Source organism: Narcine bancroftii, chromosome 3 (assembly GCF_036971445.1).
Source record: "Narcine bancroftii isolate sNarBan1 chromosome 3, sNarBan1.hap1, whole genome shotgun sequence".
Lineage (NCBI taxonomy): Eukaryota > Metazoa > Chordata > Chondrichthyes > Torpediniformes > Narcinidae > Narcine > Narcine bancroftii.
The window spans coordinates 217,747,715-217,891,893 of NC_091471.1; the positions used below are offsets into that span (position 1 = coordinate 217,747,715).

At 42.6% G+C, this 144,179-nt stretch overlaps 2 protein-coding genes across 4 annotated transcripts; one reads left to right on the top strand and one right to left on the bottom strand.

Moving 5' to 3' along the window:
• Nucleotides 1-825: 825 nt before the first annotated feature.
• On the top strand, nt 826-98,534 carry LOC138758119 (inactive ubiquitin carboxyl-terminal hydrolase 53-like). Of its 3 annotated transcripts, XR_011354153.1 has the most exons (17): nt 826-1,395; nt 17,634-17,726; nt 21,327-21,461; nt 24,148-24,261; nt 25,327-25,409; nt 25,648-25,753; nt 29,660-29,806; nt 31,851-32,000; nt 36,961-37,123; nt 48,232-48,396; nt 55,332-55,478; nt 66,270-66,951; nt 73,375-73,445; nt 89,834-89,897; nt 90,028-91,013; nt 94,245-94,322; nt 96,582-98,534. XR_011354153.1 is itself a non-coding variant. In XM_069926604.1 (16 exons), the coding sequence occupies exons 1-16, from the start codon at nt 1,252-1,254 to the stop codon at nt 96,593-96,595; spliced, it is 3,264 nt and encodes a 1,087-aa protein (XP_069782705.1). In that variant the 5' UTR covers nt 828-1,251; the 3' UTR covers nt 96,596-98,534. The 3 variants fall into 3 exon arrangements, 1 of the variants encoding a protein (XP_069782705.1); XM_069926604.1 differs by lacking the exon at nt 94,245-94,322 and having other exon boundaries at nt 828-1,395; XR_011354154.1 differs by lacking the exons at nt 826-1,395; nt 17,634-17,726; nt 21,327-21,461; nt 25,327-25,409 and having other exon boundaries at nt 24,173-24,261.
• A 16,847-nt stretch (nt 98,535-115,381) lies between these two features.
• LOC138756380 (fatty acid-binding protein, intestinal-like) lies at nt 115,382-120,274 on the bottom strand. The gene is made up of 4 exons (XM_069922884.1): nt 120,078-120,274; nt 119,459-119,631; nt 118,810-118,917; nt 115,382-115,779 (listed from the first exon to the last, which is right to left on the bottom strand). The coding sequence occupies exons 1-4, from the start codon at nt 120,142-120,144 to the stop codon at nt 115,729-115,731; spliced, it is 399 nt and encodes a 132-aa protein (XP_069778985.1). The 5' UTR covers nt 120,145-120,274; the 3' UTR covers nt 115,382-115,728.
• Nucleotides 120,275-144,179: the final 23,905 nt, after the last annotated feature.

The window sequence follows — 144,179 nt, forward strand, 5'->3', positions numbered from 1 at the left end:
TCCGCGAAGCCAAGCCAAAGAAGAAGACATGACAATAAAGGAATCTTGACTCTATGTTTCTGCTGCCTTCAGTGTAATGTCACAGAGGCATATCCCTCCCCATTAACATTTACAAAGGGGTTTCCCTCTTTAACCCCCCCCCCATTCATTCTTTCACTAACACCAAGACTTTTCCACTTCCACTCCCCCTCCAACCAGACAGCCTGCCCTTTGACCTCATCCCTTCCCACCATCCAAGGAGATTTTCAGTTCAAATTGAGCACTGTCTGTTAGGAGTTTGTACATTCTGCCTATGGGTTTTCTCTGGGTGGTCCAGTTTCCTCCCAGCCTACAAAAACATAAGGGGTCTGATGGTTAATTGGAGTATCGGACAGCAGGGGCTCATGGGCCAGAAGGGCCTGTTTCCATGTTGTATCCCTAAAATTAAAAATAAACATTGCCCTCAGCAAAACATTAATTCACTTGGATTCCTACCTTAAACCCATTCTCCCCTACACTGTGGAACCAAAGGCATATTGGAGGAATGGCCTTTGATTCCTCCAATATGATTGAAGTTGAAAAGTGAATGTGTTTAACTTTACATGGTCATGTTTCTATAATTAATTTGTTTACATCAGTAAAATTGCTAAACATATAAACATCTTTCAACTTGTAAGCAGATATAAATTACCCAAGATAATCACCCAAATTATTCAGCAGGAAAAAGGTGTCTCTCGTCTGATGAGATTTCCGACCCTTAATCTTTGACATAAAGTACGTCAAGGGCTCACTTTGATTCTCCTCCTCCTTACTTTACCAAGGGAGACGCCACGGTGCCTTTTATTTCCTCCAAGCACGTCGGGGTGGAGGGAGAGGACGTGCCGAGGGTTCAGGCCACTGGTCTCCGATCGCCGTAGGGATCACGTGACCGGACGCGCGTGAGCCAGGTCATCTGGTGGTTGTGACGTAGACAGTCGCGGCTACCTGCGGAGCGCGCTCACTCTCCGGTTGTGTTTACCTGTGGGTCGCGCTGCTGCGCAGTCGCGGCTACCTGCGGAGGGGGGGCGTGTCACCTGCGGGGCCCTCGTCGCGGGCTGACTTTCTTCGTCAACCTCTTGCGCCCCTTCCAGCGGTCTGTCAAGTCGGGGGTGAGGGCGAAAGGACATGAAGGACCGCGGAGGGTAAGAGCGGCGGTGCCAACGCCCGAGGAGTGCCTGGACCTGCGCCGCGCAAGCCCGCTGGTTGCGGTGCGCGGAGGGCCCGGCCCCGACGATGGCCTGGGTGAAGCTCTTCCTGAAGCCCGGGGGCAACCTCCGGAATAGCTACCAGCCGGGCAGCATGCTGTCCATCGCGCCGGCGAAAGGACTACTGAACGGGCCGGGCGAGAACAGCTGTTTCCTCAACAGTGCGGTGCAGGTAAGGGCGAGGGCACGCACCCCCATGGTGGGCCACTCCATCTCCTACCATTCGCATGCACCCAACTCCCAAACAGTTTGCATTTGTCTAAACCCCTGGCCCCTGCCATCCCTCCGGTCCCCCACGCAAGGAATTGCACTGGCCTGTTGCAATGTTTACCTTCTTGAAATGATGTGTAAAAGACTTTGAAAACGAGTTGGCTCTGCTCGCAATTAGCCGGGGTGTTCAAGGTCCCTGGCTTTAGCAAGTGTCCGTGATCAGCTGTTGCGCTGTTGTGAGTTGCTTGACATCAAACTGCAAAGCGTTTCAAGCGTCTTCCGTTTAAAAATAACTTGTGGACGGTCTTTGGATGCTGGGGGGAAGATGGTTTGTATCTTGAAAGCCCACTTTCACATTAATTTTAAAATGACAGCAGACTTGAGTAAAGATCCAAGAAGCGTTGCAAGGAAATTGTTGCACTCGCGTTTTTATTTCAAGCTTTATGGTTGACTCGAGATTAAAAATGATCCAACCTAACAATAAACTTAACTATTGATTTTAATTGGCACACTTAATGTTCACATTTTCTAGTTCACAAATTTCCATTACTTTGGATAGACAAAATCTACAAATGCCTGTGAAAATCAATTTAATAAATAAAGAGCTGTTTCCAAAGGGTGGGGGGGGGGGTCCTCTTGCATTGAAACATACTTGCATGCTGGTTTTGTGAGTTCTCATGGCTAACGTGGGAAATTCCAGATTCTTTTATTGACATGTAAGAAAACTTAATAGTACATAGAATTGTCTTCTACTCGTAAGGTAGAGTCACCATTAATGTTGCCTAGCACCACTTACAGTAAGAAAGGGAAGCAAAAGAGAGTCCCTTCAGAGACACTGAGTGGCTGTGATTCACCTCCAGTGCTTCCACAGGCTGTGCAGCCACACAGACTCCTATTCAATCCAAACCTCCTACACGATCATGGAGCCTTCAACACCTGAGCCTCTTTGGGAGCTATTGCCCTCAGCACTCTATAGAATCCAAGCTCCGATAACTGGTTCCCAACAGCCAGTCTCCAGCAGCCTGCGTCGGTAACAGCCTGCAGTCTGTATCGATCCTTCAGCTGCTGAACTGCTGGCTAGTCTTCTGCTGTGGTTACGTCATGTAGGGTTGTCTCCTCTGCTTCTCTTACAAAGATGGAACAAGTGAAGATTCATGGGTTGGTACGTTGGTGATCAATTTCTGCTACCACAGCCTTTGAATGTAACTGATCCATGGTCTTGAGGTTCACAGTCATTCTCAATGCATCTTTTCCATCATCCCAATTGCATCTCCACATTTAGCTTTCATAGGGAAGAGATTCCCACGAGCCTGTTGGGAAAGTTTTGCATTTTCCTCTGTCTGCCATTATATGAGTGACATGGTTAGCTTAGCGGTTGGCACATTGCTTTTGGAGTGCTGGTGATCTAGATTTGAATCCAACGTTGTCTTTACATTTGCCCCGTGTCCACATGGGTTTGCTATCAGAGACCTGCAGGGTATATCACTGAAGAATCTAGAAAGGTTCAGCAGGTGTACTGTGGAGAGAATTCTCGCTGGTTTCATCTCTGGTACAGAGGTGCCAGGACGAGGGAAAAATAATCTCAAAGAATATTCAGACTCTGCCCAAGCAGCACATGAAAGCAGGATCAAACCAAGATTGCTGAAGCTCCATATCATTGCTCTGCAGAATAGCATCATAATACATCATGTATCGATTATCTTTTTAAAAAGTCTAATTATATCTGTACTTGTTATGTGCCTCGGTCATCATCGGCAGCTTGGTAGCACAGCGGTTAGTGCAACGATGTTACAGCACCAGCGATCAGGATTAGGGTTCGAATCTTGCACTCTGTGACAGGAGCATAAGTTCTCCCTGTGTCTGTGTGGGTTTTGCTCAGGGTCCAGTTTCCTCTCACCCTTCAGAACTTAAGGGGTTGGGGGTGGTTTGCAGGTCAACTGGGTGTAATTGGGCAGCAAGGGGTCGTGGACCAAAAGGGCCCTCTAATTATGCTGTATGTCTGAAATAAGGTAATAATTTCAAAATTAACATCCTGTCCAATCTTTCCTAATGGTTAGAGCATTCTACAAACATTGTAGTTGTGAATTGCTGTGATTCCATACCCTTACTATAAAGCAGAGAAGTAACCCCTATACTTATGTTTGGATGCAATCAAGTTTCTCCAAGTTTAATATTTATACCATTTCTTCAGAAAATGTGAACAGCCCCCTTCTCCCCACAGTAGTTGAAAAAACCCAAATCTCTTCCATTTCCCACATTTAACCCCATACTTTCTTTCTCATTTACATTTCTTTAAAATGAGCCAAGTTGTTTCCTGTTTTATATTTGAGTGCAAGGTCCTTAAAAAATTGGTTTCAATGTTACAAAGGGAAGATTTTGATCTTCTGTAACAAAATGCTAAGAAAATATGACAGTGAGATGCAGGGAATGAGTTTATTAACTTTGTTGGGAAGATTTAACTTTTATAATTGTTTTCAGTTTGAATAAATTGTTAATTTATCGGGATTCTATGCATGCTTATTGTGGCACTGGTACAATGAGCAGTGCTGCTGTTTCATAGTGCCAGGGACCCAAGTTCAAAACTGACCTTGGGCATTGTCCTTGAAGTCTTTACATTTTCTTCCTTGATATCATGGGTTTCCTCTGACTGCCCCAGTTTCCTCCCATATCCAAAAGACGTTCAGACTGGTAGGTTAATTGGCCATGCTGAGTGTTGCTGAGTAGTAGAATCTGGGTGGGGTTTGATTTTAGGAGAATTAAAATGTGATTCATATTGGATTCGTTTAAATTGGTGGTTGATTGTTGTTAGCCCCTTTTCCACTGGCACCCTGTCCCAGGAATTAACTGGAATTTACTGGGACAAGGTCCAGTGGAAAAGGAACATTGTTTGAATGCTGGCGTCAAATGACGTCACTTCATGCAGGGGATTAACCACCTCTACCTCTGCTCATATCCCTGGCAATTGCTAATGCTGCCATGCTGATAAAGCAGTGAAAAAGGGACAGCAGAAAGTCACCAGTTTCCAGTTGAAGGCAGAACCCTCCAATCCCCGGCGATGAGTGTGTTCAATGGAAAAGCAGTGGAAACGGCGCAAAGGCTTCCTATCCCGGGACACTGCACAGCCAATTAACTGGGATGCCAGTGGAAAAGAGGCTGTTTTGAAGAGTGAACAGAGGGCCTGTTTTCAAGCTGTATTATTTATTGTATAACTCTATTTGCATTTTAACCTAGATTCCAATTGTGGGCCATTTAGTAAGACTTACAATTTAACAGCACATTTTGCTGCTTTCAGAATGAAACTATGGTTTGTGTTAAGGGGAGTTTTTTATTACTTTGCAAAATAGAGTACTAAAGTGTTAAAATTCATTTAGAAGAGGCTAACATCGATGACATAAGCTCAGACAATTCTCCTATTTCTAGTTGTGATTTATGAGACAGTTTCACAAAATACCTGTCGCTGCTGTTGCATTTTTTAATAAAATATTTTAAGTTGCAAAATGAATACATTCTAGATAATTGGGACAAAGAATTTACAGATTTGCTTGTTTATACTGTATTGAATGAGTTTGTAGTGAATTCTTCTTTTGGAGTGACATTTTGCTTTCATTGCAGTACTAAAAAAATCAAGTTTATTCTAAGTTAAGTTAAATGCTCAATTTAGAATTGTTCAAGTGGGAAAATGAGCACTCTTCTGTGATATGATTTATTTTCTTGTTCGAGAAATGAGCCAAGAAAAATTACTAATTTTTGGTTTGGCCAGAGGTTGATACAGATTTTCCATCTCTTAACATCTCCACCCTGTGGTAATTTGGAAAAAAAAAAAAAAATTTTTGTCACAATTTCCATTTAAGATCAATTAATTTGTTTTTTAAAATACAAGTTATTCATATCTATGCCCAAATCACTATACTTTGCATCCAATTCTACTCAAAAGAAAATTCTGTTTTGGAACATAACTGAGTGTTGGGTGTCCAACTTGCCAAAGGTTTTGCTGAGCAGCAGTGCCTGTTTGTGTTGAATGAATGAGCAACTTGCAGTGTTCACCTGATGGCACTGGAAAAACCCCACCATCAGTGCCTCTGCAAAAATGTTTAATTTCCTGGTGAAATCTGCACACCAAAATCAGGCTTCTCCACTAGATGACCAAATGCACTGGACCATCTGCATGCCTGATGTGGATTCCTGAAGCAAGTAGTCTACTCACAGCAAGCAACTTCCAGGAAGGAAACTTGTATATGTAACATCCTCACTGATTGAAACACCTTAAAGTTGTGAGAAGCATCTGAGATAGTGTCAAACACTTAGTTTCTTCAGGAGAAACCATGTGAAAAGTGCGAAAGACTCCAGTAGATCTTTTAATATCAAGTTATAACATTATAATGGGCCCTTCTGGCCTATGAGCCAAACAACATCAATTAATCTACAAAACCTGTATGTTTTTGGAGGGTGGGAGGAAACTGGAACACTGAAAGGCAACCCATGCAGATCACATGGACAATGTATAAACTCCTTGCAGACAGTCCTGGATTTGAACCTGGGTTGCTGATACTCTATTGGCATTGTGCTAAACGCTGCTTGTTCCAGTTCCTCTTCCCTTGGTAATATTTTCAGATTTCTCATCTGATTGAAGTCACTAAATCAATTTATCCTTCATGGATTAGCTATGCAGAATATCTGCTGAATTATAAAGGCAAATAGATACTCAAGAGTTGCATTCAAATTGTGTACCTTAATTGTTACTTTAACAAAAAAAAAGATGTTTTGTTTAAAAAAATTGAAAGCTATCAACTTCATCTTCTTTTGTAAGTTGAAGACGTGCTGCCTCATCATGTCAAAATCCTGAAATTGCCAGTGCTAATTGTCTTGAGTTTATGCTTGTCTTGAATTGCTATTTTCTCCTTGGATTTTGTGAGAGAGATATATATATATATACACCTGGATGAGGAAGTGGAAGCATGGGTTTGTAAGTTGTAGGTGACACCAAGGTTGATGTTGTGGATAGTCCGGAGTGTTCCCAAAGGTTACAAAGGGACATTACCAGGATACAGAGCTGGGCTGAGAAATGGTAGATGGAGTTTAACCAAGAAAAATGTGAAGTGGTTCATTTCAGTAGGTCAAATTTGAAGACAGAATTCAATGTTAATGGGAGAATTATGAGCAGTATGGAAGAACTGAGAGTTGTTGGACTGGATGTCCAGTGAACATTCAAAGCTGCTGCAGAGACTGTTACTGTTGCTTAAAAGTTGTATGATGCATTGACCTTCATTAACTATGGGATTGAGTTTAAAAGCCATCAGATAATGATGCAGATTTCTAAGATCTGTTGCTTGGATTAATGTATTCACTTCTAGTCACCTCACTACAGGAAGGATGTGAATGCAAGAGAGTGGGTGCAGAGGAGATTTACAAGGATGTTACCTGGATTGGAGAGCATGCCTTTGTATAGTTGGGTTGAGTGAACTTGGTCTTTTCTCCTGCGAGTGACAAAGGATGAGGTGTACAAGGTGAAGAGAGGCATTTGTGTGGATGACCAGAAGTTTTCCCCCAGGGCTGAAATGGGTAAAATGATGGGGGCATACTGTAGTTTTAAGATGTTTGAGAGGAAGTACAGGGGGTTATGAAAGAGGCAGGTTTTTCCACACAGTGGTATGTTCATGTAATGCACTGTGGGCAATGGTAGTCGGGTCCTTTTAAGAGAACATTAGATGACAGAGTCCACAAGCATCGAATCCTTGCTGCTGAAGACCCAACTGCGCTGGGTGGGTCACGTCTCCAGAATGGAGGACCATCGCCTTCCCAAGATCGTGTTATATGACGAGCTCTCAACTGGCCACCGAGACAGGTGCACCAAAGAAGAGGTACAAGGACTGTTTAAAGAAATCTCTTGGTGCCTGCCACATTGACCACCGCCAGTGGGCTGATCTCGCCTCCAACTGTGCATCTTGGCGCCTCACAGTTCGGTGGGCAGCAACCTCCTTTGAAGAAGACCGCAGCGCCCACCTCACTGACAAAAGACAAAGGAAGAAAAACCCAACACCCAACCCCAACCAACCAATTTTCCCTTGCAACCGTGTCTGCCTGTCCCGCATCGGACTTGTCAGTCACTAACGAGCCTGCAGCAGACGTGGACATACCCCTCCATAAATCTTCGTCAGCGAAGCCAAGCCAAAGATAAAAGAAAGAGATGACTATATAGAGATGAGAAAAATGGAGGATTTATGCAGTAAGGAAATTCTTGGCAGTTGTTAGAGTAGGTTATTAGATTGCACGAATAACCTACTCTAACTGTTATAAACAGCCAATTATTTTTGAAAACGTTTGTCTAGAATTGTCCTGGATCTTTCTGTCGGCTAGAGATTAGCAAATGATGCAGGGCAATGTGTATAGAATTTCAAATAAAGATCAACTTGTAAACTCCCATTTAGGTCTAATGGGGTTGAGGGGAAAAAAAACATTGAAGTCCTGTCTTTTATTACCATGGCACACCTTTCAAACCTTCATAGAAAAGTACCCATTGGTGTTGATCCTGTGCCATAGAGGTTTCGCACGGGTAGCAGCATCTATAATAGATTACTTTGTGGAGTATAGGTATACATCATTTTATGAATACTCGCTTTATGAAAATTTGTTTTTATGAAGAAACCTGTGTTTGCTTTTATGAAAGATTTTAAATGGTTTTTCATTTCTACGAAAATAGACTCCAATAGTAGTGAATGGATCTTTGCTTTACGCCATTTTGGCTTATGAAAAGTTTCATAGGAACGCTCTAGTATTGTAAAGTGGGGTATACCTGTATAACTTGTCTGTGTGTACAGCAATTCCCCAGTGATTGTCAGCCTATTTGTTCCTCTTTCATTTAAATTACATTTGCCTTTACATATCCATTTTATATCAACTTCCAAGTTGTCAATTCATTGTTACTCTGTTAACCTGTAAATTAATTTTTTTAATTTAGACATGCAGCACAGTAACAGGCCATTTTGGTCCATGCCTCCCAATTTACACCCAATTAACCTATACCCCAGGTATTTTTGAACAGTAGAAGGAAACGAGCTCCCAGGGAAAACATACAATCTCCTTACAGACAGTGTGGTATTTGAACCCCAGTCTCGATTGCTGGTGATGTAAAGGCATTGCGCTAACTGCTATGCCAACCTGAACTTCTAACTACCCTAATAATCTACTCTGGCATCACTGAGACCCGAATGTGCAATTGAAATGGCACTTTCTTAAATGATTGTAACTGAATATTTGTTATACATCTTTTTCCATGTGTTAATGTATGCTATTTTAGATGGTATCTTGTACATGTCTGTTTGGCTGTAATAATTTTGATGCACATGTACATTTACTTGCATATATACCAATAAACTCATCATTATCAAGTGCTGCTTAGCAGAGAGGAATGCTCTTGGGTCAGTGGAAAAGGAGGGTGGTGATCAGCAGGGAGGTTCCTTTGGCCATTCTTGACCTAAAGGCATGAATATATTTTGGATACTGTGGACTTTTAGGGTCATTGACTTCTGACTAAAAGATATGTTTCTGAAAACATTTGGAGAGTTCAGCTAAGGGGCACCTTTCCTAGATTTAGTACGTCTCCAGATGGTAGTGAGGAGGATTTTGCAATATTGCATATACCCTTTGAAGCCAAGTTGATGCTTAATAGTCACTTTTTAAAAAAAATTCTGAGTTTTATAATTTTGATATAACTAAATAGTGTTTTTGGCTATTTGAAGAGATTTATGTAGATAACTGCAAATTTTACAGCCATTTGGATAAATTAAAATTTGCCTTTATGGGATTCTTCAATAGCACCCAAAAACTTGAGATGTAGAATTAAATGAACTCTTGCAGAATTTTTGTTAGGTGGGGGGGGGGGGCGGGCGGGGGGAGGGGTTGCAGAGAGTAAATACTTTTTAAGTCTTAATTTTGTGAAGCATGCACAAATAACTTTATTGTACACACAGGGAAATTGCAACAGGAAAGACACAAAACAGCATGATACAAAAACCTACATAGGCATTCACATTGGATACAGTGATCTTCAATACCAGTGGCTACCTATGCTCTCTCTCTTCATTAATACTGCCAAATAATACTACATTCCCAATCTAAGTGTAGTGCCAACCTTTCCGACGACTCTTCCAGCGATGCCCATGGTTAGCGATGTGGCATAGAGCAACATTTGTGGTCAGGACCAAGGAGCAGAGTGTGTGCAAAGCACATGATGTACTCTCAAATGCAGTAAGCTGAGGAGTCCAACCCAGTAATCAGCAAGTGATTTGAAAGGGACTATTGGTCAGGTGTGCAGAAATGGGTGGCCAGAGTACCACTTTGACAGGTGGTGTGACATCCGACTAAATTTCAGATGAAGGCTTCTTCAGGTGCATTCTCCGCCAAGAATGCGCCTACAGAAGCGGATTTAGGACTGTGGAATGGTTGTTCACGTAGCAGCACTGAAAGCGCAGCGCTGGCCATCTCAAAGGGACAGCTGCACAGGAGGCGCCTCGGAGCACACTCCAGCTCCTGTCCCTTCGGGCTGTTAGGGTTGAGACGGCCGGCGCGGGTTGTCCCCACACTGATCCCACTGCCCTGCCCTGCCTGCACTCTTCCCCCACAGCCCCATGTCGGTCCCTACACTGATCCCACTGCCCAGCTCACGCTCTCCCCACAGCCCCGTGTCGGTCCCCACACTGATCCCACTGCCCAGCCCGCACTCTTCCCCCCCCCCCCCACAGCCCTATGTCAGTCTCTACACTGATCCCACTGCCCAGCCCGCGGTCTCCGCCCCCCACGGCCCCGTGTCGGTCCCTATACTGATCCCACTGCCCAGCCCGCACTCTCCCCACAGCCCCGTGTCGATCCCCACACTGATCCCACTGCTTTGCCCGTGCCTGCCACCCCACAGTGTGGGGACTGATACAGGGCTGTGGGGAGAGCATGGGGCAGTGGGATCAGTGTGGGGACCAACACGGGGCTATGGGGGGGAGAGCAGAGCATTGGGATTTTGGATAATCCGATTTTTGGATAATCGGAGTTGTACAGTATTTTAAACTGATGATAGAATTCAGACACTCTCCCGCCCGCCCCCAGCTCCCTCCCGCCCGCCCCCCCCCATATTTACAATGGATGTACAATCTCCATGCACCTTGTATCCCCATCTGAAGGTCTCATAGCCTTTTGTTTCCTTCTAAACAGCATACCCAACCTCCTCTCCCTGGCAGAACTTGTTCTCACCCTTAATAATTTCTCCTATGACTCTTCCCATTTTCTTCAAGTCAAATGGGTTCCCGCCTTTAGTCCCAGCTATGCTTGCCTTTTTGTTGGCTCTCTGGAGCCTACACAGCCAATGCCCCATTTGGGCACTACCAGTTGCCCCAATAATTACAAAGACCACAAATGAGGGGAACAATGGGCTTTATTCCACACAAGACTTGCTGGCCTGGGTCTAAGCTCGGGAAGTGCAGGGAAGGAAGAGGTAACTCGACCTTTATGGCCTGGGTCACAGCGGAGGAGTCTAGGAGACGATGTCATCAGGAGGGAGGGCCAGCCAGTGCCTGTACGGCTCGTACATACAATAAACCACATCATTACATTCACCCACTCTTTTTAAATAGAGATCACAGGTATCGATAATGAGAAAGGGAGAGAAAGGAAAAGAAATGGGAGAAAAAAAACTCTCTCTGATTAGAGGTTCAGTTGCTCTGACGACTTTCCCCTTCTGCCGGACCGATGGGGGGCCGGCGTGTCTGTGCTCTGCTCCTCGGAGGGGGAAAGACTGTCAAGGGAGAGGCCAGGGTGGGAATAGTTTGGGTCGGAGTAATGGTGGGGGACGCCTGGGGGGATGAGTGGTCTGATGTCTCCCGGGGGGCCTTCTCCTGGGGGGAGGAGCCAGGTGGCTCGGACTCCAGGATTGTGTTCCTGTGTAGTGTAATCAGATTCGTAGGCTGGTCAGTGGCATGCAGGGCCGTTTATGGATTTCCGGCCCATGCCAGGTCTCAAAACAGTGCAATGTCCTCGTGGCCATCAGGGTACCTCACAAATGCATATTGTGGGTTCCACCAGTGGATCCATCTTCTGGTCCCTGACATGCTTCCATAGCAGGGGCGGCCCTGGGGTTGCCAACCAAGGAAGGATGGAGGAACCATTCACCGATCTCCTAGGGAAAGCAAAGAGTCGTTCATGTGGGGTGGTGTTAGTTGCAATGCACTGTAGTAATCGGATGGCATGGGGCATTTCGGCAAAACGTCCTGCCAACGGGACGTTTCTAAACCTGAGGGCCAGGAGCACTGGCTTCCAGACGGTGGTGTTCTCCTTTTCCACCTGGCCATTATCCCTGGGGTTACAGCTGGTGGTCCTGCTGGTGGTGATGCCTTTGGCTAGGAAGTACTGTCGCAGTTCCTCACTCATGAATGAGGTCCCCGATCGCTATGGATGTACTAGGGGTACCTGAACATGGTGAAGATACTGTGCAGCGCCTTGATTACCGTCGCCGAGGTCATATCCAGGCAGGGAATAGCAAAGGGGAACCTGCAGAACTCATCTACCATCTTCAGGAAGTAGGTGTTCCTATTTGAGGTGGGATGGGGGCCCTTGAAATCGACACTGAGTCGTTTGAAGGGGCATGTGGCCTTGATGAGGTGTGCTTTTTCTGGCCGGTAGAACTGTAGCTTACGTTCAGCGCAGATCTGGCAGCGTCTGGTCGTAGACCTGACATCATCTATGGAGTTTGGAACGTTCTGAGTCTTGACGAAGTGGTACAGCCTCATGACTCCAGGGTGTCACCAGTTGTCATGTAGGGCCTGGAGTCAGTCGAGATGTTTACTGGCGCATGTACCCTGGGATAAGGCACCTTGGGGATCATTGAGTTTAACTGGCTGATACAAGATGTCGTAATTATAGGTGGATAGCTCGATCCTCCACCTAAGAATCTTGTCAGTTTTGATTTTACCCTGCTGTTCTGTATTGAACATGAAGGCCTCAGCCCTCTGGTCTGTCAGCAGGGTAAACCTTTTACTGGCCAGGTAATGTTGCCAGTGGTACACTGCCTCAACGATCGCTTGTGCCTCCTTCTCGACGGAGGAGTGCCGTACTTCGGGACCGTGCAAGGAAAAAAATGCTGCCTGCCTGGTTAAGTGTGGCGGCCAGTGCGAAATCGGAGGGATTGCTCTCCACCTGGAATGGGATGGATTCATCCATGGCATGAATCATGACTTTAGCGATGTCTCCTCAGATCTGATGAAATGCAGCCTGGGCTTCTGCCAATAATGGGAAAGTTGTGGACTTAATCAGGGGGTGGGCTTTATTGGCATAATTGGGCATCCATTGTGCGTAGTAAGAAAACAGCCACAGGCATCTCTTCAGTGCTTTTAGGGTGTTTGGGACTGGGAGTTCCATGAGGGGTCACATGCGGTTGGGGTCCGGGCAATGACACCATTTGCCATGACACATCCGAGAAGGGCCACGCGATCCGTATTAAACACTCACTTGTCCTTATTATATGTCAAGTTGAATGACTTAGCCATACGTAGGAACTTTGCGAGGTTTGCGTCGTGGTCTTGCTGGTCGTGGCCGCAGATGATGACATTGTCAAGATATGGGAACATTGCCGTCAGCTTGTGCTCCTCCACCATCCGATTCATAACCCTCTGAAAAGCAGACGCCATTAGTCACACCAAAAGGCACCCGCAAGATGGGAAACAGTTTACCGTCGGCCTCGAAACCCACGTAGATTCTCTCGCTCGGGCAGAGGGAGAGTTGATGGTAAGCCGACTTAAGGTCAATGGTCAAAAAGACTCTGTATTGTGCGACCTTGTTGACCAAGTCGGCTATCCGGGGTTGCGAGTATGCGTTCAACTGGGTGAAGCGGTTGATGGTTTGACTATAGTCGATCACCATCTGGGGCTTGCCCACCCCTTTGACCATAAGGAACTGCGCCCTCCAGGGACTGGAGCTAGGGGCCATGATCCCCTCCGCCAAGAGTCGCTGAACCTCTGCCCGGATGAACATCATATCTTCAGTGCTATAGCGCCTACTCTTGGTGGCGATCGGTTTACAGTCCAGGGTAAGGCTTGCAAATAGTGATGGAGGGGCCACTTGCAGGGTGGTGAGGCTGCAGGACAGTGCCGGAGACTGGGTGCTTGATTGGGGAGTGGGATCCATGAGCTGGGGGTTGTGAATGGTGAACGGCGGTTGGGAATCCCCAAATCCCACCATCACACTCCTGAACTGACTCTGGAAGTTGAGGTCAGGAGGAACGGCACACAGAGCTGGGGCATGATCAACAATACGAAATCATTTTATCATTTCCCCCCCCCCCCCCCCCACCGTCAGAGATGCTACACAGTACCCCCGGATACAAGTCTGTTAGTCCTTCACCGCCATCGATACAGATCTGGTCATCAGCCAAATGGGAAAGGAAAGTCTGTGGACCATCTCGGGGTGGATAAAACTTTCGGTGCTGCCACTGTCAAAGAGGCAGTTCATTTTGCGCCCATTCACCTCGATGTGCATCATGGAGTTCGTGAGGGCTGGCTTGATTCAGGGTGACTGAAGCCAGGACAGGTACCTCGTCATCATCGATGGGGAAGATCGACGCCCAAGATGGCGGCCTCCATGTTGACCACGCTGCTATCTTCGAGGAAGAAGGCGGAAGTGGTGTTGTTGAGGGCGGAAATGACATTGATGAGGTAGGCTGCGGCGTAGAGGATGAGGACGGCAGCGAGTAAGATGGCGTCCCTCTTACCGCGCACGCGGTTGGTACCGGAAGTTCTTCGGTCGCACACGCCGCGCTACTCCTGGACAGGGTTCTGGATCTACAAACTTTCTGGTAGTGGTCCTTCTTCCCGCAACCCAAGCAGGTACCTCCTTTCGCGGGGCAGGGGCATCGCAAGTGTCTTGCCTGCCCACAGATGTTGCATCTTGACGATGCCAGTGTCATCGCAACCATGGTTGGGCCGGTCGCCCCCAATGCTGATTCCCAGGACGGCGGCCCTCGTGGCGGTGCGTATGTGGTAGGCCTGCTTCTACCCGCGATAGACTCCGCGTGGTGCTGGGTCGAATCTAAGGACCTGGCCAGTTGGATCACCCTTTTAGTGGAAGTTGATCCTCCTCGAGGAGACGTTGTCAGATATAGTCTGACCTCAACTCTGACACGCAGGCGTCCTGGACCAGGTCCTCTATGCACTGGGCACCCGATATTGGAGCAGTGGGGTTCCCCAAACAGTCTTTTCCCAGTGTGACCAGTGATTCTTCAACCAACTCACCGGGCTGCTGTTTTCTGGACACCAGCAGGTAACTGGAGTAGACTTCATTAACCTTGGGCTTGTATTGCGCCCGAAGTTCAGCCATCACTTCAAAGTAGGTTGTGCTGCTTCTGTTGGCCTGGAAAGCCCTCTGGCTGACTCTTACCTGTAGGACCTTCAGCCTCTTGTCCGAATCGACCACTCCAGCAGCAGCCTCAAGGAAGTTGTTGAAGCAGTTCACCCACTGTTCAGAGTTCTGATGCACCCGGGACTTAGGGATCTACCCCTAGCCAATCGGGATGCAGCAACTTCTCTATTACCAGAGATGTTAAAAAGTTGTAATACATTGTTGGGCACTACCAGTTGCCCCCATAATCACAAAGACTGAAGAAAACAATAAGCTTTATTACACACAAGACATGCTGGTCCGGGTCCAAGCTAGGGAAGTGCAGGGAAGAAAGAGGTGACTCGATCTTCATGGGCTGGGTCACAGGGGAGGAGTCAGAGGAATCTAGGAGAGGATGTCATCAGGAGGGTGGGCCAGCCCATGCTTGTACCGGCTAGTACATACAATAAACCACATCATTACAACCCCTCAACTCTTCCTTCGCTACATTGATGACTATCCTTGGTAAATTTTTTAAACTATTTATTCGTTCAAAAAACAAATAATATGTGACATATACAGCAATTAAACATGAACATTTTTTTGTGTGTGTGTGTATATATATATATATATATATATATAGAAAAAAAGAAAAAAAATCCCCTTCAGCCAACTCTCCTGAGAGCCATAAAAAAAATTTTAAAAAATTAAGTATACATATTGAAATCTAATCAACATAAATTGAAATGTAAATATTGCGAGTATAACAGCCACTTGTTAATAAAAAAATTATAATTATCATGCAATTTTTTCCATTATTAAGCAATATTTCATCTCATTATGCCATCTATTAATATCAATCATATTTGTATCTTTCCACATACTAGCAATACATTTTTTTGCTACGGATAAAGCTAAATATACAAAGCAATCTGGAACTTGTCTAATCCCAAGCCTTTCAGAGGTTGTAAACGACCCAATAAAAATACTGTTGGATCTAAATCTATTTTAATCTTATACAGATATTCTAAAAATTATTGAATTTTCTTCCAAAAAGACCAAACATGACCAAACAACATGAAAAAAAGTTCCAACCATATCACCACATCGAAAACACAAATCTGATTCATTAAAACCATATTTTTTAAAAACTTTTCAGGTGTTAAATATAATTGATGTAAAAAAAAATGGTAATTAATCATTGCATAACGTGCATTTATCAATCTAATTACACTATCATAACAGATATCTAACCAATCCTCTTCAGAAAAAGTAAAACCAATATCTGCTTCCCATTTAATTTTAGATCTATGCCAACCCTTTTTATCCATACCATCCTGTAATATTTGATACATAAATGAAATATACCCCTTCTCTGGTACCTTCATAAGAAAAGTCTCAAATTTAGTCATTTTGGGTAAAATCATATCTCTACCAAACATACATTTTACCAAAGATTGAATTTGATAATAAAGAATCATCAATACCAAAATCTTCCCTCATCTGATTAAAAAATAAAAACTTACCCTCTTTAAAACGATCTCCCAAATTTTTCAAACCTTTAAATCTCCAATGCAATAAACTTTGATTATGTATTGAAAAAGAAATATTGATTATTATACAACGGAGTCAAAGCCAATAATTTACCCCAAGAACCTATCATTTTATTTTTCTTTATCCATAATTTCATTAAATGTTTTAGTATAGGCACATTATATTGTTGTAACAAATTCATATTCCACCTAAACAAAAATTGATGTATTTCAAATTCAGAAATACTTGCCATCTCAATTTTAGCCCAACTAGGAGGCCGTACCAAATCCATCAATGAGCTAATAAATTTAAGTTGGGCTGCCTCAATAATTTTGAAAATATGGTAAACGTAATCCCCCTAACTCATATTTCCAAGTTAATTTATTCAAAGCTACTCTCGAAAATTTAAAAGCTCCCTAACCATTTTCTTTAAATCTCGAAAAAAAAAAAAAAATTATCAAGTAAATACGGAATAGATTGAAATAGATATTGTATACGCGGAAAGATATTCATCTTAATTGTATTTATCCTTCCCATCCTTGGCAAATTAAGTGCATATCCAGGTGCCTCTTGCCTGTCGCGATAGCGGGTAGAAAAAAATCTTTGTCATTTGTTATCTATCATACTCCTCACCTAAAACCCATGCCTTTGGGTCTCAGCAATTCTGCCATGGAAGGAAGAGAATTTCTTGATAACTAATGCTCATAATTTTGTACCCTCTGTCATTTACCTCTCAGCTTTTTCTGTTTCAAGTAAAACAAACTCATCTTATCCAATCTCACTTTATAACTGAAACACTCCATCGCAGGCAATATCCTGTTGCATCTCCTCTGCAAAACTTTCCAATGCAATCATGTCTTTCCTTTAGTCTACTGACCAGAAGGTTACCATATTCTAACTTTGCCTGACCAATGTTTTTGAAGGTGTACAGAGACCTGCCTACTCTTGCATTTATCCTGCTTCATCAAAGTATCTGTGTGACCACATTTGGGTTTCTTTGAATTTGTACACAATGGTTTCACTCCTCAAACCCTTTTAGGCCTTTAGGATGTATGATCTACCCCTGTTTGAGCCTTCAAAATGGATTACCTTGTATTTGTTGGGATTAAAACTGCTATTGTTCTGCCCATTTTTACTGGCTGGCCTGCTGGACATTGTGGAGAAGAGAAAATGTGTTAAGGGATGTTTTAACAATTGGAAGTATGTATTTTGTGGTTAAAGGACTATAATCCTTAAGTATTGCAGGTGGTGTACGGATCTAAAGAGTTTTTTTTTCTCTTGACCATGCTTACCATTGAATCTTCTCTTCCCTTGCAGATTCTCTGGCACCTGGATATATTCCGACGAAGTTTGAGACAACTGCCTGGGCACGTATGCTTTGGAAATGCCTGCATATTTTGTGCTCTGAAGGTAGCATCAGCTTTCAGTATTGAAAGGCTTGATGTCAATGCATGGAGTTATATTTTAAGATTAGGGGTTCAACATTTAGGATTGAATTGGAAAATTTTTTACTTGTAGGAATGTAATTTTTGGCACTTTCTGCCCAAGAAAAATATAAATGCTCCATTATTAAGTTGTTTTGGGGTATTGTGGTAACATTACACAGAAATTCATGCACCCCTGTGAGATATTAAAATTCCATTAATTATATCATGGCTGAATTGTAAAACCCCTTCTATTCCACTAATGTCTTTTGGGAAAGAAACTCCATTCCAACCTAGATTGGTCTCTGTAGAAGTTCTGATTGACCAATTCAGTGATTAACTCTGAAATGGCCCAGTAAGTCACTTGGTTCAGGGGTGATTATGGTCCAACAAAGAATGCTGCCCTTGCCAAATCCTCAAAAGTATAATTTTTTTTTTTAAATTGTATCCAAGATTGAAATCAATACATTTTTGTGTACAGTGGAATTTGGAGTGGGTGGGAAAGGAGAATCAGTGGAGAAGTTCAGTCATAGTCTGTTTTTAAGAGCCAGCTTTGATTGCCCTCAAGGTCTACTCATGCTATCAAGAAATTAGAATTGTCTGTTTTTAATTGTGGCCTAACTTGGCATCCTTTTTTTTTAAATAAATGAATTAAAAGTGGGAATCTGCCATACAATTAATCATATCTGCATCACAATTCAGTAAGGTTATTGCTAAATCTGTATTCTTGCCTACCTTATTTAACTTTTTGGCCCTTGTAAAGATTGTCAATCTTTGCCATAATAATATTCTGACCATCATTTGAGCACTGTTGGAGGAAGAGAGTTCTAAACTAAAGCAATCCTATAAGAAAATAAGAAGTGACATCATACTCATCTTAAATACTTTTTTTAAATTAATTGTCCCTGTTTCTATATTTTCTCTTGTGGAGTAATCCTCTTTGCATTCACCCTTTCAGACCTTGTGAAATCTTATTTCAATCAAATTGCCCCTCTTCCAAACTCTTGCAGGAGTAGACCTAACCTGCCCAATGTCTCATAAACAGACAACCTTCCCATTTGGGTGTCAGTTTAGAACATTACACCACATTCTCTTCAGTCTACGATATTGTGCTGACTTACCATGCAACAATCTTAATCTTCTCCAACCTCACACTAATAACTCTAATTTACTTGTATCCACATGCCTAGGCAAGAGTAACACAAAAGTTGCAGATACTGTGAATGAAGTAAAAAAACAGCTGGAGAAACTCAGCAGGTCAAACAGTGTACTTTGATGTAAAGATACATAACTGATGTTTTACGATTGAGCCCTTCATCAAGGGCTCAATCCTGAAACATTGGTTATGTTTCTTTATCTTTGCTGTCTGACCTGCTAAGTTTCTCCAGCTTTGTGTTTTCACTTTTGCCTATCTAAGAGTATTTTGAATGACTGCATTGTACCACCAACCCCAGCAATACATTCCATGAACCCACCACTTTCTGAGGGGGGGGGGAGGGTGCAGAAGAGAAAGAATTAAAAAAAAAACTTGGCCTAGCCTTTCCACCATTCATTTTAAACAGATGTCCTCTGTATTTGGCATTGTTGCCTTAAGGAAAAAAATCTTGTTTACCTCTACGAAGTTACCTCTTGTCCTTCGCCACTCCAAAGAGAAAAGCCCCAGTTCTGTCAGTCTTGCTTCATAAGGCATGTTCTGTAATCCAGGCATCATCCTGCTAAATCTTCTCTGCACCTATACTTTCCTGTTGCAGGAAGTGTGGTCTAACCAGAGCTTTGTAGAACTCTTGAATTCAGTCCCTTGATGAATGAAGGCCAGCACATAATATGCATTCTTAACCACGCCATCAACTTGCACAATATCACAGTAAGTGTTTATTAACCCTTCTGTGAAATCCTTTAATGCATTAATATCCTTTCTGACACTTCTGACTTTTAAATGTGAATGAATCTGTAATAAACAACTTTTCTAACCGTTTTCCATATCTGTACAAACCCTGCATTGTATATCCAGATTCCTTTGCATCTTACTTTCTGACCTTTTTGTGTCATCAGCAAATTTAGAGACATGTAAACCTTCAGTACCTTCATCCTTCAATCAGTTATAAAAAGTTAAGGCTCTTTTTTTAATCTCTTGCTCATCATCTTTATAATTTGCCAAACAGAATAAGGAACTATTTGTCACCTCTTCTTTATCTTTTTCAGTCTGCTAATTTTTCGCCCACATTGTGTTTTAGAAATGTACTTTTAGCACTCATTGATAAGTATTACAGAAAACTTAACTGTAAGAATCTTGAGAGAAAAAATGAAATCTGTCACATTCTGAATTTTAAAATCTTGATTCTTATTGTCCATCTACTTGTTGATTTTTGTTTTCCTCCCCCCCCCCCCCCAACCCCCAACAATGCCTGCAGTACCTTTTGGCTCCAAACACCCTCATCCAGCTCCATATGTTCTTAAATGCAGCATCTCTTCTGGCATCTAATAGGATTCATACATTTTCATTGCAAAAGCCACTCTTGAGAGAAACAAAAATCCTGAATGAAACAGAATTCCTGGTTTAACAAAGAAAAACTCATTCTTTGTCCATATTTGAACAGAAGCTTCCATCACCTTTTTCTAATATGTGGATGGGGTTCAATTAAGACAATAAAGCATGCTAGAGAATAATCATGCTTTTCCAAGCTTACTGATCTGCTTTTGTTTTCTTGATAGTTATGGTCAGTTCTTCAGAACTTGTTCTTTTGATTCAAGTATACAAATATGCAGGTTCCTTGTTTTCTGTGTGTATATTGTATTGCATCCAGCACAGTGCTTGGTGTTTGTCATTGAGGTGTATTCAAGTCCCAAGCTTCTGAAGTTTTTTAAAAGCAAATTTGAGGAAAAAGTCTTTTTGTAAGACACCTTATTGACGACATCTTGTTTTGAAAATAGTTATCAATAAGGCTATTCACTCTGCGCATTATGTCATTCTTTATTTTTAACTTTAGACAACAGGCACGGTAACAGGCCCTTTTGGCCCACAAGCCCATGCCAGCCAAATTCCCCAAATAATCTACAACCCAAGTTCGTTTTGAAGGGTGGGAGGAAACCGGAGTTCCCGGATGAAATCAATGCAGAGATGGTGAGAATGTATAAACTCCATCACCCCTATAGTACCCCACTAGTTGCTTGGAAGGTGGTTGGTTCATAACAGCTTTGAGGGTGATTATGAAAATTTTAAAAATTTGGACATGCAGCACAGTAACAGGCCATTTCGGCCCATGGGTCTATGCCGCCCAATTAACCTACACCTCCGGTTCATTTCAAACTGGAAGGAAACCAGAGCTCCCGGGGGATACCCACACAGGTACAGAGAGAACATGCAAACTCCTTACAGTGTGGGATTCGAACCCTGGTCCCAATTGCTGATATGGTAACAGCCTTGCGCTAACCCCTATGCCACCTGTCAAGAGAGGATGAAGATGGATTTGTGTGGCATCTTGAAGTTGGTTTCTTGTGAAACTTGCAAGAAACTGCATTTAATGTATCTTTTTCTTGAGTGTGAACTAAACAGGTGTTTCCCCAACCACTAATTTTTTTTTGACAGGATATATTTGCAGAATTTCGAAACAGCAGGGAGAAAGCCCTTCCCTCTGATGCTTTGCGTAATGCTCTTGCTGAGAGTTTTAAAGATGAGCATCGTTTTCAACTAGGTCTAATGGATGATGCGGCAGAATGCTTTGTAAGTATCCTGGAGATTTTGCTGTGTTGCTCAGCACCCTGAGAAACTTCACTTGAGGCCATTTATTTAGGTTGCCTGACCTGCCTTTTTGGGGGTGATTTTTTGGCAAGTTCTGGAATCCACTTACCCTTTGCTGTAAATTCCTCAACTTCAAGTAGTATCTGTGCAATTTCAATTTTGCACACAAATTTTTCAGTACAACATTTTAGAATTCTTTAGTTCTTGAACAAGCAAGAACATATTCTCATCCCTTTGATCTCTTGTTGAATGATTTCCAGTTTTCTAGAAATGAAATTACCTGTTTTGTATCTGAACCTTCTTCAGTGTTTCTTCATTAGTACTTTATAATACAATTATAATTAAACAAGAAGGGGGAGGAGCATAGGCTAGCTGGTGATAGATACAGGTAGTGGGGTTGGGGGGCTGGTGGAGAAAGAAGGGGGTGGAATTGGGAAGTGATGAAGAGGGCAGAGGCTAAGAAAGATGGCTCTCTGATAGGAAAGGGAAGGGGCTTGGGAGATGGAGGGATGAAAAAGAGTGACTAAGGGATGGAAATTAGAGAAAGCATTATTAATGCCATACAATTAAAGGCTGCCAAGGCTGAATGCAAGGTGCAGTCTTTCCATCTTTGTGGCCTCAATTGGGCAGAGCAAGAGGTCATGGATAGATATTAGTTTGGCTGTGAGGTGTAGAATTGAAGTGGTCAGCCACTGGGAGTTCCTTGGATAGAGCGAAGGTACTCAACGAAACAATTTTATTTAGCCCCCAATATGTACTCAGTCTCCCTTTTATAGAGGAGACTGCAACAGGAGCATTGGATGCAGCAAAAGTCCTCTACAGATCCACAGATGAAGGGTTATTTCACTTGGACTGTTTGGCAGTGATAATCTTGATCATTCCTGGTTGACCATTTTATCTCCTATATTAAAATTTCAGATTCTGAAACATAAAGCATCAGTGCAAAGGGAAGCCATTAAGATTTCAGATTTGGAACCCATTGTTGCAAGGGGGAAGGTCAACTTCTTTTCACAAGTTGAAAAGGTGTATGGATAGTTGTTTTGGTTGGGGTAGGACTTCATGGGTTTATGCAGCAAGTTCCATTATCATAGAAGCAGCATATCAACAAATCCTTCAGAGTGAGCACCAAGCACCCATTTTCACTGTTACCCTGTCCAAACTCCCATCATTTCTTCCCTCTGCCAAATTTAGCTTGTTCATCTTGCATGTTGGTTGCAGTTTACAATGGGCAATGAACCTACTAATATGCTTATGGAATGTTGGAGGAAGTCTGGCCACCTTCAGATAGCCCACGTGGTTGCACAGAGTGCAAATTCCATAGAGTTGGTGCTGGTGGTCTCCTTTTCTCTTGTTCATCGAAGTCTCCTGTGTCCCAGTTCTTCCAGGTTGTTTACCTTCCCTCACATTCACAATTGAAAACGTGTGGCAAATTGTGTATTGGTTGTTTTCTCTAATATGAATTTCAGCCTTTTCTGTTTCTCACCCATATTCTTACCTTCTAAAATATGAAGATGGCTCCAACTTTAAATGTAACTCTTTAAAACTCTTGTAACTAACTGGCCTAAAGTGGATCTTCTGCAAGATAGCAAAACTATTTGAACTTCGAATTTGAAATTTTTGATTCCATTTGGCTCACCTTTGGCTTTACTTGTGATTATTCCCAATTTAATTTTGCAATGCCATTGGTTTTGGTCTTGATTTAGTTTTTTTCTTAAAGCAATCCGTTGGAAATGAGCTGAAGCATACATTTATTCCATAAGGTAGTTTACTAAATTCTGTTGACCTGAATAAATTTTTTTAATGGGAAGAAATAGAGCAAGAATTTGAAGAATTTGGGGGCCTCGTGTTCTTGCATGCATTTAGAAAAACTGCTGTTCTATAACAAGAAGGAAATAGATCTTCATTTTGCCATAATCTGACTACATTAATCAATATAATTGTGTAGAATTTGAGATTAAAAGCCATTGCATAATTACAAATATAAATTTATAAATGTTAAATTTAGCTAATCAGCACAGTAACAAGGCCATTTTGACCCATAAGTCCATGCCACCCAATATAAACCCAATTAACCTACACCCCCCCACCCCCCCCCCCAATACGTTTTGAATAGTGAGAGGAAACCAGGGCCCCCAGGGGAAAAACCCATGCAGAAACTGGGAGAACATACAAATTCCTTATAGAGAGCGTGGGATTTGAACCCCCGGACCTGATAGCTGGCGCTGTAAAAGTGTTGCGCTAATGCTACGCCAACTATGCCACCCCTGCACTAATCTTTGATCAATTCCTGATGGGTTTTTCTAATGCTTCAGTAAATGTATGAAGTTTGTTTCAAGATTCAATGTCATAAGACAATGTTATTTTCTATTTCACCTACTTATTTCTAATTAAAAGAAAAACACTAGCTTGTGTCAGTTGTACAAAAATGGCACTCTAAATTTGAACTTTAAATATTTGGATGAAATGTATGAATTTGACTTTGTTTTTATTCATTCTATTGCTGTTCACATTACATGTCAATGTTGCTAGAAGTTGTAACTTTTCATTATTAAGTACTTGAGTAGATTTTAGTTTGCTGTGAGTTATCAGGACATTAAATTTGCTCTATCTATCTCTAATTGCACCAATAAATTCTGATGGGAGCATCCAAAGGTTTTTTGCTTTCCAGGAGAATATTTTGGAAAGGATTCACTTGCACATAGTCTCGGACACTGAAATGGATACTTGTACTGCTAAATGTTGCATTACACACCAGAAGTTTGCCATGACTCTCTATGAACAGGTGAGTTCTGAAACTGTAATAATGCAAAATAATGGCATCTAACTACATGCAGAATCCTGCAGCCTTTTTAAGGTATTGTGTATTTTTTAGTTTTGATTCCGCTGCAATCCACTTAACAGATTTTGAATCCCATCAGGCATTGCATTTTCAGAAATGTATCAATGTTCTTCTTTCTTTGGCTTGGCTTCACGGACGAAGATTTATGGAGGGGTAAATGTCCACGTCAGCTGCAGGCTTGTTTGTGGCTGACAAGTCCGATGCGGGACAGGCAGACACGGTTGCAGCGGTTGCAGGGAAAATTGGTTGGTTGGGGTTGGGTGTTGGGTTTTTCCTCTTTTGTCTTTTGTCAGTGAGGTGGGCTCTGCGGTCTTCTTCAAAGGAGGTTGCTGCCCGCCGAACTGTGAGGCACCAAGATGCACGGTTTGAGGCGATATCAGCCCACTGGCGGTGGTTCAGTTTGTATATATGACAAAACTTTTGTCTTGTTAGTCAGATCTAGAATTTTTTAAAGTAAAAGGAAGAAAGTTTAATAGAAACATGCAAGGTCAATTTCTTCTATACAGAGTAGTAGGTGCCTGCTCAACACTGCCCAGCAAGGAGGTAGGTGTGTTTGAGGTATAGAGAGAGAAGCATGCCAATCTAATTATTCTGATCTCTATCATGATCAGCATGGACTCTGGCTATCAGGGCCACTTCCTGTGCGATGATATTCAATGATCTAAATTATGATAATTTTATTGGAATAATAACCAATGCTTTATAATTGTAATATTCTTATTTTGGTAAATAATTTCCCCTCTCCATGCTTATCCCTTCACCAACACAGTCTGTAAGGAGTTTGTACGTTCTCCCCGTGTCTGGATTGGTTTTTCCTGATGGCTCTGGTTTCCTCCCTCTGTTCAAAAACGTACCAGGGTTGCAGGTCAATTGGCTGAAAATTGGGCCGCACAAACTTGCGGCTGAAATGGCCTGTCACTGTGCTGTATGTCTAATTTTTTTTAAAAGTTAAAAATAATTGTCATTTTTGCAAATCTTCACAGTAAACCCAAGCCTTTCTCATTTTAGAGTGTGTGCCACAGCTGTGGAGCTACATCGGATCCATTACCTTTCACTGAGCTAGTACATTATGTGTCAATAAAAGCACTCTGGTGAGTGACAGTTCGTAAATTTCAAGATTCTGTCATTTAAGAGAAGGTTGGCTGTGTACATGGAGGTGAGGGGGTTGGAGGGTTAGTGGCAGTGAGCGGGAGGTTTGAGCAAATGGACTTGTCCTAGTGAACCGGTGCGGACTCGAAAGGCTGCCATGGCCTGTTTCCGCTCCGTAAATGGTTATAAAAAGTCCTTGTACAAATGAAAACTGAACTGATGACTGTAATTTAAATTTAGTAACCAGGTAGATAGGATGATGGAGCGAAATAAGCGCCCTCGTCCAGAATTGTTTGCGGAGCTACTTCAAGCAGCAAGTACCATTGGCGACTTTAGGAACTGTCCGGTAAGAACTGCGTGGATTTAATTAAGTTTTCGCTGAATTTCATGATTTTTTTCCGAAATTTATTTATAGTATCTCCATACATTCATTTCAAATTGACTTAGTATAATATTACATAATAGATACTAAATAATTTTCAAATTTTCACCCCCCCCCCCACCTCCCCTAACCCCTTAGGAAACCACCTTGTGGTGGTTAATTCCCAAAAACCCAAATGGTGTGGTATAAACCACAAGTGGCCTATGACTTTCGGGAGCAGAAGTACCACTCCCTCCCCTCCCCCCAGGCAGACAAAATACACGTATAAACCGAAAAATCATCATTTCTTATATCCATAAAACCCCGGTCCATCAATTTAACCAATCTTATTGATAAACTCTTTTTTTTTGAAAATCCAAACTTGATATTAAATTTTGCACCCTTTCCACCCTCCCAACACTGAGTTAAACATTGTTTACAATCAATAAAAGTTTTTTTTTTATTTTTTTTCCCAAGCTTCCCGAATTTCATCCACTGAATTAAAACACCTCTCAACATCCCAGTTCAACACCGAATCTTCCATTCTTCTCAGTCTCAAGTTGAATTTGTAGCTTACTTTCAAAAAAAGTTTTTTTCAAATCTTTTAAAATTTTCTTGAACATAATTCCTTCGGTCTTGATCTTCTAAAGCATCAATGTTATTCATAAGTTCTTTCTTCTGTGTTTCCCAATTTAATACCAAATTTTCCACTTTGTCAATCTTCTCAATGTTAAGTTGAAATTATTGTTTATTTTCAAGAAAAACTTATTCAAAATTTTTAACTCTTCTTGGACATTGCTCCTTCGACTTTAATTTTATAAATCATCAATCTTGTTCATAGTTTCTTTCTACTGAATTTCCAAATTTAATAATAAAGTTTCCGTTTTTTCCAATTTTCTCAATATTAAACTGATCTTGTTTAGTTTAAAAAAAACCTTTTCAAAACTATTAAAATCTGTTTGCAATGTATGCATACTCACAGATAATAAATTCACTCTTCCAATATTCCATCCAAAAAAAATTCACTGATAAACCTTATTGCAGGTCAAGAAGTTCCATATATATGTTTATCTTCAGAAAATATTCCAAATATTTCAAATCAACATTCGTCGCCATCTTTCAAAAAGGAGTCCGAAATCAACTTTAATAAGTTCTGTTCTTGAGAAAATTCTAGCACCAACTCCGGCTCTGTCTGGGCAAATAGGTCAAATTTCTTCAGAGGTCAAAGAATGTAATTTTGTTCTGTATTTATAGATAATAAATTCATCCTTCCGATATTCCATCCAAAAAAAATCACTAATAAACTTTAATATTATCTGGATTTTTAAAACTCATGGGCAACCAATGCCAATTACTGCAATTTATCTTCATAAAACATTTCAAATCAATATTCATCACCATCTTTCAGAGGGGTGTCCAAGACCAGCTTATCCGACAGTCCAATTAATGAGCTCCGTTCTTAAGAAAATTCCAGCCTTGACTCCGTGGTTCTGTCTGGGCAAATAGGCCGAGTTTCTTCCAAAGTCGGAGAGTGTAGTTTTGTTCTGTATTTGAACTCTATTTTCCTTAATCTTTGTTGCCATTTTAAACTAAAAACAATTGATAAACAAAACAAAGACTTTTAACAGAAAAGAAATATTCTTAAAACGGGTATTTATATAACTGCCTGGGGGAGACCGGGAATGCACGTCCGCTCCCTACGCCATCTTGCCACGCCCCCCGAATTTCATGATTTTTAAGTGCTTCAAATCTTTGTCGGCAGGATCCTTGTGAAATCGCTGAACTTCTTGGTATGACTTTTGTCCTGGATGGAAAATTTTGTTTCGTGTTTGCTTTACACCAGGGCAATATCTGTCGGTACTTTCCAAGATGGTTACTGATTAGATAGGCATTCTAGTGCTGCATGTTGGAAATATACTGCCAGTTTTCATCCTGCCTGCCTCAAACGCAGAACTCACAACTATTTTGCTGTTTTATCTTGACTAACTTGTTGCCAGAGTCACGAAGCATATTTGATTCTATTGGTTTACGAGATATTACAGCATTTAATTTGATGTATGATAGAAAGCAGAGTGTGATGGTAGAAAATTGAAGTCCTATGACTAGTGGTGTGTCACAGGGTTTGGTGCTGGGCATATTGCTGTTTGTCATCTCTATCAGTGATAGATGAAAATTTACATTGTATGTTTAGCAAATATGTGGATGACACTGAAGTGTTGTAGATGGTAAAGATGGTTGCCAAAAATTGCAGCAGGATCTTGATCAGATGGTCAAGGGAATAAATGATAGATTTTAAGACAGAGAAATGTTAGGTGATGCATTTTTTTGGTGGCCTAACAAGGCTAGGGATCTAGGGAGTGTCGTAGAGCACAGGGATGCAGGAGTACATGTACAAAGTACCTTGAAAATGGTGTCACAGGTTGATGGGGTGGGCAAAAAGACTATCAGCACATTGACCTTCGTCGGTCAGTTTATTGAGTAGAGAAGCCATGTTGCAATTATGTAAGGTATTGATGAGGCCCCATTTGGATTATTGTTCCGTTTTGGTCACCATGCTGCAAGGAAGATGTAAAGATGGAGAGGGTATAACGGAGGTTCAAGATTGCTTCATTGTCATGTAATATTGCACAACATTACCTTTAGTCTGCTTTAGGGAGATTCGCCATCAGCAGAAATTGCCAGGCACCTTTGCAGTCAGATTAAGAAGCAAAAGTCCCCCAGAGTTACTCGGCTTCTGTGGTTTCACCTCTGTTTTCTGGTGCCCTTCACCAGTCCTTTGCTGCCCCCAGTGTCTGCAACCCCTCGAGTCTGTTACCGAATATGGGTGCAGCCATCTTGGGTCCAGATCCCACGGTTGCAGGATGTTAAAATAAACCATTATCAGCTCATTTCACCAATTATTTAAAGCATGTACGTAGTCACCATAGTTGTACTGGGTGGTCCATCTCCTCTTCCTGCTCTCCATGGGTCCACATCAGCGCTGACTTTTTTTTTTAAAAAACCAGGATATTGCCAGGATTTGGATGGGTCCTGAACAAAAGGGAAAGGATGAGAGGGTGAGGGCTTCATTGCTTGAAGCGCAGGAAGAACAGGGTTGATCTCCTATAGGTATACAAAATCGAGAGAAATGGATCAGGTTAATGCAGAGAAGCTTTTTCCCAGAGAAGGGGAATCAGTAAATAGAGAGCATTGGTTGGAGGTGAGGGAGGACAGAGGGTGGTCAGCGTATGAAATGGACTGCCAGAGGAGGTGGTTTTAAGCAGGTACATTTAAGAAAAAAATTGGGCAAATGGGTTTGTTTTGGAGGAATATGGGTCAAATGCAGGCAGGTATAACTAAGTGTGGGTGGGACTTTTGGGTCAGCATAGGCAAGTTGGGCTGAAGAGCCTGTTTCCATGCTGTATGACTGACTTCAAGTTTAAAATTTATTAACTAAAATTGTGTGAAAGTGAAATTCTAATTAAAAAAAAAATCTGAAGAGCATATTATACTCTTCACCTCCCACTGCATTGTACTTTTATAATTTTATACGCAAGATTCAAGTACAAGATGTGTTAGAAAAGTGGTGCTTGTGTAGTACAGTCAGTTTATAGGTAATGAAGCAGTAAATATTCGAGAAATCTAGTGTATTATTGTCTGTTGCATTATTATGTTTGCTCTGTTTTCAATGCTTCATGTTCATTTTTATCAAAGTGAGTTACTTCTGGTAAACTTCAAACCAAGAGCTGTTCTTTCTCCTTTATTTGTCCTTTTTTTTTTAAAAAAAAAATGTAACATACTTCAGCCATTTGTTTTGTGGTCTGAAGCATGCAATCTTGGTGGAATTATTTTTGAGTTTGTTGACGTGCATTGTGTGGATTTGTTTTAAGTTTTTCTTATTTGTCCTTTTAGAGTAATTGTGGACAGAAGATAAAGATTAGACGTGTGCTAATGAATTGCCCAGAGATAGTCACCATTGGTTTGGTCTGGGACTCTGAGAATTCCGATCTCACACTGGATGTGATTCGATATTTGGCACTGCAGCTCTATCTCCCTGGAGTGAGTTGGAAGAAACTAATTCTCAATAGTTTTTAAGCTAGAATAGTTTCAGCCAAAAAAAAGACATTTGTTCAATGTTTATCTGCACAGTAGAATCCTGATGCTTTGATCTTTGGGTAATCGTGTAAATAAAAGTTGCTTTTACTTCTATTACCGATGACTAGGATGAGATGTGGAATAGGTCTGGGGTAATGTTGAGTGATGCATAAAAGTACTAGAGAAGCTCAGCAGGTCATCCAGCCTCTAAAAGTAGTAAAGGATAACAAATGTCTGGGCCTGAGCCCTTTGTCATGAGCAAAAAGCAGGCAGATGCCTTAATAAAAAGGTGAGGAGGAGGAGCACAGGCTAATTGATGAGGTTGTGGGTGGATACAGGTGGGAGGGTAGTAGAGAAAAACAGCTGAGAAGTGATGGGGAGGGGAAGTGAATGGAGAGGGAAGAGAAGTGGGTGGGGAGCTGGAGGAAAGAAGACAGAGGGATAGAAAAGAGAAACTCTGGATAGGTGTTTAATGGAAATTGTGGGGGGGGGGGGTCGATGTTAATACCATCTAGTTGGAGAGTGACCAGATGAAATGTAAGGTGGTGCTTCACCAATTTGTGTGTAATCTTGGTTTGGCAGTGCATGAGACTATGGATAGAGATGTCGGTGTGGGTATGTTGGTGGAGTTAAAATGGTTTGCCATTTGGAGGTCATTGCTATTGCAGGTGACTGAGCAAAGGTGCTCAACACAATGATTGGAGAGCACGTTGGGAGCACAGGATGGAGTTGATGACCCTTGAAGATTCACATGTGAAGTGTTGCTTCACTTCGATGGCTTGTTTGAAGCCCCAGTCTTGTCTGGATTTTTGTTCATACCTGAAAAGAGCTCAGACCTATAAAGCTGGTTACCCTTTACTTCTGAGAGATGCTGAGTTTCTCTAGCACTTTTGTATATTGCACCACAATCCCAGTGTCTGGAGACTTTGTCTGTGGTAATGTTAATGTGTACATTAATTCAAATTGTATAAATTGAGAGTTTGAATATCCTTGTAATTTCTTAAAAATATTTAAGTGTGATGAAGCTATTGTGAATCTTGAGCTGAGTCGGCTTTGACACTCAGCTTCTGATTTTGTGGCATTTTCTGATGTTTGATTATTTTTGTGAAAAAGACGGATGGGCTATTTTTTCAAGTAAATATTTGATATATCATAGAATCACCTGCACTTTAGCTGTCCAGTTCTATATATCAAACTATTTCATGCTCCATTACCAATCCCCACTTCAGGACTGCCCTTCATTGCTGCTTCCCAAGACCCAGTCTTCAGCACGTGGTCGACCACTTTTTTCCTTTTCACAATTAACTTGTGTAGTTGTAGCTCTAAGGACAGCCAGCCATTGTGTTATCAGGGTGGTGGGCGTATGGGATTGTGTTTCCAGAAAATCACCTGTTTTATGACTTTTCCATAATACAAAACAATATCTGTGCAAGTGCTAAGTGAGGCATGTTGAAAAATAGAAGCACATAAATTCTCCGAGAGCACATTTTTATCCTGTATCTGATTTATTTTTTAATATAGTGATTTGTGTATTCTGTAAGGACACATTTTCTGTTACCCCCAACCATGAGGTGGAGATTACTTGTCTGCAAAGATTCTTTGGTAAACCTTGTTCATTATTGTGTCTATTTTCTCATAACTAGAGAAATTAAAATTGGAAAAAGGTTTAATGCCATAAATATTTAGATGCTAAACTCAAGTTCTCCCACAATTTCAATTAAAGCAAGGGTCTTGGCTCAGTCGTTTTTTTTCCATGGGCTAGTATGTATAAGGATTGTCATTGGAAGATGCTGAATTATTGGAAAAAAACACTTAAGCATTAATCTACATGTTCTTTGCGTAAGAAAGCTCTTCGAAATGCAATTTGCCCTCAGAATTTGTAACTTGGGCATAAAGCAAAAGAAGTTCTGTCTTTATTACAAACATGATTATTTTTCATCTTGAATGGAGTTAGAATTTTGAAAAATATGAATGACAGATTCATTAATAATGTTTCATTCTCTTGAAGCTTTTTTTCAGAGCCACTGATGAAGGGGCTAAAAGAAGTGAATTGGTCCTTGTTGGAATGGTATGCTATTCCAACAGACACTACTGCACATTTGCCTTTCATACCAAAAGCTCGAAGTGGGTTTTCTTTGATGATGCTCATGTCAAAGAGGTGAGCTTTAAATCTCAGTCGCAATAAAGTGTCCTGACTCAAAACGCTACTCATGGATGCTTCCCGACCTGCTGAGGTCCTCTAGCAGCTCATTCTTTGCTCAAGATTTCAGCATCTGCGGTTTTTGTTTCTCATCATAGAAAAGCTTACCTGGTTAACAGAATATTTGGTCTTGACCTACAAGAATAAGATAAATATGAAGGACTACCATTGTTTAACATCGGAAAGTTTTTGAGCAGGAGTCTTAAATCGACTATTACATATCAAAAATAAATCTGCTGGAGGAACTCAGTGAGTTGAGCACTATCAGTAGGAGAAAAGGTTTGGGATCACCACCCTTCAAGATTGATAAATGACTCTTGATGAAGGGGTCAGACCTGAAACTTTCACCATTATTTTCTTCCACTAATTCTGCTCGACCTGCTAATTTTCTTCAGCAGATTCCAGCATCTGCAGTCTGTGCGTTTCTTATAAATCAAGTCGGCCCCTAAAGCATTTAGGGGTTTAAAATAATTAAGTAATTTAGGTAATATTTTTACCACTTGATTGTTTCAGAATACTCCTGGCCAGCTTGACTTACTTTTCCCTCAGCACCCTGCTGGTCTTATCCTAATTCAAAGCTATTCCTATTTACCTCTACTTGTGCAGGGTATCTGTGCCCCAGTTGTAGCTTTGTCATCAATCCTGTTATCGTGTGTATTTTTTTAAAATGCTTTTTGATCAAGTGTTAGCTCAGCATTGGTTGGTATTGACATTTGTTTGACTAAATTTCTGTGCAGTGTCTCAGGATTTTTAGTTACATTTATGGTGCTATATAGGTTTGTTGTTGAAACATAAGACAGATTTACTCAAAAGGTTTGCAGGAAAATGGAATGCCACTGGATCCCACATGTTTTGCAGCACTAACCTTGCAACTTCTAGCTGTTATGCAATTTGTTTGATCATGCCCTTCTTGCATATTTTGACCAGAGATTTTATTGTGGTCTTTTATTGTTACAAATGAATAGCTGAAGAATTCAAAGCACCCAGCCCATTTCTTTTGCAAAAGTGGCATTGAAACATCCAACGTGACATGAGGTTGCATCTTGCCAAAGTAAGCTGTATGCCTCATTTGATTGGGCTACCTTCTGGAGGTCTGGTGCTGAATGGAATATTTTGTTTTGCTGATTCAGGGCTATTGTATGGTGCTCTGCCACCAGGCACTGAATTCATCATATTATAAACTTCCTCAACAACTTGTTCTACAAGCAAGAAGGAAGGACATTCAACAGGGCACATTACATGTAATTTCCTTGTTCATTGAAGGTTATATTTTTTCCTCTGTTCTTAGACAGTCAGAATGGCATTGAGGGCAGGGGAATGATCTTGCAGAATGTGGGTCGTCAGGGAAGCCAACAGCATCCTTGATGACTTGATCTGAGAGAAGTACGTCCAGCTGCAGCGCCTGACAAGCCAAGTTGAGGTGTAAAACATGAAAGGCTGCAGACACCATGGTTAAAGTAAAAACACAATGCTGCAGAAACTCAGCAGATCAAGCAGTGTCCTTTATATTAGCAAAGATAAAAATACGTAATTGACATTTCAGGTTTGAGACCTTCATCAAGGTATGGAAAAATGTCGGCAGGCATCTGAATAAAATGTTAAGGGTGGAGACGTGTTTGCAAAGACAGAAGGTAATAGATGGAGAAGGGAGAGAGGACACATTAGCAAGCAAGGGGAGGATGATAGAGAGGGAAGGGGTGGAAAGTGGACAGGGACTTCGGGAAAGGAGAGCAGGTTAGCAGAAGCCAGAAAAGTCGACATTAATGCCAATGAAACTGGAGTTAGATGAACTCTAGATCATTTGGGAGTCTAAGGTGGGTGATAGTCCAGAGTTACATGGGCAATGTCACACACCAGAGGGCAGGAGAAGGGTAGATGGGTGATGGTCAGGAGGGGGAAGTGGAACCAGAAATCAGTGCAGGGCACCCCTGTTGTTATTCCCCTCAATTACGTATACTATTTTTGGAGACCAAGCCATGTTCATCAGGTCTCTGGCATGGTCTGGTCCTGTGGCTAAGAAAGGAAGAGAGAAGAGGTGAGCTGTAGTGATAGGGGATTTCATGGGGGTGGGGGAGGGGGGAACAGATAAGAGATTCTGTGGAAAGGATCGAGAATCCCGCATGCTATGTTGCCTCGCTGATGCCAGGATCTGAGATATCTCTGATAGAGTTCATGGCATTATTGGGAGGGAGGGTAAGCAGCAAGATGTCATAGTCGATGTGGAGACCAACGATGTGGATGAGAAGGTCCTGCAAGGAGAGTTCAGAGGTTAGGCACGAGGCTGAAGGACAGGACCTCCAGGGTTGTGATCTCAGACTTGCTACCTGTGCTATGTGCTAGTGAGATTAGAAATAGGAGTATAATCAGCTTAACATGTGGCTAAATACATGGTGCAGGAAGGAGGGCTTCAGGTTGCTAGATCATTGGGCTCTTTTCCAGGGAAGGTGGGGCTTGTTCCAATGAGACAATTTGCATCTGAACTAGAGGGGGACTAATACCCTTGCAGGAAGGTTTCCTCGTGCAGCGTCTGGGGGTTTAAACTCTATTGACAAGGGGATGGGAACTGGATTACCTGAGCAGATAGAGGCGTGGAGGAGGGAAAAGATTGTGAAAATCGCATGTAATATCATCTGGTTGTACATGGTGTAATTGTTCTCGGGTGCATCTATTTCAATTCAAGGAGTATTGTAAGAAAGGGAGATGAGCTTAGAGCATGGATTGGCATATGGAATTCGGACCTTGTGGCCATTAGTTAAACTTGGTTGCAGGAGGGGCAGGACTGGCAGCTAAATGTTGTGGGTCTCTGTTGCTTCAGATATGATAGAATGGGAGGGATAATAAGTTTGAAAGAGTGCAGAGATTTACTTGGATGTTGCTCAGACTTCAGAAACTGAGTTACAAGGAAAGGTTAAACAGATTAGGATTTTAGTCCCTGAAGTGTGGAAGAATGAAGGGAGATTTGATAGAGGTATTTAAAATTGAGGGGGATAGACAGAGTAAATGTAGGCTTTTTCCCACTAGGTTGGGTGAAAGGGAAAAAATTTAAGGGGAATTTCTTCACACAGAGAATGGTGGGAGTATGGAATGAGCTGCCACGGAAATTGTGAATGCAGGCTCAATTTTAACATTTAAGAAGAATTTGGACAAGTACATGGGTGGGAGCGGTATGAAAGGCTATGGACTGGGTGCAGGTCAGTGGGACTAGGCAAAAAAATGGTTCGGCACAGACCAGAAGGGCCAATGGGGCCTGATTCTGTGCTGTAATGTTCTATTGTTCAGAAATTAACAATAGAACCAATAAAATTTGAGGGTTCAGCAGCTTATTTAACCACAGGTGGCACAGTTAGCACAACGCTTTTGCAGCACTTGCAATCGGGACTTGGGTTAGAATCCTGCACTGTCTAATGAGTTTGTATGTTCTCCCTGTGTCTTGCATGGGTTTTTCCTGGATGCTCCAGTTTCCTCCCAACATCCAAAACATACTGGGGTTGTAGGTCAATTGAGTGTAACTGAATGGCACAGGCTTGTGGACTGAAAAGGCCTGTCTGTGCTGTATGTAAATTTAAATTTAGAAATCTAATTTCTTGTTATTTCCTTTTGAATAATATCAATGGAAGTTGGATACTTCCAGCTAGTTTAATTGTCAAAGCCCATGTTGGTTGTGATGAGCTTTTTAAACTCTTAATTATATTTAATTGCTTTAAGTTGTCAACAAATTAAGGCTGAAATATGATTTAAAAAAATTAAAAATGCTGGGAATACTCAGATGATCAAGTACGGTAACAAGCTCCACAGATGATCTGTGGAGAAAAGAACCTATCATTTTGGGTAAACTTTCATCAAAATAATTCATTGTTACATAAGTATGATCAGTGAATGTGTCATTTTGAAACCAACATTCAGCTCTTCTAACCTCATCGTGAGTTTACTGATACTCTTCTGTCATAGTAATTTATGTGACAGAATGGGTTATTCGTAATTGGATCTGACAGTGGATTATCAATATCTTGAAACTAGTAGCACTTTTCTGATAAATTGAAATCTGATTTGAAAACTTTTCTAAAACTTGAAGTACATTAACCAGTCTAAGTATCCTCAGAATTATCGCAAGAAATAGCTTGATTTCCCAAATTCATGAACCAATTCCTTTTGTACTTCATGTTTAGTTGTTTAATCCCAGTTCTACTGTCAATGTTATGATAGAAAAGTGTCGATAGTGTAAATGCAAACAGGCTTTTCCAACTGAGGTTAGGTGAACAAGAACTAGAGAACCTGGGTTACAGATGAAAAGTTTAAAGGGGACATTTTGGGGAACTGTAAAGAGAATGGGGAGATTGTGGAATGAGCTGCCAGTTTGAATTTTGACCTCAATTTTGGCATTTAAGAAAGATTTGAATAGGTACATGGATGTCTGGCTGCAGGTCATTTGAACAAAACAGAATAATAGTGTGGCATAGACTTGTTTGGCCAAAATGCTTGTTACTGTGTTATGGTGTTTGACAGTTCAAAGCAGAGTACAAGAATATGAGATGGAAAAAATACAATTAAATAATTCAGGAAAAAAGAAAATTAACAAAAAGAAAGCAAATTAGAGCAAAACAATTTAGTCTCCTTACTTGTAAAATCCACTTGATGGCATTTGGGTTGCAACGCTATTACTGTGCCAGCAACCCGGGTTCAAATCCGCCACTGTATGTAAGGAGTTTGTGCATTCTCCCAGCCTCTGTGTAGGTGTTCCAGTCTCCTCCATATTCCAAAGATGTACGAGGTTAAGTCATTTTGATCATGTGAGTGTATTTTAGACAGGCTTGTGAGCCAGAAGGGCCTGTTGCCGTGCTGTATCATTTAATTATTTGTTGTGCATTTTGTAAACCATCCAGTAATCTTGGTATTGAACTTTAAACAAAATTTGTGATAGGTGGGATCGAAATGGAAAGATGTGATCTCCAAATGTATTCGAAGTCACTTCCAACCTTTACTGCTATTTTATGCTAATCCCTATGGTATGCCAGTCAGTACAGAGGATGCACTTGGACAAGTCTTTCACCCTGTTCATGGCAAAATGGATGGCGAGGATTCAGGTGAGTTTTACAGTTCCAAATAAGGGTATCTTAAGTTTGTGGTAGATGTTGATTGTAACATGTAAATATAGACATCAGAATTTATCATTACAACGAAATCCAAATTTTTTTTCCCTGTTGAACAAATTGCCTTAAATTTCTGTTGCAATTGTGAAGGAAACTCCACCAAAATTTGAAAAATGCTACTTAAATGCTACCAGTAATTTTTTTTGTTGTTGTTATACTGTGTCCTGTCTTGCCTATGCTGGGCAATTGAGGGAATTGTGGGGAATTGAGTTTGGGAATTGTGAGGTGATGTTGCAGCTCTATAAATCTGAGACTACACTTGGAAGATTGTGTCAATTCTGGTCATCTCATGACAGGAAGGATGTGGAAGCTCTGGAGAGGGTTCAGAGGAGTTTTACCAGAATATTCCCTGGATTGGAAAATGTCTTTTGAGGCAAGACTTTTCTTCTGGAGTGAAGAAGGATGAGAGGTGACTTAATAAAAGTCTACAAGATTGAGAGGCATAAATTAGGTCAACAGCCAGTATTCCCCCAACCCTGCCCCCCCCCCCACCCCCAGGGCAGGAGCAGAGGATGGCTATACGAAAAGATGTGTGTGGATCTAATTGTTACTTTTTTGGGTGTTAAGATATTAGATGTGATTGGAAGCTTTGTTGTAGTGTTCAAATCAAACTATAGTTTCAGATTACTGAATGGAAGAGCTTCCAATTTCTTGCAGTATCAATTAAACTGATTTAGTTGGACATAAAATATTACAAATATTATTTGAACATTCAAGAGCCTGTCCTGTTGGACTTGTCTAGCATCATTCCCTCAAGTACTTTAAGTTTCCAAAGATGATTGAAAAAGAGAATTTGCATATTTCAGCATGAACTGATTTTTCTAGAGAATATTACTTGGACTTCAAAAAATTAGAAATGCTGAAACAAAAGCTCCCAGTTACTATTCATGCTTTGTTATATTGTTGATCAAAATATTGAGAATTTCAAATCTGTGTTCCACATGGTTGAATATACATCGTTTGACTTGACTTTTCTAGTGTGCTTTAATGCCTTTGTTAATTCTTGGTTTAATTAAGTGAAACAGACAAAAATGAAATCTGAGCTTATTGCAGCCTGAATTTTTGTTCAAAGTTCCGTCAACTTTAGTTCTACCTGAACATTTGGAAGTTCAACAATCAAAAAAGGGAAATCTGAACATTTTGGGCATAGTCAGTAGGTAATGTATGAGGCACCTTTTCTTTTTCTTCTTTGGCTTGGCTTCGTGGACGAAGATTTATGGAGGGGGTAAAAAGTCCACGTCAGCTGCAGGCTCGTTTGTGGCTGACCAGTCCGATGCGGGACAGGCAGACACGATTGCAGCGGTTGCAAGGGAAAATTGGTTGGTTGGGGTTGGGTGTTGGGTTTTTCCTCCTTTGCCTTTTGTCAGTGAGGTGGGCTCTGCGGTCTTCTTCAAAGGAGGCTGCTGCCCGCCAAACTGTGAGGCGCCAAGATGCACGGTTTGAGGCGTTATCAGCCCACTGGCGGTGGTCAATGTGGCAGGCACCAAGAGATTTCTTTAGGCAGTCCTTGTACCTTTTCTTTGGTGCACCTCTGTCACGGTGGCCAGTGGAGAGCTCGCCATATAATACGATCTTGGGAAGGCGATGGTCCTCCATTCTGGAGACGTGACCCATCCAGCGCAGCTGGATCTTCAGCAGCGTGGACTCGATGCTGTCGACCTCTGCCATCTCGAGTACCTCGACGTTAGGGGTGTGAGCGCTCCAATGGATGTTGAGGATGGAGCGGAGACAACGCTGGTGGAAGCGTTCTAGGAGCCGTAGGTGGTGCCGGTAGAGGACCCATGATTCGGAGCCGAACAGGAGTGTGGGTATGACAACGGCTCTGTATACGCTTATCTTTGTGAGGTTTTTCAGTTGGTTGTTTTTCCAGACTCTTTTGTGTAGTCTTCCAAAGGCGCTATTTGCCTTGGCGAGTCTGTTGTCTATCTCATTGTTGATCCTTGCATCTGATGAAATGGTGCAGCCGAGATAGGTAAACTGGTTGACCGTTTTGAGTTTTGTGTGCCCGATGGAGATGTGGGGGGGCTGGTAGTCATGGTGGGGAGCTGGCTGATGGAGGACCTCAGTTTTCTTCAGGCTGACTTCCAGGCCAAACATTTTGGCAGTTTCCGCAAAGCAGGACGTCAAGCGCTGAAGAGCTGGCTCTGAATGGGCAACTAAAGCGGCATCATCTGCAAAGAGTAGTTCACGGACAAGTTTCTCTTGTGTCTTGGTGTGAGCTTGCAGGCGCCTCAGATTGAAGAGACTGCCATCCATGCGGTACCGGATGTAAACAGCGTCTTCATTGTTGGGGTCTTTCATGGCTTGGTTCAGCATCATGCTGAAGAAGATTGAAAAGAGGGTTGGTGCGAGAACACAGCCTTGCTTCACGCCATTGTTAATGGAGAAGGGTTCAGAGAGCTCATTGCTGTATCTGACCCGACCTTGTTGGTTTTCGTGCAGTTGGATAATCATGTTGAGGAACTTTGGGGGACATCCGATGCGCTCTAGTATTTGCCAAAGCCCTTTCCTGCTCACGGTGTCGAAGGCTTTGGTGAGGTCAACAAAGGTGATGTAGAGTCCTTTGTTTTGTTCTCTGCACTTTTCTTGGAGCTGTCTGAGGGCAAAGACCATGTCAGTGGTTCCTCTGTTTGCGCGAAAGCCGCACTGTGATTCTGGGAGAATATTCTCAGCGACACTAGGTATTATTCTATTTAGTAGAATCCTAGCGAAGATTTTGCCTGCAATGGAGAGCAACGTGATTCCCCTGTAGTTTGAGCAGTCTGATTTCTCGCCTTTGTTTTTGTACAGGGTGATGATGGTGGCATCACGAAGATCCTGAGGCAGTTTACCTTGGTCCCAACAAAGCTTGAAAAACTCATGCAGTTTGGCATGCAGAGTTTTGCCGCCAGCCTTCCAGACTTCTGGGGGGATTCCATCCATACCTGCTGCTTTGCCACTTTTCAGTTGTTCGATTGCCTTATATGTCTCATCCAGGGTGGGAACCTCATCCAGCTCTAGCCTTAGGGGCTGTTGAGAGAGCTGGAGCAGGGCGGAATCTTGGACTGAGCGGTTGGTACTGAAAAGAGATTGGAAGTGTTCTGACCATCGGTTGAGGATGGAGATCTTGTCGCTGAGGAGGACTTTGCCGTCTGAGCTGCGCAGCGGGCTTTGGACTTGGGGTGAGGGGCCGTACACAGCCTTTAGAGCCTCGTAGAAACCCCTGAAGTCGCCAATGTCCGCACTGAGCTGTGTTCGTTTGGCGAGGCTAGTCCACCACTCATTTTGGATCTCCCGGAGTTTGCGCTGAAGATGGCTGCATGCGCGACGGAAGGCTTGTTTCTTCTCTGGACAGGACGGCTTTGTAAGGTGAGCCTGGTGGGCAGCTCGCTTCTTTGCCAGCAGCTCCTGGATTTCCTGGCTGTTTTCGTCAAACCAGTCCTTGTTTTTCCTGGAGGAGAAGCCCAGTACCTCTTCAGTGGATTGCAGTATGGTAGCCTTCAACTGATCCCAGAGGGTTTCAGGGGACGGGTCCGTGAGGCGGGTTGCAACGTCGAGCTTTGCTTTGAGGTTTGCCTGGAAGTTTCCTCTCGCTTCGTCTGACTGCAGTTTTCCAACATTGAACCTCTTTCTGGGGGCTTTATTGTTCCTGGGCTTTGGCTTGAAGTGAAGGTTGAGCTTGCAGCGAACCAGCCGGTGGTCAGTGTGGCATTCCGCGCTAGGCATGACCCTGGTGTGGAGCACATCTTGTTTGTCACTTTCTCGCACCAGGATGTAGTCCAGGAGGTGCCAGTGTTTGGATCGGGGATGCATCCAGGTGGTCTTAAGGCTGTCCCTCTGCTGAAAAAGGGTGTTTGTAATGACAAGCCGCTGTTCTGCGCAGAGCTCCAACAGGAGGCGCCCATTGTCGTTGCACTTGCCGACGCCATGCTTGCCCAGGATTCCTGGCCAGGTTTCTGAGTCTTTGCCGACACGAGCGTTGAAGTCGCCCAGGATGACAACCTTGTCGGCTGTAGGGGTACGTTGGATGAGGTTGCGCAGGTCGGTGTAGAACTTGTTCTTTTCTGCTGGTTCCGCCTGGAGGGTTGGAGCATAGACACTGATGAGGGTGATGTGACGCTTGTTTTGAAGTGGGAGTCGCATGGACATGATTCGGTCCGAGAGGCCTGTCGGAAGGTTTTCGAGTTTGGAGGCAATGAAGCTCTTGACCATGAAGCCTACACCAGATAGGCGTCGTTCATCCGAAGGCTTGCCAGACCAGTAGAGTGTGTAGCCCGCGCCGCGTTCTTGGAGGCTGCCTACATCTGCCAGGCGGACTTCACTGAGAGCGGCTATGTCGATGTCAATTCTGAGGAGTTCATGTGCAATGAGGGCAGACCGACGTTCAGGTCGGTGGCTGTCGGTCTTGTCTAGCATGGTTCTGATGTTCCAGCATGCTAGCTTGAGTTTGTGAGCATCTTTTGAGGGGGAGGACGTGGAGGGGGAGGACGTGGAGGGGGAGGGCGTGGAGGGGGAGGGCGTGGAGGGGGAGGGCGTGGAGGGGGAGGGCGTGGAGGGGGAGGGCGTGGAGGGGGAGGGCGTGGAGGGGGAGGGCGTGGAGGGGGAGGGCGTGGAGGGGGAGGGCGTGGAGGGGGAGGGCGTGGAGGGGGAGGGCGTGGAGGGGGAGGGCGTGGAGGGGGAGGGCGTGGAGGGGGAGGGCGTGGAGGGGGAGGGCGTGGAGGGGGAGGGCGTGGAGGGGGAGGGCGTGGAGGGGGAGGGCGTGGAGGGGGAGGGCGTGGAGGGGGAGGGCGTGGAGGGGGAGGGCGTGGAGGGGGAGGGCGTGGAGGGGGAGGGCGTGGAGGGGGAGGGCGTGGAGGGGGAGGGCGTGGAGGGGGAGGGCGTGGAGGGGGAGGGCGTGGAGGGGGAGGGCGTGGAGGGGGAGGGCGTGGAGGGGGAGGGCGTGGAGGGGGAGGGCGTGGAGGGGGAGGGCGTGGAGGGGGAGGGCGTGGAGGGGGAGGGCGTGGAGGGGGAGGGCGTGGAGGGGGAGGGCGTGGAGGGGGAGGGCGTGGAGGGGGAGGGCGTGGAGGGGGAGGGCGTGGAGGGGGAGGGCGTGGAGGGGGAGGGCGTGGAGGGGGAGGGCGTGGAGGGGGAGGGCGTGGAGGGGGAGGGCGTGGAGGGGGAGGGCGTGGAGGGGGAGGGCGTGGAGGGGGAGGGCGTGGAGGGGGAGGGCGTGGAGGGGGAGGGCGTGGAGGGGGAGGGGCGTGGAGGGGGAGGGCGTGGAGGGGGAGGGCGTGGAGGGGGAGGGCGTGGAGGGGGAGGGCGTGGAGGGGGAGGGCGTGGAGGGGGAGGGCGTGGAGGGGGAGGGCGTGGAGGGGGAGGGCGTGGAGGGGGAGGGCGTGGAGGGGGAGGGCGTGGAGGGGGAGGGCGTGGAGGGGGAGGGCGTGGAGGGGGAGGGCGTGGAGGGGGAGGGCGTGGAGGGGGAGGGCGTGGAGGGGGAGGGCGTGGAGGGGGAGGGCGTGGAGGGGGAGGGCGTGGAGGGGGAGGGCGTGGAGGGGGAGGGCGTGGAGGGGGAGGGCGTGGAGGGGGAGGGCGTGGAGGGGGAGGGCGTGGAGGGGGAGGGCGTGGAGGGGGAGGGCGTGGAGGGGGAGGGCGTGGAGGGGGAGGGCGTGGAGGGGGAGGGCGTGGAGGGGGAGGGCGTGGAGGGGGAGGGCGTGGAGGGGGAGGGCGTGGAGGGGGAGGGCGTGGAGGGGGAGGGCGTGGAGGGGGAGGGCGTGGAGGGGGAGGGCGTGGAGGGGGAGGGCGTGGAGGGGGAGGGCGTGGAGGGGGAGGGCGTGGAGGGGGAGGGCGTGGAGGGGGAGGGCGTGGAGGGGGAGGGCGTGGAGGGGGAGGGCGTGGAGGGGGAGGGCGTGGAGGGGGAGGGCGTGGAGGGGGAGGGCGTGGAGGGGGAGGGCGTGGAGGGGGAGGGCGTGGAGGGGGAGGGCGTGGAGGGGGAGGGCGTGGAGGGGGAGGGCGTGGAGGGGGAGGGCGTGGAGGGGGAGGGCGTGGAGGGGGAGGGCGTGGAGGGGGAGGGCGTGGAGGGGGAGGGCGTGGAGGGGGAGGGCGTGGAGGGGGAGGGCGTGGAGGGGGAGGGCGTGGAGGGGGAGGGCGTGGAGGGGGAGGGCGTGGAGGGGGAGGGCGTGGAGGGGGAGGGCGTGGAGGGGGAGGGCGTGGAGGGGGAGGGCGTGGAGGGGGAGGGCGTGGAGGGGGAGGGCGTGGAGGGGGAGGGCGTGGAGGGGGAGGGCGTGGAGGGGGAGGGCGTGGAGGGGGAGGGCGTGGAGGGGGAGGGCGTGGAGGGGGAGGGCGTGGAGGGGGAGGGCGTGGAGGGGGAGGGCGTGGAGGGGGAGGGCGTGGAGGGGGAGGGCGTGGAGGGGGAGGGCGTGGAGGGGGAGGGCGTGGAGGGGGAGGGCGTGGAGGGGGAGGGCGTGGAGGGGGAGGGCGTGGAGGGGGAGGGCGTGGAGGGGGAGGGCGTGGAGGGGGAGGGCGTGGAGGGGGAGGGCGTGGAGGGGGAGGGCGTGGAGGGGGAGGGCGTGGAGGGGGAGGGCGTGGAGGGGGAGGGCGTGGAGGGGGAGGGCGTGGAGGGGGAGGGCGTGGAGGGGGAGGGCGTGGAGGGGGAGGGCGTGGAGGGGGAGGGCGTGGAGGGGGAGGGCGTGGAGGGGGAGGGCGTGGAGGGGGAGGGCGTGGAGGGGGAGGGCGTGGAGGGGGAGGGCGTGGAGGGGGAGGGCGTGGAGGGGGAGGGCGTGGAGGGGGAGGGCGTGGAGGGGTGAGGGCGTGGAGGGGGAGGGCGTGGAGGGGGAGGGCGTGGAGGGGGAGGGCGTGGAGGGGGAGGGCGTGGAGGGGGAGGGCGTGGAGGGGGAGGGCGTGGAGGGGGAGGGCGTGGAGGGGGAGGGCGTGGAGGGGGAGGGCGTGGAGGGGGAGGGCGTGGAGGGGGAGGGCGTGGAGGGGGAGGGCGTGGAGGGGGAGGGCGTGGAGGGGGAGGGCGTGGAGGGGGAGGGCGTGGAGGGGGAGGGCGTGGAGGGGGAGGGCGTGGAGGGGGAGGGCGTGGAGGGGGAGGGCGTGGAGGGGGAGGGCGTGGAGGGGGAGGGCGTGGAGGGGGAGGGCGTGGAGGGGGAGGGCGTGGAGGGGGAGGGCGTGGAGGGGGAGGGCGTGGAGGGGGAGGGCGTGGAGGGGGAGGGCGTGGAGGGGGAGGGCGTGGAGGGGGAGGGCGTGGAGGGGGAGGGCGTGGAGGGGGAGGGCGTGGAGGGGGAGGGCGTGGAGGGGGAGGGCGTGGAGGGGGAGGGCGTGGAGGGGGAGGGCGTGGAGGGGGAGGGCGTGGAGGGGGAGGGCGTGGAGGGGGAGGGCGTGGAGGGGGAGGGCGTGGAGGGGGAGGGCGTGGAGGGGGAGGGCGTGGAGGGGGAGGGCGTGGAGGGGGAGGGCGTGGAGGGGGAGGGCGTGGAGGGGGAGGGCGTGGAGGGGGAGGGCGTGGAGGGGGAGGGCGTGGAGGGGGAGGGCGTGGAGGGGGAGGGCGTGGAGGGGGAGGGCGTGGAGGGGGAGGGCGTGGAGGGGGAGGGCGTGGAGGGGGAGGGCGTGGAGGGGGAGGGCGTGGAGGGGGAGGGCGTGGAGGGGGAGGGCGTGGAGGGGGAGGGCGTGGAGGGGGAGGGCGTGGAGGGGGAGGGCGTGGAGGGGGAGGGCGTGGAGGGGGAGGGCGTGGAGGGGGAGGGCGTGGAGGGGGAGGGCGTGGAGGGGGAGGGCGTGGAGGGGGAGGGCGTGGAGGGGGAGGGCGTGGAGGGGGAGGGCGTGGAGGGGGAGGGCGTGGAGGGGGAGGGCGTGGAGGGGGAGGGCGTGGAGGGGGAGGGCGTGGAGGGGGAGGGCGTGGAGGGGGAGGGCGTGGAGGGGGAGGGCGTGGAGGGGGAGGGCGTGGAGGGGGAGGGCGTGGAGGGGGAGGGCGTGGAGGGGGAGGGCGTGGAGGGGGAGGGCGTGGAGGGGGAGGGCGTGGAGGGGGAGGGCGTGGAGGGGGAGGGCGTGGAGGGGGAGGGCGTGGAGGGGGAGGGCGTGGAGGGGGAGGGCGTGGAGGGGGAGGGCGTGGAGGGGGAGGGCGTGGAGGGGGAGGGCGTGGAGGGGGAGGGCGTGGAGGGGGAGGGCGTGGAGGGGGAGGGCGTGGAGGGGGAGGGCGTGGAGGGGGAGGGCGTGGAGGGGGAGGGCGTGGAGGGGGAGGGCGTGGAGGGGGAGGGCGTGGAGGGGGAGGGCGTGGAGGGGGAGGGCGTGGAGGGGGAGGGCGTGGAGGGGGAGGGCGTGGAGGGGGGGGCGTGGAGGGGGAGGGCGTGGAGGGGGAGGGCGTGGAGGGGGAGGGCGTGGAGGGGGAGGGCGTGGAGGGGGAGGGCGTGGAGGGGGAGGGCGTGGAGGGGGAGGGCGTGGAGGGGGAGGGCGTGGAGGGGGAGGGCGTGGAGGGGGAGGGCGTGGAGGGGGAGGGCGTGGAGGGGGAGGGCGTGGAGGGGGAGGGCGTGGAGGGGGAGGGCGTGGAGGGGGAGGGCGTGGAGGGGGAGGGCGTGGAGGGGGAGGGCGTGGAGGGGGAGGGCGTGGAGGGGGAGGGCGTGGAGGGGGAGGGCGTGGAGGGGGAGGGCGTGGAGGGGGAGGGCGTGGAGGGGGAGGGCGTGGAGGGGGAGGGCGTGGAGGGGGAGGGCGTGGAGGGGGAGGGCGTGGAGGGGGAGGGCGTGGAGGGGGAGGGCGTGGAGGGGGAGGGCGTGGAGGGGGAGGGCGTGGAGGGGGAGGGCGTGGAGGGGGAGGGCGTGGAGGGGGAGGGCGTGGAGGGGGAGGGCGTGGAGGGGGAGGGCGTGGAGGGGGAGGGCGTGGAGGGGGAGGGCGTGGAGGGGGAGGGCGTGGAGGGGGAGGGCGTGGAGGGGGAGGGCGTGGAGGGGGAGGGCGTGGAGGGGGAGGGCGTGGAGGGGGAGGGCGTGGAGGGGGAGGGCGTGGAGGGGGAGGGCGTGGAGGGGGAGGGCGTGGAGGGGGAGGGCGTGGAGGGGGAGGGCGTGGAGGGGGAGGGCGTGGAGGGGGAGGGCGTGGAGGGGGAGGGCGTGGAGGGGGAGGGCGTGGAGGGGAGGGCGTGGAGGGGGAGGGCGTGGAGGGGGAGGGCGTGGAGGGGGAGGGCGTGGAGGGGGAGGGCGTGGAGGGGGAGGGCGTGGAGGGGGAGGGCGTGGAGGGGGAGGGCGTGGAGGGGGAGGGCGTGGAGGGGGAGGGCGTGGAGGGGGAGGGCGTGGAGGGGGAGGGCGTGGAGGGGGAGGGCGTGGAGGGGGAGGGCGTGGAGGGGGAGGGCGTGGAGGGGGAGGGCGTGGAGGGGGAGGGCGTGGAGGGGGAGGGCGTGGAGGGGGAGGGCGTGGAGGGGGAGGGCGTGGAGGGGGAGGGCGTGGAGGGGGAGGGCGTGGAGGGGGAGGGCGTGGAGGGGGAGGGCGTGGAGGGGGAGGGCGTGGAGGGGGAGGGCGTGGAGGGGGAGGGCGTGGAGGGGGAGGGCGTGGAGGGGGAGGGCGTGGAGGGGGAGGGCGTGGAGGGGGAGGGCGTGGAGGGGGAGGGCGTGGAGGGGGAGGGCGTGGAGGGGGAGGGCGTGGAGGGGGAGGGCGTGGAGGGGGAGGGCGTGGAGGGGGAGGGCGTGGAGGGGGAGGGCGTGGAGGGGGAGGGCGTGGAGGGGGAGGACGTGGAGGGGGAGGACGTGGAGGGGGAGGACGTGGAGGGGGAGGACGTGGAGGGGGAGGACGTGGAGGGGGAGGACGTGGAGGGGGAGGACGTGGAGGGGGAGGACGTGGAGGGGGAGGACGTGGAGGGGGAGGACGTGGAGGGGGAGGACGTGGAGGGGGAGGACGTGGACCTGTCCTCGGGCCTGCGCAAGGGAGCTTTTAGGTGGAGTGCAGTGCGCGCAGTACTGGCCCCACCCTTTACACCCATGGTTCGTGTGCCGTGGCCAAGCAAGCTGGGACGTGGCAGCGAGGTCCTTGGGTCGTAGGTTTTATATCGGAGTGGCCTTCTCCTATGCAGGTTTCTTACCCGGGCTGGAGGGGCCTGCCTCCCCTCCTAGGTCGGTCCATACTGCCCGGACCGGGGCCGAGGCCGCCGCAGTTCACCCTGTGCCTGGACTGGGGCCACCGCCTCCCACTCCCTGCCCGGACCGGGGCCTCCGCCTGCCTCACTCGACCGAGGCCGGGGCCGCCGTCTCCCCCTTGCTCCTGCCCGTATCGGGGCCGCCGCCGTCTACCCTTCGCCCGGACCGGGGCCGGGGCCGCTGCTGCTCTCCCTGTGCCTGGACTGGGGCCGCCGCCTCCCACTCCCTGTCCGGACCGGGGCCTCCGCCTGCCTCACTCGACCGAGGCCGGGGCCGCCGTCTCCCCCTTGCTCCTGCCCGTATCGGGGCCGCCGCCGTTTACCCTTCGCCCGGACCGGGGCCGGGGCCGCTGCTGCTCCCCCTGTGCCCGGACTGGGGCCGCCGTCTCCCCCTTGCTCCTGCCTATGGGAAACAGAAACTCAATATCTTGGTTGATGATCCTTTGTGCATTTCATGTTTTTACTGCTTTCTTATAAAGAACATGAAATAATGATGTTGTGATTCTCCACAATTGTGTATCTTGGCCAACTGAGAATTTCTAATATTTTTTGTTTCATTTCAAAAAAAGAGTATTGGACCACTTGCAAAAGTCATTTTATTTTATAAGCTCTCTGCCTGGTCAGGTTTTTAAAAGGAAGGTAACAGCTCAGAATGAGATATTTTAATTTTATTCCTGTGGGCAATTCAAATCTTTTGTTTTGAAAGGGGTCAGCTGCTGTGGTTCAAATCATACCCTTGTTTAAAACTGTTGGTCTTTCTGAGATGAAAGTCAGAATTTGAATCAATTTTAAAAAATCTGATTTAGTTTTTTGATTTGAATCTTTCTGCCACTTATTTTCCCCGAATCTTTTTTTTTGTTTTTGGTGTATTTGGTTATTTGAAATTAAACATTTAGAAGCCTCATTGAACTGTATCATTAAAGCTTTCTAATTTAACATTTGCTTTTGATTCCTACATTATCTTTGCATATTTTGTGCAATAGAAAAAGAAATGGAAATTTCTGCTGCCAGAATGCCTGAGCAAGAAAAGGAAAATGGAGCTGATGGGCATTCATCAAGAGGGCCAAAACTGCCTCTGAAACAACTATCTAATGCTAAAGGTGGTTTCCAAAGAGGTTACATTCAAGATAGTAGAGGTCGAGGTCTGAGTAAGTATTGTAATTTTTATGGCTCCTAACCTTCTGAGGTGCCTTAAAACTAGCATGTTTCCAGCATCTCCAGATGATTTTCAGGCATGATTTCTGTATATTACATTGAGAGAATTTGCATTTTAAAAATAGTTGACTATTCTTGATATTGAATGCAGCTAAGCTATTTATGATGGTATTTGAAATTCAACATGAGCATTTCATCTGATGTGTAATACTGAGCTACAACTGGAATGTGAAAAACAATTGTGAAATGTTCTGTAACAGGTGAATGCAAATCCATGATGATTCGGAGTTCATTTCTTTACATCCATTTTATGCCTTCATGGAATTGTATTGTACTGGACTGTGAATGCATTGATCTGCTGCCAAATATTTGTATCAAGAAATATTGCATACTCTTCTTGCTAAACAATTTTCCACCTTGACTGAAAAGTCTTAGAACTTTGAACTTATTTTCAATGATAACTTCACTGCAAATTTTTTTTTTTTTTAAACAGCAGTTTGTCATCTTGTTAATTTAAGAGCAGACTCATCCGGAAGTTTGTCAAATTTTCATATCTTTTTAATGTCAAATGCTTGTAGTGAAAGGAATCACAGCGATATTTGCATTCTTATTTTGGTCCTGGCTTTCATTTGTCATTCAGCCCCTAAATCAGTGAAATGTATTCTATCACATTCTTTAATGCTTTTAAATGGTTGCATAAATTCATATTTATCTTTGTTTTTAAAAAGGAATTTTTTTTTGCTCTAACAGGGTAAAGTATTTTTTGCGTAGATCTCTCATCATGAGGCAGTGTCCAATCATTTTGTGATTGGAAGTCTGTTGATTGGAATGCTAAGATCAGTGCTGGGGGTCTCTGCTATTTAAACTGATTTAAATGAGGGGACTAAGCATAAAGTATTTACTCGTTGACCCAAGCTGAGTGCCAGTGTGGATTGAGATAGAAAAACTTCTGATGGGTGAGGAAAGATGTGTGGTTAGAGTATCTGAGTGCACTTATACCATTCCTTGATTTTCATTGCTACACTTCCATGTCTTTTTTCCTCCTTCTCGATCCCATCTAAACACAGGAATATTGAACTGCTAATCCTGTCCTCCTTGTAGTGATATTATAATTTCAGGTACCGATTCAGGCTCGAAGTTCATCTGCCTTAACCACAATACTTGCATTAAAATAAATGGGCTAAAGCCCAAATCATTGGTGATGTAGCTTCATCTTTGCTACATAAAGGCACTGTTTGACCTGCTGAGTTTCTCCAGCTTTTTTTTCCAAAGTATTGCATGTGTTCTGTGAAACTAGTTCTTATATTTCCCTGCTTTTTACTGTTATTCAGATTTATTCCATTCAGATTGCATTTATATTTAAATTAAAATGTACCGCAAAGGAAAGAGATTGTGGTTTACAGAGGTCAATTCTGTGGGGTACTCCCATCGTATCTAGTTGTTTCATCCAGTGACCATTATAAAGTGAGGATGATTGATGTGTTCAATTCCATTCACAACATCTCGCCAAATGAATCAGTTCATGCCTGCATGCAGCATGACTTAGACATTCAAACATGAGCTGAAAAGTGGCAGATAATAATCTTTGCACAGAAGTGTCAAGCTGTGACTCCAACAAAAAGTCATAATTGTGCAGTGTGGAATCACACTTCAGCCCAATTAATCCAAGATCCCAACTGACCTAGTCCCATTTGCCTGTGTTTGGCCCATATACCTCTAGATCTTCCAGTTCAAATATTTTCTGAATGCTCTTTAAATGGTGTAATTTTATCTGCCTCTTCCACATCCTCCAGCAGCTTGTGGGAGAAAAAATTGCCCCTCTGGTCTCCTTTAAATCTTACCTCTCTCACTTTAAACCCATGCCCTCTGTCACGGGGGGGGGAGGGGAGAAAGGACTGTGACCTAATCTATGCCCCTTATCTGCTGTATTAATCATGTAACCACTCTCCACTACACAACTCTGTAGTGGAAAGAGCGGAGACCACCAAGTTCCTTGAGTTCATTTACGAATGACTTATCATGAACACGCAGCATCCTTTCACTTGTCAGGAAGGCAAACAGCGTCTACTCTTCCTGACAAGACTGATGCGACAAGGTTACCGGCCTTCATTATGTCAACCTTCAGGAGCTCCATTGAGAGCATCCTGGACGGCTCCTTCAGTGTGGTGATGGCAGAGAGAATCAGTAGAAAGAAAAAGGAAAGATTGAAATATCAGGCTGGAATTCTTCAAGACATGCAAATAAGTTGTTTGGTTTTGATCTTGGAACCTCCTCGCCAAGAAAGATTGCAGATTTCTCCATCTAGAGCAGTTAAACAGTGGCAATAAATGCAGACTTTACTAAAAAAAACCAAGATCCAGAAAAAAGCTAATTTTTCTCCTTAACAAAAAGTACAGTACAACTCCCAATTCTCCAAATTCCTCATCTAGTTTTTTTTTAATTTGGATAAATGAGGATATCCGAAACAAATCAGAAATCCTCATTTATCCAAAAAAAAATTTTGGAGCTGAACTGACCTCAGGTTGGAGGGAGAAAAAAATCAATCGACATGAAATTAGAATGACATTTGTTCTCATTTCAGTTAACTCCCTTCCCTCTCTTTCCATTTTCCCTTTCCCTATTGACTTTTCAACTCTTCTTAAACTGCATGCCACTGTCTCCCAGCCTCAAATGGTCAGAAGAATCCCTTATCCCATTGTCATTAAGGAGAGCAGTCTCCTGGGCAGGAGCGGGACCTCTGGCTCAGTGGCATTCCCTCCCCTTCTATCCTATCCCCTTCCCTCCCTTCTTGGGATGCTGGCTGCTGACTCCGAACCCTTCCCTTGGCCTACTACCGCACGTGCACACCAGACTCCCTAGTATGCATGTGGTAGGCCTCGGGGAAGATTTGGAGTTGGGACTTGGAAGCTCCAGTGTCTGGGGAGACAGGAGTTGGCCAGTGAGTGTTCCACCAGCCCAGGAATTCTCCCCGGGTAACAGTAGCAGCGATGGGTTCATGTCAGGGATCGGCTGTGGCTAGTTCTTTTAAAGATTTTTGGTGAGCATTAAATATTTTAATGCTGAAAAGCCCCCTTATTGTTTAAACATTGATACAAGTGGCAACTGGGTTTTTTTTTTAAAAAAAAAAGATTAGTTATCCAGGGGGATAAAACATTTATCTGACATAGTTCTGACCATTTTGGATAATCGGAGTTGTATTTGTTACGAACGAACAACCACTAACACAGGAGCAACAATGGAAAATATACCAGACAATGGTAAATTCAAAATAACAGGTTTTTTAAATTAAACTATTAACAAAACATTTTTACTTATCTCTAAATTTTCTTAACTCTAAACTTAACCCCACTACACTATAAATGTGTACGTGTATAAAGTTCCATTCTGAAAAGTTAATGCATCAAAGTCTTGCTTGAAGGTCTTAAATTCTGAGTTCAGAAATAATTATAAAGCGCTTTTAAATATTGTCTTCAGGCTTTTTTACTCACATTGTGGTTATTTCATGATGAATTCACAAACCCAGACAAGGGTGAAACGAAGAGGCTATTTACTTCCACGATGAATTCATAAACCCAGACATAGGTTAAACAAATGTGGTTATCTTCTTTCATAATGAAGTCATAAACCAGACCAAGGTTAAAAGAAGTGGCTAAAGACCTAAATAGACCCTCATTTGTCCTCTATTTCCAGAGACAGCAAAATGCTCTTCCTTATTTTAAAAGCCACTGATTCTGTAACAGACAACAACAGCACCAATTCTGGGTACTGTAACTCAACCCTGTCTTTCACAAGGTTTCAACTTCTGTGTCACTTGACTTCTGTACTCTCCAAATTGAACTCCTACAAAACTTAAACTCAAAATGTCTGAATTTGGTCATGTATTTTTCAGTCATGTGACTGTTACATCATCATTGAGGTGAGCTCCAATTCTTGGAATCCACATGATCATCATTTTTATTTCTACCAAAATTCTGTTGCTTTTCAAAACCATTCCATATCAACCTCTGACCTCATCTCTGTTCAAGAGGCTTAAGTGGCTTTAATTAAAAACTGATGGCTTCCTCAGCAGTTCTTGAATTATTAAGACTTGAAATCAATTAGCTGTCCAAGACATGTTGACTCCGAGAATGAACACTCTTCTCTGTAAACAATGGTTCTCTGTAAATGTGCTGTGCTCTGTGTGTGACCTTGTACCAACCCACAGCTAATTTGCTAAGAATACAGATATACTAATTTAACTCTATAATTTACTAAGACATTTTTATAAAAAAAATATAGTTTAACATTAAAAGTTAACACAAATCCATTATATACTGTATATTCTCATTAACTGGGTGAATTTCACCATACAATTTTAATGCTTACTGCCACATACAAATTTCTTTGCAGCTTCCTTTTGTTTTATAATTATTTACATTTGTCTCCCTATTTTAGCATCCATATCTGTACTGATTTCTCTCCCTTTATTCCAAATCATCGATGTATACTTTGGGCAGAAATTTAGGTTGGGTGGAATTAAAATTCTGGGAAGAGGCAAATTTGGCTCAACGACCACTTTTATAATTTTTCCCTACACTGAGACATTGAATTTTATTTTAAGCTGACCCTTGAAAAAAATGACTGAAAATACATGCATAAAAAATACTCAGACATGATATCTTGCATTTTATTGAATGATAGGGATCTGGTACATTGGCCTTCATCAGTCAGCTATTGAGTTTCGAAGTTAGAAGGTCAAGTTGCAGTTGTATAAGATGTTGATGAGACTTTCTTTGGACTATTGTTCAGTTTTGGCCACAGTGATGGTGATGTCCTCAAACTGGAGAGGGTGCAGAGAAGATTTACAGGGATATTGTGAAGACCTGCGGGTCTGAACTATATGGAGATGTAGAGCAGAAGAGGGTTTTATTCCATGGAGCACTGGAAGATATTGGGTGATTGCATAAAATGCAAAATCATAAGGGACAGATTGGGAGATCTGTCTTTTTCCCAGAGTAGGGGAATAGAAAACAAGAAGAAATAGGTTTCAAGTGGTGGGGGACAGGGAATGATTTAATTGGAACCAGAGGGGTAACTTTTTTACACAAGGGTGGTGGGAGGTGATAGTGGAAGCAATTATTATTGCAACATTTAAGAAACATTTGGACGGATGTATGGATTGGATAGGTAGGGGAATATGGGCCAAATGCAGGTGGGACTAGTGTGGGTGGACATTTTGACCAATGTAGACATATTTTCTGAAGAGTTTGTTTCCACACTGTATGCCTCAGAGACTAAAAATTAATATAATCAAGAAATTGCAGATGCTGAATTGCAGATGCAAAGGGAAGCTGGAAGGACTTGGAGGGCCAGGCAGTATGTATGGAGAGGAAATGACGGTCAAGTTTTTGAATAAGAACATTATTTTGAAAAAGATCTCCTGTCAGGAACATTGTCCATTTCTTTCCATGGATACTGCTTAACTGCTGAGCCCCTGCAACGTATTTGTTTACTTAATATTATTAAGTTTTATAATTTTTCCCTACACTGAGACATTGAATTTTATTTTAAGCTGACCCTTGAAAAAAATGACTGAAAATAGGTGCATAAAAAATACTCAAGACATGATATCTTGCATTTTATTGAATGGTAGGGATCTGGTACATTGGCCTTCATCAGTCAGCTATTGAGTTTTGAAGTTAGAAGGTCAAGTTGCAGTTGTATAAGATGTTGATGAGACTTCCTTTGGACTATTGTTCAGTTTTGGCCACAGTGATGGTGATGTCCTCAAACTGACCCTTGAAACTAATATTATTAGTTTTTACAAAATGTATTCTATTTTCAGCTTCGTGCAGAGAAGTTTTAAATTGACTGTACAATCTGAAAGCTAATTGCAAATATGTATTACTTTGAGTGATCTTATTTGTGCAAGTGGTTATTTCCTATGAATATGATTAACCCTGTTTGGTGTGATTCTTCTTGTTCTCAACCTTCTCTCCTTCCCCCTCCCCCCCCCCCCCACTCCCACTCACATACGACCTTAAATAATCCCTAACTAACCTCAGAGCCCCTACCGTCTAAACCAGTAGCTTTCAATCTGCTCCTTAAACTCGCATACCCCCTGAAGCAATCCCTAAGCCATAAGTGCTCTCTGATTATAAGGAATTGCTTAAGGTGGTATGTGAGTGGGAAGGTTGAGAGTCACTGCTCTAGATCCAATTGTGACTGAAATATTTTGCTTGAGAGAAATTGTCATTGGCCCATTTCCTTTGGAGATATGAAACCATGCACATAACGAGTCAATGAGGTACAATTAAAACAGTGATTTTCAAACTTTTTCTTTCCACTCACATACAACCTTAAGAAATCCCTAATTACAGAGCACCAATGGCATGGGGAATACTTAGTGGTATATGAGTGGAAAGAAAATGGTAGAGAACCACTGGTCTAAATTAATAATGCCAAAATCAAAAGGTTTGCGTTATAGGTTCAAATAATTAAAACATTGTCATTTGTTGCCAAGAGTTTCAAACTAAATTTTAAATTTAGACCTTCAGCACAGTATCAGCCCACGAATCTGTGCTGCCCAATTTACACCCAATTAATCTACAATCCCCAGTACGTTTTGAATGGTGAGAGGAAACTGGAGCTCCCGGTTAAAAACCCATGCAGACACAAGGAGAAAGTACAAACTCCTTACGCACCGTGGGATTTGAACCCCAGTCCTGATCACTGGAGCGTTAAAGGCGTTGCACTAACTGCTATGCCAACTGTGCTGCCAAAATTGGAAACTAATAAGCCACAAAATTGATGAGACACACTTTTACACTTTGCCACAAGTTATGGGGATTAAGTAGCAGTGTTTTGTTATGTAGGAAGGGGACTGCTCTTCATTTTGTGAAAGCTTTTGGTGCACAATATATTAAAAAAAATGTCAAATTATGAACAGTTAAAGTGTTTCCTGGTGATGCATCATCTTGGCCGCGAGACCATTTGAAAGAGTACAGCCAAAAGCCACAGAATGGAAGAAACCCACCACACACCCAGAAAAGAGAAAATGACAAGCCAACAAGGACCGACTATGGCAAGCAAAGAGGTGAGTCAGAATTCAAAACTAATTCTGTTTGTAATCAAGATTTGTTTATGAAAGTCTACATTATTTTTAATTAAACCAGTGGATCCATTACTTTGCTATTAGGGCAATTATCAATCCAAGTTAAGTGTACATATTTGCCTGAAGTTTGAAATATTCCTAAACCAGCAGTTTGGAAGATGTGAAAAGGCAATGGATGATTGATTTGCATTAACTGAGGTGAAGAAAGTGTACCTGTGTGTACAGCAGTTGCCAGAGCAGATGACTTGTGCGGAAAACAATAAATAGCATCAATCTTTCATTAGTTGTATTGATCATGTAATCCTGACATAAATTGGACCAGTTCTTATCACCAAATATTCAAGTCTGATTCCCATCTTTGTTTTAATTTCTATAACTCCTGCTTAGGAATGCATTGCAGATGTAAAGTTTCTTGTGTTCCCCTTTAGAATCAGAATCTCAATTTTTCATTTTCATGTACTGTATACACGGAAATGTATTCATTTTAATACAGTTAACTCTTCCGATCAAAGCTATCAAGTTATCCATTTCTTTAAATCTTCCTTGACTTTTTTTAAGCAAGGGGGAAGTAATTCATTTTGTACAAATCTTTCAAGTCATTATCTATTTTTATCCCCAAATACTCAATCGCATTCTTTGGCCATCTAAATTGCATATTGCTTTGATAATTTGTATAATCCACATCAATTAATGGCATAATCTCACTCTTATCCCAATTTATTTTGTACTCAAACCCTCCCATAATCTTTCAGTTGTAAATGCAACCTTTGCAAAGAAGTTTCCAGTTCTGTCAGAAATATTAATACAACATCTGCAAACAGACTAATCTTTTATTCATCTTGGTTAACCGTGAACCTCTTGATGTCTGGATCCCGTCGAATAATTTCTGCCAAAGGTTCTCTGGCCAATACAAAGAGCTGGAGAAAATGGACGTCCTTGTCTGCTAGATCTGGACAGTGTGAATATTGGAGATACTTGATCATTTGTCATAACTCTGGCCTTAGACCTGATGCAAAAAAATTATATGAACCTATCTTACCTTGCAGAAATTGCATAAATTAAATTCTAATATATCGGATATATGTTTCTGTGTGGTGAAGAAACAGGAACCTATTTTACATTCCACCTGGTCGTGCTCTTTTTGTGGAAAATTTAAGAATTATAGTAGATAAAATTATTGGCAAACAATTACCACAAAGTCCAGAATTGTTTCTCGTAGGAAATACTGTGGACATAAAATCTAAAATGAAGCTGTCCAAGTATCAATTAAAATTTCTTAGAACTGCATTGGTGGTGGCCAGGAAATGTATTGTGGTTTCTTGCAAATCTGATTCCCCTCAGGATATAGCCATTCTTGTGTACCCTGGAGAAAATTACTTACAACTTTGCTCGTGACCTGTAGATAGTTGGGTCAGTGGTTGAGTCGGTGGTGACTGCCTATCTTCGCTGCCCTCCTGGCTGCGAGTTTCAGTTACTGGACTCCTCACTGTCTCAGTGACCATCTCTGCCCTGCCCCCCCCTCCCAAAACTCGGTCTGAGGGTTGGTTGGGATAGGCCATGGCAGGTCTGATTTCCCCCTCCTCCAGTTTATGAGGCAGTTTATTGACCTTGGTGTCAGTCAGTGCTCAAAATTGGTCAATATGTCGCTTCCACAATCTGTCCCCCACTAGAAAGGGGGATCAATTTTTGTAAGATTACTCCTACCAACCATGGGTCTTTATATTGTTGATAATCTTGTACCAGAACTAAAATAAACCACACCTACTTCCAATGTTCTAGGTGAAGTTTGTGGTGATGCTGTTTTTTGCAATCGGAGACCCAGAACTGGATGAACTGTGGACAACCTGGTCCGCAGGTTGCGGCCAAACATTAGTTCTGCTGGGGCACATTTTGTGGTAGAATGTGGTGTGTTTCTGTATCCCAATGGGAAATCCACGATTTTGTGTCCAGGAGGCATTTAGAAGTTTCATTGCTTTTTTTGAATGTTTGAACAAAGTGTACTGCCTCTCCATTAGTACTTGGGTGATAGGGTCTGAACAAAATATTGTGTCACATAAATTTTTAAAAATGTTCTGATATAAATTGCAGCCAATTGTCTGTAACTAATTCATGAGGCAATCCGTAAGTGGGAAAGATAGCTCGTAGACAGTCAATCGTGGGATTTGCTTTGGTATTTTTTAGCTGTGAAACGACTAGCCTTTGGAGTGTGTGTCCACTGTTATTAGGAAAGTCTCACCCATGAATGGCCCAGCGAACTCTACATGAATCCGATGCCAATGTTTGGGTGGCCATTTCCATGGGTTAGCTTTGACTTGCGGCGTTTTTGGCTGCATTGACTGACATATTATGCATTCTCTTACTGTTGTTTCAATGTCACTGTCTATGGACGGCCACCAGACATGCATCCGGGCCAATGCCTTCATTCATACCATTCCTAGATAGTTGTGGTGTAGTTCTGATAACATGGTTGTTTGCCCTTTGGCTGGACTAATTGTACGGGTACCCCATAGTAAACATCCTTCTTCGATTGATCGTTCATGGTGGCGTGTGTGGCAAGGTTTTGGATCTTCTGGAATGACTTCAGATTCGAGCCACTCATTAAGGATGAAGTATAGGATCTTGCTTAATGCTGCCTCTTTTGGGTTTCCTTTGCGATCGTCTGGGCTGTAATGGGCAGTTATTGAAGTTGTTCTTGGTTGACGGCTGCTGCCTCTGCTCTCCATCTAATAATCTCTTCTCGTTGTTCTGTCTAGGGTAGCGGAAAGTGTGATGAGGCAGCTGCATGGCAGTTGAGTGTTCCTGGATTATGTTTTGTATCATAGCTATACGCTACTAGTAGCATGGCCCATCTTTGAATTCTGGCCGCAGCTAATACTGGCATACCTTTGTGTGGCCCCAGGATTAAACCAAGAGGCTCATTGTCTGTGATCAGAGTGAATTTTTTTCCGTAAAGATATTGGTGGAATTTATTTTACACTGATAATTATTGCCAATCCTTTTTCTGGTTGGGTGTAATTGTGTTTGCTTGTAGTTAAAGTTCACAAAGCATACGCTACTGGTTGCTCACCTTTTCCTGTGATTTGGGATAGTACCGCTCCTCGTCCCACTGATGAAGTATCCATGGCTAGTGTAACTTCTTTACTAGAGTCATAGTGGATCAGCTCCTTATTTGTTGACATTAGTATTTACTTTAGTTGATCAACTGTGTTTTTAGTTTGTGTTCCAATACCATGTTTGATCTTTCTTGAGTCATTGGTTCAGTGGGCTGCATTGTGCAGACAAATTAGGGATATGTTTTCAATAGTGATTAACAAGTCCTAATTCCGATTTGTTGGTTGGGTATGGGGTCTTGTGAACGGCTTCTGTTCCTGCTGGATTCATTCACACCCCCTCGCTGTCGATTGTAAACCCAAGGTATGTTACTTTTGTCCTTTCGTAATCGTACGTTAGCCTGTTGTAGTCTGGTTAAAACCTTTTCAAGGTTTTGTAAGTGTTCACTGTTGTTTCAGCCCATGTTGATGAGATAATCTAGGTAACACCCATCTGAGAGTCCATGCAGTGATTTGTTCATTGTTGCTTGAAACATCTCAGCTGCTGAAATTGATATTGTATTTGTAAGGCCCGTGTGTATCGGTGAATAGTCCCAGATAGGTATTGATTGTCGCATATTCCCTTGATTTATTTTTTGTCCATTTGTATCTGTTGATATGCTTGTGACAAATCTAGTTTTGTAATTTTTTTGCCCTTCGTTTAGTGCTTGGAACAATTCTTCTGCCTTGGACATTGGGTGTTTGGGTATTTTGAGTGATTGGCGATTTTGTAATCGCCGCAAATGCGAATTTCACAGTTTGCTTTTCGTACAGGTACGATGGATGCTGCCCAATCGCTGTATTGTATTGGTTGTAATATGCCTTCATGTTTTAGTCTGTTTAATTCAGCCCAAGTTTTCCTTTCACAGAAAATGGGACTGTTCTGGCTTTGAAGAATTTTGGTTCTGTATTATCCTTTCATTGCAGTTTGGCTCGAACATCTTTGATTTTCCCCAATTGTTGGAAAACCACTGCGTGGTTGAGAATTTGGTAGAGTTCTGGCTGGGAGTTGTCTGTGTGGTTTACATTTAGTATTGAACTGATTTCCTGCCAGTCTATGATAATATGTTGTAGCCAGTATCTTCCGAAGAGTGCTGGTCCCTGGGTAGCTACGATGTAGAGAGAGTGTTTTTTGTTCCTGTTGTTTGTGTTGTATTTGGACCGTACTTTTTCTAAACACTTTGATTCTGTCTCCTGTAACAGATCTTAGAGTTATTTCAGTTGGGTTTTTTTTTACCAGGAGGCATGGTAGCAAGCATTCCTTTACATGTAATGGCATCAGGGACACCTCTGCCCCTGTGTCTAACTCCATCTTCAGGGGGTGTTTGTTTATTTTTAGCTGTATAAAGATTGCTCTGTTTCCTTCATTTATTCTTCGGATGTGTAATATCTCAGGAACTGAAATTTCAGGAGCTTGAAGGTCACCGTTGGGCTGTAATCATCATCATCGCTAGGTTGTTTCTCCCTCTCCCTCTCCCTCTCCCTCTCCCTCTCCCTCTCCCTCTCCCTCTCCCTCTCCCTCTCCCTCTCCCTCTCCCTCTCCCTCTCCCTCTCCCTCTCCCTCTCCCTCTGTAATTGTTTTGACTTTAGCTGCCTGTTTATTTGCAGGCCACCTGTGCTTTAGAAGTGGACATTTAGCTTTGATATGTCCTTCTGTTTTGCAATAGTTGCATTTAGAATTTTTTAAGAAACCGTTTTCTGGCCGGTGGTTGTATTTCCCACAATGGAAGCATTGTTGGCGGGAAGACCTCCCGACCAGTAGGTCTGGTTGACCCATATCCAAGTTTTTATCTGCCATTTCAAGGCTGCGGGCAGTTCTGTATGCAATCTGTAATGGCACGTCTTGATCCATTCCTGATAATTTTTGCCTTGCTTGGCGATTTGCCAGATCCATCATTAATCTGTCTTGCAGTGCCTGATTTAGAAATTGCTTGAAATGGCAGTGCTCCACCAGTTTGATCAACTATGCCAGGTATTCACCTACTGTTTCTCCTGGTCCTTGTCTCCTTTCATAAAATCATTGCCTTTCTGCCATAACTGGTGATTTGAGGCTTAAATGGTTCCTTAGAGTTGTGCATAATTCGTTGAATGTCTTCGTCCCTGGATCCTCCGGGGACAGCAAGGTCTGAAGGAGGTCAAATGTTTTGTTGCCCATTATACTGAGGAAGAGGGCACATCTGCAGTTTACTGGACCTTCCATGATATTGTGGGCTACACAGTAGTGGTTAAACCATTCAAAGTAGTTATCCCAACTTTCTTCTACTTCGTTGAATTCTCCAAACGTTCCCTCCGCCATCTTGCCGTACTTTCACCTTGATCTTTTGGTGGAAATTTGTTGGAGTTGTTAGGTAGTTGTTTTCTACCTTGTGCTGTTTTCTTTCTCATGGTTAGTGCATGGAGTATGTGTAGGGTTTGTTTCATTCCTCGTCGCCACTATTGTTTATGCACTCTCACAATTAAAACTCGGTAGCATGATGCTTTCTCATCCTTTACTTCTATTAGACTAACATGGCTACTGACACATATTCTGTCCCTTGGTTCTACTTCCTGGTTCTTTCCCCTTCTAGAGATCTAGGTAAGGAAAGGAATTAGATCTATAAACTGGATACTGGATCCCAACAGTTCCTTCTTTTGTTTTCTTTATTCGTATCTATTTTTGTTCTTTTCTCTACTTCGAGGCTTTGTTTAGGGGAAGGGGGATGGGACTGTTTGAAGATGTAGACCATTTGTACCATTGATCTTTTTTATTTTAATTTATGTATTTAAGTAATGGTTGTTTCTTGATTCATGTCCACAAAATGAAAATAAAATACAGTACAACTCCGATTATCTGAAATGATTGGGACCGGGCCTATTTTGGATAAATGTTTTTTGGAGAACTGGTCATTTTTTTAGTGAAAGCAAATCACTTCTAACAAGCGACAGATAACAAATAACAAGGGAAGCAACAAATAACAAGGGAAGCAGCAACAAATAACAAGGGAAGATTTTTTAAGCATTAATATAATTTTCACAAAAAGAATCACAGCTGCTGCCAATCACCGACACCTCCCCCGAGGCCCGACTGCAAGCTCGACGTCCCCACTGCCGCCAGTAGCCTGGCGACCCTGGTCAGTTTGGCTCTGAAAACTTGAAGGATAAATGAGGATTTCTGATTTATTTCAGATATCCTCATTTATCTGAATTTTTTTTTTTAAATTCAAATAATTGAGGATTTCAGAGAATCAGATTTTTGGATAATCGGAGTTGTATTTAAATAAACATTAAACAGTAAATCAAAATATTTCAAATTTTGTTTTTAGTTACATTTTAATAAACTTGTAGGAATCATAGATGCAGATATTTTTTCTTTTATAAATGCCTTGGGTGGTGAGGGTCATTGAGGATAGAGCTGCCTCCTTGAGACACTGCCTCCTCTTGTATATTAGCTACATCACCTTTGTTGACCTCACCAAAGCCTTCGACACCGTGATGCCGCTTTAGTTGCCCATTCAGAGCCAGCTCTTCAGCGCTTGACGTCCTGTTTTGCGGAAACTGCCAAAATGTTTGGCCTGGAAGTCAGCCTGAAGAAAACTGAGGTCCTCCATCACCCAGCTCCCCACCATGACAGCCAGCTCCCCACCATGACAGCCAGCTCCCCACCATGACAGCCAGCTCCCCACCATGACAGCCAGCTCCCCACCATGACAGCCAGCTCCCCACCATGACAGCCAGCTCCCCACCATGACAGCCAGCTCCCCACCATGACAGCCAGCTCCCCACCATGACAGCCAGCTCCCCACCATGACAGCCAGCTCCCCACCATGACAGCCAGCTCCCCACCATGACAGCCAGCTCCCCACCATGACAGCCAGCTCCCCACCATGACAGCCAGCTCCCCACCATGACAGCCAGCTCCCCACCATGACAGCCAGCTCCCCACCATGACAGCCAGCTCCCCACCATGACAGCCAGCTCCCCACCATGACAGCCAGCTCCCCACCATGACAGCCAGCTCCCCACCATCTCCATCGGGCACACAAAACTCAAAATGGTCAACCAGTTTACCTATCTCGGCTGCACCATTTCATTAGATGCAAGGATCGACAACGAGATAGACAACAGACTCGCCAAGGCAAATAGCGCCTTTGGAAGACTACACAAAAGAGTCTGGAAAAACAACCAACTGAAAAACCTCACAAAGATGAGCGTTTACAGAGCCGTTGTCATACCCACACTCCTGTTCAGCTCCGAATCATGGGTCCTCTACCGGCATCACCTACGGCTCCTAGAACGCTTCCACCAGCGTTGTCTCCGCTCCATCCTCAACATTCACTGGAGCGCTTTCATCCCTGACGTCGAAGTACTTGAGATGGCAGAGGTCGACAACATCGAGTCCACGCTGCTGAAGATCCAGCTGCGCTGGGTGGGTCACGTCTCCAGAATGGAGGACCATCGCCTTACCAAGATCGTGTTATATGGCGAGCTCTCCACTGGCCACTGTGACAGAGGTGCACCAAAGAAAAGGTACAAGGACTGCCTAAAGAAATCTCTTGGTGCCTGCCACATTGACCACTGCCAGTGGGCTGATATCGCCTCAAACCGTGCATCTTGGCGCCTCACAGTTCGGCGGGCAGCAACCTTCTTTGAAGAATACCTCAGAGCCCACCTCACTGACAAAAGGCAAAGGAGGAAAAACCCAACACCCAACCAACCAATTTTCCGCTGCAACCGTGTCTGCCTGTCCCACATCGGACTTGTCAGCCACAAACGAGCCTGCAGCTGACGTGGACATTTACCCCCTCCATAAATCTTCGTCCACGAAGCCAAGCCAAAGAAAAAAAAAGAAACAAATTTGTATTACTTTTTGGTTAAGATGAGGGAAGATTGGTAATGCATCAGCCTTGGCTGGTGCCTGAGAGGCCAGTTAAGATGTCATGAAATGCCCTTAAAACTCCATGGGTGAGCAGGCAATTAATTATTAGCACACCAACCTGGAGCACATTTGGTATTTCCACATTGTGACATGCAGGCTAGAGGTGCAGTTCAGTCAATAACATGTTTTCACATGTATTGCAGCTAATCAAAATCAGCTGAGGAATTCTCGCCCTTCAAGTACACATCCGCACACACAATGTTACGATAGTTTTTTGCATCGCCCATACTCTCAGGCAGTGATTTCCATATCCCTCCCACCATTTAAGAGGGGGGGACTATTTTGTCATCTGTCCACTGATCCTCATGCCATTTATTTGAAATCTGTTGCCCCTGATTGTTTTTACTCTTCTACTAAGGGAGGTAGAATTAAATAAGAATTATAAAATCCATCACCATTAAGCCTCCCATAGCTCCCAATACCCTCAAAGAAAACATGCAGCCTACCTGACCTTTCCTCTGCATCAATAATGGTTCTTCCACTCTGTCTCAAGCTCCGGTCTTCTGTAGTTCTGACATATCTTCCCTCCCCTTGTATTCTGTGTATCTTTTTTCCTTGTGAAGAACTCATCTATCTTGTACATCTGGGATATCGTTTTGAAAGCCTTCTGGTTGGAGCTGATGGGCAGGTGTCCACACCCCTGTGTAAGCAATGGATTCCCTGAGCAGTGTGAAGTTGTCAGATTTTCTTCCCTGGAACAGTCAGTACAAGTTTGGTCTGGGTGTATCATCTGCTCCAGAGCAGACTTGATTTGATTTGCAGTGGCTTTGAACAGGATTTAGTACTCAATGTTTAACAATTCCTGATTTCTACCTCCCCCTCTTTTTGAAGATGAGGTTGATAATGCCCTTCCTCATGGTACTGGGTATCCTTGCTTAATGTGTCTTTTGTAAAGGTAACTAGATTCGAGTGACCTCCAGCACCCCGTTACGTTCCTCATTCCTGTGGAGTCCCATGTTATTAGTGGGGATGTTTTTCTATTGGATAATTTTCATTGGTATTAAGCTATATTATCAATAATGACAAAATGAATTCTTGCCATTATTTAACAATTAAGGCCAACATTAGTCAGATGTTTAGCAGAGCTCGTGGATTAGACAATTTTTAGGAAGTATGGGTTCAAGCGTTAGGGTTCTTGTGAGAAAGGTTGTTGTAAGGAGTTAAGGGGATAATGAGTTAAAGCCCAGTGTCAGTGGAAGTGGAGTAAACACCAAGAGGCTACTTTGGGATCAAGGTTCCTTTTATTACCATCTAAAAATGAAAAGTGTATGTATTTAACGAGTTAGTGAAGGAGATGATCATGGCGACTATAGTTCCCCATGATGCAGCATGTCAGAAAATGACGTGGTGTAAAATGTGGGAGAGCTACTCTCAGAAGCCCCTTTCACACTTGCAAGTGATCGTAGGAATCAAACACCAATTGGCCTTAAAAATGGCAAGTGCAAAAGCAAAATCAGCTCAACGCTGCATCAGATGATGTCATCTCATACTGGGAATTGACTGCTTCAACTCCTAGTACAATCCTCAGCGTCTGCAGATGCTGGCATTGTAATCAGACAAGTGTGAAATGGGTCATTGCATTGTGTAATTGAAATGACCCAAGTTTTTGCGTGAGTGCAGGAAGAAAAGATTAAAATGAAGATATAAACTTTGCCGTGAGGGAGAAACAGAGGAAATAGAAATAAACAGCAATAAATAGCAATAGCGGACAATTTTTAAACAGTGTGGGATAAATTGGTAGTGCTATAAGCACAAATTTATAAACACCATGGGGGGGAAAAAAAAGCAATGGAGGACCTGAGTTCCCAGAATGCCATGCGGCAGAGAAATCCCTCCATGAATGCTCCATGCATGTAGCTGGGCATGCAGCCCTTTCTCTGCTGCATGGTCACTTTTTCCCTCTGTATTTATAAATTGTACGTGATAGTGTTACAAACTTTCCCATGCTCTATAAATTGTGCCAAAAGTACTACAAACGTACCCTGCTATATAAATTGAGAGCTTATCGCGCTACCAACTTTCCCACCCTGTTTAAAAATTGTCCACTATTGCTATTTGTTGCTCGCATTTCCTCACGGTCCTTTATAAAGGTTTATATAGGTTGCACAACAACAGGCTGTAGGGCTCAGACTGTGCTGTACATAAAGCTTAATTATGTTATAATTAGGCATGATTAATTTTGTTTCAATATAAGATCATAATCAGGATTTAGGACAGGTCCACTATCAATCAATGCATCATGTCACCAGTAGAAGGTAGAACAGTCCTAATCCGGGGATAGCTCCTTGCAAGTGTGAAAGCATTCATTGTCCCAGTTAGGAGTGGTCAATGTGAAAAGCCGAACCCCCATTCTTATCCCGGGACATTGAATGGCCAATTTAGTGGGTCAGAAGTGTGAAAGGAGCTTCAGACATTTGTTCACATGTTCTTGCATTAGAGAAAGCATGATAAAGGGGAACTTTGCTGTGATTGCTAACCTAATCGATATTACAGCTAAAACTTATTGACTGACTAAAATTAGTTTCTTCTGCATTTTGTATGTTCATCCACACCCCCCCCCCCACAAAAATTCCATAAGGTTAATTTTATTCCATATCGCATATATTTGGGCACTGACTTCTGAGTTTCTTTAAGGCAAATGTATGTACCCCAAATTCCAAGATGGGAGTTGCCTGTATTTTCCCTTGAAATTGATTTCAAGAGTATATTATTAAACCAATTACATTGTCTATTCTTTGCTGAAATTGTAATTTTTTTTTTCTTGTTCAGAGGACCGATCTTCAAAATCTGGGACACCAAACCTTGGCAATGACACAAGACACTTCTGGGATCAGCATACACATCGTAGTCAAGGAAAAGGATATTTCAGTGAAGGTAGAACCACTCCACATTTCAAGGCAACATCAGATAAATATGCATCTGATTCAATTCCACATAAAAAATGCAGCAGTTTCACTGGATACGATACTGACAGTAGTCAAGATTCAAGGGACAGGGGAAATAGAAGTAGAAATAAGGGTAAGGTTTGGAAACCCTCACGGGAAACACTGAACGTGGACAGTGTTTTTGAGGAAGGGAGTAGGAGACAAAGCAATCCAAAGAACAAATCACATAATGTTCAGCAGGTGCTGCCATGCAAAGGACAGAACCCTAATAATGTACTGTGTGAGAAACGAAGGGACAAAGAATTAATGACAATATATGAAGATGAATTCAAACAAGGAAATGAAAGTCCTCCTTTGGAAATTGATGGAAAAGCAAATCTAGAAAATGAAAAAATTGCCAACAAAGACTTCAAAATCCATAGCTCTGGTTATCGGGTGCAGAAGATGGAATCTGGGCAGGAAAGCAGCATTTGGATCAATAATGACTCCACAAACCATGACCCTCAAAATGCAGAGGTTTTCAAAGAAAAGCACTTGAAGAATAACCAACAGGCACTTTCCAACAGGTATTTCAGATTAATCTTGTTATAAAGAATAAGTGAAAGATGTATTGTATCTGAAGTTGTGGAATGTAGTTTGTAATTTTTTTTTTGCAGTTCATTCTATTTTCTTCCTAAGATTATTTTCAACAGTTAAACACAGGTGCAGATTTTCTACTGTCTCGAACAGGCAATCACCAGCTCCCATCGCCTGCTGTTCCTTGCATTGTTCTCTCAGACCCACATTCTCTCAGTGGCTCCCAGGTCATTAACATGAAAATGTTTCTCCCAGCCTTGACCAATGCAGCCCCACTACCCAAATTACTAGCAGCCAAAGCTGCCATTTAACTTGAATTAATGTTTCTGAACATATTTGAATGTCCATCTGACATCAACCTAAACATCAGATTAGGGCACAGCAAAGCTACTCCCAGTTTAGTCAACTTTTCAGCTTCTCGGCTATCTATATACTTTTATTGAAAATGGGATAGCTGCCCTCCAGCCTTGGTCAGACAAGAGTTGCACTTCAATTTAAAAAAAAAAAAGTGAACTGCTGGAAGAACTCTATGGATTGAGCAGGATCTCTGGAGACCAAGGAACAATTAACATTTTGGGTCATGACCCTGTGTGAGGACTCCACTGGTGAATCTGAAGAATCATGCCAAATTCCAACCCATTCCCTGGGCACAGACAGTAGTACAGAGCCATTGGAGGAGCCAGTATAGTGGCATGCAGGTGGAAAGATGTAACTCTTGGGAATTAATGTTTGACTTCAGAACTAACGAAGTCTCTTAACATCATGTCAAGCTTTAATCAGAGGTGGTCTCCAATAAAATTGACAAAGCTCTGAAGGATATATTTTACAGGATCTGCAGCAATCAGTGAGCAACCAATTAAATTTACTGAACCTTGTTCTTGATGACTTGTCTTTGACAGTTTCATCCATCTATGAGGGTGTTAGCAAGGACAACCAGTGTTCATGGAGATGAAGACCAATCTTCACACTAAGGATGCCCTCCCTCCTCTATTGAATTAATTTAGTGCTAAGGAAGTAGACTCAGAACAAACTGGACAGTTCAAAACTGGGTATCCAGAAAGAACTGCTAACCATCAGAATTCGGAATAAAGCCCACTACAATTTTAACTAAAGGCATCTCTTGCTCACCATTATTGTTGAGGCAGAATATTAACGCCGTTCAATTATGAGAGCAAAAGGCATGCAAGGAGACTGAGAATATCCTATGATCAATGTCGCAGCATATTAATGCCAAAGCCACACTCAACCAGAAATCCAGAATATAAAATTCTGTATTATGGAAACTCATAAGGTTAAATGCAGTCACATAGCTGGGACCTACTGACCTGAACCCCGGGATTTTTAAAGAAGTAGCTACAGAGATATTGAACCCATTGCTTGAAATTCTTCAGAACTTCTGGGGCGCCCTTGTTCAAAAAGGGAGAAAGACTGAAATTTGCTCAAGTCTTTGAAGATGTATCAGGAAAAGTCGATAGAAAAATGTGTAGACATAGTGCATTTAGATTTTTCAAAAAGGATTTGACAAGGTGGTGCATAAATTGAGCCCAATACCCTTTGGGAAGTGTGAGCATGAATTGAAAACTGGCTGTCATATACAAAACAATTGGAATAAATTGAGACTTTTTTTCCTGGCTACAGGAATGTAACTAGTCCATTGGTTCTTGACACTCAATTGTTTACATTAATGATCTGGAGGAAGAAACTGAATGTAAGGCTTCTACGTTTGCAGATGGAAGGACATGTTGTGATAAATTGATTAATTTGATGTACACTTGGGAAAGTGGAAGTTAATGTAGGGATGTTAAGTTTATGCACTTAAATGTTTTATTAAATTAAATGTAGACGTACAGCATGGTAACAGGCCCTTTCTGCCCATGTGCTACCCAATCACACCCATTTGACCCATAACACCCCCCTACCCCCCCCCCAGGTAAGTTTTGAAAGGTGGGAGGAAACCGGATCTCCCAGAGAAAACCCATGCAGACACCGGAGAACCTACAGAACCTTGCAGAACCTCGATCCCTGTTGCTAGTACCGTAACAGTGATGCGCTAACTACTACGCTAACGGTGCTGCCCATTCATTTAAATTCATTAATTTCATTAATCAAAAGGTGCATTATTATCTCAATGGAGTGAGGCTGCAAATTAGAAATTCAGAGAGGCCCAATGCAAAAATCACAGTAGGTTACCAGTCAGATTCAGCAACTAGTTCAGAATGGAAATTGCATTTTAGTCTTTAAATTCCAAAGTGTTTAGAGTTTCAAAATAGAGGTGTTATTACATTTGTACAAGTTGATATCGCCTCAAACCGTGCATCTTGGCGCCTCACAGTTTGGCGGGCAGCAACCTCCTTTGAAGAAGACCGCAGAGCCCACCTCACTGACAAAAGGCAAAGGAGGAAAAACCCAACCAACCAATTTTCCCCTGCAACCGTGTCTGCCTGTCCCGCATCGGACTTGTCAGCCACAAACAAGCCTGCAGCTGACGTGGACATTTACCCCCTCCATAAATCTTCGTCCGCGAAGCCAAGCCAAAGAAGAATGAGTTGTTTATGATGCCACTTCTAGAACACCGTGCAGTTTTTGCCTGCTTGCCTAAATTAGGATATACAGAATAGCTCTGATTATCCAAAATGGTCAGGATAACTGGTCATTTTTTTAAAAAAAAGAGCCCAGTAGCAACAGCAAGTCACTTTTAAGTGATTAAACAACAAGTGACAAGGGAAGGCTTTTTAAAACACGAAATAATGTTTAATTCACACCAAAAAAATGAACAAAATACTGTAAGATAAAGCACCAAACACTTGAAATTCTACATACATTCACTGTGCAATCTGCAGACCTCTTTGCCATTGCAAAACCCTAGGGTGCTCAGTCAGAATCTAAATGGCAACTTGGACACATAAATGAGCATGCTGGGTTTAAATTTTTTTTCAAGCAATGAAGTGAGTTCTGCGCCGAAAAAAGTTTGGATAAATGAGGATTTTTGATTGGTTCAGAAATCCTCATTTATCCAATATTTTTGGAAAGTTCCTCCAAAAATGTTAGATAAATGAGGATTTCAGAGAATATAATTTTGGATAGTTGGAGTTATACTGTAGTAGTTTTTGTGCAAATCCAAAGGAGAATCTCAGGCTTTCTAGGATTAGAAGATTGGTCTATCAAGAAGTGAAGATAAAAGTTTGGTTTGGTATTCTGTGTTTGGAAGGATGTCTTTATTTAAACACAATATCCTCAGAGGCTTTGATGGGGAGGTTTTCAACTGTGTGTGAGTAACCAATAGAGAGACATTGCTACAAAATAAAAGGCTGGTTATTTATAACAGAGGTTTATGGGCAGGTTTAATGAGCCTGGTGACCTAATCCTTCTATTCTGTTCTTGTGCAGAGTAGATTATTCATTTGTTTCCTCCTCAGATCATTACCATTATAGAACTCAGTTTTCCGTCCATTTGATTAATTCTATGAAACCTCAAAAAAAGCTAAGAACATTAATACAGCAAAGATTACAGGAATGGACAACATGGTGTTGAAGATCTGTGCTGCTAGAATTAGCTATTCAAATATGGCGATGATCACTCACCATCTCAAATAGGAGAACTTTGCCACTTGTCCTTTTCATTCAATAGTATTTTTATTGTCCCATCTTCAATATCCTCGGGTTACCATTACATTAGATACTCAACTGGTCAACCCTCAAAAATATTTTGGCTGCAAGAACTGGGTAGCCTATGGTGAGTAATTAATGTCTTGGCAATTCCCAAGCCTGACCTCCTTTTGCAAAGTAGGAGCATAATGCATGATCTCCATTAAGATTAGTGGGGGTCACCATCCAAAGCAAAAACACAAATGCTGGAGAACTCATCGGGTCTTGCAGCAGCCGTAAGAGGTAAAAGTATATTACCGATGTTTTGGGCCTAAGCCCTTAAGGTAATCAAAGCAAAAGCAGCTTTTTTGATTCGTACCCCATCCATCACTCAAGAGGTTTGTTTTGTAAGTCACTTGTACACCACAGTTGCAATGTCTGCCATCGACATAATGTGCTGCCGTGACTTGCCTTGGTTACCCAGAGAGTACTGCCAAACCTGTATGTCTGGCAAGAAGGTTGAGGATAGAGGAGCAGCATTGGAACAGTGCAATCTGTTGATCCCCTTGCCAATTGTGCGCCATCCTGATTTGTACATTACTGTTCTTGCTGCATCTATGACCTGGACCTCCCTACTCAATTATTACGAGAGCAGTTCTACTATAAGGAACTGCAATAGTTCAAGAAGGTCATTCAATGCCTAATCTTTTCAAATAATGCTGTCCCAATAGTAAAGTGGCTTGCCACAGAAAAGCAAAAATCAATTAAAAACGCTTCAAACCATATCAAGTAAATTATTTAATGTTCCCCTGCAGTTGCTTTCTTTTATTGTTTTTTTTTCTCTCTACTGTATTTGCAGCAGCCTGAGAGATGGGAAGCGGGTGTTGTCCTTTTGGGCCCAGTAACCAGCTTAAGCCACATGTCCTGTAACCAAGGCTGAACTGATGGCTGCAGTACTGTCTTCACTCTGGAATAGAATTGTGGGCACATCTGTCAGCTGATTCAATTGATTTCACCTAAAGCTTGCATCTGTGCACAGTTCCTATCTGCTGAGTTCAGTTTCCTATGCTACATGTTTAAATTTTCAAAACTTTTATTGACAGCACAGTAGAAGCTAATTCAGGCCATTTTAAGCCCAATTTCATCTAAATTGACTTGTAACCCTGTATGCATTTGAAACGTTGGAGGAAACTAGAGCACCCAGAGGAAGTCCACATAGAAGTTTGGAAAATGTACCAACTCCTTACAGACAGTGCAGATTTTAACCCGGGTCGCTGGCACTTTAATAGTGTTGCGCTAACCATGCACAATTTGCAAGATTTCCCAAAAGGAGAAAGGTCACAGTCATATTTATTCCAGCACAACAATTTCTGGTGCTTACTCAAGAAATTTCAGTCCCAACTGGCAATTTAGTTGCTATATTTTGAAGCACTTAATTTGTTTTGATTTAAATTTATTTTTGCATTTATAATGGTCTTTAATAATTTTTTTAAGTGAATGTTAATAGAGATCAGTGATGGTATGCCGCTACTGATTGCACATTGTATCCTACCATTTCTCCCATCTCTTATTTTGCATATCCTCTATTGACCTCTATGCCTTGGCTCCTAGAGCTTCCTTTTTCTAGCTCCTTTCTTGTTCCCAGTCATTCTCTAGTTCTCCAGATTTACCATGCAGTGGATTCAGTTATTGTGGCAACAAAGCCCTATCCAGCTCGAGTTTGATATCTTCATTCTGTCATTAATGTCCTTCAACTCCTACAGATTAAGAGAAAGACTATTCATTACTCGTTCTGCCTTTCAGTATGTAATTTGAACAATGCCACCCCCACCCACACTACTTTAAAGTCAAGGGCCCTAATTGTAGATTGAGCAGGGGTGTTCTGCCAAGCACTTGTATGATCGATTTTTGTTTCTCCACTACAGATTATATTCTTAGTTACAAATGTCTTGCACTAAATTGGAAGTACCAGTGAATTGCTACTTCACTGAGATTAGTGTATGATGGGAAAAGATACACAGGTAGGTATTAGACTTCCTGTGATCACATGGAGGGGTCCAGGGAGAAGAGTGAGTACCGGCCAAATGTGAAGCAAAGAATTGTGGAAGGAAAAGTTCCTCTTGGAACGTCAAGAGGTGAAGAACTGATATTTATGGTGATGGGACCTCCTTGAAGTTCATGTATAGAATGTGAGGATGTTAGCAATTCTGACCTGATATTGGAGGGGGGGTAAGGAAGATTGAAAGCAGGAGTGCTGGAATACAAGCAGATGCAGTTGAAAGCCCAAACAAACCTAGGGAAAGCAGTGGAATGTGGGTGACAAAGACAAGTTGTGGTATGATGTAGAAAAGGTCACTTTCATTACAAAACCAGCATTAATAAATGGTAGAAATCCTTTGCACTTCACCTGAAATTCTTCTGGAAAAGATGGATATTTCCAACTCTTGTATTCATTCTATAATTCTCTCTGTGATCACTATCTGCAATATTGAGAGATCGGTTTAGAGAAAATCCCTTGGGAAAGGAGAGGAAGTTGGAGAAAAGTAATAACTAGGAGGTAATCACCTCTTCATCTACTAGTCTTGCTTTCCTCTCCAACTTACCAACTCCCCCCACACATTTTCCCAATGATATTTTCCTCTACCTGTGTCTCCACTTCACCCTATCTGTTTGGCCCCTCCCCAGCTTCTACCCCACAACATCACCCCTTTCCTACTTTAGTCTTGCTAAAGGTCTCAACCCAAAATATTGGCTGATAGTTTCCACCCATTGGGTGCTGTGTGGCTTGCTGAATTAACAGTTTGCCTCTAAATTTTTTGTATATTTTAGGAATCCAGTAACCTTGATCAAATATGAAAGATGTCTTAATATGCCCAGCGGTAAACTTCCAGGTCGTGAAGGTAAGGTTTATTATCGGTTACACTAACGGTATGGTAATATTGCAGAATTTGCAGTCATCAGCTTTTGAGAAATAAAAATTTAGTGAACAGTAGAGAGTTTTTGAAAATAAAAAAAACCATGAAATGGTGTTAAAAGTAGGTTGGCAATTTAGTAAGTAAAATTTCATATGGGTTCCCCAAATCTAACATTGTTAATTCTGATGCATAGAATTTATTAAAAATGGTTGCATGGAATTCCTTTCCAAACTACATTCAACTTGATATAGTTTTCTCTTTATCAACTTCTGGAGGTCCATTTGTTTTAAACCTAAATTCTTGATGGTTTTAATAATCCTGCAATTTTTCAAAGAAAATAATATTTTTGCATAAAATTCTTAAATATTAATGAGATTTTATTAGTATCATTAAAAAATCACATTATTTGCAATAATAGCAGCTTGAGCAGAAGGGTATTTGAGAAATTTGCATTTGTACTTCTTATTTATAAAGTTTGCTGAACAGTGGAAAATATTTTCCATAATGAATATTTCTTTAGTCATTTCCTCCAATGGCAGTGCTCCCTGTAGATGTTCTTGATGGTGGGGAAGGTTTTAGCTGTGATATCCTGGGCTGTGTCCACTACCTTTTGGAGTGGTTTACGCTCAGGGGCATTGGTGTTACCATACCAGTCCATGATGCAGCGGTCAACACACTTTACACCACACATCTGTAGAAATTTACCAGGGTTTCTGGTATCATACCAAACCTCTGCAAATTCCTGAGGAAATAGAAGCATGGTCCAGGAAAGACCCTCCAAGATAGTGACCCCAAGATCCTAAATTTGCTCACCCTCTCCACATCTGATTTCCCCCAATGATCATTGGAATGTAGACCTCTGGCTTTCCCTTCCAGAAGTCAACAATCAGCTCCTTAGTTTTGGTGACATTGAATGCAGGATTGTTGTTGGTGCACCATTCAGATAAATTTACACTGACTCAATACCTTTATACAACCCACCACCGTGGTATCTTTGACAAATTTGTAGATGGTGTAATTGTCATGAGTGTAAAGTGAGTAGAGCAGGGGGCTAAGAACACAGCCTTGTAGTGCTCTGGTACTGATGGAGATTGTGGAGGAGACGTTCTTGCCAATCTTCACTGATTGTGGTCTGGAAGTGAGGAAATCCATGATCCAATTACACAGTGGGGTGAGTCCCAGGTCTTGGAACTTGTTGAATAGTTTTGAGCAGTCTTTCTGGACCTTTCAAATATTTGATAGGTTTCAATAAGATCGCCCCCCTCATTCTTTTACACTGCAGTAGGTGCAAACCCAGAGCCATCAAATGCTCCTCATATGATGACCCTTTTATTGGCAGGGCTCATTGTCATGAACCTCCCCTGGGTGCTGTCTAAAGCTGACACAGCTTTCTTGGATAAGGAGCCAAAACTTGCTCTCAGTACTCCCAAGTGAGATCTGATTGCCCTTATGAAGTCTTAACATTACATCTTGGCTTTTTGTGTTCTATTATCTTCAAAATAAATGTTAGCATTTTTCTTCCTTGCCACCAACTCCACCTACATTAGGGAATCTTGCATATGACGTCTCCCAAGTCCCACTGCACCTTCGATTTCTTAACTAATTCCTCGATTAGAAAATAGTCTACATTTTCATTCCTTCCAGCAAAGTGCATGATTCAACACATCTGTACAATGTTTCCTATATATTGTTTCCTTGCCTAATCTCCCAACCTGCTCAAATCTTTCTACCGACTCGGTACTTCCTTAACGTGACCAGCCCCTCTTGTGTTTCTTTTGTCTGCAAACTTAGCTACAAAGCATTCAATTCCAACAATCAGATAACATAATAAGTAGGCCTGGCACACTGAGCTCTGTAGAACACAATTGTTACTGGCAGCCAACTAGAAAAGTCCTTTTATCTCCACTCCCTGCCTCATGCCAAACAGCTAATCTTCTATCCATGCTAATACTTCTCCTGCAATAACATGGACTCTTAACTTGCGTGGCATCCTTGTGCAGCACCTTGTCAAAGGGCTTCTGAAAATCCAAGTAAACTACATCCACTGAAATAAATAGGTAATATACAAATTTGCTGCAATAACTGCAGGTCCAGCAACATATTTGTATATTTGGGGGAGGTGGGACCTGTAACGGGTTGCATCTGAATCCCAGAGGGACCAGGATTCTGGCGGTGGCATTTTCCAGGGCTACTCAGGAGGCTTAAACTAGTAGGATAGTATGGTTGGGGGAAGGGATCCAAATAATGGAGGAGGTTAGTCTGCAAATAGAGAAGGCTTGTAGGCAAAGTTTGGGGGCGGAAAGACAGATGATCGAGAAGGAAAATGATTAGTGCAGTCATTGAGGGCAAATGTTGGTAATAAATAGAGTTCACCGTAAAGATAGGGACAAATAGAGAGAAAGATGTGGTAAATCTCTGAAATGCATTTACTTTAATGCTAGGAGTATTGTAGGGAAGGTGGATGAGCTGAAGGTGTGGATAGACACTTGGCAGTATGAAGTGGTAGCGATTAGTGAGACATAGTTGCAGGAGGGTTGTGACTGGCAGCTAAATATTCCAGGATTTTGCTGCTTTAGGTGTGATAGAATTGGAGAGGTAATGGGGGGTGGTGTAGCATTCCTTGTCAGGGAAAATATTACAGCGGTGGTGATGCGAGATAAATCGGAGGGCTTGTCAAGGGAGGTGGTATGGTTGGAATTTTTTTTAAATGGTAAAGGAGAATATACAATTATAGGGGTGTATTATAGACCACCTCATAAGGAGTGAGAAATAGAGGAGCAAATGTATAAGGAAATAGCAGAGATGTATAAGCATAGGGTTGGGTTAGAGGTGGATTTTAATTTTCCTAATATAGATTTGGAAACATTCTGTGAAGGTGTTGGCTGGATTAGAATTTGTAAAATGTGTGCAGAATAGTTTTTTTTTGCAGCAATACATTGAGAAACTCACTAAAGAAGGGACAGTGTTGGATCTACTGTTGGGGAATGAAATAGGGCAGGTGACTGAGGTAGGTTTTGGACCCAGTTTCAATACAATTATGGAAAGGGATAGGTGAGAAGGGATTTGCAGGGAGTGGTTTGGTATGATTTATGGGAAGGAGGTAGAGGAGAATTGGAGGTCTTTTAAAGGTGAGATTTTGAGGGTACAGAATCTTTGTTCTTGTTTGGATAAAGGGCAGAGCCAAAAGTTCGAGAGAGCAGTGGTTTTCAAGGGAGATTTGAAATTTGGTTCGAATTAAAAGGGAGGTCTACATTAAATATAAGAAACAAGGTATAAATGAGATGCTTGGAAAATACATGGATTTTAAATTAAAAAAAAAAGCCTAAAGAAATTAGGAAAGTGAAAAGAAGGTATGAGGTGGCTATAGTGAACAGGGTGAAAACAAATCTGAAAGGGTTTTACAAATATGTAAATAGCAAACCGAGAGTGAAGGATAAAATTGGTCCCTTAGAGAATCAGAGCGGACAACTGTGTACGGTGCCAAATGAGATGGGGGTGTTCTTCTCTTTGGTATTCACTAGGGAAAAGGATATGGAATTGTGTAGGATAAGAGAATCAAAAGGGGTAATTATGGAAAATGTAAGGATTAGGAAAGAGGGGATGTTGGAACCTTTGAGGCATATAAAGGTGGATAAGTTTCTGGGTCCTGACAGGATTTTCCCCAGGTCCTTGAGAGAAGTTAGGGAGGAAATAGTGGAGACTCTGACAGTGATTTTTCAAAATTCACTAGAGGGGGGCATGGTGCTGCAGGATTGGCGTATTGCAAGCGTGGTTCCTCAGTTTTATAAAGGGCTCCAGGTGCAGACCTAGCAATTATAGGCCTGTAAGTTTTACGTCAGTAAACTAATGGAAAGTATTCTTAGAGATAATATGTATGTATCTAGAGAGGCAGGGACTGATTGGGAACACCCAATAAGGATTTGTGCAGGGAAGGTCATGTTTGACAAATTTTGTTGAATTTTTTGAGGAGGTAACTAGGAAGGTTGATGAGGATAGACTAATAGATGTTGTCTATATGGATTTCAGTAAGGCCTTTGATAAGGTTCCCCATGAAGATTGATAAAGAAGGCTCAGGAGTTGGGTATTAATGTTGAGATAGTCAAATAGGTTCAACAGTGGCTAGAAGGTAGATGCCAGAGAGTCATGTTGGATAACTGTCTTTCAGGATAGAGGCCGGTAACAAACAGTGTGCCTCAGGGATTGGTGTTGGGTCCTTTGTTTTTCTGTCATTTACATTAATGATTTGGATGATGGAGTGGTAAATTGGGTTAGTAAATATGCGGATGATATGAAGATGGTTTTCAGAAACTGCAGAAGGATTTAGACTGCTTAGAAGAGTGGGCTGAAAGATGGCAGATGGAGTTTAATATTGATGTGTGAAATGCTTCATTCTGGTGATACTGGCTCTGATACTCCTTTATCTCTTCTGCCATGGGAGCAACTAAAGATGCTGTGTGCAGGGTGGAATGGGTCCTCAATGATATTGTGCATCCTCTTCAGACAACAATCCTAGTAGATCATGTTGATCGAGAGGGTAGGGAGAGAGACTCCAGTGTTCCCTTCTGCCTCTCTTATGGTCCTGTCATCTTGGATAATTATGCAAGCTGATCTTTCCTGCCATATTAATCTACACTGCTACAACATTTATCTGTGGGCATGCGGTCTAAGATCAGTTTACTCAGTTTATTGTGTATTCTGTCTCCACTACGCTGCTTGGATCTCCATTGACTCCAGGTTATAATTTTTTTTCCTGAAATGAAAATCATTTCCCAATTTATCTAACACCTGCAAACTTTGTTATTGCTTCCACTTTTGTCTGAATCAGTGATTTTAAAATGCAATTTGTCATTCTTTGCCCAATAAATTAGTGAACTAATAATAAAATTGATATTGAAATCTGAACCTGGTTAGCCAAAATGGCAGAAGACTTTAATGTGGTCTGGTATTGAAGAATCCGACTTTTAGTTTGGGTGAGTTAAGTTTGTGTGTGATGATTGGAGGCTAGGGCTATCAACTGTGTGAAGCGAGATTACAGCTTGTTGGGAAGAATGGCATGAGAGATTTGAGGACATGGTAACCCCAAAGGTATAAGAGATGGAATTTTAAATGTATTTGTTAGTGATGGATATTGCTCTTGGGAACCAATAATGAAGGCAGTGAAATTGGAGGAGACTGGAAATGAGAGGCACTCTGAGCAAAGCAGGATGTGTGAAAGCTAAAAGTTATGTAGTTTGTGGGGGAGAAGCATCTACAAGATGCAAAGTCTCAAATGATCCATTAGATGGAAACATTGAACTAATCATTATTTTGTATATATTTAATTACATCTCTTTGAATATGCTACTAAATGATTTTCCTCTTTAAATTATCTCTTAAAACATCGGTAGGGAAGTTTTGATCTATCAAAAATATTGGTTGGAGTAACCAGTTGTTTAGGCAAGACAAATTTCATTGTAACTGGGTTACTTGATCCTCGAGAACAAGCAAATTAAGACACTTCTGTCCATCATGTGCACTGCATTACTCAGTTAGTCACACCAAGACATGACATCTAGCTATTTTAGGGGTTATCCAAGCAGCAGACCACACTTCCCTGTAAAAACTGTTTGCTGCTTTTAGCCATGGTTGGTTATCTATGTCAGCACAAGAGAAAAATAACATTTCTATTTATAAATGTAGACTTCACTATGGAGTCATCTTGGTGATGGGCACGCCAAAAGTAATATTTGCTAGACTTTGCTGCCTCCAGCTGTTGAATATATATTAATGCTTCATCATAAATTCATGCGCAGCAGCTCGCAGAAGGATTTGCATGTGGCCTGTTGATTAGAATTTCTGATTTTCTTAAAAGGAATAACACTATTAAGTTAATGAAGAAGGAAATTTTCACTATTATTTTGCATAACTATTACTCAGTTAAATTATCAGAGAATAAAAATGCTATGAATTTGATGTTTTACTTTGGATAATTACTAGATTTAACAGGGAAGTAAGTTTACCCCCTCCATAAATCTTCGTCCGCGAAGCCAAGCCAAAGACAAAGAGACAAATTCACCAAGTTAATGCGCAGGGTATCATTTATCTTGTTTTACCTTTTACAGCTGATTAGTGGATTCTAGTTCCAAAATCTCTACAACAAATGTTAACCTTTATTTCTTGAGGGACTTTGCACATGCTCGTGTTTTGTATGTCTTCAGTGACCCAGTTCCAACCTGTGACATACTGCTTCAGCAGGAACATTATAAAGTATACCAATGATCTTGGAAATATTTAGAATGTTGATCATTACCTGAGGTAGCTCATATATTTGTTTAAATTCTGAAGGGACTACTTAAATCATTCTGATTGGTGTATTAGAAATAATTGAAACAAAGAGTCATTCAAAACCCTGATGGGTAATAGGATCAAACATTGGTAGAGTTGCTGCCCTGCAGCTTCAGTAATTGGACCTCATTTTTGGCCTGTGTAGAGTTTGAATGTTCTCCCTGTGATGGTGTAGGTTCCCACAACTGCTGTGGTTTCATCCCGTATCCCTGATAGTTTAATTCCCCATTGAAAGTTGCCTCCAGTCTGTAAGTGAATAGTCTGATCTGGAGTGGGGAGAGTTGATGGAAATACTGTATGATAAATTAGGGTAGAATTTTGTGTAAATGATTGAAAGCTGGCACAGAACCAACGGGGTCGGAAAGCATGCTTCATATTGTTTGAATCCAGACTTCCATTGTGATGATGTAAAATGAATAATTGTTTAAAAAGTATAACTGTTTTGCAGATTTTTCTTTAGAAATGGGCCTTTCAAGTAAGCATCCTAACTTTTTTTGGTTTACTTTTGTTTCTAACTAATGCTGGAATTAATCTTGCTTTGCTAAATATTGTTGCTAAGTAAATGGTTGAGTTTTTACTTCAGCTATAAATATTGCTCCATTTGCCGATGATTTCATTCACTCCCTTACTCAGACTAAATAATTTCAAAAGGAATTTTGGCATCTCATTTGGCTCCAAGTGGATGTTCAGTCTTGCATCATGCAATGCTTCTAGTTTCCATTGTAGTATGCTCTGAACCTTTTTGTTGTAACCTCTTGTAACTTGGTTGTTTCTTGGCAAGCCATATGACTTCAGTGCATCCATAATTCATTATCCATCTATCTCTTATTATGAAATTGTTTTGGCCAACTATTCTAATACTCAGTGATTTTTTTTGATTGCCCTTCAATACAATGGATTTACATTTTTTTGTCGTATTAAATTATTGCAGGGACTCACTCAATCCTAAATTTAACTTTTTTTCAAAAAACGCTTGTCGAATGTCCTTTGGGTATATCTCCCTGTTAATCTCGATCCTAGATCCTTTTGTAGGCTTGATATCATTGCTTTGAGACCCTTTTGAAAAGGGTTTTTGTCTTCATTTTATCTTTGGTAGAAGTTTTGTCACTCTTAAATCAAAAAACTGTAGGAATTGGAAATGCTGGAAGCAGTCACTAGTTCTGACAGCATCTGTAAAGAAATAAGTTAATGTTTAAGGTTGAACACCCTTTGTCAAGACTGAGGAAGTGAGGGTTTTTTGAAATTTCAGAGGTAAGGGATATGATGGGTATGGATCAGAATTCCCATTGGGATAGGCTGTTCTTTTCTTTGGCTTGGCTTCGCGGACGAAGATTTATGGAGGGGGTAAAAAGTCCACGTCAGCTGCAGGCTCGTTTGTGGCTGACAAGTCCGATGCGGGACAGGCAGACACGATTGCAGCGGTTGCAAGGGAAAATTTGTTGGTTGGGGTTGGGTGTTGGGTTTTTCCTCCTTTGCCTTTTGTCAGTGAGGTGGGCTCTGCGGTCTTCTTCAAAGGAGGTTGCTGCCCGCCAAACTGTGAGGCGCCAAGATGCACGGTTTGAGGCATTATCAGCCCACTGGCGGTGGTCAATGTGGCAGGCACCAAGAGATTTCTTTAGGCAGTCCTTGTACCTTTTCTTTGGTGCACCTCTGTCACGGTGGCCAGTGGAGAGCTCGCCATATAACACGATCTTGGGAAGGCGATGGTCCTCCATTCTGGAGACGTGACCCATCCAGCGCAGCTGGATCTTCAGCAGCGTGGACTCGATGCTGTCGACCTCTGCCATCTCGAGTACTTCGACGTTAGGGGTGTAAGCGCTCCAATGGATGTTGAGGATGGAGCGGAGACAACGCTGGTGGAAGCGTTCTAGGAGCCGTAGGTGGTGCCGGTAGAGGACCCATGATTCGGAGCCGAACAGGAGTGTGGGTATGACAACGGCTCTGTATACGCTTATCTTTGTGAGGTTTTTCAGTTGGTTGTTTTTCCAGATTCTTTTGTGTAGTCTTCCAAAGGCGCTATTTGCCTTGGCGAGTCTGTTGTCTATCTCATTGTCGATCCTTGCATCTGATGAAATGGTGCAGCCGAGATAGGTAAACTGGTTGACTGTTTTGAGTTTTGTGTGCCCAATGGAGATGTGGGGAGGCTGGTAGTCATGGTGGGGAGCTGGCTGATGGAGGACCTCAGTTTTCTTCAGGCTGACTTCCAGGCCAAACATTTTGGCAGTTTCCGCAAAACAGGATGTCAAGCGCTGAAGAGCTGGCTCTAAATGGGCCACTAAAGCGGCATCGTCTGCAAAGAGTAGTTCACGGACAAGTTGCTCTTGTGTCTTGGTGTGAGGTGTGTCTTGGCTGTTAGTGAACCATCAAAACCATAGAACATTACAAAACAGAAACGGGCCCTTCGGCACTTCTAGTCTGTGCTGAGCTTTTATTCTGCCTAATCCCACTGACCTGCACACAATCCATAATCCTCCATACCTCTCCCATGCATGTACCTGTCCAAATTTTTAAAATATTAAAATTGAATCCCGCATTCACAATATCAGCTGGCAGCTCGTTCCACACCTCCACTACTCTGTGTGAAGAAGTTTCCCTTTATGTTCCCATTAAATCTTTTTCCTTTCACCCTTAAACCATATCCTGTGGTTTGTATCTCATCATATCTCAGTGGGGGAAAAGTCAACTTGCATTTACTCTATCTAGACCCATCATAATTGTGTATACCTCTATCAAATCTCCACTCCAGGAAATAAAGTCCTAACTTGTTTAATCTTTCCCTGTAACTCAGTTCCTGAAGTCATGGCAAAATCCTGCTAAATTTTCTCTTCACTCTTTCAATTATGTTGATACCTTCAGGTTAATAGGTTAATGGTGGCAGTTAAAGAAAACAAGCAAGAAAAAAAGAGGTTATTTAAACTAATCTTATTATTTAAATAACATTTGTGAATCAGGATGGAAGCAATTTACCTAAAAAGCTCAGTTAATTAAACCTCCTTTTATACCCACTAATACCATGCTGGTAATAATGTTAGTCTTCTGAAATGATCGTACACATCAAATTAATTTTTTGATCCTCTGTAAAAGTTTGTATTAGAGTAAAGGAAGTGCATTTTCTCACTGTATTTCGGCCAAGATTGAAGATTAAGGATATTCTTTTGTGAAATGAACAGGATTAAAGGCACTTAATCCAAAAGATTTAATGGAAATGAACTGAAATTGCATTTTAATAAAATGCACCTCATAAATTTTTACTACTGACAAGTGTCTATGCTTCTGCCATTGTGTGAAATTGTTGTTGATGACATTTCCACGTTAGAACTGAAGTTATTTTGCAATATTTATTTTTTGCTTTGAGCCTGCTCCTTGATGACAACCACTCGTAGATGCTTTGTGAGCAGTCCTATTTTGCTATGTTAAATAGTCCCACTCATCTTGGGCTAGTAAAGGAATCGTGCTAACAGTGTAATGCTCAGTCAGAGACAAAGGTTAGTTCATAGTTTGTCATCTGCATTTAAATTACAGATCATTTCAGAATACACATTAATCAAATCATAAACACAGATTAGTTTTGCTAATCCGCCCTCAGCCTACTTTTGTTCTACGCTCCAATGCCTCTTCAAAACTTTTGTCACTCCTAGATTTCCCTACTTGATTGGTTGTTCACCTCTCATTATTGACTTTCAGCTTGTCTCAGTTTCTATGCTGCATTCCCACTTTGGACATTAAATTGTATACCACGAATATCTCAAATGTAATTCTCTCTCCCTCATCTTAGTCTATATTAGCCAAATTTCTGACCCCAAAATTGTATTTTCAACTGCTCAAAACACTGTGCAAAAAAAGTCTATTTTTGAATAATTAAGCATCTTTAATATGTTAATAATTAGTTCTTCCATTACTAATCTCATTTTTTATAATCTTAGCACCACTATATTTTGGATTACTGATCTGTGCATATTTTTACCTTTATTTTAAGCAAAATATTTTAATTAAGAGGAAACAAAATATTCTAACATGTGTTCAATTTAGGCAATCCTCTCATTACCAAAGTTTGGGTTTAAAAAAAAGTTTCTTGACACCTGAAATAGACCATTTTCAATCAATGCAACCCACTCTGTGATAGGGGGACTGCCAGTATGTTCTTTTGATTATTTTATTTTTGGGCAGCACAAATCAAACACTACTGTTGAGATCATTCTGGTACATTGCTACCACAGGGAAAAGGTACAGGGACCTAAAGAAGTGCACAAATAGGGGAATAATACAAAGATGCTGAAGGGGGAATGCATCGAGGAAAAAGGATGTGCACACAGGATTAGACGAAGGAGATGGGGTTCAATCTAGAGTTCCCAATTCAAAATGGAAGCAATGAGGTTTAATGGCATTTTCTGGCACCTCCTCAAATTCACTCAAGTTTGAAACAGCCCACAGAATCTTAATCCCTGCCACGATCAGTCACATAATAGCCAAGTCTTCAGTACTCCACTCCAATGAGTGTGTTTGAGGGGTGGGGTAGGGGGAATTTTATTGGGTGTTGTAAATAGTGGAAATGATTATAATTCACCAATGTTGGGCCTGGGGAGAATTGCCTCAAATTCATTTCTCAAGCACCGAGTGGATGGAACGCAGGCCAGTGAGACAAAGATGTGTATAAATTCAGACATGTATTAGTTGGGATGCAATAAAATATTGACCTCGACTTCACACTCTCAATAGAGGCCAGATCTCCCTGACATTACACCAGGAAGGCTCAACAGAACCTCAAAAAAAACCCACTAAAAGTAAATATTGCTAGTATTGAAATGAAACAAAGATTCCAGATATCCCCCACATGGCAGAATGTTGATATTGTTTGTTGATGTGCAAATTGTGACTGATATACACAGGGAAATGGTGAAAGATTGATGTGGAAATTCTCAGCATGATGAATTGAGATCTACATTGGGAAGGTGTACTGCTTGAAACGAGCTCAAACTTGGGTCATTCTTGAAAGCAATGACAGCACATCCTTGATAGATGTTGTCATTAATGGAAAATTGGGAATGATCTCAAAGGTCTATCCATTTGTGACACATGTCTGAGAATCGTCAGTCTCTATCACAGAGGGATAATTAATCTGTTTAAAGTAATCTCATGGTATATTTGAAGCTGAGATGTAGCTGGGGGGGGGGTTAATGCAGACGGAGCAACCTATCCCCCAAGACACTGCATGGCATCTTGTGCTTGCTCCCTTGACTTCAAACCCTGGCTATGCCACTGGACTCCAGTGATCTTCTTTGCTATGTCTATCATCCTGTGGATTGGCCCTCCGATCCATTTCTCTGCAGCAACTACACCACATTGTTGATGGAGCTCGTATAGAAGGTTTTTTTTTTGCTTCTATAGTAGGTTGAGACAATAGTGGCTGTAGCCTCACCTGCTTTAGTCTTAGGAAATGCAGTCGCTGCTGCACCTTCCTGACAAGTGATGAGATGTTGAGTGTCCACAATAGGTCATTAGTTAAGTGGACAAGGAACTTGGTTCTCTTCACTACAGAATTATTTATTTGTAGCAGAGAGTGGTTGTTCCTGACATTCCTGAAGTCCACAATCATCTCTTTGCCCACAAGATGCCTGATTTGTTGGGAGTTTCCAGTCTTCCTGTATATTTCAAATTTCCAGCAACTACAACATTTGGTATCCCTCAGTTTCAGAGTTGATTTTGTTTAATCTCTCTGTTCACACCTCCAGTCAGATGAGATGCAATTAACAAGTTTTCACCTTCTTCATCCAATGATTAGTACCATTATTTGATCTCTGGTTTCTACTTTATTGTTCTCTCTATCCTAACCACTCTGCAACTTAAAAGTTGCTTGTATATTAACCTTTTAGATTAAAGCTCTTAGACAGAAATGTCAACTTTGTATTCTTACCCCCCCCCCCCACCCTTGTTACTGCCTTAGTTTTTTTTAAATTTCCACCATCTACAATTGTTTGGTTACACTTGTTGCTCGAGACAAATCTTAAGAACAAGGCAAACTGAATGCATAGTAGGCTGACAACTATTTAAAATTTTACTGAATAAATTTTAGTGGTTCATAATAATGTTAAATATTCATTGTTCTCAAATGGTTTAGAACAACTAAATTGAATGAGATAGACACAGAAATTGTTCTTAAATAGTTAATTAAAACTTCAAACAAGAACACGAAATAGACTGCTGTACTATTTAAAATCATGGCTGCTCTGGCTGTGGGTTTGGCTCTACTTTCCTGCCTTCTTCCCCCCCCCCCCCATATCCCTTAATTACTTCACTAAGCAAAAAAAATTATCCATATCTTAAATATATTTTATGAGGTATCCATTACTATTTTGTTTGTTTTTGGGCTTATTAAACTATAGCATTGCACAACAGATGTTATCCTCTGCTAGCTACCTTGCAAACAATATCTGCCTGCTTAGGATTTTACATCTCTGAAAATATCTGAAAGTGTGATATAGGTGGAAAGCCTGGTGAAAATAGCATTTGTAAGTTGGAGGCACTGAGATAAGAATTGGGCTGCTGAACAACATGATTGTTAAACCACAATAAGAATATTCTGGTGGGAACAAAGGAGTGTAGGAAAAAACTTCTGGGTTGGAGGGCTTTCAGTTACAAGGAGAGATTGAATAGGTGGGGTTTATTTATACTGGACTGTAAGAGGCTGAGGGTGACCTTATCCAGGATCTTTCTTCTAAGTAATATAAGAAATAAAGAATTAGGCATCAAACTGGATGAAGCGCAAAAAAAGATTTATTATGATAGCCTTAGCTGTAGCAAAAAAATGTATAATGTCAACTTGGAAATCAGAAGAAAGCCTGAGAGTACAGCAATGGTACATGGAAATGAATAAATGTATTCCATTGGAAAAAATAACATATAATTTAAAAAAAATAAAGTCACATTATTCAAACAAATTTGGGAGCCGTACATGGAACATAACAGAGAGGGCTTGCCTCAGACCTCCACCCCCTAAAATGATAGAATGAGAAGAAGACAAAATGACTTGATCCAGTGTGTAAAAGTAGATGACACAATTTTCTTGTTTATTTTCATTGTGTGATGACATTGTTTAATTGTTTTATTGTTTTGAATATTTTGAACGTTTAATAGGTTTGGAGGGGGGAGGGAAGGTAGGGTGTGGAAGAAAGGGAAGAAAATGCCACTGTGTATATTTTTAAGAGGGAAATGTTTGTTTTTTGATTGATATGGTTCACAGTGTGAAAAATAAAAAAAATTTAAAAAAGAGATGTACCCAAAACCCAGCAGCAATAGAAATTCACCAAGACAAATGCTTACTTAAATAAAAATTGCTTTTAATTATCTCTAAACATGAAAACAAGATCAAGCTTTAACTTGTTACTCTTAACCCCCTTCTAATTCTAAGTGCACATGTATGTAATGTGTATAAGTTCAGAAAAGTTCTTTGATTCACAGTGCAATCTCACTTCTCACTCTGCCAAGTTCACCGGTATCAGGCAATTCTTATTCTGTGCACAGAATTTAACATTTATGAATTTTCACCAAGCTCTAGTGCTTAAAGGTAACTAGTTACTGCTCAGGAAGGTTCTTGTTGGTTTCACAGAGGGAAATTTGTTACTCATTGGACACAAACAAATTGATTCCCTCTGATCAGCCACTTCGGTGTCTTGTCAAAGAAACTTGCCCCATTGTGGTTTATCTAAATGACAACCTCTTCTTCCAGGTCACTGCATTTCTTCTTTTTCCAGGAGAAATGCTCTTGTAAGGGTTTTCAACAGGCTGAACTCAAAACTCACAACTTGTCTTCAAAATGGGGTTTCAACAAGCCAGCTTGTCATACTAAAGCCATTGCTGAATTTTCTCTCTCCTTGTAAACAACATTGGACTGTTTATTTGCACCTGCTTTTTAAAATTCCTTCCAAAACCGTCTCATTATCTTTTGCAAAACCACTGGTGCCTGCATGACTGGCTTCAGCCAAACTCTTACATTTTAATTCAGATCTGAAGTGTTACTCTGTTTGCGGTGACCAACACACTTTAGCCCCCCCACTATCTCTTTTAAAGACGTATTAATATTTAATATACCCTGTAACAGAGAGGCATAAGAAAGATAGATTGAATCTTTTTTCGAGGCCAGGGAAGTCTAGAACAATGGCACAGTTTTTTTGGGGGGAGGGTGGAATTTAAAGGAGATGAAAGGGTGTTCAACCATTTATAACCTTTTTTTCAGCTAGTTCCTCTCCTCCCAGGACTGTACAGTGTTTATGGCCTTCCTTCCCATAAAGATGTCAAGTTTTGGTCTCTTTTGTCCTACCGACATTAAAAATGTAACACATTTTATGTGAGGTTGAGAAAAAAAACAGGCTTTTACTTCAGTGTGCTCTGGCCCCAAGGGGACAGTATTGCCTCTGTTACAATGGCTACTGAATATTTGAAATGATCTGCCAGAGGAAGTGGTAGAGCTAGAAACAATATCAAAAGGCAAGTGGACAGGAAAGGTGGAGGGAGATGCAGGCTTAATGTGGGCAAATGGGATGAAAATCACTCATACTGTGGGCCACAAGGGCCTGATTCTTGCCTGTACATTTTCCCACTCTAAATACTTTTTTCATAATTGGTCTCTGAAAAGAGAAATAATTGTACGTTTTACACATTTACAAATTTACAAATCAAATAATATGTCACATAGCAATTAAAAACTAGAAACAACATTAACTTGTTTCATTCAGGACATCAAATTCTATAATTATAATTGGACAATTAAATCATAACTAGTATCAAGTCCAAAATAATATTGAATGCAAAAAAAATATACAAATAATACACGTGAAATTCCCTTAGTTTATACTTCTCTGTGATATGATCTGTAGTTAAACACCTCTTGACTTGTTTGTCTAAATAATCTTTGGCTTGGCTTCGCAGACGAAGATTTATGGAGGGGTAATGTCCACGTCAACTGCAGGCTCGTTTGTGGCTGACAAGTCTGATGAGGGACAGGCAGACACGGTTGCAGGGGAAAATTGGTGGGTTGGGTGTTGAGTTTTTCCTCCTTTGTCTTTTGTCAGTGAGGTGGGCTCTGCGGTCTTCTTCAAAGGAGGTTGCTGCCCCCCGAACTGTGAGGCGCCAAGATGCACGGTTTGAGGCGATATCAGCCCACTGGTGATGGTCAATGTGGCAGGCACCAAGAGATTTCTTTAGGCAGTCCTTGTACCTCTTTGGTGCACCTCTGTCACGGTGGCCAGTGGAGAGCTCGCCACACTCCTGTTCGGCTCCGAATCATGGGTCCTCTACTGGCATCACCTACGGCTCTTAGAACACTTCCACCAGCGTTGTCTCCGCTCCATCCTCCACATTCATTGGAACGACTTCGTCCCTAACATCAAAGTACTCGAGATGGCAGAAGGCCGACAGCATCGAATCCATGCTGCTGAAGATCAAACTGCGCTGGGTAGGTCACGTCTCCAGAATGGAGGACCATCGCCTTCCCAAGATCGTGTTATATGGCGAGCTCTCCACTGTCTAAATAATAAAAAGGGAAAAAAGTACAAAATATTTGAAGAATCCACATAATTAACCACAAGAATCAAAATGATTAATTTTTATCTTGCATCTGAGTCACCAGATCCTGCCAGTTAATTCCTTTGTAGTTATTGTCTTTAATAAATCCTGCAGTTGTCTTCTCTGTGCCTAGGATGATAATTCCAGTTTATCTGGTCATTCTACATCGAGTTCTTATCCCTGATCTGCACCCTGTCTGATCCCTTGACTACGTAATCACCAAACTGTAATTAGATGTCTAAGGTCACTAATGTACAAACAATTTTATAAATGAAAATCAAAAAGAAGCGGATGCTGGAAGTATGAAATAAAATAGAAAATACTGTGCTGCATTGTTGGAAAGAGAAATGGTTAATTTTTGGGTCTTCTTTGTTTGCAGAATGCATTTTAGAATTGATTATTCTGCTTAATCTTGCACCATAGGAATAATAATGTTTTTACTTGCAATAATGTGGATTGACAAAATACCCTTTGTTCCCTTTTAATCATAGTTGAACTACAAGAAAGTGAGAACAAGTCAAGGGACAAGATTATTCATAAACCTAATATGCAAAGGTAACTGGTATAGCAACAAATTCAAAGTATATTTTTGCACTTTTTCACTGACCTATTTATTCATTGTTATGTAGATTTAAACATGGGTAAAAATTCAATTTGCTTTGCAATCTTGTTTTAATGTGTTTAGGTCACAGTTGGATAAAAACGAAGCATCATCTTCATGTGGAAAAGCCAGAAAAGGTGCCCCCTCCCCCAAGCAAAATCTTGGATTCCAAGAGTCACCTGGAATAAACTTGCAGGAATACAAGCCTTGTAAAAATAACTATCATCCACAGACGCAACTAAAACAATCCTTCACAAGCAAAACCGCTCCCAAATTTTCCGCAAACTCCAGCATTGAGGCTGTGTCTGTGCAGCCAGATGCTTGTGTATTTCCATTTGAGGACATAAAGAAAGCCTCATTAGTTTCAGTTGGAGAATTGTCTTGTAATAATTTACAAGCCTCACAGAATTGCACCGTTCATGTGTTGTCTTCCAGTTCTCGGCAAGGTGAAATTAAGGTGGGAATGTTACCACCTAGATCACCAGTGGATTTGCATCCAGTAGATAATTTATTTGAAAATTCTCTATCTAATCAGCATAAGCGATCTGGAGAACTAAGTTCACACTGCAGTTTGGAAACAAAAGAGAATGTCTCAGAAACTGTGCATCACTTACGGTCTTCACCACCACCACTGCCTCCAAAAAAATATAATCTGAGAAATCAATCCAGTTTAAACATTAATGCCTTAAATTTCAGGCAGATTAATTTACAAAAGGAACAGAAAGAAAATCCTATTTTGACTGAAGTCACTGCAAGTGTAAAATCCAGCCTTACAAATAATTTGACTGTGCCTCAAAGAACTGTTAGTCAAGCACAACCTTTGAGCCCTACAGAAAGCTCTGATCATCACTTCCCATGTGATAGGGTAACAACTTTACCCGATAACTCTTCAAACCTTGAAGCTAATGGTGCTTCAGTGAGACTAGCTAATCATGTTGGACCAACAACCTATTTTTCAGTGGATAGTTGTATGACTGATACGTACAGAGTCAAATACCATGAGAGACCTAAACTTTGCTTTGGAGAAATGAAAGGTAATGAATCTCAGCAGAGTGATGATCCCTTTCAAGGTGAGTTTGTTTTGAGAAATGGAGCGAGCTGTACCTGAAGTGCACATAGTCTTTCAGATAATATTTCATTTCCTTTGTCTTGTGTTTGTATAATTTGATTGATTGATTGATTAAAATACGCAGCCTTCCATAATGTTTGGGACAGACACTTATTTTTCCTTTCTGTTCCCTGTGTGCTCCCCAGTTTTCAATTTGTAATCAAATAATACACATGTAATTAAAGTGCACATTCCAGATTTTATTCAAGGTTATTTGTGTACATTTTGGTTTGACCATGTAGAAATTTCAGCACTTTTTCTACCTAGTCCCCCTCATTTCAGGGCACCATAATGTTTGGGACATTTGGCTTCACAGGTGTTGTAAGTACTCAGGTATGCTTAATTACTTCACTGGTGCAGGTATAAGAGCTAGGCTTCGTTCTAAGCTTTGGATCACCTTTGGAGTCTGTAGTTGCCATTTTCAACAAGAGGACCAGATTGTGCCAGTGAAAGAAGCCATTATGAGGCTGAAAAACAAGAACAAAACAATAAGAGACATTGCCCAAACCTTAGGATTATCAAAATCAGGTGTTTAGCACATCATGAAGAAGAAAGAGTGTACTGGTGAGCTCAGTAATTGCAAAGGGACTGGTATTTCAAGGAAAATCTTCCACTGCTGACAGAAAAATCCTCAAACGTGCCTGAGGTCAAAAACACTCTTCAGGTGTGGAGATGTCGATGACTGCTGTCCACAGGACTCCTCATGAACAGAAATACAGAGGTGACACTGCAAGATGGAAACCATGGTAAAGGTGGTATGCTTTGGACCTTGGGCAGTTCCTTTATACTTCCACACTTTGCTCTTACCATCACTCTGCTACATCTCATCCACAAGACCTTTTTCCAGAATTTTGCAGGCTCTTTTAAATACTTCTTGGCAAGCTGTAATCTGACCACCTTGTTTCTTTGGGTTACTAGTGCTTTGCCCCTTTTAGTTTAGCCTCTGCATTTCTATTCATGAGGTTTTCTGCGGACAGTTGTCATTGATATACCCACACCTGCTTCCTGAAGAGAGCTTCGGATTTGTCGGACATACATTTGGGGATTTTTCCTCACTATGATGAGAATTCGGTCATCAGCAGTGGAGATCTTCCTTGTCCTACCAGTCCCTTTGTGATGACTGAGCTCACCAGTACGTTCTTTCTTAATTATGTTTTAAAGAATTGATTTTGGTAATCCTAAGGTTTGGGCGATGTCTCTTGCTGGTTTATTCTTGCTTTTCAACATCATAATGGCTCCCTTGACTTGCATTAGCAGATATCTGGTTCTCATGTTGAAAAATGGCAGCTATGGACTTCAAAGGTAATCAAAAGCTTGGAAGGCTCTCTTACACCTGTACCAATGAAGTAATTAAACATATCTGAGTAACCACAAATACTTGTGAAGCCACATATCCCAAACATTATGGTGCCCTGAAATGAAGGGAATATGTACAAAACGTATTGTAATTTCTACATGGTCAAAGTAAAATGTATACAAATAACCTGAAATGTGCATTGATATTAAATGTGAATTGTTTGATTAAATTGAAAACGGTGGGGCAGAGAGGCAAATAAAGTAAAAAAAATTTTGTCCCAAACATTATAGAAGGCACTGTGTGCCTTCCATCTGAATGATTGAAGTACTGCAATGAGTATAAATCTCTCAAAATCCATTGGTTGTGTATTTAAGGATTGATATTTAAGGAATATATTTCTCATGTGAATTAAAGTGTAAGGAAGTCCATACCTTGGAAGGTTTTGAGAAAATTTGTGATAGAAGATATAGGTGCTTTCACACAGAGATCCCAGTAAATTGGCATGTCAATGACCCAAGTTTAAATCTGGTTCGGAGTGTTTGCACTGAACCAAGAAAAGCCAGTTCCATGTGACCATTTACATAGGGACCCAGCATCCCAGTGCAAAAGAAGATGGGACCTGGAGCATTAGTGTTAGGGTCCCAGGAAAGTACCAGGATGAAAATGACCCCCCATTCTGTGATGGTTGTGTTCACATAGGTAAGAGTGTAAAGGTGATTTAGTACTAGCTTTCAAGGGCAGTGTGAAAGCACCTAGATTGTTGTTCTGGGGGGGCTTTGCTATTTTCATAGGGTAACAATTTCATACAAGGCCACAGCAGGTTTTAAGAAATATCTTGAAGAAACACAGAAAAATAAGCTTGGAGAGAAATTTCAAGGGTCAGACACTTAGAAACTAAAAATAAGAAAAGAGCACTTCACAAATGGTGAAAAGCCTTAATAAAAATCTAAAGGTCCGGAGATTGGTGACATGCATATATTACATTATCATGAATAACTATCTCACCATGCCCCTGATACCCAACAGAGTAGAAAGTGAGAGAGCAGATACAGTATGCTTAAGAGGCATGAAAATTTTGATGTACTCTGTCAAGTTCTGGGGTTCACATCTAATTGGGAATGTGTTCTTCCCAAATGTAGGAAAATAGATTTGTCAGAATGGTCTTTGAACTCCAAGGATTTAATTTGGAGAAAATGTTAAACAAAGCCTTTTAAATTCCAAGGAATATAAATAAGTTGACAATGTGGAGTCATTGGTTGAAATTTTTCAAGATTTAAAGAAAGAGGAAGGGAGCAACCACTACTGTTTTAAGAAAAAAGGATTGGGGTCTGCAGTTTTGCAATTTGAAGACCAGTTTTCCATGAGTGAAGGTGGGAAGCAGTTCTGCACATTCATTGATAGGACATTGGTTCTCCTGCAAATTTTCAGTTTGGTTGATCTTTGTTAATCAACAGTTGAAATATATCTGCAAAGGCAGATAAAATTGTTAGGAAACAGATTGGCCATTATTAAGTTGAATGACCGATTATCCTCAAAGTACAAAGTTCCCTTTCCTTATTCACTTTTATATAGATTTATAAATAGACAATTTATCAAGTTCTTGAAGTTGTAAAAATATCTTGCTTCAATTTGACTGAAATAACATCCAGATGGATGTCATTTTACTTTTCTGTGAAATGCTGTTATATAGTTCCAGTCTCCTCCCTCTTTCCCAAGCCATCCCTCCTCCTCTTGATCGCTGCTGTTACCTCCCTTCTCCACCATCACCTCCTGACTTTGCAACCATGCCTCCCCTATTACTCTTTAGCTTGGATGCTTGGAGATATTTTTCCATACCTCGAAGAAGGGCTCAAGCCTTAAGCATTTGTTCTGTATTTTTGCCTTTGTTATATGAAGGACACTATTTGACCTGATGAGTTTTTCCAGCTTTGTGTGTTTTTACTGGACCAACAAGCAGTGCCCCACCATTTCCAGGTTGGTTTTGTCTACATATTAATTAAATAAAGCACACATCCTGTCCTCAAACAATTTCTTGGAAAATCTGTGAATCATATGTTGGAAAAAAAAACAGTGGGAGGATTTTAAACTTGCCCTGAATTTGTTCCTTTGTTCACCAATATGGAATCCTAACAGTATGAGCTGTAAATTGCACAACAGAAACTACTGGAAAAGATCTGGTTATAATTTCACAGGACCAGTGAGTGGGTGCTTTTTGTGGAATGGAATATTTGAAAAGCATTCATAGATCTTGGGAGCAGATGAGGTAGAAATGGAGAAATTGAGAGAAGGGGATAGAATCCTTGCAGGGGGCTGGGTATGAGGAAGTGTAGTTGTGAGAGTTAGTGGGCTTGTAATATGTGAGTGGAAAGCATGTCTCTGGAGATTGAGACAGAGATCCAGGAAGGGGAAAGTGTTATCAGAGATAGATCAGGTGAGTTTAAGATTGGTGTGGAACTTGGCTGCAAACTGGATGAAGTTGACAAGCTCATCGCGGGTGCTTGAGGCAACTCCAATGTAGTCATTGATATAGCGGAGGAAGAGTTGAGGGGTCTTGCCTGTGTAGGCTTGCAGCATGGACTGCTCCACCAAGCCAGGTAGGTGTAGCGGAGACCCATGCGGGTACCCATGGCTACTCCTTTGATGTGGAAGAAGTGAAACGAGTTGAAGGAGAAGTTGTTTAAAGTGAGGCTGTTCCATCAGGCAGAGGAGAGTAGTGATGGAGAGTGACTGGTTGGGTCTCTGGTCCAAGCCTATTATTGCCCACAGTTCTAAATGTTTTCCCCTTGTTTAGATGTAATGCTTGCTAGGTGAGCTAAAACATTTGGAAATCAGCAAGTCCTGCACAGCAGCATCTTTAAATGAATCTCCATTCCTGGAATCTTCCTGGCAGTCTTAAGATGATGTAAGAACCCTGTCTAATCTTTACTGATTGTCAAAGTGGGATTTAAATTGAGCCAAACATATTTTAAAATAAAAATAACTAAAAACTTGAAATAAATCAAAAATATTAAAGAAATTTGCCTTTTCATTTCCTCTCCCACTGAAATCAGTGCTGTCTCACAGTGAAATCCTGCAGCAGACTACTCTGTCACAGGACTCTTCAGGAAGTCCATCAGCAGAATTCAAAATTAAATTTTCCAGCATTTTCAATGGCATACTAGGCCTGGTCGGACAGTATGTACCAATGCCAAATAATCCTTTTTTTTTAGGCTACCTTTTGATTTGGAAATAGCTCTGTCAAAGAATCATTTTTAAAAAATCGGTCTGCATATTCAAAGATTAATCGGTGCTATTCTGATGATTGTTATGGCAATGTTGTTACGAGTCTGGAATTTCGTCATTCATCTTTTCTGTGATGGTACTAACTGGAAAGGAGGTTGGAAGGGATTTGATATTAGTCGAGTAGAAGGGAGAAAGGCTAAACGGAGGTTAATTGATGGGCCTTGTAAATCTCATTTATGGAAGACAATGAATAAGAGCCTGGGAGATTGTTTTCTAATAGCAGAGTTTGAGGCTGATAAAGATATGCGTGAAGATTTCAGCAGTATATTTTCAGCTAGACAGATGCTGGTGATATCGAAGGGTCATTGACTGTCTTCATCTTTAGAAGGTGAGAGGTCCGAATTCATCTCCAAGTCGGGTGAGATTGTCAAAAGCCTATTTCAGATCGAATCTGTGGCTACTGTAAATTGCAGTTCAGTATTTTAAATTTTTTAAATGCCTGATGCTGCATAATAATCCATGTAAATGCACTTGATTGACAGGCCGCCTTCAGCAGTTCCTCAGTATTCTAAATGTATTAAGGTTTTGGTTATTTAGGAATGAATTATTTGAAACTCTTTGTCAGTTGACATTGCTGTCAATCTCCCTTGAATCAACTTTTCTAGCTCTTGAAAACACTTATAAACCTCAGATCTAGCATGAACCCCTTGTTTTGATTTGAATTTTAAAAATTTTTATAAATGCCTGACTAGCTTGAAGTAGCATAATATAACTGAGTTAAGTAAATAAATAGTCAATATTTAAATGAATGGTGTTTGTATTATCAGGTTGAAGCATATTTTTCATTCTTGCTTTTACAAGCACTGACCAGATGTTCTTCATCAAGTGCTATTCAACGCACATGAAATTAAAAGCTTCCTCATCACATTCCAGAATGCAATAAGCAAGATAACCTAACACTAAATTTGTAATGGAACCTCAATTTACCTACTTGCCAATTTGTCTTTTAAGGATCGTATAACTGAAGGACAGTATAAACAAAAGCAAGGACTTCAATCAAACATTGTCAAAATTATTGCAGTGTCCAGAAGAGGGCAGCTATTGTAAAATGGAGCAAGGTCAAACACTTTCACAGTACTTCTAGTTATACATACTTTAGAGCTATGCATAATGATGTACAGAAATTTTCAAAATATTACTCAAAAACATATATTCTGAACATTTTTGCATTGTATTACCATTTTTATATTACTTGGGTATAAACTACAATTGCTATTTCAGTCTTTTCTAAAATTTGTTTTCCACTATTTTAACTATTGAATAGTTAATATTTTTCAACTATTTAAACAAAAGCAAAATGGTCACCTAGTTTTAAAATTCAGCAATGTTAAATGAAGGCATTTTTATACCATACTGCATTAAAAATTGGGCAAAGTTTTAATTTGAATTAATTGTGTAAACACCAAGCCTAATTGGGCACAGTTGCCAATGGAACAGCTAGTTTTGCCAACTATTAGAAAGCAAGAATTAAAGAAAATCCGAGATAAGGGGTGGGCCATGGAAAGATTTGCTAAAATTTATATTTTTTTACATATAAAAAGAGTAAATGGGAAGACTAGCACATCGGATCTAATTCAATGATTTCAACTTGATTTACAATGAAAACAATTAGCTGTTAAGAAAAGCATGTTCATTTTGTGAGGAAATTATTTTTACACTCTGTTGTCCAAGTATTCACGTCATTGATAGCAACCGAAAGATGGGTAGCGCAAATGTTTTTATTTTGTGAAAACAAGCCAACAAATACAGAATCACTCAGTATAATCTCTGATTTTGAATCTCCAGCATGAAGGCAAAGGTATGTTTACATTTAAATTCTGAATAAGTGGTTCAGATACTTTGCCCTGTGATATGAACTTTTCAAAAATCATTTTTATTCATAATTATGAACCGAGAAATTAGTTTTGTGAACCATTGTTGGCCCTCTGCAAGAGACTGATTTGGAATTTTTTTTAAATATTTGCCCCATTCCAATTTAATTGGGGGCTGCATCTTTGAAAGTTATCTTGTGAAGGACCTTTTGAAGATTGTTCATGTAAGTAGAAGTAGGTAAGGGAAGATTTTCATCGTGTAGATGAATGCCAAAATTTTCTAATTTTTTTTGAAAAGTATTTTCTTATACATTTAAGATGTTCTATGCAGATTAAATTTTAAGGTACTGTTACTAAGTTTTCTAAAATGTTAATTGTATTTTAATGTAGATATTTTAAGGCTAACAATTTCATAATACTTTTTAATATATATATGTACAAAATACAATGCATTAACTGTACACTTATTTTTCTGTTACTATGCACACACTTGTGGCATTTGATTAGTTCCAATAATTATAGAAATATTAATACTTTAAATATTTGAAAAGCTGATTATTTTGTAAGATTATTTTCATATGTAATAAGTGCTTCAAATGTACTTTTATACCAAAATGTATTTTCCTTTCTATGCCTTTTTGGTATGTTTTATAATTATGCTGATCTTTTGGGCTACAACCCTTATTCTAGCTCCAATAAAAAGTTAAGATATTTGAATGTCTCTGAACAACTTAAAATATTGCTGTGCACTGAACAGTTAACTTAGTTTCAAAAGTATCTTTGCACAAAAGAATTGTGTTCATTATCTAGTAAACATGCACAAGTGTTTTATATTTGTGTTAAAAGCAACTTGTAACCTTAATTACTTGTCTAATATTGCTGTTAAAATATCTTGACTTCAAATGTTTGATTAATCCAGCAACAAAAAAAATATAAAATACACTCAGATACAAAAAAGACCAAAATGGACATGTGGCCAAACTGTACCTCCTACAGTGTGCCTATTTATTTTTATATGTATAAAGTGGGGATATTTGTAAAACTTTATTTGGATATATTGTGAAATGAATAAATAAATACCTGTTGTGTACAATGTCTCTAAACTTGCCCTTTTGTAGGTCATGTGTACAAATACCAAAATATTTCATTCATTTAGCATACTTAATGTGGTGGTGCTTAGGCTAAGCTCAAGATCCTACAATTTGGAATATCAGGTTTCTTTGATATTACTATTACTTCAATCAGGGGAACATCAAACACCACTTATATTCTCAGGAATGTTATCAAAAGGTCAATGGAAGTACAAGATTATACTTCTGTTTCATAGACTTTGACACAATGAAACACCAAGTCATGAAAATGCTTAAAGATATTAACAGAAAAGATCTAAGAATAATCAAGAATCTCTACTGGCAACAAAGTGCAGCCATATGAATAGACAATGAGATTGGTGAATATCAGCCAACAAACCAAGGAGTCGGGCAGGGTTGTGTTCCATCACCTGACCTGTTCTCCCTCTACAGTGAAACCCTTATGAGAACCATACAAGACCTACCTGGAGCAGGACACAAAATCAACAGCTTCTGCTATGCAGATGATAGAGAACTGATAGCAAAACAGTAAAGTAAATTTACAAAAAATTAGTGTCTACCTAGCTTAAACAAAAAGAAAACTGAGGAAGGTAAATGAGGCAAATCAAAATCCAAATGGAGGGTGGAGCAGATTTTTTTTGTTGGGTATTTCTGGAAGTGTTAATGAATTAATCAAAAAGCAAAACATTGAGTATTGAGAGACTCATTCAGAAACTCAAGGCATGGGATCTGTGGAACCTTGGCTGTGTGGATAAAAACAATTGGCTTGCAGGTAGAAAGCAGAGAATAATAGTGGAAGGAAAGTATTCTGCCTGGAAGTCAGTATTCGGGGGACCCTGCTGTTTATAATTTTTATAAATGACCTGGATGAATGGAGGCGTTAGGATGGGTCAGTAAGTTTGCAGATGACACAAAGGTTCAAGGAGTTGTGGATGTAGCTGAAGGTTGATGAAGGTTAGGGTTAGGATGGCATTAAATTGGATTAGCCTATCTCAACAGTTGGCAAAAGTCCTGGTCTAGATGGATACCTAGCAGAGTTCTATAAATCTTTATCACTTACTGATACCTATTTGGACCTGGTCTTTGCTCAATCTTCAATCAGTGGAAAGTTGCAGCAAACCTTTTATTCTTAAAGTATAAGGATCCCTTGCACTGTTCTTTTTTACAGACCAATTTCCCTTCTAAATTTTGATCCAAGATCCTGGCCGCTTGATTAGAATGTTATGCCTCAAATTATTTCTGACGATCAAACTGGATTCATTAAAGGGTGTTACTCACAATTCAATATTTGATGTCTTTTAGGTATCCCTTACTCTCCCATAGTCTCATCCTCTTGAGTGTTTTATCTCTCTAGATGCTGAAAAGATAGTGGAATGGGAATATTTATTTTGTGTACTAGAAAAATTTAATCTAAGTTCTCAATTTATTAATTAGACTAAATTGATATATCTTTCCCCAACAACAATTTTCTTTAATTCAATTAAATCCAAACTCTTCGGTCACTTTTCGGCAATCAGCAGGGATCTCTGGAATCTCTCAAGCTGGAAATAATCAAGGTGTGTCTCTCTCTGATGATCTTCTGCTATACATATCCAGTTCCGACCATTCGATCCCACATATTTTGCTGCTACTTAGTCAATTTGTAAGTTTTCAGGCAATTTAAACCTGAAGAAGAGTGAAATATTCATTTTGAACTCTTCCTGTCCCTTTTTAAAAATTGTTAAAATTTATTTAACCATCTAGCCATTACTATTACTAAAATGTTTAATAATTTTTTAAGGAAAATTTCCTCACCTTACTGAATCATGTTAAGAGGTCCCTATCTCAATGGTCTATTCTTTCAATGACTTTAATACTTTACCTAAATTCTTTTTTGATTCATTAGATTCTCATCTCTTTGGGGGGGTGGGGGTAAGAGAGGAAAACAAGCATCCCCTCCCCTCAAAAATGTTTCTTCAAAATACTAAAATAAATGGAGGTTTGGCATTACCTAATTTTAGATGTTATTACTGAGCAGCTCAGTGGGTAGCAACCTCCTTTGAAGAAGACCGCAGAGCCCACCTCACTGACAAAAGACAAGAGGTAAAACCCAACACCCAATCCCAACCAACCAATTTTCCCCTGCAATAGCTGCAACCGTGCCTGCCTGTCTCGCATCGGACTTGTCAGTCACCAAGGAGCCTGCAGCAGACCCCTCCATAAATCTTTGTATGCGAAGCCAAGCCAAAGAAGAAGAAAAGAATATTAGATCTATTACTGTTTTCATTCATCATAATGAATACTAAAGGTCATCAAGATGGATTGACCTAGAGATTCTCTCCTTTTGATACTTGGAGCACCTTTGCCTTTCTTGCCTTCCAAGTTAACTGATAATTGTGTTGTCAGACACTTTGAGAATTTGGTTTCAATTTAAAAAAAAAACATTTTGGTTACCATAGGTTTTTATTGATTATCCCAATTCTATGTAACTCCTTTTCCTATCTTTGGTCCAATATATTGATTATACTGAATGGCTAAGCTTGGGTATCCAATCTTTTCTAGATCTATATATTTACCAAAACTTGGCTTCTTTTGAACAAGTTAAAATACTGTAACATGACTTTTTTCATTATTTATAGATTAGGATCTTAAATTCTTTAACGTCCCCAGAACTTGGATCTTAATGTTATTTGGGAAATATATAATTTTAAACCTAATCATAAAGAATTGTTTTCTACCCTTTAAGAATTATTTTTAAGATGTAGGGATAGTTCCCTGGGTGGCATTAAGAAAATATGGGAATAAGACTTTCAGCATCCATTCACCAAAACTACATGGGATTCCACTTTGAAATGTGTTCACTCATCTTCTCTTTGTGCAAGACATTCTTTAATTCAATTGAAAGTAAGGTTTGGTGAGCTAAATTTTATCCTAATATCTCCTCTAAATGTGATAAATGCATAACTAAGGGAGATGTGTTGTATCATATATTTTGGCCATGTTCTCTCATTAATTTTTGGCAAGGGCTATTGAATTAAAGAATGTCTAGCACAAAGTGAAAACTTGGAAGGCAAGAAAGGCAAAGGTGCTCCAAGTATCAAAAGGAGAGAATCTCTAGGTCAATCCATCTTGATGACCTTTAGTATTCATTATGATGAATGAAAATAGTAATAGATCTAATATTGTTAGCTCATAATATTAATGACTCAGCCCTTTCATTGCTATTTTTGGGGTGAATGGGGCCAATATATAAAAAAAATATAGAAGATAGGAGCAGGAGTAGATCATTCGACCCTTCGAGCCTGCTCCGCCATTCAACGAGATCATGGCTGATCTTAAAGTTCAGTACCCCGTCCCCACCTTCCCTCCGTAACCTTTAATTCCCTTATACTGAAGAAATATATCTAATTCCCTCTTAAATATATTTAATGAACCTGCCTCTACTGCCCTCTGTGGCAATGAATTCCACAGATTCACCACCCTCTGGGTAAAGAAATTCCTCCTCATCTCGGTCCTAAATGGTTTGCCTATTATCCTCAAACCATGGCCCAAGGTTCTGGATTTTCCCATCATTGGAAACATCCCATCTGCATCCATTCTGTCCAGTCCTGCCAGAATTTTATGTCTCTATGAGATCCCCTCTCAATCTTCTAAACTCCAGCGTGTACAATCCCAATTTGTGCAATCTTTCCTCATAAGTCATTCCTGCCGTTCCAGGTATCAGCCTGGTGAATCGCCTCTGCACTCCCTCCATTGCAAGAACATTCTTCCTTAGATAAGGTGACCAAAACTGCACACAATACTCCAGGTGGGGTCTCACCAAGGCCCTGTACAGCTGCAGTAAGGTATTCTTGTTCCTATACTCAAACCCTCTTGATATGAAGGCCGACATACCATTTGCCTTTTTAACTGCCTGCTGTACCTGCATGCTCCCCTTCAGAGACTGGTGTACAAGTACCCCTAGGTCTCTCTGCACTTCCCCATCTTTTAATCTATTGCCATTCAAATAGTAATCTGCCCTCCAGTTTGTATTACCAAAGTGGATAACCTCACATTTATCCACATTGTAGTGCATTTGCCATGTATCTGCCCAGTCCCTCAATTTATCCAAGTCACACTGGAGCTTCCTGACCCCCTCTTCCGTACACACGACCCCTCCTAGCTTAGTGTCATCTGCAAATTTGGAGATATTACATCCAATCCCCTCATCCAGATCATTAATGTAAATTGTGAACAGCTGGGGTCCCAGTACAGATCCCTGTGGCACCCCACTGGTCACCGCCTGCCACTCAGAAAATGAGCCATTTATCCCAACTCTGTCTTCTACCTGCCAGCCAGTTCTCAATCCACATCAATACTTTGCCCCCAATCCCATGAGCCTTGATTTTGGAAGCCAGTCATTTATGCGGGACCTTATCGAAGGCCTTTTGGAAGTCCAGGTACACCACATCCACTGGCTCTCCCCCATCTATTTTACCTGTCACCATCTCAAAGAATTCCAATAGATTTGTCAAGCACGATTTACCTTTTGTAAATCCATGTTGACTCCGTCCGATCCCTTCTCTGCTAGTCATATGCTCCGCTATTACATCCTTAATAATGAACTCCATCATTTTGCCCACTACTGATGTAAGGCTCACCGGCCGATAATTCCCTGCTTTTTCTCTACCCCCCTTTTTAAATAGTGGGGTAACATTAGCTACCCTCCAATCCATGGGTACTGATCCTGAGTCTATCGAGTTCTGGAAAATAATTCTTAAAGCATCTGCTATCTGAATGGCCACTTCCTTGAGTACCCTAGGATGTAGATTATCAGGCCCTTGGGATTTATCTGCCTTCAATCCCATCAATTTCCCCAAGACCATGTCCTTAGAGATACTGATTTCTTTCAGTTCCTCCCTTGCATTAGTCTCTATGTTTCCCAACATCCTTGGGAGGATATTTGTATCCTCTCTTGTTAAAACAGAACTAAAGTAAGAATTTAATTGGTCTGCCATTTCCTTATTCCCCATTATATATTCCCCTGATTCTGACTGCAAAGGACCTACTCTGGATTTCACCAATCTTTTCCTCTTGACATATTTATAAAAGCTTTTGCAGTCGGTTTTTATATTTGCCGCAAGCTTACTTTCGTAATTTATTTTTGCTCTTTTGATTAATCCCTTTGTCCTCCTTTGGTGCATCTTGAACTGCTCCCAGTCTTCGGTTGTGGTACTTTTTTTGGCCAATTGATATGCTCTCTCTTTGGACCCAATGCTGTCTCTAATTTCCCTTGTTATCCACGGTTGAGTCACCTTTTTTGGTTTATTTTTATGCCAAACCGGTATAAACGATTTTTGCAATTTCTCCATTAGATCTGTGAATGCTTTCCTTTGTCTATCCACAGTCAACTCCCCCATAAACACCACCCAATCAATCTTACTCAACTCCCGTCTCATACCATCATAATTCCCTTTATTTAAATTCAGGACCTTAGTCTCGGTTTTAATTTCATCACTCTCCATGTCGAGTGAGAATTCGATCATATTGAGATCGCTCCTACCCAAAGGGCCTCGCACAACAAGATTGCTGATTAGCCCCTTATCATTGCATAATACCCAATCTAAAATGGCCTGCTCCCAAGTTGGTTCCTCGACATATTGGTCTAGATAACCGTCCCGTAAACATTCAAGGAATTCCTCCTCCTCTGTATTTTTACCAATTTGACTAGACTAGTCCAATCTATATGCAAATTAAAGTCTCCCATGATGACAGCTGTTCCCTTAATGCACACTTTTCTAATTTCTCTTTTAATGCCTTCCCTCACCTCTACACTACTATTTGGAGGCCTATATACCACCCCCACTAACATTTTCCGCCCCTTGCTATTCCTCAGTTCTACCCATATAGATTCCGCATCTTCTGAGTTAATATCCTTCCTGTCAATCGTGTCGGTCCTTTCTCTCACCATCAATACTATTCTTTCTTGCCGATCCCTCCTAAATATCGTATACCCCGGGATGTTGTTCCCAGGCTTGCCCACCTTGCAGCCATGTTTCTGTAATCCTAATCAAATCATATTTGTTTATCTCAATTTCCAGAGCTAATTCATCTACCTTGATCCGAATGCTTCTTGCATTAAGATATAAAGCCTTCAGATTTGCTTTTTTCACCCTCCTTGCTCTTTCTGATTTTTTACTTTCGCTGCCTAACCTAACTTTTCCTGTTTTATCTTTTCTGTCCTTTGCCCTATCATACAGGTTCCCACCCCCCTGCCAAATTAGTTTAAACCGCACCCGACGGCTGTACCAAACCTAGCTGCCAATATATTGACCCCTTTTGGGTTTAGGTGTAACCATCCTTCTTGTAGAGGTCATGCCTTCCCCAAAAGAGATCCCAATGATCCAAGACCAAAACCCTGTCCTTTACACCAGCCCCTCAGCCACACATTCATTTTTCTTAACCTTCCATTTTTGTCCTCAGTTGCACTTGGCACAGGTAGCAAACCAGAGATCACCACCCTGGCTGTCCTATTTCTTAGTTTCTGTCCTAGCTCTCTGTAATCCTTTTTCAGTACTTCCTCCTTTTTATCTATGTCATTGGTACCCACATGTACCAAGACATCAGGCTGTTCGCCTTCCCCTTTTAGAATACCCTGCACCCGATTTGAGATATCCCGCACCTTTGCACCAGGGAGGCAGCACACCATGCGGGCATACCTATCTGGCTCACAGAATCTCCTGTCTGTATTTCTGACAATGGAGTCCCCAATGACCACTGCATTCCTCATTACCTTTTGGTCCACCATGCCAGGCTCAGTGCCAGCGACCTGGTCACTGCTGCCAGCTTCTGTCAGGTCATCTCCCTCAACAGCATCCAACAAAATTTAATACAGACTTTTTCACATTGTGGCTTTTGCTTCCCTCGTTGCTAGAAGGGCCATTTTGCTGGGATGAAAAGATGCTGTCCCTCCCACTCGTACTCAATGGTTGTCAGATGTGATGGCGTGTCTGTTGCTAGAAAAAAATAGGGCTACTACAGCAGTGGATCTTAAATATCTTTCTCTTTGGGGTCCTTGATTACTTTCAAAATGTGTAATTATTCATTTTTTTAAACAACCCCCTTAGTTATTATTACTAGGGAGCTCTTTAACTTGACCAGCAACCCCTTGTAGGGTGGAGTTAGATTATTATTACGAGTGAGCTCTTTAACTTGGCCAGCAGCCCCTCGTAGGGTGGAGTTAAATTATTAGTTTAGGAATGTTTTTCTTTTTTCCATTTAATAACATGGATTCATATGTACCTTATTCTTGGTTATTTGAAACGTGTAATGATATTATTTTACTTTATTATTAATAACCATATATACCTATCTATTTTGTATATGTTAAAACCAATATAAAGATTGAAAAAGAGGATGCTATTAACTTTGACCTCTCTGGAATCTGTTAGCCCCTCCACACTTCTGCTTTCTGATTAAAAGCATGAAGAATAACTAGTTCTCTTGATCAAGTTGGAAGACTTAAGTAATTGCCACAATGAGAGTTATTGCCCTTGATGTGATAAAAGATAAGTGATCCAGTCAAGTTTGTTATCTGATTGTACAATACAACCTGATAAAACAGTATTCTCTGGTACTCTGTGCAAAACATTAAGGCACATGACCAGACATAACTCTCATACAGGCCAAAAAATAAATATGAAGAACAAGTATTGCTTCTATATAAAGTTTCATGAATGTGAGAGTCTTGTAGGGTTAGGGTGAGCACTTGCTTTGGTCGTTCAGCAATCTCACTGCCTGTGGGAAGAAGCTGTTCCTCAGCTTGGTGGTACTGACTCTGAGACTCCTGTACCTCTTCCCTGACGGGAACAGCTGAAAAATGCCATGTATAGGGTGCAAGGACTCCTCAATGATTTTGTGTGCCTTCTTCTGATAATGATCCTGGTAGATCATATTGATAGGGAGGGGTTGAGGGAGAGAGACTCTAGTGATCTCTACCACTCTTATGGTCTGGTAGATTGACCTCTGATCTATTTTTCTGCAGAAACAGTATCACTCATACTGATGCAGCCGGTCAGGATGCTCTTGATAAGTCTCGTATAGAGGGTTGACATAATGGTGGCTGGTAGCCTCGCCCACTTCAGTCTTCTCAGGAAGTGCAGTTGCTGTTGTGCCTTCCTGACAAGTGAGATGTTGAGTGCCCTCAGTAGGTCACTAGTTAAGTGAACTTTGGTGCCCTCCACTCTCTCAACTACAGAGTTGTTCCTGACCCTCTTGAAGTCCATAATCATCTCCTTCATGTTATCCGCATTGAGACTCTAGTTGTTGCACTTGCACCAATCCACGAGATTTTCCACCGCTTCTCTATTGCTGGTGATGGACTGTGAAGAGAGTCGCTCAGCTGATCTGAACAGATTCAGTCTGGAGATCGCAAAACCAAGTGATAAATAAAAAGCAATGAAGCTCCTAGGTTGGGACAAACATAGACTTATTAGTTCCAAATCCCCAAAACAGTCATAGCTTTTAAAAAAAAGAAAGTAAGAGCTGTAAAATATATTTCCTAACTGGCAATTTTCATAAGAACTATTGAGCTCTTCTGTTTTTGTTGCATTCTATTATTTTCTAATTCCAAAGTTTTATTTATATTAAGGTATGTTAGCCATAACTCATCGTCATTTGTTTGTTATGTAAAGCATATAATGTATGTGCTAGGATATTAGAATTGTTTTGCAGTCTCCAGGTTAAATCTGTTCAGATAGACCAGGTGTCAGTGAGTCTCTCTAACTGCACAGTCCTTAATTAGGGAAGGACAATGGCTTCAGAGCAGATTATTATGACAGGAAATGTTGGTCACAATGAGGCATATGTTGACCTATGAAGCTTGTCACTAACAGTTGTCTGGAATTTGTGATTGAGTCCAACATCATTACAACAATGAATCAAATTGGACAACAAAATCAGAAAATTGCACTTACGGGAAAGCCAGAAGCTGCAACAAATGATTCACTGCTTTTTTTTTAAATGTCAAACATTATTTTGCCTCTTTTTATCATAATCTGCGCAAACTGAAAATAACTTTAGGTACTTAACAATGTTTAGGACAGAACAGCAGAGGAACAGGCCCTTCAGCCCACAATGTTGGTGCTGAGCATGATGCCAAGTTAAACTAAATGTCTTCCGCCTGCATGCAATCCAAATCCCCCTCGTCCCTGCAGATTCATCCTAAAAGCCTCTTGAATGTAACTATTTTATCTGCTTCCAACACTACCCCTGACAGTCCATTGCAAGTACCTACTCCTCCCTGCACAAACAAAATCTTGCCTTGCACATCTTTAAATTTTCCCCCTTTCCCCTTAAGCACACACCCACTAGTATTTGGCATATTTACCATGGGGGAAAGATTTTGCCTGTCTATCTTATCAATACTTCTCAAATTTCTACCAAGTTCCCATCAAACTAAATCAGTCCCAAGTAAAATACGAAAATCTGCAGATACTGTGGTTGAAGTCAATATCTAATGATGGAGGAAATCAGCAGGTCAAGTAGTGTTCTTTATATAGCAAAAGAAAAATACATAACTGATGTTTTGGGCTTGATCCCTTCATCAAGGTATGGGAAAATGTCAGCCAGCATCCAAACAAAAGAGTGGAGGGGGGTGATAACAAAGGCAGAAGGTGATAGGTGGAGAAGGGAGGGAGGGAGAGGGTAGCAGTGATCAAGGGGAGGAGGAATGGCTAGGGGATGGGAGGGAGGAGAACTGGGGAGGGGGAAGAGGTGAGAAGGTTAGCACAGTGGTTCTCAACTTTTTTCTTTCCATATTTACCTTAAGTAATATGTGATTAGTAAAAGATTGCTTAAGGTGGGATGTGGGTGAGAAGGGAAGGTTAAGAATCACTGCTCTAGACCCAATTGTTACTGAAATATTTTGCTTGAGAAAAATTGTCATTGGCCCATTTCCTTTGGCGTTCTGAAACCGTGCACATAACGAGTCATTTCGGGATGATTAAAACAGTGGTTTTCAAACTTTTTCTTTCCACTCACATACCACCTTAAGCAATCCCTTACTAATCACAGCATTGATGGCATAGGGATTACTTAGTGGTATGTGAGTGGAAAGAGAAAGGTTGAGAACCACTGGGTTAGCAGGAACCGGAAAAGTCGATGTTAAAGCTATCTGGCTGGAGAGTGCCCAGACGGAAAATCAGGTGGTGGTCCTCCAATTTGCGGGTGGTCTTGGTGTCCATAAGGCCACGGACTGACGCGAGTGTGCCATAAATGAAATGTTTGGCTACTGAAAGGTCACTCACTGGTGATCTCCCATTCTACGCCCAATCTCTCCGACGTAGGGAAGGCCACAAAGGGAGCACCAGATGCAGTAAATCAGTCCTGCCGATACACAAGTGAAATGTTGCTTCACTTTAAAGGCTTGTTTGGGGCCCCCGGATCAAGGTAAGGGAGGAGGTATGGGCGCAAGTGTGGCACCTTCTGCGACCACAGGGAATGGTGCTGGGTGGGGGGGTGATTGGTGTGTCGGGATGAGTGCACGAGGGAGTGGTCACGAGGGAAGGCAGAGAGGGGAAGATATGTCTGGTAGTGGGATCCTGTTATAAGTGTTGGAAATTCTTGAGGATAATGAGTTGGATACTGAGTCTGGTGGGGTGATAGGTAGGATAAAAGGGACTCTTGCATTTGGGGGCTGGAGAGGGTGACAGGGCAGATGACAGGGAAATGGACAAGATGCGATTGGGGGCTGAGTTAATGGTGGTAGAGGGGTTGCCATGTTTGTGGAAGAAAGTAGACATTTTGGAAGACCTCATCTTGGGAACAGATTCGGTGGAGATGGAAAAATTGAGAGAAGGCAATAGAATCCTTGCAGGGGACTGGGGTGAGGAAGTGTAGTCAAGGTAGTTGTGAGAGTTAGTGGGTTTGTATCGGGGTGGAAATTGGCTGATGTGCTGTGGTGGTGTCATGTGGGAGGGGTAGATAGGAGAAGGTATCTGAGAGGTGTCATCTGGCTTCAGCAAGGCAGAAGTCAGTGTGCCAGACCACAACAGCAGCACCCTTATATGGGGGTCTGATGGTGAGTTCAGGATTGTAGTGGAGGGTAGAGTGTTTGGAGGAAGTAAGATTAAAATATGAGAGGGGAGTGCTGAGGTTGAGGTGGTTGATGTCTCATCAGCGGTTGAAGATCAAAAGTTACAGAGTGGGCAGCTGACCAGGATGAGCTGTTCAGGAGGGGGAAGAAAGCTTAAAGCAGGAGAAGGAGTCTTGGGTGGGGGGGGGGGGTGGAGTGTTACAGTCATAGAAATGAGTTAGAAGCAATGGCATCATGGCGTGCACATAACTCATTAAGGTATGGGCAGAGGGGGTCGAAGGTGAGGCCTCCGCAGAGGACCGAGCACTCCGTCTCAGAGAGGGGAACGTCAGAGGGGATAGTAAAGACGAAGCAGAGGTCAGAGTGGGAATTGGTGTTGAGGGTATTGGGAGGATTTGGAGGATTGGGGAGGTCAGAGGGTGGAGGGAGGAGGTTGTGGGGGTAGGGGAGTTGGAAGGGGAGGTGGGGAGTAGGAGAAAGCTTGTCAAAGCTCTCCTTGAAGCTTATAGCCTCTACCATGAAATATGTTGAAAATTGTACACTGCTTAGTCATTCTGTCACCAGTTGTCTGATTCTCCTATTTGCCATCAGCCATTCTCAGTCAAGTTTAGTTAGTTTCTCCTGTACTTATACCAACTACACAAAAAAAACTTGTTGCATGAGGTGAAAAGAAAACGAGGCTTTTACTTAAATGTTCTGTGGCCCCCAGTGGGGGCTGTAAGTCCCCATTGAGAATGGCTGATCTACATTATTTTACATCTGACAAATAACCTTAGGAAGTGGGAGGGAGCTGCAACATGCTGGAAGAAAGCTACAGTAGAGTGATGAAACAACAGCATTCCCTGCTGCATCATTACCCAACCAGTTCTCACAACATCTACCCCAAAGTGTCCCAAAGCCAGAACTTGTTTATTTACCAATCTAAAATGCTGTCGTGGTGTCTTTAATGTTAGAAAGATCACTTGATTCTCCGCCTGAACTATGTGCCAGTGCAGAGCTGGGTGGATGTGACATTTTATGAATAAAATTTTGCAGAGATGTGCAAATTCAATCTGAGGCAGACGTCCTGGTCATTAAGGTGAGCTGTCCCCTTAAAGGTTACAATCAGATTGGTCAGGGTTTTAGATTAAGGGCAAGTTATTTGTTTGTGAAGTTTTTTTCTCCTTGCACTTACTCCATTTGGATTGTTCCAATGACCAACCTTCTCCCTTGTATCCTTTGTAAAATTAATCTTATCCAGAATTCTGTTTTGCTTTTATGGGGACGGTGAGTGACAGCACAGTGCAACTGTTTGGGCCAGAATCCTGTCCACCCACAATGACCAGGGAGTGCCTGGAATGGCAGGGAGCTGGTATGAGTGAAGGTGATTTGTCCATCTTGTTAAAATGCTGGGAATCTACTTTGACTAATGATTAATCTTGTAACTTGGGTTTTTCAATGTTTTCTGTGAAAATTTAAATCCAAAATAGCACCTGAAAGTGGCAACGATTTTGCGATGACTGGATAGCATGCAAAACCAGGATTTTCACTGTATCTCACTGCACAGGTGGGTGGCAAAGTTAGCGTAGGTAATTATGTAATGGTATTACAGCACCAGTGACCTGGGTTCCAATCCAGACTGAGTGTAAGGAGTTTGTACATTCTCCTCATGACCTGCGTGGCCTCCGAATGCTTCAGTTTCCACCCACCCTCCAAAATGTACAGGGGTTGTAGGTTAATTTAGTAAAAGCACAAATACTGGAGGACCTCTGCAGGTCTCAGTGTCCCTAGGAGGTAAAGAGACATAACCAACATTTTGGGCCTGACCCCCTTCTTCAAGAAACCCACCCAGACATGGAGAGAACATACAAATTCCTTACAGACATGCCAGTCTCAAACCCAGGTCACCGGTGGTGTAATAGCCAACTGCTATGCTAACCAGTCCACCCATTTTGTAACAGCCACAGAGCTTTTGGGCCATTATCAAAGGCACAAATTTAATCTTGAGTGACCATGATAATGAAAAGCTATCGGTGCTGGTAGAGCAGCTGTAACAGCAGAACTGCGGCTGGTGCAGGCCCGGAGGAATGAGGGTACAGTCCTAATGCTGATGGCTTCATACAAGCTTTAAATGGTCTGTAAGAGGAGCTGAAGGTGGGGTTTTTAAAATAATTCTCCAAGCAAGGTCTGAGCCCTAGATGGCGACACTTGTGCTGGGCAGCATACCACAAGGGGTTGCAGATTCCAGGGGAGCAGCAGATCAGTGCAGGGTGCCAGAAACGGAGAGAACACCAACCCCATTGAGACGGAGAAGCAGGGGAAAGGTGAGCACCACAACGAACCAGCAGCAGCTGAGGGACTCGCACAGGCTGTGGGCGGATAGTAGCTTGTGGTCTAAGGACTCACACAGGTTATGAGCTGCTGGAGACAGGCTCATGGTAACCTGGTATCAGAGTCAGGATTCAGGAGGGTGCTGAGGACAAGAAGGGCTAGCGAAGGGTCTTGGGCTCTGAAGGATTCCTGATTGTATCGGTGGTTTGGATCTGGGCTCGGGTTGCTAATGGTCTGTGCGGCTGCAGAGGCTGTGAGAGTGCTGGAAGCAAATCCATGGACACTCAGTGCCTTGAAGGGACTCTCTTTTGCTTCTCTTTTTTTTAAATTTTTAATTTTTCACACCATAAATCACGTTAGCCATGATATACACTTTTTCTTTTTCACACATATACAGTGACTTTTTCTCCCCCCCCCCCCTCATCCATTTTAGGTATACAATCTAGGTTGCATTAAGCCAGTCAGACAATGTTGTCATTCAACAAAAATACACCAGAAATTCTACTGAGTCCATTCTTTTCTTTTCTTCTCCTTCCATCAACTTAGGTAATGTTTGTTCCCGGTAGGTTTTCGCTATTGTATTTAATGTAAGGCTCCCATACTTGTTCGAATATTTCAATATTATTTCTTAAACTATATGTTATTTTTTCTAATGGAATACATTTATTCATTTCTATATACCATTGTTGTATTTTCAGATTATCTTCCAATTTCCAGGTTGACATAATACATTTTTTTGCTACGGCGGGGGCCCAGGCATTCCTCATGGCAAGTCTTTGTTTGCCTTACAGCAGATAAAGTTTGAAGGACCTGGGAGTGCAGGATACCCTGAAGGTAAACTTGCATGTGGAGACAATGTTGAAGAAGGCAAGAGCAATGCTGGCCTTTATTTCAAGTGGATAGAATATAAGAGCAGGGGTGTGAATTTTGAGGCTTTATGAGGTACTAATGTGACCTCAATGGGAGAATTGTGAGCAAATCTGTGCTTCTTATTTAAGAAACAATGTGCTGACAATTAGAGAGAGTTCAGAGGATGATTCCAGGAATGAAAGGGCTATCATGAGGAATGTTTGACAGCTCTTGCCCTGTACTTGTTGGAATTTAGGAGAATGAGGGGGGATCCTATTTAAACATTTCAGATGTTGAAAGTCATGGAGAGAGGAGGTGTAGAAAAGTTGATTCCATTGGTAGGAGAGTCAAGGACCAGGGCACAACTTCAGGATTGGAGGCCATCCACTTAGTACGGAAATGCAGAGGAATTTCTTGACCTCGAGGGTGGTAAATCTGTGGAGTTTGTTTTTAAATTTTAAATGTAGACATACAACGTGATAGCAGGCCATTTCGGCTCGGGAGTCTGTGCCGCCCAATTACCCTACAATCCCGCTACATTTCGAACAGTGGGAGGAAACCAAGAGTCCCCGGGGAAAACCCACGCTAACACAGGGAGAATCTATAAACTCTTTATAGTGCAGGATTTGAACCCCCGGTCCTGATCACTGGTGGCACTGTAATGGTGTAACTGCTATGCCAACCATGCAGCAGGTGGTTGTGGAGGCCAAGTCATTGGGTGTATTTAAGGGAGAGATTTGTAGGCTCTCGATTAGACAGGTCATCCAAGGTTATGGGGAGAAGGCCGGGCAGTGGGACTGAGTGGGGAACTGGATCAGCTCATGGTTGAATGGTGGGGCTGACTCAATGGGCTGAATAGCCTATATCTGCCCCTATGTTCATGTATATTACATTTTTAATTTATTATTACTTAACAATAAAATGAACCTTTGAACCTTTTGTTTTGGAACTGGCCTGTAGCCTTTGGCAATGATCAACTTCAAACCAAAACACAATCTACTGGAGGGATATTTGATTATTGAATTTTTCAATGTCAGATAAGGTCCCCTGCCAATCCATTTCCTTCCTTCCCTATTCCCCTTCCCACCCACCCCCACCCCCATTTGTCCCCCTCCAGAGGACCATAAGATATAGGAGCACAGGTGGGCCATTTGGCCCATCGCATCCCCTCTGCAATTCCAACATGAGCTGATCCATCCTCCCACTCAGCCCCACTCCCCTGCTTTCTCCCCATGATCTTTGATACCCTGACTATTCAGATACTTAACAAACACTGTCTTAAATACTCCCAATGACCTGGCCTCCACAGCTGCCGGTGGTAGCAAATTCCAGAGGTTCACTACAATCTGGGTAAAGAAATTCTTCCCACATTATTCCACCCAGCCCTTCCCCATTCTGTTCTGGTTCCATGCTTTGCAACCCACATTTTGCCACTAAGATCCCCTTCTAGTCCAATCTGTCCTTCACCTCTCCCCTAATAGTTTCTATTGTATCACCATTATTTCTCTCCTTCCTGCTCAGATTACAGCAATGGTTGCCTTTGTTTCCAATTCTCGCTCTCCACCAGCTTCACCCTGTGTGGCTCCCCTTCCTCCACCTCACGCCTGTTTTTCCTTGAGCCTCACTATCCCTTTGTCTGGAGCCTGCCATCAACTAACTCCACCTTCCAACTTCAATCTTCACCTTCCTCATCCCTCTGCCATCCTTTACCCGAGTACAGTTCACCAATTCCCCAATTGGCCCCACCTTCCCACCTCATCTTCATTAGACTAGCCATTCTCCCCTCTCCACTCGCAGTCTTGAAGAAGGGTTCTGAATCAAAATGGCCATCCACTTTCTCCCATTGATGCTGCATGGCCCACTAAGCTCCTCCAGCCGATTGTTTTGCTTGTACCTGATTCCTGGACCTGCAATCTCCTGCTAATTTAGGAGTTCTGTGGGCACCCACCCTTGGCCCTCTTTACTTTTCTCTTCTGTCTGCTGGCCACAGTGACATGCTCCAAGAACCACGTCCTTGAAGCCCATCACACAGGCTGGCACCTCCCCTCATTGTAAATGGGACATATTGGAGGACTCGGATGTTGATTTGTGGAAAACCATTGTGTTTTATAAGGTAATTCATCTCAAGGTTCCCTGGGCTTTTATTCAACCAATTCACTGTCAGAAGAGCCAGAGAGAGGGTGAGACAAAGGGCTAAGAAGCTCAGCAATAATAACTCAGCATCACTCAACCAACAAAGGCATTCTGAATTTGAATTAATTGATATTGGGATCGCATCATGGCTAAGAAGCAATAATAAACTTTTATAAATATTGTTCACTATCCATGTTCTTTCTTTGGCTTGGCTTCGCGGACGAAGATTTATGGAGGGGGTAAAAGTCCACGTCAGCTGCAGGCTCGTTTGTGGCTGACAAGTCCGATGCGGGACAGGCAGACACGGTTGCAGGGGAAAATTGGTTGGTTGGGGTTGGGTGTTGGGTTTTTCCTCCTTTGCCATGTATCGTTTTAAAAAAAGTCATTTCATCATTATGACCTTTCACTAATACAGAAAATGTTTAATTCCAGTTAGAAAATATAAACACTTTGATGTAAATTCTTTGTCCATTTTAAAAAACAAGTAAATGGACTTGCCAGTAGTTAAATCCAGACATTTTAATGTTTACAGCTCTTCATGAAGTGAATTAATTGCAAAATTCAGAATTGATCGACACTCAAGATTCTTTTATTGTTCTATAATAGTCATATTATATAAAATTGCCTTCTGCCTGCCGTCAGGCAGACCAAATCACCAGAAGCATCACCCGTTGCTCCTTGCAGTACAAGAGAAAGGGAAACAAAGAGAGTCTGTGGATTTGCTGTCATTCATCTTCATTTGCATGAGATATCATGTAAAATAATGAGGACTGAAAATTCATAATTTTATTTCCACCAAGACCCAGAGGCAGAGAGGACAGGATTGGACAGTGATACATTGATGGAGGGCTCTATTCCTTTTTGAAGAATCTCTTTGCATCAACGCCTTCATATGAGTAACTCTGTAAGAAATTGAATAAATGTTATCTTACCAGTTCTAAACAAATTTGTGCTGAATTGTTTGAGGCCATTGACAGCATTGATGAAAGAGACCACTTTTTGTTCAAAATTATGCTGCAGATCAAGTTAGAAAATGGTTATTTAAATTATGTTGCAGCATTTATGTTTGGAAAATGCAAAGGTAGTGGAATTGACTTTACTCCCACATTCAGCAATATAATTGAGGTGTTGTCAAGATGAGTATGGCATAAACTTGTGAAACCCAATTGGTGACAAAGGAATTTAGCAGGATCCAATGTCACACCACTGCCTTCCCCCCTCCCCCACCCCACCCCACAACCTTCCACAGATTACAACATATGTAGATGAGATGATTAAATTATCAACTTTGATAAACTTTAAAATGTGTAGTTTGGACTGAGTTTTGTGATAGTAGCTGAATGTAATTTTATAAATCTTTCTCTTGAGTCATAAGTTCATGGGTTCAAGTTACATTTTAGATGGAACAAAATTTGATTAATAATTCTGTGCTCTAAAATAACTGTTCACATGCAAGGACTTTCCATTGATTACAAAAAATCTTTAAGGCTGTGGATGATAACACTAAGACTGCAAAGACTTACCATGATCAGCTCCTCTATAACAACCTCTAGGTAGGTTTCAACTTAGTTTTTTAAAAATTTTCTGCTTGTATGTAGACTACACATGTTCCTCATCCTTGCTGTTCCCAATCTTGACCCTAAACTTTCACCTGGCTCTAGACAAGTGGTTCTCAACCTTTTTCTTTCCACTCACATACCACTTTAAGTAACTGTTTACTCATCACAGAGGCACCGATTATTATTTAAATTTATATAGAGATTATTTAAAATGGTGTGTGAGCGGAAAGAAAAGGGTTGAGAACTGCTGCTTGAGACAGACACCAGACCCCCAACTCCAGCTGGAACTCCACCCTCTTCCTGAGTCTTCCTGTTCCAACCCCAATTCTAATCTATAGTGCTCCATGCACAATGACTATTGATGCTTTACTGCATGCCAACAGAAGGCATGAAATGCAATTCCTTTCATGGTAAACAGTGGTCACATCTCCAGAATGGAGGACCATCGCCTTCCCAAGATCATGTTATATGGCAAGCTCTCCACTGGCTACCGAGACAGAGGTGCACCAAAGAAGAAGTACAAGGACTGCTTAAAGAAATCTCTTGGTGCCTGCCACATTGACCACCGCCAGTGGCCTGATATCGCCTCAAACCATGCATCTTGGCGCCTCACAGTTCGGCGGGCAGCAACCTCCTTTGAAGAAGACCGCAGAGCCCACCTCACTGACAAAAGGCAAAGGAGGAAAAACCCAACACCCAACCCCAACCAACCAATTTTCCCTTGCAACCGCTGCAACCGTGCCTGCCTGTCCCGCATCGGACTTGTCAGTCACCAACGAGCCTGCAGCAGATGTGGACATACCACTCCATAAATCTTCGTCCGCAAAGCCTAGCCAAAGAAACAGTGTACACTGATTCCACTGCAGAGGGACGTGCTATATTTTCCAATAGTGAATTAATGAGTGAAGAGGTTAGTGGACACTTTGGAACTGAGATATGGTGGAAGTGGCAGTTACCCATTCAAGCAGATGTAAAATGTGCTAGGTAACATTTTCTTGCCCAGTCATCCACCTGTAATCCGCAAATCATTTAATCACTATTTAATTTCTACTTGGGATGAGCTTTCTACATCCATGACTGGATCTGCCATTTGCTATCAAGAGTGATAACATTTCCAAGTTAGCCCAGTGGGATGAAGTGGTTTTGGCTGTCCTGAGAATCTGTTTTAAACTTGTGTAAGAAAGTTGTCTTTGATTGGTAATAAACATGCACCATAGTCAAGACTTCTCTCCTTTACTGATTGTAATTTCTTTTTGATTACACAGGACAACAATTTTTTTCAAAAGATTTTCTTCCTGAAAAACAATTGGAAATTTTGATAGACAACTTCAAGCTGAATTTAAAGATAATTTCAGATTCTGGTATCACATCGGGGATTGGAGAAACATTAAATGAACTTTTATTGAATTTAGTATTTTATTATTCTGTATGATATGGATAAATACTGTACTTGTATTGATGCAAACAAAAAATAAAATTTACAAAAAATAAAGATTTTAGTTGTTTAATTGCATAACGATGCTGTCACATTGTGTCCGTTCAACTGACCTAAAAATGTTTGGCTGCTGATTTTCTTTTGTACTCAGCATCTGATGCCTGTCATGTCAGTGTCCAACAATAGTCGGCCAGCACTGATGGATTCCAATTGCCCTGATACCACTTGGAAAAGTGGATGAAACCTTTCACCTTGTTTGTCACTAACTGCACCAGGATCAGCAGGGAAGACATCCAAGGGCAAATGCAGTAAATGAACTTTCATTGGAGCAAAAGGGGAACTTCTGCATACAGAGAGTGGTGGGGGTGCGGAATGAGCTGCCATCTGAGGTGGTGAATGCGGGTTCAGTTTTAACATTGAAGTAGAATTTGGACAGTTACATGGATGGAAGAGCTATGGAGGATTATGAACTGGGCACAGGGGCTAGGCAGAAAAATGGTTGGGCACAAACTAGAAGGGCCGAACTGCTATAATGTTCTATGACATGTTGCACTTCATGACTTTTTATGTTGAAGTAGACTTAAAATACTAAAAAAAACTGTACATGATAGGAACATTTTAAGGCAATTTTCTTGATCAGCAGCTCAAAATGCATAAAATTCACCCAAAAGTGTTCAGGAAGGAAAATCTTTTTGTTGTCCAGTGTTACCAGAGGGCACAACAGCACCCAGAGCAACAAAGAGAGGCCACAGGGTCAGGCAGCATCCATGGAGGAAATGTTTTGGGTCTAAGTTCTTCATCGAGATTGAGGCAGCCAATAGCCTTTGGTATATTAGATGTTTAACACTTCTGATTGAAAAAAGATTTACAGTTAAAATTCTTTCTTGAATAGTTTATGCAATAACTATGGTATAACTGACAACCAGCCATTGATTTACCTGAACAAGTTCATTGCCAACAACTTCCCTGTGTGTCAAGAGTTGCTTGTTGTTGTCCTTTCTTATGAACTTTCCAACAAGTTTATCTCCCTCAAGATTCCATGAACCCTACCATTTAAAAAAAAAGAGATAATTTCTATTAGTACTAAATTGTTATTTCTTTTTTTCTCAGAAATGTTATTACAGTACGTTTCTCCATATCTGAAAAGTTGGGACCGGACATTTTTTTGGTTAACTGTGGCATCAACAGATTACTTGTATTAGCTGTTAAACAACAACACTTTTCAAGCATGAAATAATGTTTAATTCTTACTTAAAAGCATGATCTCTACTTACACAATACACGAGAGCTCTATAGGATTCAAAATGGCGCTAACAGTGCACCAGAGCACCACATGAGAGCATCGGGTGAAAAACAATTTTCAACTTGTTACTGCTGAAAAAACGTTTGGATAATTGAACTTTTCAGTTAACTGAATTTCGGTTATGGAGCAGGAATGCACAGAGCAAAAACAAAACACTAGGAAAGAGAAAAGTTGAACCTAAAGGAAAGCCCATCTTAGATTACTTTCACCACCTTGCCCAGAAAAAGTATTTTAGTCTCACTATTAATCTGCATAAAGGAAAATAAATAGTTTTGCATTTTTACTTGAAGATCTGTTCCATCTGCCAATGAATAATCGAATGGTATCCCCAGTGTGAACTGAATCTCTTTTGTGCGGAAGTTACTGGACTCTTTAACAGTGAACTTGTCTCCGTCTTGGTGAATTGTGATCTTCAGGTTGTCATGAAGAGCAAGTTTTCTTTTCATAACATTTACTTCTGGTGATTAAAGAAAGAATTGTGCTGGGATTTAATTGAACAAGATGCACATTTAATTTTCAATCAGTTTCTTTCTCATCTCGTAGAACGATAATGCTTATGTAAACAACGGAAAACATTTAGTGAATCATAAAAAAGTTGTTTATTTTCAATAGAAATTCACAAGATTTATTAACACTACATTATGACATAAATTTTTAAGAATCCAGGTTTCTTCAGGAACAAGTGTATTGATACTGATTTTTCACAAGATCACTTTGTAAACTAATAATTAATGTAAAAATTAAAAATTAATGCTATTTTGAACTTTAGCAATCAGCAATTTATCATTTTTAACATCAACTCTACCGTGCTAAATTTCGAGTGAGATTTTCTACAATTCACAGTAGTTGTAATTCCTAGACACGTTTCTGCAGGGAGAGACTATCATCTCATTAAATACTTACCCATTTGCTCCAAAAAATGTTCATAGTTCTCATATCTTTCAGCCTTCCAGGTACCATTGAATGCCATCTTGTAATTAGGATGAGGTCCTCCAACAAATATTGTATCATCTCCACCGACTCTGCTTTTAAAACTCGCAATAATCAAAAACCGGTTATTATCAGTATGAGCACGCCCTCGATGAATGTGTCAACTGCAATGTGTCATTCCTTCCAAGGACAATTCAGTGCAGCATTATTTGAATGCATTTAAAAGCCAGGTCAATTTAGTGTCCATCATTGTCCTCTTTATCAGTTCTACACAATAGCGGCAGTATTTATTTTAAATGAATACACTTGCAATTGGCCAATTATCCAATGGCATAATTTTTATTATCGGTCGCTGTCATTGCCTGTTACCAGTGGGAAACATAAAGATCAACATTTTGATTCAAGTAAAAGATATTTTACATAAAAAGATTAGAATCAGTATGGCTGCAAAAACATTATCAGCTTAAAAACTCAGAGCACCAGCACAGTATGAACACCTGGAATGGAAACCCTTTTCTGTGCTTGCTCCTAGGAATTGAGGTCAAACTTCTACTGCTTGTAAATTATTAGCCCAATAGCTTTTATTTTGATCAACACAGCAGAAAATGCAAAACAAAACAACATGTGATAGTGTTATTGAAAATTTAACTAACACTTTAACACCAAGGCAATAAAATATTTTGGAATTCTTAACCATTCCTTCACATATAACTCAGTCCATTATTTTAGATGTTTCGCTGTTTCAGAATTCTGCACCACCCGTGTATGCAACAACATGGTTGCAAGAGGAGATTTAATAGTACATAGAATCATACAGTCCAGAAACAGGATCTCCTGCCTACCGCATCTACAGTAGGTTGACGATTGGATGTTTCAGCATGTTTGGCATAGCGGTTCACGCAGCACCGTATCAGTGCCAGCAGGTCAGAACCAGGGTTCAAATCTTGTGCTATTAGTAATGAGTTTGTATGTTTTCCCCATGTCTGCGTGGGTTTTCCCTGGGTGCCCCAGTTTTCTCCCACCATTTCAAAATGTACGGGAAGTTTAGGTTAATTGGGTGTAAATTGGGCGGCACAAACTCATAGGCCAAAATGGCCTGTTACTGTGCTGTATGTCTAAATTAAAAATAAAAATAAACATATTTACCACTCCTTGATCTGTAGCCTCCTATGCCTTGGTGTGGTGAAACCATTATTGTACATATATGTTCTATGTAAATTATATGACCTTTCCTGGTTGACCCTGCTCTCACTGGCCAGCTCGTGACTCCTCTCCTTTCTTCCCCGTAAAGGCTGTCATGCCACAAGCCTGCCTCCCAGTTCGAGTCCAGGTCAGTGTGAGTGACCAACACAGGGATGCTGTCCACCTCTTGCAAATAAAAGTCTTCAGTTTCGACTACTTCAGTCTTTGTGCAATTGATCATGCATCAATTTTATTTGCAAGATTTTTTTTGAAACATGGACAAGTAGTTGGATCGTCTAGAAATCGACCCGAGAGAACCCGAGGCAGCCAACAAGTTCGCGCTCTGGCGTCGCTGTTTCGAAAAGTTCTTCACAGCCTCCGCAGCCGCTATCCAGGAGGACAAAGACAAACTCCACCTGCTATTTTTGTACATCGGGCACCAAGTCTACTGGATGATCCTGGGCTGCCAGACACACAGAGATGCAATGGACATCTTGAAAGACCAGTATAAAGTCCAGGTGAACAAGGTCTATGCGCAGCACGTACTCCACTCATGCAGGCAGCGATCCGTGGAACCTTCAATAACATCATCAGGGCTCTGCAGGAGCTCTCAAGGGACTGTATCTGCCAGGCTGTGAGTGCAGAACAGCACAATCACCTCCTGATCAGAGACACCTGCGTAACAGACGTCCGCTCTGACCACATGTGGCAGAGGCTACTCAGAGACAACTGACCCTACCTCAAACCATTGAAATGGCAAACACTCTAGAAGTAGCCATCCACAACGCTGAATCGTTCTCCAGAGAACATGCAGCCGCCTCATGGGGAATATGGGCCGCCATCTTGGGAGGCAGGATTGCAAGCTCCCTCCTATCCTGAGCTGACCATCACTGCCATTAGTGATCACCCGATGTGCTACTTTTATGGGCAGGCTAAGCACCCGAGGAAACCAGATGAAAGCCAGGGATTTCATCTGCTCCAACTGTGGGAAGAAAGGATACTTCACGAAGGTCTGTAAGTCCAAACAAACCCTGAGTTCCAGCAGTGCCACGTGCGAGTGGGGACAGCCATCTTCAATGCCATCACTTCTGGGGATCTGGAACGCACGCACACGCCAACCACGGAGATCACCGATCGCAATGATGTCACTTCCACCACCTCCTTTTCTTTTCTGACAAACAATGATGGGACCATGTGTGCACCATGGGGGCCGCCATCTCAGACACCATCTTACTGGACCACAAACAGCCAATGGAGCTCCTCAGATGATGAATTGATGCTGATATTGGTAACTCAGGATCAGGACAGACTCCATCAACTCTACAGGGCCATGATAGACATTCAGTTAAATGGCCATCCCACTGTTTGCCTATTTGACAGTGGAAGCACTGAGAGCTTCATTCACCCAGATGCTGCATAACATATTCCCTCGGGCTGAAACCCATGAGTCACTGGATCTCCAAGGCATCCAAATCTCATTCAGCAGAGATTTGAGGCAGTTGCACAGTAACACTAACTGTCTGGGGCATGGTACATTGTGACTTTACACTCTTCATCCTGCCAAAGCCTGTCTGTGCACCCATCCAACTGGGATTAGACTTCCAGTGCAACTTGAGGAGCATCGCCATGGAGTACGATAGGCCCCAACTTCTCCTCACAGTGTGTAATGAGCAGTTTTTAAACTGCCCACCCCCCCTCACCATGTGGCCAACCAGCAGCCCCAAACTCAATCACCGCATCTGACATGCTGTCTCTCCATGCTCCAGATCTCTCCCCACTCCTGTTCGCCAATCTCACCCCAGACTGTAAGCCCATTGTCACTAAAAGTCGGAGATATTGCGCTGGGGACAGCATTTATTAAGTCACAGGTGAGATACATCCTTGCTGAGGAGGTTATAGAACAGAGTACGAGTCCCTGGAGAGCCCAGGTGGTGGTGGTGAAGAGTGGGGAGAAACACCGGATGGTCATCGATTACTCCCAGACCATCAACAGGTTCACCAGCTGGATGTATACCCCCTGTCCTGCATAGCCGACATGGTGAACCAGATTGCACAATACAGGGTATTGTCCACCATAGACTTTAAGTCTACCTACCTCCAGCTCTCTATTTACCCTGAAGACCACCAGTATACCATCTTCAAGGCGGATGGCCGGCTTTACCATTTCCTGAGGGTCCCCTTTGGAGTCACAAATGGAGTCTCAGTCTTTCAGAGGGAGATGGATCAGATGGTGGACAAACACGGGCTTTTTCATACCTCGACAATGTCACCATCTGCGACCATGATTGGCAGGACCATGATAGGAACCTCCAGAAATTCCTCCACACCGCAAAACGCCTCAACCTGGCATATTACACAGGGATGTTTGTCTTCAGCACACATTGCCTGGCATACTAGTCTGTATTGTGGAGAACAGAGTCATCAGTCCCGACCCCGACCGCAAGCGCCCCCTGTTAGAACTTCCACTCCCACTGCCTCAAGGCCCTGAAAAGGTGCCTGGGATTTTTCTCTTATTACACTCAGTTGGTTCCCAGCTATGGGGAGAATGCCCATCCCCTCATCAGGGCCACTATTATCCCCCTGTAAGCAAAAGCCCGTGAGACATTCAACTGGATCAAAGACGAGATCGCAAAGGCCATGATGCAAGCAGTGGACTAATCCATCCCATTCCAGGTTGAGAGCGATGCATTGGACTTTGCCTTGGCCACCACACTTAACCAGGAGGGCAGGCCCGAGGCATTTATTTGCGTTCCCTCCAGGACCCTGAAATACACCACTCCTCCACTGAGAAAGAGGCCCAACCTGTCATTGAAGCAGTATGGCACTGTAGACATTATCTTGCCAGTAAGCATTTTACCTCGCTGACTGACCATGGGCAGTTGCCTTTATCTTTAACAATCAACAGCAGTGTAAAATCAAAAATGATAGTGGAGAATCGAGCTTTTCACTTTGTACCGGCCCAGAAAGATCAACGAGCCCTCAGACGCCCTGTTTCGAGAGACATGTGCCAGCGCGCAGACAGGCCAGTTACATGCACTGCACGATGACCTCTGCCACCCCAGGGTCACCTGTTTTTTTTCACTTTATCATGGCCCGTAATCTCCCCTACTCCTTTGAGGACATCAGGATGCTGACCAAAAATTGCCAGGTCTGTGCAGAATGAAAATCACGCATCCACTAGCTCGATTGGTCACACCTGATAAAAGCCACTTGCCCCTTTGAAAATCTAAACATGGACTTCAAAGGACCCCTACCCTCATGAACCGCAATGTGTACTTCATCAACATCATTAATTAGTACTCAAAATTCCCCTTTGCCATCCCCTGCCCGGACATGACTGCAGCTACCATCATAATGGCTCTGAACAACTTGTTCACCATATTCAGATACCCCTGGTATGTCCACAGCAATAAGCAACGAGTTGCATCAATATTTGCTGCCCAAGGGCATTGCCTCTATACGGACCACCAGCTCTAACCTCAAAGGGAATGGCCAGGTGGAGCAGGACAATGGCATAGTCTGGAAAGCAATAATACTGGCCTTAAAGTCCAAGGGCTTCCCCGTCCCCCACTGGCAAGAGATCCTCCCAGAGGTGCTCCACACTATCCGGGCCCTCCTGTGAACGGCCACCAATGAGACACCTCATGAGAGACTGTTTACATTCCCCAGGAGATCAAGAACCACCTTAGCTACCTGGATGATGTTCCCTGGGCCGGTCCTATTCCGGAGCCACATGAGTACATGCAAGTCTGATCCTCTAGATGACCTCCAGCTGCTCCAAGTGAACCCACAGTACGCCCACGTGACATTCCCAGATGGGCGTGATGACAGGCTCTATCGGGGACCTGGCACACGCAGGATCAACTGGACCCTGCCCCCCCCCCCTATCCAGCAGACAGGTATGCCCCTCCCTAGGTCTCCAGGGCCAAACTTACCAACCCCCACCATCCCTGCCAACCTGATAGTCGACACACACCCTCATCCCTCCGACCCAGCCAAGTATACCTGTAGGCCAACCGGGATGAATCAGCTGAAACTGACAGAGACCACTATGGACCCCTGGATGGGGACTCACTGGTCACAATGGCACCAGGACTTTCTTTTAAGAGGGGGGTGAATGTGGTGAAACCCCTATTATTCATATTCATTATATGTAAATTACATGACCTTTCCTGGGTGACCCTGCTCTCACTGGCTGGCTCGTGACTTTTCCCCTTTCATCCCCATAAAGACTGTCCTGCCATAAGCCTTCCCCCAATTCAAGTCCAGGTCAGTGTGAGCCAGCAACACAAGGAATGCTGTCCTTCCCTTGCCTCTAGTTTTGATTACTTCAATCTTGGTGCAACTGATTGTGCGTCACTTGGCAATTCAAATGCTGGACTAGGTGCTATGCAATTGTTATGAGACGGTTGTGGGCTCTGAGGAGGTAGCAGATTGGCAGAGGAAAAGAACATCCCTCTGCCGAGCCTTGGACAGAACCTGAATGAGTAGGAAACCATAGCAGCTGACCAGGCTCCAGCACAGTGTTCACAGGCCTCACGCTGGGCCACAGACTTCAGGGAACCACACATCAGGTCCAGGAATCGTGAAGGCAAGCAGACCTTCCAAAGGACTTCTTCACATGCTGATTCATCAGTGATTGGAAGGACTTGGATGCCTCAAGCTTGGGTTCACCATTGGACTAGCCAGGAGACCAGACAGCTATAGAAGTGAAGAAAGCAGAGACATCAGAAGTGGTGGCAGTATCCACGGACACCTGATGTCTCTGTTGGAACTCCCATTTGCTTCCCTTTCTTGCCTTGATTCTGGTGCTGTATTAATATCACCTCTTTGTGTGCCTTTATTAGGCAAACAATGGAAAGATTTAGGTGTATTTTGTACATGTAGCAATGAATGAAATCTCGTGTCTTGAATACTCCGCACCAGCGCCTTCTCGACAATGCGTTCCAGATTTCAACCAGGTGAAATCTAGGTGATTTTTTTTTCTTCGGTTCCCATCTAAACCCTTCACTCCTCAGCCTATACCTCTGCCCCCTGCTCCTTCTCTCCTCCTCCTCCTCCTCCTCCTCCTCCACTTTCACACCCTCTGGATCTCCCCCTTCGCTTCAGATTCTTCTACTTCTTGTCGTGCTGCACGCTCAGTTGGACTTTCACTAATGAAGAGCCTGTATTTCAACTAAATTATGGCAGCCTTCATTTCACTGTATTTAAAGTCTGTGTGCAGTAATGGCATTCATAGTGTGCTCTCTAATTCCCCAAGCCTAGGATCTGCACCTGACCACAGGCAACCCCAAGGACAGGGTTGACATAGTCCAAAATCTTTAGTCTATCAACCCATTCATGGAATCCTTTATCCTTCATAGACCTCCAAGAGTGTACAAAGAAAATAAATTAATAAATATCGAGAATGAAATAGACATGCAGTTTCCATATACATTAGTGAGGGCAACTACATACCATATGCCTGGTGTCCGGGCCTCCCAGCAACAACCCAAACTTTGTTACACCACCCCAATCGCCAAGTAACAAATCTGTAAGTTAAGCAAACAAATGATAACAAATAATAGTAAAAAAAAAAGCTTTGCTTCTGTCCGGGAAGATGCCAAACAGAGCTGGGTCCAAGACTTAACATCACCGACAGCGACTCCATTTTCAGCATCGGGTGCTGTGCCATCCACATTGAAGAAATCGCCTTGGACTCCAGGCAGGAGCAGGGACCTCAGGCACTGGGCAGGGGCAGGGATCTCGGGCTCCTGGGCAGGAGTATGGATCTCGGCCTCACAGGCTGGAGCGGGGACCTCAGGCTGCCAACAGGAGCAGGGACGTCGAGCTCTACAATTCTTTCGACCCCAAAAGTTCAATGCCCCCCCTCCAGCATTTATTGATCCCCTTTCGACCCCCTGGATAGTTCCATTGACCACCACCCCACCCCCTAGGGTTCAATATCAACCACTTTGGAGATCCCTACCCTAGGCTTTAGTAGACACTGAAGTTCACATTGTGATGATGGCACAAATGCACAGTGCAACGTGGAAGGAGAGCTGTCAAGTGAAAGTTGCTTGAGGCTTCATATCAAATCTGCATGCTCTGTGTAGGTGTACATAGCCTTCACCAAACCATCTGAGTTAATGTTGGTCATAGCACAAAGACCACATTGACGTTACAAATTGCAATTAAAATTGAAGTGTGCACCATTATTAGAGGTTTGTCCAATTATATTTCGAAAAATTCTTCACACTTATACATTTGCTCTCATCAGTAAAGATTATATAGATCCTTGACCACTTGTAGCTGAGATCTGGTTTCACAAGGACTTTTGAGGGCAAATTGTCTTCCATGGATAAACAAACGAGTTACAGATATTTGAAATAATCATAGCTATAAAAGACCTAAAATAAAAATCAGTACATCTATTAGTGGGTGTATATTCCAGATCACTAATTTTAACAGACTAATAATATCCTTGATAATAAGATAAGATTTAGGTTTTACATTAGGCAGGAACTTTGGTTTTACTTAGGTAACTGATATAGAGGGATTACAAAATAGAACTAAGTCTAATGATCAGGCCTTCACCTTGTACTTTGTCAAGTTGCAGTTATAAAAGATGCAACGTGGAAAAATAATATTGCTTTGAAAGTATATTTGAGGTAGATAACCCAGTTAGGATATTTGATGCTGGAGTGGGAAGTAAGCCATGCAGTCCCAGCGAAGTCCCCGGGTTATTCTTGCTGAGTTAGTTGATTGTGGTTGGCACCAGATAATCCTTCCCTTCTCACTAGTCATCAGCTTCAGGCGCTCAGCCAGAATTGGAGGGAAGCAAGAAATTACACCTCCAACGTGTAATCATTATGAAATTCGATCCCTCTGGGTAAAATGAACACATTATGATAACTCACACTTGAAGCAAAGTTCATGTTGCTCTCAAGCTGAAGTATTCACCTTGATGACCTAATCATTCGATGTGCTATTAGTGGGGAGACTCGAGGCTGCCGAAGCTGCAATCTGAAGGAAAAAGCAAGCGCGTTGAGCAGCAGCTGTGGGGCTTGGTGGTTGGTGGGGTGGGGTGGGGGGGGGGGGTTGGAATTTGTTGATATTTCAGGCCATAGCCCTGCAGGCAGACTGAGAGTGGAGAGGCATAGTCATACCATGGAGTTGTTGCAGAGATTTCAGTTGCTGAAATACTGAGCAAATAACAATCTGCTGGACCCATCCTCACCCCTGCCCCTTCTGGTTCCATTCCATCCTCCCACCCACATTTCTCCTACATGATTCCCCCCTTTACCCCACTGCCCACCATTTCTGTTCCATTCTGTCCAATTTGTTCAACAGCTCTCATTTTTTTTAATTTCCAGCTATTTAAACAGGTTCTGCCCAATTGCACCCAAGTTAGTCTACAACCCTGTACTTTTTGGAGGGTGGGAGGAAACCATATCTCGTGGGGAAAACCCATATAGACACTGGGAGAACATATAAATTCCTTATAGAGACCTCTGGATTCAAACCTGAGTCACTGGAGCTGTAAGAGCATCGCGCTAAACCCTATGCTAACCTCACTGTCCCACCAGTCCCACCACCAGTAGTCTTTGCTCCACATCACCCCCTGGCAGCCATCTCTAACACCATGCTGTAGGACTCATCTTTCTCGTCCTGACCCCTTGTTTTGCTCTCTTGCCTCTCTCTCCCTTTGTCTGACAGTCATCTGCCTCTGCCTTCCCATTTGTCCATTTTCCTTTCCCCCTGGTTCACTAATCCCCTTGTCACCCCGGACCAATCACCCCCACCCTCCCATCCCTGGCCTCATTATATCTCCCCTCCTCACTCTCATGAAGGATTCCAACCCAAACTGAGGACTATTCCTTTTGTTGCTGCTCGACCCATTGAGTTCCTCCAGCGAAGTCACGCTGATGGCCAGGTCATCTCACATTCTGGAATCGGGATGGCTCACCATCCTTCTGTTACTCCCCGGAGGAGAGGAGCTGGAGACAGAAATGAGATATTTTTCAGTTGTAACTTCTCACTCAACCCACTTGTTTTGAGAGTTTAATATTCATCCCTTTGTAATTCATCCTGCCTTTTACCAATCAATCTTTACTACTGTAAAAAATGTTTGAAACAGTCAAAAAAATGTCTGTAGGCTGCCAGATAGCCAGCAGGGGCAGGATTTGACTGCTGATGGTACAGCAGGCACTGCAGATCTTCCAAGTGTTTGGACTGAGGCCTGAACCCCCATTTCAGAAGAATATTGAGATTCTCGAGCAGATATTCCTTGACCTGTTGAGGCCCTCCAGCTGTTAATGTTTTGCTCTTGAGATTCTTTGTTGGGGTATGTGTCCAATCTTCTTTGCTGGTTATGTTCCTGACAATGATAAATTCTTAACTTTTATCCCATTTCATGTACTAAATTGACACTTAAGCCATGAAAAACCGTGTCCCTAGATCCCATCCCTCTAACTTGTTCGTCCATTATCATCTGATTGTACATATACAACCCAATGAAACAGCGTATCGAGGGCACACAAAGCACATGCAAAAACGCATAATACACAGTACATAATGATCACATGCGGTAATTATCAAACTAAATATAGACAAATATTTGGGATGATTTTCACGGTTACAGGATACTGTTTTTCAGTCTCACAGCCTGTGGGAAGAAGCAATTCCCCAGCCTGGCAGTCCTAGCACCATAGAACACTACAGCACAGAAAACAAGCCATTCAACCCTTCTAGTCTGTGCCGAAAGCATCACATCACTAGTCCCACTGACTGCACCCATTCCATAACCCTCCAGACCTCTCCTATCCATGTATCTATCACGTTTATTTTTAAAACCTAAGAGTGAACCCGCATTTACCAAGTCAGATGGCAACTCGTTCCACACTCCTATTCCTTCTTCTTGCTGGTAGTGGGTTAAAGATACTCTGTGCTGATGGAAAGCGTCTTCTATAATTCCTTTTCCATATTTAGACAACTCTCCTACTAAATACTGACTCTAGAGGAAAGGGAGATCCAGTGATTGCCTTGGTTATTTTAATGATCATCTGTATAGACTTCCGGTTCAACACTTTGCAGCTACCTTACCGCACAATGACGCAGCCAGACGGGACCCTCTCAAATTGTGCTTCTGTAAAAGGTTGTCAAGATGGAGGCTGTTGTCTTACTGTCCTCAGTCTCCTTCAGAAATGCAGGTGCTTCCTGAAACATGAGGAGTGGTTGTGAGTTCAGGATAGGTTGTTTTTTGTGTCCACACCAAGGCACATTGTGCTCTCCACTCTCTCCATGATGGAAATGTTGATGTGTAGTGGAGAGGCAATGACCTTCAAGCTCCTGAAATCTCTAATAATCTCCTTTGCCTTGTCCATGTTGAGATTCTTGGTTGTTGTTCTCGCACCATTTTACGAGCCTTTCAACCTACTCTCTGTAATGTGATTCATCGCTGTTGCTGATGAGGCCCAGTTACTATCAGGCCACAAATTTGATGATTCTGTTGGAGCCAATTCTGGCAGTGCAGTTACGAACCAGCAAAGTGAACAGTAGCCAACTGAGCGCACAGCCCTGAGGCACGCCAGTCCTCAGCATGATGGGTCTTGAGGTTTCGCTGCCAACCCAGACAGATTGTGGTCTTTCAGTCAAGAAATCCAAAATCCATATGCAGAGAGGGGTGTGGTGTCCCAGCAAGGACAGTTGATCCACCAGCCTCTGAGGTACGATCGTGTTGAAGGCCAAGCTGAAGTCAATGAACGACAGCCTCACATACGAGTCATTGTTCTCTAGGTGAGTCAAGATGAAGTGGAGGGTCAGGGTTATAAAATCATCTGTGGACCAGTTTTGATGGTAGGCAACTGGAATGAGTCTTAGGTCCTTGGAAGGTGCACTTTGATGCATTCCATCACCTGACACTCATGGTACTTTGTAATTGTCAAAGTTATTGCCATTGGGCAGTGGTCATTTAGTCCGGTTACCGGCACTGGGAAAATGGTGGCTGTCTTGAAGCCTGCGAGGACAGTGGACTGCTGTAATGGGATGTTGTAGATGATCTCTGTCGATTGGGACACACGGACCTTCAGCACCCAACCAAGTATGTTATCTGTTCTGCTGCTTTGCATGGATTCAACCTGGGTAGGATCTTCCACACCTCAGCCACGGCTATGCAGGATGCCTGTTCTTCAGGGGGATATGAGGCTTTACTGTCACCTTGTTTTTCGTATACGACAGATTCAACTTGTTAATTCTATGTAATAAATGTAACTCGTAACCTAATAGCAAAACCTGAACTTCCATGTATAAACCATGGACTTTGCAGCATGGAAACAGGTCCTTTTTTTTTGAAAACTTTATTTAAAATTTTACAAAATCGAAAAATAAAACAATATAAAGTAAAATCACCCCCTAATATCCCCCCTCCTTCCCGCTCCCACCCCATACAAACCTCCCAACTTCGGAGCTTATTGAAAAAAATTACAATAAAATCTCCGAATGAAAGAGATTTTTCGTTCTATTCTGTACGTCATGATTTGTCTTCAAGAATAGATTTTTTTTGGTATCATCACATTTGCAGGGTCAAATTGGACAAGCTGAGTATAAGAGTAGGATTTTGTCAGATCATTCATTGTTGTTAATTTCATGTAGTGTTGCGGAGATGGCAGAAGTTAGCTATTGTTGGAGATTTAATGAAAAGTTTAAAAAAAACCTGAATTTGTTACATTTGTTAGAGATCAGGTTAGGTTCTTTTTAGAAATGAATGAGGGGTCAGTTCAAAGTAAGTTTACATTATGGGATACTTTAAAAGCATATTTATGAGGCCAATTTATTAGTTATACTACAGGAGTGAAGAAGCAATATCAGGCAGAGATTCAGGATTTAGAAAAAGAAATTGCAGCTTTAAAAAAAACATTTCAGAAAAATGCAACTGAGGTTAATAAAATACAGGAGTCTAAATTGAAACTTCAGTACAACACAATGCAAACTTATAATTATGAAAAAATGATTCAGCAATCGAAACAGCGGTATTATGAGCTGGGTGAGAGAGCACATAAGATTTTAGCTTGGCAATTGAAAACTGAACAAGTTTCTAGAATGATTAATGCAGTTAGGAGAAGTTCAGGGATAACATAAACCACAGGATATTAATGATAAATTTCATATATTCTATCGGGATTTATATACATCTGAAGGGACTTCTGATTTGGAACAGATTGACTCCTTTTTGGAAAAGTTGAATTTGCCTTTGTTAGAGAAAAAGGATATTAAGGTGTTGGATGGTCCATTTACAGATTTGAAACTTAAGGAGGCACTACAATCTATGCCAAGTGGGAAATTGCCTGGAGAAGATGGGTTTACAATGGAATTTTATAAAGAATTTTATGATTTGTTATTTCCTGTATGTACTTAAACAAGCCACTGATACCGGATTATTCCCAGAATCGTTTTCAAGGTCATTATTTACAGTTTTTCCAAAAAAGGATAGAGATCCATTAAAAGTAGCTTCATATAGACCGATATCTTTACTGAATGTAGATTATAGAATTGTAGCAAAGGTTTTAGCAAATAGTTTGGCTAATGTTTTACCGAAATTAGTACATGTGGATCAAGCAGGTTTTCTTAAGAATAGGTATTCAGCTGACGATATCACTAAATTAATTACTATAATTAATGTTTCAAGACAGCAACTCAACCAACCAATGATACTAACACTTGATGTGGAAAAGGCTGTGTGGAGTGAAATTTTTTATTTAAGGTGTTAGAAAGATTTAAATTTGGACCACTCTTTACAAGTCAGGTTAAGGCATTATATACTAACCCTTCTACTCGGGTGGTGACGAATGGATAGATTTCACCGGTATTTAATTTGTTCAGATCAATGAGACAGAGCTGTCCGTTGTCACCAGCCTTATTTGCATTAGTTATAGAACCTTTAGCTCAAGGTATTAGGCAAGAAGTGAATATTAAAGGAATTACAATAGATGGATATGAATATAAAATCAATCTGTTTGCAGATGATGTTTTGATATATTTGTCCCAACCTAAGAATTCTTTAAGAACCATTACAAAATTTGTTGAACCGATATGGGGTAATTTCGAGTTATAAAGTAAATTGGGATAAAAGCAAGATATTACTCAGATTGTAAACAACTTACCAAGTTTAAATGGTCAAATAAAATTAAATATTTAGGTGTAATAGTGGATAAAGAATACTAAAATTTGTATAGTTTAAAATTATGTGCCTTTATTAAATAAGATTAACTCTGATTTAAATAGATGGATGGAGTTACTGTTAACAATGATTGGACATGTAAACTGTATCAAAATGAATATATATCCTTGTATTCAATATTTGTTTCAGTCTATTCTGAGTCCTATACCAGGAAATTTTTAAAAAGAAATAAAGTAGTTCATTTGTTTTTATGGAAAGGCAAATTATCTAGCGTTTCTATGTAAAAGTTGACATGGAGGTATGATTTAGGAGGTCTTCAATTACCATACCACATTTTCAGAATTACTATCAAGCTGCACAATTAAAGTTTATTAATAAACTGTTTGATCTTGATTTGGCAAAGCCCCAACCAACATATTCCACCCATACCTGTCCCACTTCCCTGCATTTGGTCCATCTCCCTCTAAACCCATTCTATCCAATATATCTGTCCAGTTTTTCATAAACATTGAAATTGTACCTGATTTAACCACCTCCTCTGGCATCCCATTCCATATACCCACTAACCTCAGTGTGTAAAAAAAGTTACTCTTCAGGTTCAGAATCTCAGAAGCTAAGCAGGCTCAGGCCTCGCCAACACTTGAAAGGTAGATCACCTGGGAATACCAGGTGCTGTAGGCTTGAGGGAGGCACGGTTGGTGTAGTGGTTAGTGCAATGCCTTTACAGCACCAGCCATCAGGACTGGAGTTTGAATCCTATGTTGTCTGTAAGGAGTTGTACATTCTCCCTGTGTCTCCATGTATTTTCCCAGGGTGCTCCGGTTTCTTCCTACCAATCAAAATATACCGGGGAGTAGATTAATTGGGTGTAAATTGGGCAGCACGGACTCATGGGTCGAAATGGCCTGTTATCATGCTATATGTTTAAATATATTTTAAAAAATTTAAACATTTAAAAAATTCCTGTAAAATCTCTCCCCCCTCATCTTAAACCTATATCCTCTTGTTACCAATTCCCCAACTCTGGACAAAAGATATGTTCACCTCATTTATCCCTGATATGATTTTGTATACCTCCACGAGATCACCCCTCATCCCTAAAATTCATCTGCTGAATAATTTTCCTCCCATCACCATCCCCTCACCTCCATTCTGGTTTATGTGATCCATCCATTCTCGATGGGGACACACACTGAGATCATAAAATATTTTTAATGTTCTTTATGTGTTCAGTGGGGAAGAAGTACGGAAGAAACCAATTAAACTTCACTGCGTCACAGGGAAAGGCGCCCATAAACTTTGAGCAGAGTCCGAAAGGGACCATAGCCAAAAGAGGTTGAGAATGGCTTTAAGCTATGTTTTACATCAGGAGAATCCCTCGTGCAAACCATTCACTCACAGACTATCCAGATTCAAATGCAATTTTCTAGAAATGCTTTATGTCAAGCAGAATTTGCTGGATTTTACCAAGGTTTTGGTCTGCATACAAAGAAATATCAAACTTTTTGAACTCATCATTTCAACAAATGCACCTTCAGAGTATGTTGTTTTCCAGAAATTTTCAATTCCTTTGTCATATTTATGGGAATTTGCCTATTTGGGGGGTTGGGGTTGGTTTGTAAGGCACACAAGGGGAAAGTGTGATAGAATGGAGAACATAGAACAATACAGCACAGTACAGGTCCTTCAGCCCTCAATGTTGTGCCAACCCATATATTTCTTCCTAAAAATAGTACTAGATCCTCCCTACCCCATATTCCTCTATTTTTCTTTCATCCATTGTCTGTCAAAGAGTCTCTTAAATGTCCCCAACGTTTCAGCCTCCACCACCATCCCCAGCAAAGTATACCAAGCACCCACAACTCTCTGTTAAAAAGAAACTTACCCTGATGTCTCCCCTAAACTTCCCTCCCTTCACTTTGTACATATGTCCTCTGATGTTTGCTGATCCTGCCTTGGGAAACAGCTGCTGGCTGTCCACCCTATCTATGTCTCACATAATCTTTCTATCTTTATCAAGTCTCCTCTCATCCTTCTACGCTCCAAAGAGAAAAATCCCAGCTCTGCTAACCTTGCCTCATAAGACTTGTTTCCAAATCCAGATTACATCCTGGTAAATCTCCTCTGCACTCTCTCCATAGCTTCCACATCCTTCCTATAATGAGGTGACCAGAACTGAGCACAATACTCTAAATGTGATCTTACCAGAGATTTGCAGAGATGCAACATGACCTCTCTACACCTGAACTCAATCCCCCTATTAATGAAGCCCAGCTTCCCATAGGCCTTCTTAACTATCCTATCAACCTGTGTGGTGACCTTGAGGGATGTATGAATTTGAACCCCAAGGTCCCTCTGTTCATCCACGCTCTTAAGTAAGTGACCATTAACCCTGGACTCAGCCTTCTGGTTTGTCCTTCCAAAATGCATCATCTCATACTTATCTGGATTGAACTCCTTCTGTCACTTTTCTGCCCAAATTGACATCCTGTTTATATCCTCTTGTAACCTCCGACACCTTCAGCTCCATCCACAACTCCTCCAACCTTGGTGTCATCTGCAAACTTACTGACCCATGGACCATTGAAACCCTGGAGGCCAGATGGCTAAATGTCTAATCCTCCACTCTACTGCTGGACTCAATACAGACATCAGCTGTGCAATGTAAAATATTGAAAGAAGGTAATGGATCCATGCTTAGCTTTATTCAAACACAGTTGGTACATTTAACTGGGTCTACTAACTTGGATGGGCGTGCTGACATTCATTAAAAAAGGTAAATTCAAGATTCAAGGTTCAATTTATTGTCACGTAATAAAACAGTGTCATATTACATGACATTACTTTTGTTTGCTACAAGGCAGACAAGTTTGCCATTGGGAAAAATTGCCTGGAAACACCTCTTACAGTCAGAGAAAGAGAATCAAAACCGAGTTCCCCAAAGTCACCGAGTGTCTGTGGATTCGCCACCAGCGCTCTCACAGCCTCCACAGCGACACAGGTTCCAGTCCAACTGGAATTTTTCCACCCTCATTAAAATTGTTTAAATCTTTTTGAATAATTTATATGAGGTAAAAGTGTTCTTAAATAATATTAATAAAAGTGTTCTTGAAGTTTTACTCATGAGGTTCTTGATTGCAGTAGGTGCTGCATCAACTTTGCTGGTTATGTTCCTGAAATGTTTTATCCTATTTCAGGTTAGAGAAGACCATCACAGATATTCTTTAATTGATAATGTGCTAAACTGGGAAGGAAATTGCTTCCAACAAAAACAGGAGAGGGACGTATGAGCCGCAGATGCTGGAACCTTGAGTGGAGGGACTGAGGAGGTCAGGCAGCATTCTTGGCGAGAAATGGTCAGTCACTGTTTTGGGTTGGGTCCTTTATCAAATTGTTTATCATGTCTAGGAGATTCACTTACTAGGAGAAAGACTGAATGATCGAAGAAGATAGAGTAAAAACACAAAAATGCTGGAGGAACTCAGCAGGTCTTGCAGCATCCTCTGTCGTTTCGGGCCTGAACCCCTCTTTCATGTCGATGATCTTCAAGAATATAGAGCGGATTGTTTGAAGAATATCACCATTCCACACACAATCGGGGAAAGGTTGAAAATAGATAGCTAACTTTTCTACTTCAAGCCTCACCCAGGGTGCTAGTTTGCTACCTATTTGCTCCTCTGTCTTGCATAAATCTGAAAGTTGATGGACTGGACATCATCTTTCTTAATCTCATTCAACCACATTGCAAATTAAAATTTATTCTCTCAGATGGAGAACTGCATTTTGATGCTTTGAATTTCAGTGTCGACAGCTGGGATTTTCTAAACACATAGATTGCTTTTTTAAGGCAATTCATTTTCTTTTAAACTATGACCAAGCAAGTTACTCACTGGAATTTAGAAGATGGAAGAGGGATCTAACTGAAACCTATTGAATAGTGAAAGGACTGGAGAGAGTGAACATGTGGAGGTTATTTCCTGTGTTTGGGGAGTCTGGATCCAGAGAGGACAACCTCAGAATACAAAAATTCCCTTTAGAACGTGGTTTGGTTCATGTAACAGTTAGCACAACGCTGTTACAGTGCCAAAATTCAGGATCAGGATTCGAATCCCACGCTGTCTATAAAGTGTTTGTATTGTGATAGAATATATAGAATATATAGATATGTTTTGGGGAGATAAATTAGGAAAGGTTTGTTAGAGTAGGTCAAATACTTATTTAAAATATTGGAGTTCTGCCCATGCTACCCATATCGGGGCCTCAGAGCATTTGCAAGAGCTTTGAAGGGTGTTCAAGAGACTTCACTAATGTATTATTGTTTACAAAAGTCAACAGATGAAAGAGTTTGCCAGAGCCACTACTAGCTGTTTAACAGTATGTTCTCCCCTGAGTCTGTTTGGGTTTTCTCTGGGGGGATTCTGGTTTCCTCCCACCATTCGAAATGTACCGAGGATTGTAGGTCATTGGGTATAACTGTGCGGCACGGGGCTGTGAGCAGAAATGTCCTGTTACCATGCTGTATGTCTAAATTTAAAATGTAAATTTAATATTTAACAGTGATGTGGAGGAATTTATTTTCCCAGAGGGTGCTGAATCAAAGGAATTCACTGTCATGGACAGTTGTGTAGGCCCAGTCATTGGATACATTTAAGACAGAGGTAGATAGGCTCTTGATGAGGAAGGGAATTGAGGTTTACAGGGAGAAAGCAGGAGAATGGGGTTGAAAAGGAGAGTAAATCAGCCACTATATTATAGTAGAGTGGACTCAATGAGCTGAATGACCTAATTCCACACCAATTTCCAGTTCTGAAATTTGTTGAACATTACAAGTAATCACAAAAAGATAAAAATGAATTTAAAAATCATTCCAGTTCATTGGTACTTCTGCAATTATTGGGGTCTATTGCAAAGTAAAAGTTAATGTTGAAGCCCACACAAAGCCATGGACTCATAGAGTTGTGCAGCACTAAAACGGGCCCCTCAGCTCATCAAGGTCATGCTGACCTCCTTGCCCATCTACACTAATCCCATTTGCACCATTTAGGCCCATCTTTTGGTTAAAATTAAGGCCTGTTATATAACTACATTTCCATTCATTTTCCTTATCTTTGTCTTTGGAAATAGAGCCAAAGGGTTGCATGGTACAGATCCAGAATCACTGACCATCAATGACACCAGCCCAATGCTATTCACATGATCACGATTCTAATTACATTCCCATCAACTTCCTGTAGATTCTCCTTCCCACCGACCATCCACGGGCAGTGGCCAATTAACCGACCAAACTGCATGACTTTGGGAGGGAGCAGAGTTCTCAGTGGAGAATGGGCATAGTCCAAGAGGATAACACCAGAGGTCAGGAAGGAACTGGGTTCAGTGGACTGCAAGGCTGCAGCCCCTGAAGCTGTGACCACCGTTCCACACACTCGCATTAAATTATAGATTGATTCTGCAAAGTTCGTTCATGTCACAGGTTTTCAAGTTCATGTTTAAATTTATTGTCACGCGTGCCAAGCTACAGTGAAAAGGTCTGTTTTATGTACTGTCCAACAAGGTTAAAAAAAGCTACCATCATCCTGTAATCCAAGAGGGCAACAATTACAGGCCTCAATGACTACCACCCAGTGGTACTGCCCTTCACCATAAAGAAATGCTTTGGTGTCTGGTGATGGAATACATCCAAGCACGCCTCCCAGAGATGCTGGACCCATTTCAATTTGCCTATAGAAGAAACCGTTTCACAGATGATGCACTTCCTGAGAAGACTGAAGCGGGAAGGCTCCTGACCATTATGTCAACCTTCTGTCAGAGCTCTATCGTGAGCGTCCTTGCCGGCTGCATCACAGTGTGGTATGGTTGCTGCAGAGAAATGGACCAGTGGTCAATCTCCAGGACCATTAGAGTGGCAGAGAGGATCACTGGATTCTCCCTCCCTCCTCCACCCCATGGATATGATTTACCGGGATCGTTGTCTGAAGAGGGCGCATAAAATTATTGAGGACCCCTTGCTCCCTGCACACAGTGTCTTTCTGCTGCTCTCATTGGGGAAGAGATACAGGAGGATCAGAGCCAGCACCACCAGGCTGAGGAACAGCTTCTCCCCATGGGCAGTGAGAATGATGAATGACCAAAGGAATGGCTCACACTGACCATCCGAGACTCTCCTACATACAAAACAACATTTATTTATTTGTATTTATAAGTACGTCCTGAATATGTGTTGTTTGTCTGTATGCATGTAATGACTAGTTGTGTGTCTGTATGTTTTGCACTGAGGACCAGAAAACACTGTTTAGTCGGAATGTACTTGTACAATCAGATAATAAACTTGACTGAAGCTCTATCCAACCAAAAGTACAGTTGAATAAAGCACAGAGCATTGAGTAGAGCTACAGCAAGAAATTGGTTCAAATGATGTAAGAGCAACATTATTTTACCTGTGCGAGGTTTGTTCAGTAGTGTGATGGTAATCACAAGATCATAAGACCAAGGAACAGAAGGCAGCCACTAGGCCCATCGAGTCTGTTCCGTAAATCTACACTAAGCTACTCTAACCTAGTTCCAATTTCTGGTCTTTTCCCCATATCCCTTGACGCCCTCACTAATGAAATACTTGTCTATTTCTTGTTTAAATACTTCCAATGATCTCGCTTCCACTGCTGTATGCGGCAGTGAGTTCCACAGATCCACAACCCTCTGGCTAAAGAAGTTCTTCCTAATCTCTGTTTTATTTGGATAACCACTAATTTTCAGAATATGACCCCTTGTCCTTGATTCACCCACCAAGGGAAACATCTTACCCGCATCCACCCAAATGAAACCTTTCAAAATACGAAAAGCCTCTATGAGATTGCCGCTCATTCTCCTCTACTCCAATGAATACAACCCAAGAGCTGCCAAATGTTCCTGATACATTAGCCCTTGCATTCTGGGAATCATCCTAATAAATCTCGTCTGCACCCTCTCCAACAACCTCACATCCTTTCTAAGATTGGGGACACAAAACTGCACACAATACTCCAAATGGGGTCTCACCAGTGCCCCATAGAGCCCCAACAACACCTCTTTACTCTTGTACACTATTCCTCTTGAAATGAATGCCAACATAGCATTCGCTTTCTTCACTCCAATTTCATCTGGTCATTAACTTTTAGGTTTCCCTGCATGAGGACACCCAGGTCCTTTTGCACATCCGAGGTCTGAATTTTCACCTCATCCAAATAGTATTTTGCCTGTTCGTTTCCACTGCCAAAATGTATAACTGTACACTTCTCTATGTTAAATCTCATCTACCACAATTTTGCCGTCTCCTAATCTGTCTATATCCTTCTGCAACGTTATGGTTTCTACTACACTTCCTACTCCGCCACCTATCTTGGTGTCATCCGTAAATTTGGCCACAAAACCATTTATACCATAATCCAAATCATTAATATAAATTGTACACAGCAGAGGCCCCAATACCAATCCCTGTAGAACACCACTAGTTACAGGCAACCATCCAGAACGAGAACCCTTGATTTCAACCTTTGCTTCCTGCCTTGAATTGGGTTTCATCCTCTTAAATTTAGATGTGCATACAGCGCGGGAACAGGCCCTTGAAGCCCATGAGCCTGTGCCGCCCAAATATACCCAAATGACCTGCACCCCCAATAACTTTTTGAATGGTGGGAAAAAACCCACACAGATACGGGGAGAACGTACAGACACCTTACAGACAGCGTGGGATTTGAACCCCAGTCCTGGTTGCTGGCACTGTAATAGTGTTGCGCTAACCGCTATGCAAACTGTGCCACCCCATGCTAACCATACCACCCCTTCTACCTGATTGAAGGAAGAAGAGAGTGTGGGTGGGATAGGACGAATCCTTTATTATGGAGGCTGCTTTTCCCAGGCATTGGGAGGTGTAAATGGAGTCAATGGAGGGGGAGGGGGTTTGTTGGATGATCTAAGCTATGTTCACAATTCTCTGCATTTTATTGAGATCTTGGTTGGAGCAACTCCTGCACCACACAGTGATGCACCCTGACAGGATACCCTCGATGATGCAACTGTAGAAGTTGCTGAGTAATGTTGGGGACATGCCAAATTCTCTGCTGCTGTGGAAGTAGAAGTTTTGGTGCACCTTCTTATCCATTCCATCAATATGATTGGTCCAGGATAGGTCATTAGAGATATTTACCCCTGGGATGGTATGTAGACTGCAGCCAGTGCAGCCAATATGAATTCTCACCCAAGGAGTAGGGGCGGCTCTTCATCGATAGCTATTCCAGGTGTGATGTGCAGGACCTTGCCAGGACCACCATGTCTGAGCAAAGTGTGATGTTGATGAGGAAAAAGAGACCTTGGTCCTCAAACCTTTCATAAGGATGGGCTGAGGTCCATCTGGGGGAATTGAGAAGTCCTTCGGTTGTACAGCACAGTCAGGAGATATAAGCATGAATCAAGTCTCAGGAAAGCAGGACACAGCTGTTCCTGAGAGCAGCAATTTTCTTTTTTTTTAACTTTAAAAATTTTTTTGTATTTTTCACACTATGAACCATATTAACCAAAATACACACAAACATTTCCCTCTTGAATATACACAGTGTCATTTTTTCCCCTTTTCCCCCCTCCATTCCCTCCCTCCTTCCCAATCCCCCTTCCTATCCACTAAACATTCAACATATACAATACCATAAACCCATTAAACAATGTCATCACACAATGAAAATAAACAAGAAAATTGTGTCATCTACTTTTACACACTGGGTCAGTTCATTTCGTCTTCTTCTCATTCTATCATTTTAGGGGATGGATGTCCATGGTAGGCCCTCTCTGTTGTGTTCCATGTACGGTTCCCAAATTTGTTTGAATACTGTGACTTTATTTTTTAAATGATATGTTATTTTTTCCAATGGAATACATTTATTCATTTCTATGTACCATTGCTGTACTCTTAGGCTCTCTTCTGATTTCCAGGTTGACAATATACATTTTTTTGCTACAGCTAAGGCTATCATAATAAATCTTTTTTGTGCTTTATCCAATTTGAGGCCTAGTTCTTTACTTCTTATATTACTTAGAAGAAAGATCTCTGGATTTTTTGGTATGTTGCTTTTTGTGATTTTATTTATTACCTGGTTTAGATCTTCCCAAAACTTTTTCACTTTCTCACATGCCCAAACTACATGTACTGTTGTTCCTGTTTCCTTCTTACAGCGAAAATATCTATCTGATACTGTTGGGTCCCATTTATTTAACTTTTAGGGCGTGATATATAGCCTGTGTAACCAATTATATTGTATCATGCGTAACCTCGTGTTTATTGTATTTCTCATAGTTCCGGAGCATAGCTTTTCCCATTTTTCATTTTTTATCTTTATGTTTAGATCTTGTTCCCACTTTTGTTTGGGTTTACAGCTTATTTCATCATTCTCTTTCTCTTGCAGTTTGATGTACATGTTTGTCATAAATCTTTTAATTATCATTGTGTTTGTAATCACATATTCAAAGCTGCTTTCTTCTGGTAGCCTTTGACTGCTTCCCAATTTGTCCTTCAAGTAGGTTTTCAGTTGGTGGTATGCAAACATTGTACCATAAGTTATACAATATTTGTACTTCATTTGTTCAAAAGATAATAAATTATGTCCCAAAAAACAATTTTCTATTCTTTTGATCCCTTTTCTCTCGCATTCTCTAAAGGAAAGGTTATCTATTGTGAAAGGGATTAGTTGATTTTCCGTCAATAATAATTTTGGTAGTTGGTTATTTGTTTTTTTCTTTTCTATGTGAATCTTCTTCCAAATGTTGAGCAGATGGTGCAGTACTGGTGAACTTCCATGTTGCACCAGTTTTTCATCCCACTTATAAAGTATATATTCTGGTACCTTCTCCTCTATTTTATCTAGCTCTAACCTGGTCCACTCTGGTTTTTCCCTTGTTTGATAAAAATCTGATAGATATCTTAATTGTGCTGCTCTATAATAATTCTTAAAGTATGGTAACTGTAAGCCACCTTGTTTGTACCATTCTGTTAATTTATCCAGCGCTATCCTCAGTTTCCCCCCTTTCCATAAGAATTTCCTTATTATTTTCTTTAGCTCACTGGAGGGGACAGAGTCCCAATAGAAATCTATAAAACATTTAAATACTTATTAATTCCTCCTCTCCTGGAAGTAATGAACCAGATTGAAGAAACATAAAACGTGCCAGATTCATGTAAAACAGCAATAATTAGAGTAATACCAAAGACGGGGAAAGATCCACTAACACCAGCATCATATAGACCAATATCTCCACTTAACTCAGATTATAAGATAATAGCAAAACTACTAGCAAACAGATTGGCCGACTGTGTACCAAAAATAGTAAAACTAGAGCAAACTGGATTTATTAAGAAAAGACGAACACGGACAACGTCTGTAAGTTCATTAACTTAATCCATGCAGTACAAGGAAATAAGATGCCAACAGTGGTGGATGCTTTAGACGCAGAGAAAGCCTTTGATAGAGTAAAATGGAATTATTTATTCAAAGTACTACAGAGGTTCAACCTACCAGAGAAATACATTAATTGGATTAAAGCATTATATAAGGGACCATTGACGAAGGTGACAGTAAATGGATATATAGTGAACCAATTTAAATTAAGCAGGTCAACTAGGCTGGGATGTCCACTATCTCCCTCACTGTTCACTTTAGCTATAGAACCCTTGGCAGAACTGATAAGAAAATAAAATAAAAGGGATAAAAATA

Coding starts and splice junctions, on each gene's coding strand:
- LOC138758119 (XM_069926604.1), top strand. CDS start 1,252: ATGGCCTGGGTGAAGCTCTTCCTGAAGCCCGGGGGCAACCTCCGGAAT. Junction 55,479..66,269: donor CGACTATGGCAAGCAAAGAG/GTGAGTCAGAAT, acceptor TTTCTTGTTCAG/AGGACCGATCTTCAAAATCT. Junction 66,952..73,374: donor CAACAGGCACTTTCCAACAG/GTATTTCAGATT, acceptor TGTATATTTTAG/GAATCCAGTAACCTTGATCA.
- LOC138756380 (XM_069922884.1), bottom strand. CDS start 120,144: ATGGCATTCAATGGTACCTGGAAGGCTGAAAGATATGAGAACTATGAA. Junction 119,632..120,077: donor ACATTTTTTGGAGCAAATGG/GTAAGTATTTAA, acceptor TTTAATCACCAG/AAGTAAATGTTATGAAAAGA. Junction 118,918..119,458: donor CAGATGGAACAGATCTTCAA/GTAAAAATGCAA, acceptor TTTAAATGGTAG/GGTTCATGGAATCTTGAGGG.